We start from the raw sequence: 141,995 nt of genomic DNA, 5'->3' as shown, positions 1-141,995 counted from the left end.
GGTTATACTGTCTATGCACGCACCATGATGCTTCCCTCAATTCTGAACAAAAATGTCGCACAAAGGCAGTCAGCAGCGCTACTCAGTTAATCGAGTGCAAAATTTATGGTCAACACATTTTAGGCATCAGTTAACAAGACCCTCATTTCATGTTAATTTCCAGTTTCCAAGCACCCTCATTTTTTTAGAGAGCCATCTGGTTTTCAAGTCCCTCATTTCATCAGCAACTTCAATTCTTATGGCTATCGTTTCATACCCTTTCCAAATCTGAGTCCCCCCTAAGGAGACATACATTGTATTACTTGGGATAGAGGAAGATCTAGAATATCCAGTCCCAGTATTTTTTCCCTTTTTTCCCTCTGCTGCATTAACAGAATGATGCAAATCTTGAAAATTGCACAGGAATCCCAAAACCGGTGTTGTTAGCTGGACTGGTTCAGGCCTTGGGGATCTTCTCCTTAGCGTCTAAGATTTTGAGATGGCCTGGAATTTTCAGTGAGATCAGCAGGAATAAAAGGGACCCCCTCACCCCGAAAAGAAATAAATAAGACCTAAAGACCTTGATCGCATGAGTTGATATTTCATAAAATTTGTGTACATGTAAAACTGATCCAATTGAATTTAATTATGACCTTATGACCTAGCACGACCTCTCCATCTTTATAATTTACATAATTGAAATTAGAGAACAATTGACTTCTGGGCCGTTGCATAATAAAAGTTACCATTATGGTAACTTGCATGATCCTTGATTCTGATTGGCTGTTGATCGTTACCATGGCAGTTACCATTGGATGGCAAAGTTACTATAATAGTAACTTTTATGCAACAGGGCCCTGCTGCTCATGTCCAAAAAATGAAAACTGTGCAAAGTTTCTAGTTGCCAATTTCATTGATATGGCCATTTGCGCCAGAGATCATGATACTGAAGCTGGAAGAAATCGACAACAGGTGAACCAAGATTTAGAAATAGAGACAAATTTGAAATAAAATAAAAGTGAAGCAAAATATTGGCATATGGGCTGCATTAGTATGCCATAGGAAATAAAAGTACCAGTAGAGTCATATTAGTGTACAACCACCATTACTTCAGAGAAAAAGACGGCCGCCGTCTTTGATTCGGGATCCTGAAGTTATGGACAAGCAAATTTCTCAAGAATCCTTTAGAAAACAGGACAAAATCAAGATCCTAATAAAAAAAACTAAAAAAGCACCAGGATGGTTTTCTGGCAACCGAAATTACCCCCGAAAAAATTGTCCAGAGTTAAATGAAATCCATTTTCCAAATTCTTTTTTTCAAGTTGGACTTTATTACCTAATACACTTATAAATTCTAAACAAAAAACTACATTGAATGGCTTATCAACAGATATTTCTAATCTCTCTCTACTATTTAAGTTTAGCTGAATTTAGCACACAAGAACAGGTTCCAGAAACAGTAACAGATGTGCCAAAATACATCTTAATAAAGGTTGCTCCCAGGCTAGGAAAAAACACTGAACCTGCACCTGTCTTCACACAGCAATGTGTGGAAATGAGTGTCCTGCATTTAACAGCATTATTTTTTAAGTCTGGGTGTTCTGAAGTGTTATAACTGGGTATGTTTTTAGAGAACCCAAGTCAAAAGTACACACAAACTACAGGGAGTAGGAAGGGGGGGGGGGGGGGGGGGCAAAAGAATTGTCCTGTTTAATACATAAGAGAGAAAAAAAGACAGTTGCTGAAAAGTGATCAAACCTGATCACAAGTGATACCTGTACAAAAGAAATGTGAACATTAAAACAAAGCTTGTCTAACATGTAACAATTTTACAGTCATCTACAAATGACAAACGCTATTAGAATTTCTTGAATATTTCCTGCAAATTGTTCACAATAACTGGAAACTTGCCCAACATTGTAACCAAATGTATTCAGACTAAATTCCAGGTGTTGTAGTTCTTTCAATAGTGTGTTTTCGCCCAGCGTCGTACGACGCTATCAACGACGTAGAACGATCTCTTGGTTCGTGCGTCCGTCGCGCTCAACTCTCGCTTGTAAGCAGTTTCGCAAATCGCTGATCGCGGCCGGATCGACCGGAAGTATGTAGACTGCATGACGTCACCACTACTAGGGAAAATCCCGCGCCCGCGCTCTATGAACTGGCTGTCGGCGCGGCTCAGCTCAGCTTGCTCGCTCTACAAGCGATCTGATTGGCTGTTGACGGCTGTTGACAAATCCTACGTTCTAATGCGGACGCCCGCTAATTTGCGGAAGAACCGTCCGTGATTTGAGCTCAAGATCGCTTGGGCCTCTGTTTCCATGGAAGTTGGCAATTTTTGCACACGACCCTTACGTTCTACGTCGTACGACGCTGGGCGAAAACCAGCTATTGTCGTCTGACTGGATATAAAGATATAAAGCTTCCAAATCGATGGATTCATATAGGGTGGGATCAAGATATGCCACATAACACATGACATACACCCCTGATTTTTTTTTTATTCGACAGTACATTTTAAGTTCTGAGCTTTCAGGCAATGAGACTGAAAACTATTAATTATGCAATCCCCCCCCTAAAAAAATTCCGGGACCTGAATTAAGGCGTTCACCTGAAAACTGGCATACCTGTTAAAATTGTCATCCCCACCATCACATTATGATATGAGGTGGTCCCATTACCTTAGATTACTTCTTCAGTATGGATTCATTAAATCTTCAGATGCTGAAATGGAACAATTGTTTTCATCTGTGTTCAGAGCAATATAACTCAATTATATCAATTGATTGCAATGTCAATTTAAAAAAATGTATTGCATTGAATCTTATGTGCAATCACAAATCAATCCATGATCAATCACTATGCTTTGTGAGAATGTGACTGGATCATTAGATATCAAATAGCATTTAGAAGTGCAAAGATTGCTCATAAATGAATTTCCACTACAGATATACATAACATCTACACATTTCCCAGAAAACACAATAAAATTAAAAGGGGCAAACATTTTCAATAAATGGTTTCTATCTTCTCAGTTGATTTTGGTTGTAATGTTCAGTGAAAAATTGCCTGGTACGATCTAGACAACTCGCTGAACTTAAATAAAAGCAGTTCAAAATCTATAAGTTCCAGATAAAGATTAAAACCAACAATATACTCATTTAAGTATCATGAACAGACTGCTAAAACCACGGAATGAATTAATATTACACAATCATCACATGGAAATTTGATACTCACTTATTTGCTTCATGACTTTAATCATATTGACAGTTTCATGGTCTGTTACTTTATATGTGTAGGTAACTTTTGGAGTTCATTTTCCCCTTCTAAGAAACTTTATATTATACATACCATACACATTTATGAGAATGTAGTGTCGATGTAGCATATTAAAGGGTACTTGCAGTACTATGCAGAAGCAAGAGGCACTTGCATCAAGTGCTTTCGCATGTTATTGCCAATACCCGACATGCCTGCGTTGTCATAACATCACAAATTTGAAATGTGTATTATTTGTTTTATAAAACGGATCGGCAGTGTAAATTTATAGTGGAAAGGTGGTTCGAATCCTCCAAATTTTCTAGTGATCGCACATCCTAACCCATAAACATGTTTTCTCAAAGCAATTAGCTAGACAGTTTCCCAACCCACTTTTCCAACTGAAGTCATTTGGCTACTCAGAATTCATCACAACCATAAAAATATGGCAATTGCTTGTATCTCTCCTCCATCTTAGATTATTACACTGGAAGCTCCCAAATGGTAGGAACTGCATGCTATTATTCAAATTAAGTTACATGGCATTCTAGTCTATAGACACACAGATTTCTACTTCATTTGGAATTAGAAACAATTCTTGAGTTATATTATAGAAGTCATTACTGAGTCTAATCTGCTATCACCCACTATATTTTTTTAGGAAAGTTGTCTTATACAGTAATTTTGAAATAGATTCATCTTTAGGAAATTTGAAATAGATCAATTTTTATGTCATTTGAGATGGAAATTCAAGACATCACACAATGCAGAACCTTGCCTACACTTCCAAGGTCAGTGGTCAAAAGATAGCACGGGAATGGTTAACTAACATTCAGAGCTGAGAAAAAGTTAAACACAACACTCTGAATGTGCTGGCTTTGGTGATTGATGTAGGGACAGTGATATTCTGTTTTACAGGTAAATAAAACAGAAATTCCTATTGGTTCTTATACTTTTCATGTAAAAATTTCATGGAATTCACCTTTGCAAAACGGAATTCAGGTTTTTGCTGTGTACATTTTCAGTGACAAAACAGAATTTCCATTTTTAGATCAAGTTGAAAAATGGAAGACAATTTTTTAAAATGGAAAATCACTGTCTCTATATGATGCCAAGGGTATAAGTTATTGTTGACCTAGTTAGTCGTCTATTGGTCTATAGACTGTTCCAATAGAAGTCATGTGAAGTGCCTTCAGGTATCCATCTACATACATGAATACCACCCTAATTCTCAACCATTGTTGTTTTCTTGGTTTTTCATTGGACAGCTTCAGACGAATGGCAATACCTGTGAGACTTTATAAGGAGGAAAGAAAAACATGTCAAGAACAAAATATCATGCTCTGAAAAAGATTAGCGAATTCAGTATACGTCGTCGTTGTGACAGTAAAACAAACAGTATAAATAAGGAGAATTAAACTTTTTAAAGCAAGAATCGCATGAAGGTCATGAATTCTGCTGTGAAAAATATATAAGTTCATAGATGAGAGTCTTGGTTATGGTTACCATATGGACATCTCAGTTTTAAATACATGTAGCTCTTTTGAGAAATCGAGGAACGTGACAATCACACATGGGCTATTCCACGGTTACTCACGTTACATTTGGAGACACCTTGACTCATACTTGGAGCTGTAACTCCATTATTATAGATAGGAACTAAACATCTCTTTATCACAACAGAGTACGCAGTCTGACTATCCTTTGTATAAAAACAAAACTTGGGAAATTTCATTATGCTCCTGGCAAATCTTTGAAATGTGTCGGTTACTCATTTTACATGATTTGGACATGCATAAAATGAAAAGTGGACATAAGTGAAAAGTGTCCTCATGCAAGGCTTTTATGAAAGTTGATTATATTCATTTCAAAGAAGTATATTAGAGAGACAAATTTGTATATAATTAAAAAATAAAGAACACATGGTTTTTACTAGGGGTGCAGATAAAGTGGTTACTCACGTTACGGTTCAGATGGGCTATATGTACAAAGACACATTGAGCTCATGTCCACCAACCTATGGAATTGCCCACATGATTTTTGTGCATGTATCGATATGAAAAGATTTTTATTTTTTATGTTAAATTAGGGCTTAAATTATCAACCCAAAACCAACAAGGCCACAGCCTTTTATGACCTATTGATTGTTCTCATTGCCCCTCTCATGAGGTGGTTTCAGACCGCCTCGAAGTTCGCCAGTTCCAGGTATTCTCTGATCGGGAAATTTACCCCGATCAGAAAATACCAGGTATTTTGGCGGTCTGAAAGCAAACTACGCGTAATATCCCCGAAAGAAAATACCCGATAAATAGTAGGTACTTGGCGAAATTACGAGAACTTTCGCTGGGATTTTTCCAAGGTCGTGGGTATTTGGGCGGTCTGAAAGCAAATTACGGGAACTTTTAGCCCAGCGTGTCGTTGGGTGCGGCGCCGTGCATGGGTTGCTGCTGGGCTAGTGATTTTGAATTTCGCGCCTTGCTGCTTATCAGACCATACTGCGCATGCTCGTAACTTCAGGAACTTATCCCGAAGGGTATGTTTCAGGGCGGTGTGAATGCAGGAATAATTAATGGGTATTTTTCAGTCTAAAAAAGTTCTCGTAATTTAACGGGGATTCTTGTGATCGAGGCGGTTTGAAACCACCTATGGACATTGGATATTTCTTGTAGCCTTTTCAAATTTTCACATTTGTTTTGTAATATAAAAATGTGCCTTGGCCAAAACATATTGAAATTTAAAGCCTGTGAAATTATAACCAAACTTTTTTTAAAGAAATTTATAATTAAACCAAAAATGAAACAAAAATTTATTCTGTTCTCAACAACCAAAAAAAAGTATTTTGTGCTAACCAGTAAATACTCACTGTAGCACTACCTATCTCAATAAGATTCACATTCATTGCTGTCCTTACAGAGTGAGTCTGTTCTGTATATAAACGGCACCCCAGAGTTTTAGTATTTTTCTCAAGTAGATATACAGTGCATAGATATCACCCAATGAATACCCAGGTTGACCTACTGTATCTTCTATAATACCTTTGCATATTCCAGCTTCCAAGATGGATCATACATCATGTACATGAGACCTAGTAATTACAGCACTGCAATTATACCCCCCCCCCCCCTCCGATATTAACACAAACTAAATAAAGTCAACTGCTTTGGAGCAGTTAAGTTAATCATACTCTACTCTCAGCATTTTTTAATACAAAGATTACTAATGAAAAAAAAAAATCCAAGTAGAGCGACTGAAATTTGTGATCTATTATTTGCACAACATCTATAAGAAATGCCTATCACTGAATACTTGGTGCAAACTAGGCCTGGGAGTTTAGGGAATTTTTGTCTTCAGGTACCCGCGGTAATTTTCCGGCGGGTAACTGTAAATCATGTCGCCTGAAAAATGACTGGTGGAAAAACCCCATAGGTGACGTCATCCAGCCACTGCCGCAAGCTAATTTATGAATGAAAATATAGTAAGCATGCACAGTGCAAGCCTCCCAGTGCCCCATGTTGTATTCCATCAAAACAAGCCTGCAATACTCTGTCACCTCGTACCATAATCAACCTAGAATTCCACTTTCCTATATTTCATATTAATAATGAAAGGTATTCTCGGAGGATCTGTTTTCTCACCAAAACACAGGTAAGCAAATTGTGATAACTTCGTGCTCTTCCGTCAAAATCTTACGAAGTAGTGTTGATATTGCATCGTGTTCGTGAGTTTGTAGAATCTATCGCCACATGCACAAAGTCAATTGATTTCCGGGTTTCGGAGCGTCGAATGCGCCAGCCAATCACGATCATGTTACCATTTTCGGTTTATGATGAACTGAAAATGGTAACACGAACGTGATTGGCTGGTGCTTCGCATGCTCAAGCTGCAAAAGAAACATGGCGATGATTAAATAATCTCAGTCACATCATCACTTGAGAAACTTGTAATTTATGGATATTTTGAGGGTAATTGGTGAGATTCAAAATGAGACTTGTGTACTTTTGTGATGAGTTACAATCGTGTCTTACACTACACAATACAAATAAAATCAAATACATGTACGTTTACTGGTAAGCAATTTTTGGGGTATCGGGTATTTATTTTTCTACCCGGGTACCCGAGGCTTCTGGGCGGGACTGAATATGCAGCCTACTCATGCCTTGTGTACTGAAGGCCCTCTCGCTCAGGAAAAAGAAAGTTTTGTATGTGCTAGTAGTCTTTGTGGAGACCCACTTATTGATCAAGGTTTCAATCAGGGTCTGTGCGTGCAGACTTATCCCATCAGCAGCTATGGCATTGGCTTGAGTCTTGAAATGGGGAGAATCAGGTCCAGGAATGAACAATGTTAAATTATTAATTTATTTCTGAGATGCCCCCCCCCCCCTCCAACCCCCAAATAATATAATGGCTGACTTTGAAAAAAATCAAGATGAATAATTTTTCACAAAGGGGGGAAAAACATGCACTAAATTTGTTGACCTCAAATGAACTTTGACCTTGATTGAGAATAGTAATTTCATATCTTTCGTGATATTAAATGACAATCTCATATCAGTTTCATTCAATTTGATCTAGTACTATAAAAATAATGAACAAAATATTTACTTCTAAGAGGGTTAATTGAACTTAAATAAACTTCTTAAAGCTTGAACCAGCAATCTGTATTTATACTAAGCAAATTAACGCCGCAAACACCACAAAATTCTCACTTCTGCTATGCAGAAATAAATGAGAAATAAAGTAATGATAAAAAAAAAATAATGCTTATATAATAACAATAATGTTATAACTATTATTATTAATAATGATTCTCATCATCTACAAAAAGATCAGAATATCCACTAGGCATCATTCGAAGACCACTGTATATCCTTGTGTAAAGCATGCAGTGTAAATGTGCTGCCATCGCACGTACCATAGCAACTTTGCAAGTACCATTTACTAATATACTTAATCAACTTTTACATGAAATTCATTGAAATTCTGCCTTGTCTGACTGTCTTAGCATAATATTTGGCTTGAAACTTGCTGACAAAGCACAATCAAGCATCATCTGCCAGGGTAATCCTTTCAATTCCTGTATATAAATATAATATTGCTACTTTTTGAAAATTCCCAACATTTCTTGAAAATTCCCAAAATTCCCAATAAATTCCTGTTTATTCCCATGGAAAGTATCCACCGCGAAAATTCCCGGGAATTTTGCAACCCTAAGAATACCTCCACTTTGGCAGATGGAGATGTGGTTCCTTGACATTAATCCCGTAGGAGGGTGCATCTTGACAGGGAGTACAATTGGGATGATGGAGAAACAGCTACCATAATGCTAATCTCTATCTCGCTAAATTTACCATCTTAACCTCACCTCCCATTTTATTGTTTAAACTTTTGTTACATTAAATGTGATGGCAATTAGCTTGCCTTCAATCAAATAAATGCAAGCAGATTGTGTAATTAAAGGACCAGAGTTTGCTTTCAAGAGTTGTTTAGAAATAGCACTTGCTGGTCTTTTTTTTTAAGTCCCCCCTATCTTTTAATGTAAATCAATCCTCAAAACAAGCACTTAATAAGTAAACAATTCTAACAATAAGTCAACAATTCTAACCAATCAATTAATACCTAAAATATTGTTAACTGTAAATAGCAGTGAAAAAATTACACAGGGGCTCCTGGCAATTTCGCCCCTGAAATGCTCAAAAGAGCGCTGGAACATCCCCATTCACTGCAATGTTAAAGCTTATCCAATGTTGTCGATTTAGGCAGTAAGTTGTGAAAAGGAGACCCCCCTAAAATATTTTTTTTCCCTTTTTTAAAAATAGGTTTGAACTAATAAAACAAGAAGGAAATGTTTTATCAATGGTGAATGCTCAGGAGTTGAATGTACATTTATTAGTTTATTTGGCTATATTAGTGAATATAACACATTTTCAAATTGGCAAGAATCCTTCCTCGGATTATAGACCAACCCAGAGGTACATGTATAAAGCAACCGATCTTCATCAATCGCTTGTGGTCTAGTGGTTGAAGCATCGGGCCAGAGCTCTATGCTGAACTGATGTTATAGCTTGGGTTCAAATCCCGCTTTAGTTGGCTGAAATTTCTTTTCAGTTGCTGATCGCTAATCAAATTTATTCCATTGAAAATATGCCCAACAATAATGAACTTTGGCAATAAAATATAAGAACCTTGACTAAATATTCATTTGTTTTATCTTGATATAATAAGTATGGACATTTATTTATTTTTCTTTATTTTTTTGAGGGGGATGGATTTGGGACTTTCTTTCCCATCAAGGTATCCTACTTTTTTTTTTTTTTCAATCAATGAGACTTTTCAGCTTCAGTCTAAAAAAAACCCCCAAAACCTTCATTCACATTGCCTTGGAAGTTAACTGTATGTCCCAACAATATCACAAATGGTAGCAATTGTTTACTGATTATACTTTTTTATCTACTAATTTGATAAAATCGGGGGTTCATTTTACATCTCCTTGTACCGTAGATCTTCCTGTCTTGAAAAAAATACATAAGTTAACTGTTAAAAAGAAGTCACACAAAACAGAAAAGGGAAAGTAAGAAGACAAAGAAATACAAGAATTAGAAATGGAGATTTTTGGAGCAGAGAAACAAGTCAGATCGGGGGAAAATATAAAGACATTATCTTCTAAAAATTGAAGAGCAGACAAAATGAAGAGAAATGAAATAAAAGATCAGGGGGTTGCTTCACAATCTCAGAGAAACATTGATTTAACTTAAAAGTCTTGCTTTAACATAGTTCCAATGGACACAAGGCACTTAACCCTCAAGCTCCCGGGGTATTTTGATTCTTGTCATTCCCGGGGGGGGGGGGCCATTATGGCCCCCCCTTAAGATCTCGGCCGCCGATCGCGCGAGCGACGCAAAAATTTGCACGCTGGTAGTGTGTGATGTAATCTACAAGGCTGTATGGTAAAATTTTACAAAATATTGAGATTTTATTTTATATGAATTAATTATGCTAATTTATGCATAAATCATACTTTTTGCTCTAATTCACTAAATAAAGCTCCTAGAATGCTAATTTTTGGTAAAAATATTCTTTGAAGCATTCTTAACAATCGCAATTAAAAAAAACTTCGGTTTGGAAATCAATTTCTTGTGTATTTTATTGTTTTATGAATTTCTTATGTATTTCTTTGTTTTTTTACTTTTTGTTTTTTATTGTTTTTTCAATGGAAATCGTTCCAGACTTAATTCTGATCATAAACAAGGCAAAATTAATTAAGTTTAATCAGTAAAAGTAGAAATAATGATACATTTATGAATTTTGGCTAAATACACTATTTGCATTGGATTTGTACATGAAATCACGTTTATGAGCAATTTTGGGTCTGACATGCACTTATATAATGTTGCGTAATGTCGTAACCGCGTACCCGGGCGTCACAAATTTGGTCTCAAAATTTGCGCGAGACTTGAAAGTAAAAAGTCAGTGAGCGGCGAGGTAAAAAAAATTCGCGAAGCAGATATATCGCGAAAATTGTCGAGGGGGGGCCATTATGGCCCCCCCCCCCCCGGGAGAATTAGGGTTAACACACAATCAATTTAGACAATCATCCAGTAGGATTGATGTGTTTTTATGTACACATACCGCATACATCTTGGCATAAACGAGATGCCATCTTCAATAAACTTGCTCTTTTTCCAACTTTTTGTGAAACAGCCCCCTGTTGCAGCACAAACAGTTATACATAATCAAAATAATTTTATCTGAATGGGAAAAAAAGAGATGAAGAGCAAAGAAAGGGGAGGGAGAGATATAAAGGGCAGGGGAAGATAGTCAATTGGATTTCGAGTGAGAAAGAGAGTAAGAGCAAGAGAGGGAAAAGGGGGGATGTGGAAGAGGGGGGGGGGGGAGATATTAAAGGTCTAGATTGAAAAGGAAATTCAACAGTTCTGAATCTTCCGAGCTGTCCATAGCACGTATTGCACAATACTCTTGCTGCTGTGAACGTGTCCATGCTGGATTTGAAGTGCTGTAACATTCACGTCGCACCATAGTTTTCATCAAATTGGTCTGCAGTTGCCAGGCAAATAATCTCTAAGTCCAGACGATCTCCCTCCCTTTCACATCCCATTTTCATGAAATCTTTAGTGCTCTGCTTGTGTGATTTCTCTCTACTTGGTAAAATTAACTTGCTGTTGGGGTGGACTTAAGGCCTGATTTCCCAAAGGAAGTTGTACATCAGTAAAGTTTTTTTTCAGACATGATTCAAATAGGTTCTTAACATCATAGAATTTGACTTACGGTAAGACATGTCATAAATAAATTGTCATGACATTGTTGGCATAACTTGATAGTTATGTGAGACTAAGGGCACTAACTGGGATTTTTGTCTCATGCATGAGGTGTACAAAACATAAGCATAAAGTGCTTTTGTACAAATTATATAATAAAATTTGTAGATCCTATAAAGCAGATGGTTTGAGAACACTAAGGCCAAGTAAAAAAAGATAGTAGTTGATCGTCCGGGTTTTTTTAAAGCAGTGATGAGGGAGGTCCTTACTATTTACTATTTTTTTTTGCTATTTTTTATTCAAATGATTGTCAGGCCATGTCAAGCTCGAATTATGTGATCGATGCATGCCCAATATTAATAATTTATGAGTAGAAATATATATATATAGATATTTATATGCATAATATATACAATTGCTTGGAAATCTATATGGAAAATGTATATTGCAATAAAAATCTATTGATGTATTACTGATGTATACCGGTACTGTATTGTTGTAAAACAAAATGTTCATGTCAAGTGAATGATTTAAACATTATATGTAAGGGTAAAAAATGCATGGGGTGGAGTCATTTTCATTACCATGGAGCCATGTTCAGTTTTCCAGAGTCAATCTCTTTTTTAGCTCTGGGCATGGTTTCGCGTTGCATTTTCCAGCTGCCTGTATGTTCGTTTACATAATGTTTAATACTGTTCAATTTTTATTCATTTTTTTAATTGATATCAAAAGTTAAATGAATATTGAATTAATTGTTAATTATTCACATAATGTTTATTATTTCAATATTTGTAACTGCTAGTGTTTGATCTATAACTAATTTTTACAATTGTCCATCAAATCGAATAGCCCAAGGAAGAATGAAGTTTATCAAATTTGAAAAGAATTGGCACTCCCTTGTAAAAAAAGTACCATACAGTACATGGTATTACTATGGTATTACCATAGTATACTATGGTAATACCATAGTAATACCATGGTACTGTATGGTACTTTTTTACAAGGGCTTACTGGAATCCCATTAATGATTTTCAATCTTGAAATAATTTTTTGAATATTCAATGCATTGCCTGCTGACGTTAAAAAACTCGCCAGAAAATTCAATTCAATTTATATCACAAATTCACATGTCGCGCCAGCACAGTCAATCACATCATCCCATGCCCAGCACACATGCATTCACCCAACGCAAGCACAGTCAATCATCGTAACACACATCGAAGTACAGGCGCTATCACTCACCAAAATACCCGCTAAAATACAAATTACGTCATTAAAATTGATTTATCTGCGCCATATTTCCAAAGCACGCGATTGATTAGTTCAGATTCATGAAGCGGGGTCCCCGAAAATGCACTAAAAATGAAGAAATCTGTGATCTTTTCCGAGTTTGCAAACTTTATTTTCTTGCTAGTTTATGATGGTATCTTCAAAATTCCAATAAAAAACCAAATCAATTTTTTTTTTCTCTCTTGCAGTTACGGCGATATCGGACTTTGCAATTGTTTTTGAAGTTGCGAGAGAGACCCCAGAGCACATGGGAGCAAATCGCTTGCCAATCTTGTAATTTTTTTCGCTATTCAGAAGCCATAAAAATAGTAAATATCAAGAAAATTGATGCTGCTATCAAAAAGGGAATCGGGCGCGGACGAGAAACATCACAATTTTTTTTTTTTTTAGCCAATTTTTGAAAATAGTAAATAGTAAAAATTTTCATGCGGCGGCCAAAATAGATGCGCACGAGGACGATCAACTACTTTCTTTTTTTACTTGGCCTAAACATTAACAACCTTTGTGAATTCAGGCCTTTTACATGTGTCAATAATCATGTACACTTCAAACATCTCTGGACCCTCCCCTTCTATTTCCTCTTTCTCACCTCATTCTCTCTTTCTCCATGTTATCCATAGCTCTTTTCACTACCATACTCATCCTACCTTAAGTTCAGTACTAAATTTATATCAAAATTGTTTTACCATTTCAACACTCTCTAGCCTGTGATTATCACTCTCTATGGGATTCCCCTCACAATCTTGTGCTCAGCATGAAAATTGTCATCTTGGAACATGACCTAGTTTGACACCCTATCATTGCAAAAAGTCTAGGGATGCTCATAAAAACAACTTTATCACAGTGAATTAAGGTTAAATTGTCACTGACCCTAGGCTGAATGCTACTGCATTTTAGCTATAATCTGCTCAGTCGAAATAAGACATTAAAAAAGAAATACAATGAAAAAGAGCATTAGTATCCTGCAAAACCAGATGTTTAAATTGCTTGAACCAACAAAGCTCCCTCTCCTGATTCTTAGATGTCATAATGGTGGTCTGTTTCTGGTTCTAAACAAGCCACTGCAAGTTAATAATTCATAATTACTAAGTCAAACTGCAGTTCCACCTGCAGTGGCAGAGTGCACGGCAAATACATTTTGTAGAATGTAAAATCAAGTAAAATCACATAAGTGCTTCCTGCACTTAATGTGTTTTAGTAGTCCTCTCATTGGCATTGTGATTCATATTTGTGATTCTCACATCTTTCAAGCACGCTTATATCTTCACGAGAAGTGAAAAAGGGCTTGTTTCTGTAAAAAGAACCAAACTGAAATTGTCTACCTCTTTGATTTTTTTCCTTAGTGCAAAATCTTCATGAGCAAGAAAGGTAAACCTATATTTTTATTTTCATGCTAATCCAGTTTGCAAGATAACTAAGCAGGTTGTGAATCTGAAGATAAACAAAACTAGAAAAAAATGAAATTCACCTGTCACTATTACTACAATTACTTGATCACCTCTACCCTACCCCCATTATGAAAACTTAATTATCATCTGCAGCCCATTTTCAAGTTTTTAACTATTTATACTTGCCAATATACTTATATTTTTCATTATAATTAATACATTTTATCAAGAAAATACCCAACTCCCCTCCACTTGAATACAGGAGAAACAAAACCAAAAAGCACTGTGCCAAAAAAATTCTTTACCTCTACTAATCCTCCATTTTTTTAAACAGCAGACTGCAGAAGATAACTGATGGTTAAAAAAGAATGAAATGAGGGATAAAATAAATTATATCAATGCAAGTGGTGTTCATCTCACAAACAACGTTTCACATATTTATTATAAGCATAACCATAAGATACAATAACAAGGTCATCAGAAAAACAGCTAAAAACACATAACATCCTGATTTCTTTTCCATAATAAAAGCTTAAAATATCTGTCATTCATGAACAGTGAGTTTACCAATTAACACAACAAATTTTTATTTTTTTTCTATGTCAACGTTGCTCCGTGTAACTATGCTTTAGAACATGATTAATTCTGTATCCATCAAATTACAAAAATTCAACACAACCAAGAAAACAGACTTGAGCACTGGCGATTCAATGTACATGGTATTTCCTTCATCTATATATATTTTTTTGCATTTTTTTAATCATTTTTTTGCAGTTCCTTTTCCCCTTCTTTATTTTACACTACATGAGACTTAATTTTTCAATTCACTATCCTCCTAGGCCACCAGAAATAAAATAATCACATTTGGTAGCCAGTTCAACATACTTAGTTATATACTAGTATACTGTACAAAAGTTTTTTTCATCGCAGTGTGGTACCATAGAGATCTACAGAAAAGCACAAGAATTTTATGTACAAAAGTATATCTTTTTTTTATATGTTTATAAAAAATGAACATGTCGACTATGTGAGGTCTGCTCATTATGATTTTTTCCAATGATTATATACAAGTGCTGTTTGTACGGGATTAAAATGAGATATCTTAGTAATTGGATTTCACTTCATATTTGATCTACAAAATTATATTATTCAGAAACAGAACTGCAGACAATTTGAAAAGTACAAAAAAGAAAAACTTAAAATAAACGCAAGTATGTCAAGAAATATATACAAAATTATTTTTAAAACTAAAAGTTAACAAAAGATTTCTTGTGTAGAAATCCTTAATGATTAATGCTAAAAAATAATGTATGAACATTGGAATATAATCAATGCAGATCTCCTTTTGGCATCTTAGGAAGGTCTGAATTATTCTTTTTTATTTTCTGCAATGTTATTTAGAAGTTTTCACTGTAGGACCTTTCCCTTTGCATAATCATGTGCATGGAAGTTATGTTAATCCTTGTATCATCAGTAATCTTTTTTTCTTTCTGCACATGGATAACTTTGAAATTAGTAAATTCAACTGGTTTGCCAAATCTACTGTATATAGCTTACTAGGAAGAATGATATAAGTTTGCTATATGGCAATGGTTGTTTCCAAAAAATCTAGAAGCGACGCATGCGCTTGGCCATGTAGTCATCACGGCGTTCCATATTACGGCCACGGTCGCCACCACGGTCGTCTCTTCGCTCAACAGCCATTCTACCTCTTCCATCGTCCATCTGGGAACGGTTTGGTCCTCCCCTGCCACTGCCATAGGATCCTGGTCCTCCACCTTGTGCCATGTTGGCTCCAGGTCCACCTTGGGTTGGGCCTCGTCCTCCCTGGGCTTGGCCACGGCCGCCCTGCTGGGCACCACGTCCACCCTGTTGGTTGCCACCTGGAGTGCTGCCTGGGGCGCTGCCAAGAACTCCTGGGGCACCTGGTCCACCTCTGTTGGCCGTTGGGGTTCCATTATTGCCGCCTTGTCCACCTTGGTTGGGTCCACGGTTCTGGTTGTTATTGAAGCCACTGCTTGGCTGTTGATCAAACCTACTCTGACGCTGTTTTTCAAATGTTATTTATAGTTTGGAGCAGCACAGTGATTGGGCATTTACAGGATCATATTGCGCAAGTTTTAGAGTAGATTCATGTTCAAGTAGCCACGATTATAGGTAGCACAAAATGTTTAAACCCAAAGGATTTTAAAAAATAGGATGCAAGACATGTTCCATCATGGTTCAGGATTCATTGGGTAATTATATTGGAGGGACATCAGATCAATTCATGGTCGTTCCATAGCAGAGACATCGACAGAGGTCACAAAGAGTGATCGAGGCACATAATAGGATAAGAGAAATAAAGGTAATTTCATCATTAGCAAAATGTCAGATATCTACAATCTCTGGCAAAGTGGCACTTTACATATATTTTTTATGAGTTTACAGAGCATGATTCATGGTCGATTTGCTATGTAGTTGAAGATGCAACAGTCACCGAGTGTAGGATATCACTATAGAAATATTTTGTCCATAGACCGCGCATACAGGAAAACAATCACATAATAGACCAGTATGTATGGTGTCGTGTGTGTTTTAGACGTAACATTGCACATTTAAGCATCAAGATGATAGGTTAATGCCTGTTACTCTCCCACATGTATGTTAGTACTAATTACCACAATATTTTGAATGACAAAAAGGTTGCAGATCACTGGAAGTAAGATTCAAACGTCAAATCTTATAAAAAATATGATACAAAAAACCGATCTTGGGTACATGTAATCAACTCCCAAACCAAGAAGAAACAATACGATACAAGGATGCATAAAAATCAAGACATCTCTCACATGGGCTGCTTAGAAAGTCACCTATTGTTTTCAAAGATTTTAATGCTCCATGGCTTAGTGGCAGGAATAATATTTGACAGTGGCTCTCATTTCATATACGGAGGCTATTCCAACAGTTTCTGGGGGCCAATTGCCATTAGTTCCCCCCCCCTTATCATTTTTTTTTGGTTAACAGCGATGGTACTACATCCAGGTTTTCGTCAGGGTTGGTGTCAACCATGATTATAAACATGTGAGTTGTCAAAGTTTAAAATAGTTAAACAATTATGCCCTTATAGAGACAGTTTGAACTAAATCGCATGGAATACAGAACGGACACGTGCTTGCATAGCACATGGAGGCCTAATGGGCTACGGAAACTCGGTGACTTCAGTCACTACATGTACACAATTTACACATTTATTTTCTGATCTATACTGAAAATCTAGGCAGCTAATAATGAAGATATACTTCATTAACAAGAAAGTACCAGAAAGTGTAAAGAAAAATGTTTTCATGGCAGTTCTAATTGCAAACCAATAGAAAAACAGCTTGCTTTATTGATGTGCATCATGTATCAAACAAGTTGTGTTAAATGATGAATTTAAGTAGAAGTCTAACATGCAGCAGAATGGGTAAATATGTGACATTTTAATATTTGAAGCGGCCTCTATCTAAACACTATAGGAAATCAATGTGTCCTCGCGCAAAACAAAATTAAATACATGTCTCCATTCCAAAACAGATGCCGCAAAGGCAGAGCATCAGAACCTTCAGGCGTGGAAGTCATCATTATGTATATTATGCATAAAGGCGGCCAACATCAAGTGATCAATCTTGATCAAAGTTCATTTATCAATCAGATCTTACCATTCATCCCAACTATGGTTCCATTTTTATTACCAGAATCGACATGTACATATTAAACACAATTATCATTCTATTTAAAATAGAAAATTATTTGAACCATATCCACTACAACTCAGGCCTGCTTCAACTCCCTCATTTGTTTTACAGTATCATCTGCAATTCTCTCTCAAATCTACACCTCCCCCCCTTCACTGGCATGAAAATCAAGGCTAGATCTAACGGTCATTTATGGCTTCCACCGTAGACCAGTTATTTTACGCAAAATCCACAAGATTTGCAGATACGAAAAGCCATGGAACATTAGGTTATCAGAAAAGCTGCAAACGTGTCATCCCCATCTCTTCTACAAAATCACATTGTTCCTGCCACACATAGGGTACTCAGGACTAGTTGCACAACAACATATTCAACACGACCATGTTTAGCTGCATGCTTTCAATAGTAATTACATTATCAAGTGCCACTTTTCAGTAAATTTCTACACTGACGATATAAACAACTTAGTTTGAACAGCAAATCGGATTTTGCATGTAGTAAGGTTCTCTAGGAAGTTTGGAAATTGGAAGCAGTTGATGAAACGCGCAAGCTAGAAAAAGCGCCATATAGATGTATGATATAAAACTTTGCTGGTCAACATGAAGGAAATTGAAATTCACTTGAATCTAGGATGACAGTATTATAATAACATACAACTGTTCCAGGTTGTCTTAATATACAAGACAATAACAAATATTAACTTTTTTTTCATAGATGTGAAGGTCTAAGTCAGATCTCAATGAGAGTATTTTCACATCGACTCATCAAAACTTATCATTCAATACAGTGAATCATGAAAATTTGTTTAATTATTCACACTAAACTTTTTTCATAGATGTGAAGGTCTAAGTCAGATCTCAATGAGAGTTTTTTAAAACGACTAAGTTCAAAATCTATCATTCAATACAGTGAATCATGAAATTTTGTTTGATAATTCACACAAAACACACTCACACACCTTCCTTTCCCTCAACACAAAAAAATATGATGTGAAACATGAGATTGAAGGAAGTAGCTACAGGTAATCATACTGAAGAATTAAGTAATAAAAAAGATAATAAAAAGATGAAAATATGCACACACCTACAGTCTAGAGTGCTGTGCAATTACCACTATCAATGGAAAATGAAAGGGTACAGCACAGATGTATGGAAAGCAGCCAATCTTTGTAATCTATAGGTAACACTAGCTGCAGTAGATTTTCTACACCTTGTATGTTCAAGCCCACTTATTTCCATGACCCTCCGACTGCAGAATTGTCAATTTATCAATACCGGAAGAAAAAATTGTAGAGGGGGCAAAAAAAAAAAATTAAAGGTAAAGGATGAAAGGAGTAAGAACTACAATCATTTTCATGATCATGAAGTAAAACCAGTTTTAAAAGATACTCTAGTCTTGAACATCATGCAATTGGAGTCTTCTCGATAAAGCAAGATTTTTATCTCAGCATCAAGTGGAGTCAAGTTCATGCAGTGTGGTGGACAAAATTTTTCCATTTTCCCCAAAATCCATGATTGTAAAAGGTGTTACACAAGAGACTTGGTTCGATACAACTGATTTTTTTAATATCTGAGATGTTAAATTCAATTTTAAGAGACTGCCCCCAACAGCCATGATTTTCTTTCAAAATAAAATATGAATTATCACTATCAGTGCTTGCTTCCTGATTAAATTGGGGGGAAAAATGCACAAAACACGATGAAAGTAACTACCGGGTAGTAATTTTTTTTTAAATGGGTAATCAGAGGACTTTTCAGTCATTAGAAAAGCCCCTTTATCTCTTGTCTCAAAAGAACCCCTGCCCCCTCTCACATCATCTTTCTGGCAACACTCTCTCATCTGACACGATACAGGAACTACTTACCCCGGCACCTCCTTGAACTTGTTGAGGCAACATGTCTGTACCGCTCTGGGGACCACCAACACCTGAGCCACCAGCCATCAAGGGCTGGGGCCCACCAACTCCGGGCATGGGGCGTCTAGAGCCCTAAGAGGAATATGTACACATTGCATTGACCAAACACCTGTTCTACTAGTTTCCATGATGGAAAATATGTCACAAGCCACAAAATTTCAAAAAAACAAGGGATGAAGAAATTGTACGCAAAGTATTCTCTTTTTTTTTTGCATGTACAGGTTTTTCTCCATCTCATATCCTCTAAATGTACATGTAACGTGCAAATAGCTTTATCATCTCTATTCCCTGATGGAAAGTATTTTCAGATCTGCCAAGTCGCCAACTAGTATAGCTCTTACATGTAAACTAACAAGGTGTACGTGGGGGTATTATCAATAAAAACAAAAAGTTACTTGGTTCCTGGAAAAAAAAGCTTAGATCTGGCATACTAAAACATGACATAATATATGCTTGATTTCCGTCACAGATAAGACAATGGTACAAGACCAAAAGGCAAATAGGCCCGAGTTGATCTTTGAGGTACACTGGATTTCAATCCATTGTAACCACCTTCGGATCATCAATTCCAGTGTTCTGATAATCCTATGGCAATTTGAGGGTGAAACTTAAGATGAATTTCCCCTTTATCTTGACTTCTTTTAAACAATATTGAAATTAAAATCATTTAAAATGAAACTTTAAAATACTGAAATAGAGCTATCATTGTAGGATTTATGTGGCATATATTTCTTTTCCTAATTCAATATCTACATCATTTGCTGTCTACACCACTTCATTTCTGGAGACAAATGACGTTAGAAAAGAAATAAAAAACAAAACATGCTTATCCTTGTCTAATAGATTAATTCTATCAATTAAGGTTTGATATCTATCTAAAGTTGCTCAATACATAGAACAAGTGGAGCACCTCTGGCAGTCTCACCAGCATTACGCGATTCAATATACATGTATCAGCAGTGCTGACTTTGAAAACTTACCGTACTATAAAATTATTATTCACAGAGAACACCATTCATAAAATGATACAATAATACTACGTTCATTGACCCTAAATGACGTTTGATCTTAATCATGAGACCCAAGACTTGTCAGTGATACTTGATTACCCCCAAGTCCACATTTCATAAACTTTGAAAGTTATGATAGCAATTTAATAATTACCTGTAATATGGCCAAAGTCCATTGACCTTAAATGACCTTTGAATTTGGTCATGTGACCTGAAACTCGAACGATATGTTTAGTGATACTTGATTACTCTTATGTCCAAGTTATATGAATCAGATCAATTAACTTTCAAAGTTATGATGGTAATTCAACAGATACCCCCAACTTGGCCAAAGTTCATTGACCCTAAATGACCTTTGACCTTGGTCATGTGACCTGAAACGGAGGTAGGATATTCAGTAATACTTGATTAATCCAAATACTTTCTAAGTTATGCTGTCATTTTAAAAACTTAACCTTCGGTTAAGATTTGATGTTGACACTGCCGCCGCTGTCGGAAAAGCGGCGCCTATAGTCTCACTCTGCTATGCAGGTGAGACAAAAATAATTTCAGTTGTCGAGAACATGATTATCTCTGAGTGTATTCATTGGAACAACCCTTCTAGTTATCAATTGGATTTATAAACCCTATCAACTTTTACGTGGGTTGTTTTACATTCAATCGGCTTGTGAAATGCACAGCCATTCATGCAAAAGATCAGGCAAGAGGGGACGAGCTCATGTCTAAATTTTGTTGAAGACATCGGATACGGGTTATGAAAAGGAGTTTGGTTATATCAATGTATCAGCAGAAAAATTTGAAACCAGGATTCAAGTCTGGCACGATACACAGATTGTTGCAGAGTAAATGACACAGAATCATGGTCAACACATAAAGCTACTTCAGAAGCATAAAACCACTAGATCTATGCAAATCAAGTTTCCAGTCAACTTGGGGAAATTGATAATCAGCGGCAAACCAATCCTCCTATATTTTCTGAATACTGTTTTTTTTTCTTTTCAAAGCTTTCAAAGGACAGTTTCGTGCAACATATTGATATAAAAGTGAGCGAGTGTCCCCATGGGTAGCACTGGTGATGTCGATACAAAAAATGACGTAACTAGATACTTTTATCTCACAGAAACAGAATATAGAAAATCGCAGTAGTTTATTCATGAAAAGAAAGAGAAAAAAATATATAGTATGAATCAAATAATCAGATAATTCTTCGCAAAAATCCATAGTATTCACAGCATCTAGAAGTAAAAATCTTTGAATAGTTCGTAGCTGGTAAAAAAAAAATTCAGCCCATTGCTTGTCAGATAAGTCTCTCACATCACCTGTAAAGCAATCTATCATGAAAGAAAACTATGCACCTTTCACACATCTCACAACATTTCACATGAATAGTTCTATAACTGCAACTGCTTCCATACCACTCTCAATTTATATACATACAGAGAAAGAATAGAGAAATACAGAATACAATGACTAACAAAAAATCTGAACTGGAGAAAGAATATGAACTCTCCTTCTGGAATCGTATTTCCCCCAAAAAACATGTATGCTTTAAATTACATGTAAAAATCACATTGACAACTCCTGAATTATATTTCTCATATGCTGATATAATTCAAGAAGCTTTACTATCAATTTCAATTTGTTATTAAAACTGGTACCAGTAATTTGATGGAAATGAAATTCATATGCAAGGCCAAGGTATTTTATAAGTTGCCCTTCAGTTACATAATACAGATATTTCGGCGATTTTTATAGGTATCTGATGTATACCGCCAGCTCAATACAAGCAAAAGAATGCAAGACAAGTCAGACCCTAAACCTTGGACTTGTAAGCTTTCTCCAGTTCAGAGCAACCTTGGTCTCTTGAGAGACCATACCTACCTCCATCTGCATCATCTCCTCCTGCTGTCTCCTCATCATATCCTGCTGGAGCCTCATGTCATCCTGCTGGACCTGCTGACGACGTCTCAAGGCATCTTCATGCTGCCTGTACAAGTTCTCTTCCTGACGCCTTCGCTCGTCACGCTCATTGCGCCTGGAAAAAAAAAGAGGTTTATGTGAGAATACTCAACTTTAAACTTGCAGCTTATTCAGGAAAAGGATGAAATCCTTGGTATTGCTGGTTACAGCAGCAGCACAAAATACTAAATCGGGTGCTTTAAGACATCAGGAATTGACATTGAACCCAATCAAATGACCTGCGATAATTCAAGGTCAGACATTTTTGCTTAGTAAAGTTTTCCTAGAAGTATTCAAACTATGAAATTCATATTTCCACTTTTTTCCAGTGTCAAACCAACACTCTTTATAACCCTCACAAAATATGCCTTCTTTAAAACACAAGAAAAAAAAATCCAACAGAATTCAATAGAAGACCAGAATGGTAAGTTAAAGATAAATTCCAGTTGTGGGGACGATCTCAAAATGACTTTTTACAGAATTTATTATAATTACAAAAGTGTCTGTTTGTATGAATAAAAAGTATGTGCCAAAGGATTCTGGAAGAAATTGTGTAATTGCCGAGAAATGAGCAAAATAAGCGCAGATTCGGTCACTTCTGTCGGGTCTTTATTCCAGCAATAATAATACACTGTCCCACATGTGCCTATCTGTGTTGGCGATCTTCAGTGTGATCGTTTTTTAGCTAATTATGATTTCAAAAAGTTCAGTTTATGTTACTGTACCAGATCTAGATCCACGATGATATATCAATACTTTACCTTGGTTTTACAGACTTTCTCACAAAATCAGTGTTTTACTGCAACTACGTTCATCAAGCTTTAAGATTTCCTAAAATGGATTACTTTGTATTGTTATTCTGAACATGTGCAATTTTATCAGTTTTCACAAAGACATAGAACACTAGTGTTATTTCTTTCACAGCTTTAGTAGACACTCACCTCATTTCAAACTCCCTACGTTGGTCCTCCAGACGTTGAAGCTCTTCCTGTCGACGTGCAAGCTCTAAAAATGAATTAAAACAAGAACAAGAGTGTCACTGGGGCGAGCACATTATACGCCTGCCTGTAACGCGGAAAATTGAGTTTTTGGTCAAGCAAGAATTATATGAGCCTAGGCTAAGTTAAACTAAGGTTATCACGTTTATAAGGACTTCAGAAGGGTAAGATGAAAACATGTTAATGTGACCTTGACCTTTTGACCTCAAAATCGATAGGCTTCCTGGGATCCATGCTAGTATCATACACACCAATTATATGAGCCTATGTTAAGTTAAACTGAAGTTATCGTGTTTACAAGGAAAATTTAACTTAACGAGACAACCATCTTCAACAATATCTTGAAGGATTCAAATCAACATCTCAAATGTTCAAACTACAACATGCTGTTCACAACAAGGAAAGCTTGTTGAATTTTCTCTCAACATACCTTGACGCATAAGAATGGCTTGATGCTCTGTCTTTGCAATTTCCATCTCATCCATAACTTTCAGCCTAGACTCTTCGATGTTCTTTTCTAGATTATCTCTCTTAATCTTTTCTTCTTCCTCCAGGGCCTTCATCCGCTGCCCCCACTCGTACTCAAATGTTCCTGGCTGGGCAAATCGTGGTGGTTGCTCTCTCTCCCTTTGGTACTCTCTGTTCTTCATGATGTAACGCTCTTGGTTTCCATCCTCTTCATCTTTCTGTTCGAGAGGCTCTACTGTCACAGGAAATGGGGCCCTGCAAAAACAGCCATGTTAAAACTCTCTTTATTATTCATTTTAATGCATTGCCTTTTACTGTTGAATGCATAGTTTATAATCAAACTTACCGCTTTCAATTAAAATTTTCTTTCAACCTATAGTTCTATCACTATGACATTCAGCTGGAGAACTTATACATTTCAACCATACAAGCAAATGACCTTTCTTTTAAATTTCCAGGCAATTTGCTTACCAGATGGCTCACCAAAAAATGTCCACTGGCATACTGAAAATATATCAATATACTACCCCCCAAAAAAGTTATTAATGGCAACTTCTTTGGAAACAACAAATCAGTTTCCATGGCGACTGACCCAGATCCACTCAATTTAATTGTTAAAGATTATACTTACGCTGTCAAAAGGAAAACACCTTGACCAATTCTGTTCAAGGCATTCTGTGCACCAGGTTTTCGTGAAAATTCCACGATTCCATTCTTTGTCGGTCGCCCTCTGTCATCTACAATCACGATGGCCCGCTCTACCTCCCCAAACATTGAGAATGCCTGTTCTAGAAGTTCATTTGATGTGCTTGGTGGGATGTTCTTTACCCTAAGTGCTGCTCCATGTGTGGCAAAACGAACTCTGATAGTACGATTCTTCTGTTGGGTACCATCTAGGGCAGCTTTAGCAGCCTCTGCATTTAATCTTGTATCCTACATGAAAAATGAATAGAAAATTGATTACTCAATACTCATTTAATTATACTACAAATCAAAAAGTAAAACTCAACATTGTATTGTGGTACACATTCTTAAAGACCATACTCACAAAGAAGTTATGACATCTTTAGAAATACAATTCTTAAAAAGTTGTATAGAAAAAAAATACATCAGGGAATACAAAACTTAGAAAAAAAATAATAAAAGACAAAAATTGTGATGTTTTTTAAAGTACATTTAATAAATCAGATTCCAACAGTCTAAACCAAAAATTAGCAGTTTGGGGACTTCATCTTATTAAAGGTCAAGTCCACTTCAGAAAAATGTTGATTTAAATCAATAGAGAAAAATCAGACAAGCGTAATGCTGAAAATTTAATCAAAATCACATGTAAAATAAGAAAGTTATGACAATTTGAATTTTCGCTTATTTTTTCACAACAAAGTTATATGCACAATTTAGTCACATGCAAATGAGAGAATCAATGTCCCTCACTATTTATTTTTTTGTTTGAATTACACAATATTTAAATTTTTTACAGATTTGAAAATAAGGACCAACTTGACTGAACCATGAAATGTTAAACAATGATAGTTCCACATGTTCAGGGGGAAATAAAACTTTGTTTTAAAGGACAATGAGAAAATTAGAATATTTCATATTTCATAGATAAAATACAAAAGAAATAGTGAGTGATGTCATGAGTTCCCTCATTTGCATGCCGACCGGGATGTGCATATAACTGTTTTGTGAATTTTTTTATTTTACATGCGATTTTGATGAACTTTTCAGTATTATGTTTGTTTGATTTTCTCTATTCAAATCAACATTTTCCTGTGGTGGACTTGACCTTTAACAACGATGTTACGAAGTACTGATGGTAATACATGTATTTTTGATGCGAGATATGGTGATTTAGGTAAGAAAATTTCACTTCTTATTAGAGATTTTGCCCATGTTGCCGGATGATTTTGTAGTGTGGGAGTGAGTTAGTGAATGTTTACTGTACATGTTTAGAGTGTGTTGGTGATTTCAGTGGAATATTGCAGCCTGCTGAATGGCCGCACATCAACCCCCAGCTGCGCACAGATGCAGTTACTCTTAATGTTTTAAAGGACAAGTCCACCCCAACAAAAAGCTGATTTGAATAGAAAGAGATAATTCAAACAAGCATAACATTGAAAATTTCATCAAAATCGGATGTAAAGTTTCGCCTAATTTCACAAAACAATATGGTACCGGTATGCACATCCTGTTCGGTATGCAAATGAGGGAACCGATAACATCACCCACTCACTATTTCTTTTGTAATTGTATTTTATTATATTATTAAATATTTTGATTTTCTCATCATTGTCATGTGAAATGAAGTTTCATTCCTCCCTTAACACGTGCAATTCCATTATTTTAACATTTTGTGGTAACTTAAGCCAGGCAAGGAGGTCCTAATTCTCAAATTTGTAAAAAATGAAATATTGTACAATTCAAACAATAAAAAACAAAAGAAAGTGACATCATCGACTCATTTGCATATCACTGAGTTGAGCATAGCCATACCCCATAGTTAGATATTTTAGAACTGTTTTGTGAAAAATAAGTGAAACTTAAGTGAAACTTTAAAATGTAATATTATAACATAACTTTATTTTCTTTTTTTTATTTCAGCTTTCTTCATGCTTGATTTTTCTGTTTATTTAAATCAACTGTTTTCTGGGGTGGACTTTAGTTTTACTTTTAGTTTTTTTACAGGGGTGTGAGTGGTCACAAATAAAAAGATCTGAAAAAAGCTTGAGTGTTGAAAAAGTCTGAAATAGAAAGAGCTCCCATACTTTTCGTACAGAGGAAGGCCAAAAAAAGCTCAAAATCAAAACAAAAAAATCTGAAATCAGATAAAAATCTGAACTCTCAGTCTCACACCCCTGCTTTTTATTAACCACCATCCTCTCAATCATCATTCATACTTATAATCTACATCAGTGAACCTACCAAACGAATGAAACCAAAACCTTTTTGGCTATTCAGGAATGTTTCAGACACCTCTCCAAATTTCTCGAACATCTTTTTGAAATCTGATTCTGACACATCATTTGCGAGATTGCCAACGAAAAGACGGCAACGTCCTGTGAATTTCTTTTCCGTTCTTGGTCCTGCATCAAATTCTGGAAGAGGATTAAGTGTATCATTTCCTTTCTGATAGTCTTTTCGATTTCCCTGAAATGGGGGTCTGTGTCGTTTCTCACCACCAGATTGATGTTGATGATGCTGACCACCGCTTCTATCGTGCCTGTCTTGACTCTGTGGCTGATTGTGTTGCTGCTTGACGTTTGGCTTGTTCGGAGTCGAATTTGCGCTTCCCTCACCGCCTCCTTTACTGTCGTTTCCACGATTATTCATTGGTTGATTGGGCCTTTTTTGTCCTTGGGTTCCTCTCGAGTCTTCCCTGTTTGGCATTTTGGATATATTTCAACTAAATCGCAAGGTAAGAAGGATATATTTTTGTTAAAATGTAGATGACGCAGACGTAAAGACCCTAGCTAGCTAGATGCACAACAGAAAAGTCAAAGAAAATGGCGAGACGCGGTGTTCGGATTTTTCCGCACATCATCGGCTGTATCCGTATACTTCCGTAAAATAGAATACTTTCTGTAATTTTTGTAATGACCCTAAAAAAAATTATATGCATGAAAATTCAGGATAGAAAATAAAAAATTAGATAAATTTATAATTTTCTTAAAGATTTTAAGTTATTAAACAATAATGTTTTATTGCTACATTTTTCGTAAAACTTAGATTTGATTCGGATCTAAGTTCGGATTGGATATAAATGACGACATTTAATGCACGTGCGCAGCGCAGCCTCGCCTCGCTAGCTAGGCCTAGTATAGTATTATAGTGCCCATGCATAAGCCATGCATAAAGTGCCTCGCGATAGCGCGACCTTTTTTTTCCAGTAGACAAGCAGCCATGCAGTGAGTGAAAAACACAAACGCAAAAAGCGCTGGGGCACAATTCTTATGATTGACACGAATATAACAGAACGTGCACCGATAAGTCCCGAGCGAGCTAAGCGAGTGAAAAAAAAATTTCTCATGAGAATCGATTTCGACATGAAATTCAGAAGAAAACGTCAAAGTTCCTTTCCGAGCATTAATTTTTCTCTTTATTTGTCAGTGCTAGTTGGCATATGCCAAACCCTATAGCTTGATCTGTACGTCCACACGGAACATTTCGATATTTGATGGTCCGGGCTGAAAATATTTATGTCTACATAAATAGAGTAAAATTCACAGAGCAAAATGCTGAAAATTCCATCAAAACCGGATAACAAATAACGAAATTATTGAATTTCAAAGTTTATCAATAGTTGTGAAAACAGTTATATGCCGCATCGAATAGGCATATTCATTAGGTTGGCTGATCACCACTTTCCCTTTTCTTAAGTTATTACATGAAATCATAAATGTTTCATTTTTCCATACATGTGTAAATGATGTGTCTCCATTATGATGAAATAAGTTGCGGCAGTTAGTAAATAAATAATGCACTTAATCATTGTCAATCCAATTGATCAGTTCTTGGTAGAAATTTTTTGAAAAAACCTATTTTCATATGATAAAATACCAAAGAACAAGTGGGGATATGACATCATCAGCCCAGGCACCTAATGAATATTCATAAAGACATTCCTAGAACTGTTTCACCGGAATAATGCAAATCTTTATAATTCAATAACTAGTTGAACTGATATTCAGCATTTTGCTCTGTGAACTATTTATTGAGATATAACTATTTCCAGCCTGGTGGACAATTTTTTTAAGGATGTTTTATTGTATTCTCTCAATTCAAAATACACATTCACATTCCATAAGCAAGTTGTACAAACATGACAATAAATCCATAACAAGTATAATTATAAAAATTATACATCAAACTTCAAAGATACTGGAAATTAATCCTAATGCGTTTCAGCAATTACAAAATGAAATATTAACAATAGACGGGTCAATATATGGTTTGACCCGGAACGAATTGCAACAAATGATTTTTCAACTGTTTCTGGCAGTATATATTTGACCTCAGGAATAACATACTAAAAATATACCAAAATCCGCATACGGGAAAGTGGTTATTTTTAAGAAGGCGTCCAAGATGGCCGCCATTATTTCACTGTGAATTGATATCTCTCATTATCCACCCAAAAAAATCATTATTCGATTTATATTCCATGGTCGAGTGGGTAAACGAATTTATTGATACAAGTCAGAGTGAATATTAGCGCTCCGGGGTACCAGGAAAATCCAAGATGGGGCCCAAAATGGCTGCGTATAGGCTAAAAAAAAAATCCACAATTCATCTATAACTTACTTAGATGGCTTTAATTTGGTTTCTATTCAATGATTTGAATGGTGAAGTAGTACATCGGGACAAATTACAAGGACAGCCAGTTGTTTGATGTGTCAAAAAATTCAAGATGGCTTCCAAAAATTGAGTTTAAAATGGCTGTCAATACTTAAAATTGACATAGCTATTTCATAATTATCCACCTGCCTGGGAGATATGATTTTGGTGTCTAGACCATGGTTTCAATGGTCAAATAATACATTGGGACAAGTTACAAGGACAGTCAGTTGTCCGGTATTTTCAAAAATCCAAGATGGCTCCCAAAATAAAGTAAAAAAATGCTGTTGCTACTTAAAAAAAACACATAGTTTGTTCAATATCCGGAAATATGATTTGTGTGCCTATACCATGGTAAAATGGGTCAAAATAATAATACATTGGGATAAGTTACGAGGACGATGGGTGATCAAGTATGTCCAAAAGTCCACGGTGGCCCGGTGGCTTAAAAATCAGTGTCAATTAGCCCCTGGTATTTACAAATGGACATAGTTTATGTAAAATCCGTCAAGGGTATATGATTATGATGTCTATACCATGGTTTTAAAAGTTAGAAAATTAGTAACAAGGACAGTCAGTGGTCCAGTATGTCGAAAATCCAATATGGCTTCCAAAAACAGAGTCTGAAATGACTGCTGTTACTTTGAAAATGGACATATAGTTCATTTAAAATCCAACAAGGAGATGTGATTTGGTGTCAAGACTATGGTTTCATTGTTAAAATAATACGTTTGGACCGGTTACATTGATATGCAGTTGTCCAGTTTCCTAAAAATCAAAGAGGGTTTTCAAAAAAGGCATCTAAAACGACTCATATCACTCAATAATGGTCAGGGTTCTACAATATCTATCTGTAAGAAATAATGTTGGTGTCTAAATTGTGTATGAAGGGTCAATTAATACATTCGGACAAGTAAAAAAGATGATTAGTATTTATTTTGTCCAAAAAATTCCATGGTGGATTCTAAAATTTCATCAAAATGGGTGCTGTCACCAACTCATGACATAATATAAAAACTAAGTGTAGGCACCAAGATTATTTCACACAAGTGGATATTGTTTGAACTATGTCCATTTTTAAGTAACAGCACTCACTTTGGAACCCATTTGTTTAAAGCCAACTTGGATTTTAAGGCAAAATGGATAACTGCATATTATTGTATCCATGCAGTCCTAAAATATTTTTTACCCTTGAAACCCTAATGTAGACACCAAAATAATGTCCCCAAGTAACAACAGTCATTTAAAACCCCAATCTTTAAAGCCATCTTCGATTTTTGGACATACCTGACACCTGACTATCCTTTAAAATTAACCCAATATATAACTTGACCCTTTAAACTCTAGTGTATACACCAAAATCATACCTCCAAGGTGTATTTCTAATAAACTATGATACTTTTAAGTAACAAATGTCAATTTACACCCCATTTTTTTAAGTTATTTGGATTTTTCAACATACAGACAACTGATCTTGTAACTTCCCCTATTACCTGACCCTTTAAACCATGCATGGCTTAGACACCAAACTCATATTCCCCAGACAGATTCTGAACAAGCTATGTCCTTTTATAAGTAACATCAGACATTTTTTACTCCTTTTTTGGAAGCCATCTTGGAATTTCTGACATTCGACACCACTAACTGTCATTGTAACTTATCCTAATATATCATTTGACCCTTGAAACCGTATTTTAGACCCCGGGGGGGGGGGGCACTCGACCAAAAAAGTGGTAGGGGTGTGCCGCGGGCGAGGCAAAAAACGGGGGCCTTGGAGCGGGCTTATTTTAAAAAGGAGGGTCCTCGGAACGGGCTCGGAACTACAAATGTTTGTGAAAACGGGGGTCCTCGGAACGGATCTCCGTATCTCTGTGAGTGCGTATGCATCCCTATGGAACGGGCAATCGTGCATAACGCAGCTAGCGCGGCCTCCGCCGGGTGCGCTCGCGATTAGGCGATGGTCGAAAAGCGCTCTACGGCCGCTTTTCACCAAAATTGTAGCAGATCAATGCGACCGGAACGGCGTAACGAAAAATATGCGAAGCTTTGGAGCGGATTTCTTTCTTCTTTTTTTCTCGATAAGAAGGAAATGCTATGCCTTGGAGCGGCTTTCTTTGTTCTTTTTCTCAATAAGACAAAAATGCTATGCCTTGGAACGGAAATTTGAGTGTAAAAATGGGGGTCCCCTCCGCGGCACATACCCACTATGCATTATATACTGAGTGCCCCCCCCCCCCCGGGTTTTAGACACCGAAATCATATCTCACAGGCGGATATAAAATGAGCTATGCCACTTTTAAGTATCAGAAGTCATTTTAGAATCAATTTTAGGAAGCAATATTGGATTTTTGGTAATACCAGACTACTATATACTGTCCTCAAAACTTCTCCTAATTTATCATTTGACCCTTGAAACCAGTGGTTTAGACACCAAAATCGGATCTCCCAGGCCGATATGAAATAAATTATGTCCACTTGAAGTAACTGCAGTCAATTTAGAATCAAGTTTTGGAAGCCAACATAGATATTTTGAAATATCAGGCGACTGACTGTCCTTGTAACTTGTCCTAATGTATTAATTGACCCTTGAAACCAGTGGTTTAGACACCAAGATCACATCTCCCAGGCCAATATGAAATGAGCTATGTCCGCTTTATGTATTATATAGCAGCCATTTCAGAATCAATTTTTGGAATCCATCGCGGATTTTTGCACATACCAGACCACTGACTTTCTTTGTATCTTGTCCCAATGTATTATTTGACCCATTTAACCATGGTATAGGCACAAATTTCATATTTCTGGATATTGAGCAAACTATATCGGTTTTTGTTAAGTAGCAACAACAATTTTAGACTCCATATTTGGAAGCAGTCTTGGATTTCCGAACATAATGGACCACTGACTGTCCTTGTCATCATTCTGTCCCAATGTCTTATTTGACCATTGAAAACATGGTCTAGACACAAAAATCATTATGCCCCATGGCGGATATGAAAATGAACTATGTCCATTTTAATTATCAACAGACATTTCAAACTCCATTTTTGGAAGCCATCTTGGATTTTTGGAAACCATCTTCGATTTTTGGAAGACCACTGGCTGTCCTTGTAACTTGTTCCAGTGTATACTACTTCACCCTTAAAACCATTGAATAAAACCAATTTAAAGCAACTTAGATAAATTTGGTATCTGAAAATTTCAGCCTACGGCAGCCATTTTGGGCGCCATCTTGGATTTGCCAGGTATACTGGAGGGCTTATAATTCACTCTGGATTCTAGGGTGGATAATGACTCAGTAATATTGTATCCATTTTCAGTAAACGGCGGCCATCTTGGACGCCATCTTGAAAATAACCACTTTCCCGGATGGGAGTAGATTTTTAGTATGTTATTCCTGAGGTCAAATAGTACAAAAAGCCGTTGAAAAATCATTTGTTGCAATTAGTTCCGGGTAGGGGTATTTTTGGTCGTATGTCGTATATTGACCCGTCTACAAGATGTATGAAATGATAAGAGAGAACAAAAATTATATGTTCTACCTCCCAACCAGAAAGCATAATTATGCCAGTTCTGGCAACGTTGCTTTATGCCTATACTCTACATGGAAGGGACTCCAATTCTCCGTATTGTTTTTTGTTTTTTCTGTGTTTTTGTTTATTTTGTTTTGTTTTGTGGTTTTGTCTCTCGTTGTATATATACCTTTGCTTCACTCTCCCAATATATTCTTTTAATTAAGATTTTCCCATCCCTTTAAAGATCCGCTATTTTTAATCAAATCACGGTCGGGTATACAGTGTTTGCATTTTAAACGCAGTGGCGAAATGACCCAAATATTTTTAGGGGGGACAATTTCTAAAAAGTCACCATCGAGCAAATAACTATTTGGCCTTTTGAACTGAAATTCTAATGTGATAGATTTTGCATTATATTCAGCAAATAGTCCACACTTTTCCTTTCATTCCATTTCGTTGCCTCAGCCCTTCATTTTTTTAAAAACTCATTCCATTCTATTATTTCGGGCCCGCGGATTTTGGATGAAATTGTAATTTGTTCTTTCTCACAATCTTCTTTTCTTGAGTTTTCCCTTTCTTCACTTTATGACTTTCTTTACCTTGTCTTTTCCCTTTTATTCCCTTTCCCTCATTCCTCCTTTTTTCTTTCCCTTCTTAGATCTTTCTCCTCGTTCCCTCTTCCCTTGTCCCGCCTTCCCCGTGGCGAAACCTGCGGGGGGGGGGGGGTGACTGCGTGTGTATATGGCCTACTCCATAATAGGCGGTACCCCTGGAAATGAGGTATAGGTATATGCTAAATAGCAGAAAATAGCAGAAATTAAACCAAAATCACATTTCATATCGTGTAGTTCACCTATAGGCCTACACCACCGCCTTTTCATCAGATTTTGTTCAAATTTTTAGGGGTATAATTACGGGGCTCCAAGGAATAAAAAAGACGAAGAAAGATGAAGAGATGGAAGAAACGTGGGTGAAATAAAGTATGTGACTAAGCGGAATACTTCGCCGGGTTATTATGAAAATAAAACTTTCGCTGGTACTTCGCGTTTGCACTGCATGCTTGTTTGAGATGATTTACGCTAAAAATATTTTTCGTTTAGTCAATATATGCACAAAATTATTGTGTTCGCGACTCAATTAAGTTTCATGATTACGAAAAGTGCTGATACCAAAATTTTGATTAGCGAGATACGTATATCCTCTCCATGATCATTATGAGTCCTCGAGATGTCCTCTTTTCAGGTCGTACTATGTCCGATGGCCGTATACGCAGAGAAGGCCGGGGTTTGGGATTTTGGAAACTTACATTTGGTCCTGACAATTTCCACAAAATTCTCCAAAAGTACACTCTAAAAAACGAAGAGCTAATTTAGCTCTTAAAGAGCGTGTACAGTTAGTGACTCCATTTCAGTCACTATACACGCTCTAAAATTAAGAGCTAAATTAGCTTTTCGTTTTTTTAGAGTGTATCCACAAAATGCAAAAGCGCTCCCAGACAAGCTCGGTCGCTTTTATCAATTTTCTTCAAATATTTTAATGTGTTTTGCCCCCCGCTGAAAAAATGCAGCCATGCATGAGTATTAAGCTCGCGCTTAGCGTTCTGAGTTATTATTATTGTTTATAATTAAATAGGCATCATATTCATGAACGGGATGGGTATCGAGCACAAAGCGCAAGCTGAAAATTTTTTATGTTTCGACCTAAAAAATGGACAGATAAGCACCTTTTTAATAAAGGACAAGATGTATCTTTTAAAAATGCGAGTGAAAATGATTTACTTACCCTAAAGGGAACCGTTTGACTTGCAGAAAAACTTTGAAGAGGGTATCTCACTAATGATGATATATAGCGCGAAGAGCAAATTGACTTTTTGGGGGCGGAGGGGGGTGATTATATAGCGGAACTAATTTCTAAGCATACCTATATTGACGCGTATATTGCTTATTTGGGCCCGCAGATATTTGCAATTTACATCAATGATTTTTGTACTAATCCAAAATCCCATTATGTCCGTTATCTTGTATGCAGATGATTCGACCTTATTTTTTTTCTCATCAGAACCCACAACCTTTAGTTGATGTTATTCTGAACTTATTAATGTTACCGGGGTAATGTTACTGAATGGATAAGAGCCAATCGCTTATCTTTGACCTTAAACAAAACAAAATACATGTTATTTAGTAATTCCATATAGACAAGTTACCGATAAAACATCATGTTTGATATAATACTCCATTAGAAATATGATATACCGTACACCAACTTTCCTGGAATAACAGCAGTGGCGTAACTACGGGGGGGGGGGGGGGGGCATGTGCCCCTCCCCCCCATCGGCTAGCCAGTGGTGTACCTAGGATTTTCCACAGGGGGGGGGGCAAATTCGTCCGCCAAAAAAAATGACAAGCAAAAAAAAAAAAGGTCTTCAACCACAAATAAAGGATTTCGTACCAGAAAAAAAAATTGATAAGCAAAAAATTTGACAAGCAAAAAAAAAAAAAGGCCTTCAACCACAAATAAAGGATTTCGTACCAGAAAAATAATTGATAAGCAAAAAATTTGACAAGCAAAAAAAAAAAAAAAAAAAAAAAAGGCCTTATTTAAAGAGTTTGGTTGCAAAAGGGGTTAGGTCCACTTTGGACCATTCCAAAAAAAAACAGTTTTTTTATTATCACTTATTGCAATATCCTTATGAGAAACTAAATTGTCATGATGTACTACCCTATCATGTGAACATAAAATGTGTATAAAAGAAATTTTCCTGTCATCGATTTTTTTATCATTGTGGACCTAACCCCCTTTGCAAGCAAACTGAAATGAATCCAAGCTATAAATTTTCTTTGCCAGTTTTATTCACGTTTTCATATGAATTTCAAATTTTCTTTGTTTTCATCAGAGCGACAAAACATTTAGAGGTTTTGAGACAGAAAACGATAAAATTTATGAACATTGGACCTAACCCCTTTTGACAAATGAGCTCTTCAGAAGAGTTTGTTTGCAAAAAGGGTTAGGTCCACTCCAAGAAAATCATTTTTTTTAATTCTCCCATATTGCAATATTCTTAATATGCGAAACAAAATTTTCATGATAGGCCTTTTGCAACCAAACTGAAATGGACCTAACCCCTTTTGAAAAAAAGTAATTTTTCTTTGCCATTTTAGATCAATTTTAATGGACTTTCAACCTTTCTTTGGTATCATCTTATAGAGCTACTAAAAATCTATACATTGAGATAAAAAAAAATCAAATTTGATGAAAAATTGACCTAACCCCATTTGCAAGTGAGCTCTTCATTAATTTTTTTATTTTTTTATTTATTTATTTATTTTTTTTTATAACTTTTTTTTTAAACAAGTGCACACCTAGTTATCATATTATATTATATTGCCATTTCTTTGTTGTTTATCCAATGTTCTTTGAATTCGTAATGAGGAACCTTAATTTACAAGCATTGCTTCACTTAGGTCTCCTCGTCTTCCTTTAAAATTATTTCTTTTCTGTCTTAAGCTGTATAATGTATTTAAAAACAATGTTTTCTGCATACTCTGTTTTATATATACCTGTTTTACGGGCTGTTTTATCATGTACTCTGCTCATTGTTTCATACACACTTATATGTTTGTCATGTATTCAAACTCATAGTTGGAAGACAAATAAAATGAACTTATGAACTTATGAACTTATGTATATAGCATTTCCATTTATTTGAAAGCAGGATAAAAGAGCATGATTAAAATGCCTTGCTCACGGGCATATAAGTGCCGCGGCCGGGATCGAACACCGGACTTTCAATGTATAGCCCATGCAGGCGCCTTAGAACACTCGGCCACGGCATCCACGGCATAGACGGTGATGCTTGTGTTGCTGCCCTCTACGTTCGTTGATACACATAAGATATAAGAAACACATTTTTTTATGCTTCTTTAATTAAACCAACCGATTCAGTTAAGTCACTCAAATTGGACTTTTGGCAAATTTGAGGGCAGATTACATTTGCCAAAGCCAGTGAAAGAACGCATCGTATCAGTTTGAAAAAGAGGGTTACTGACCAGAGAGGTGAGTGACGGTCTGTTCTCGGAGCGGGAGTGGAGGGGCCGGGGTGCCAGCCGGTGGTGCGGTGCGCGCGGGGGTCGGGTCGGAGTGGGGCTAGGGTTGCGTGGCCGCTGCGCACAGAGAAATCAAGCCAGCATAGCCATAGTACCTAGCCATGCCCATAGTCGTAACGTTAGAACTATCTATACTAGTCTATAGCGTGTGCTGTGGACGCCAGAATAGGCCGTGGTGGGCCGAACGTTCAAAAGTGGCAAAAGGGAGGCAGTGTAGCTCAGTCGGTTAGAGCGCCTGTTCCGGATAAGATCGTAGATCTCAACGTGCGTGGGTTCGAGTCCCGCAGCATGCCGGAAGACGTCTAACAAAAAAACTGATGCTAGCGTTGTGTGTTAACGTGCCTCACCGCTGTGTTCAGTGCGGGTGTGAATGCAGTTGGAAAACACTCCGTCCATCGGAAAGGACGCAAATGTTGGTCCCGTGTACAGTAGAGGCGCACGGCCAATATTGGAGACTGTCTCCAATGTGGGAGATTATCTCCAATATCAGAGACTTTTGTATAGAATTTGGGTATCCAATTTCAGAGACAGTCTCCAGTTTTGGAGTCCAATTTCCTTTGTTTACATTTGCTGCAAAAGGTTTACCTTGGCTTGGCGGCAAATAAAAATGTGATAAGCAGATTCCTCATGAAAAATTACCCCTTTTCACCGTCTACTTTAAATATTCACCGTCTACTTTTGTTTTGATAAGGATTTTTGTTGTCAATCACACACAAAACAAATGGGCTTCTGACCTCAGTGAGACAACATTTTGGGTGGAAAAAATCATGCTTTTGTTGGTGTTGTTTCTTTTGTCCTTTTGCAAAGCAAGTCTCCAATGTGGGAGATTGTCTCCCCTATAGTATTGGAGAGAGTCTCCCATATTGGCCGTGCGCCTCTACTGGTGAATAGGAGAGTCACAACCTAAATAAGTGAAACTGAAATAGAGATGCAAAATGAATTGAACAGAAACTGAAGAAGTCTGGTAGTGCACTGATTTAATCTCTGGGCTACTTTGCCTCAGCTAAACTCAGAATCACATAATAATTTGTCATATATTCAAATCAAGTAGAGTCAACCAATCAAAGTCAAATGAATGGCAAGATCGAACTAAAATGTAAGAACCCAATTCATAAGATAAACCAATAAGAAATAAGGGGATGAAGATGACAACGATGTCTGGTGATTATGCAGACAGTAGAAGTGGGCCAAGTAGAAACCAATTAGTAGAAGTAGAAACCAATTAGTCAGGTGAGGGATGGAAAGAGTGGAACACCTAAATAGAAAATGAATGAAGATGACAGAATAGAATCAGAGGAAAGGAATTCAGAGTAGAATGAATGAATGACAACTGAATATCATTTAATTCATATAACCTAAGTTCAGACTGCAAGGACAGTGCTGAAAAGAAATACAAATGAACTCAAGTCTAGACAAAATAGAAATGTAAAACAGCTGAAGAAAACACAAGCCAAAGGAAATAAACAAAATAGGAAATTGACAAAAGAACAATCGTATATTATCATCCTTAAGTGATCTTTCAATGGTCTTTCAGAGTTCTTTTACTCAATAAATGATGTTCTAGCCATCTTTCCATGGACTTTCATTTGTCTTTTGATTCTCTTTCTAGGATACGAGCCTTTCAGTGATCTCCGAACAAAGTTCAAAAGACTGACGAAGATCATGGAAAGACAAAACAAAACCTTTGGAAGTTCATTGAGAGCCCACTGGAAGGCCACTGAAAGACTGTTGAAAGAATGTTTGAACCATTTCAAAAAGTTCTTGGGCCCCCATGAAGAACACAAAAACCATTCAAAATCCCCCCACTTATAAGTTCGTCTAGTTCTTCTCCCAGAGTAAATGCTGCTTCAAGATGATGAAGACAAATGCATTGGTTGTGTATGTATGTGTGGAACTTTTCACATACTGTTATTTCGTAATAAAAGCTCTTGTTCTTGTAGTGGAGGTGCGTATATATACATGTGTAAGAAAAAACATTCTTGTTTGTGGTGTTTACTTTGTGTACTAATCTTTTTGTCAATTATATGTTCCAGGTCTGTCCTTTGTAATAGTTCATTATGTTGTCTGCTCACACAGAGTTTCCATTCTTGGCCCAATTTTTTTACTAGACATACAGTGCGTCCCACAAAAATCGAAACCCAGATTTATCAATGATGTGTTATAACTTAATCATAAATACAATTACCTACCAATGTAAAGCTTAGAATCTCCGCTTTCATCTGAAATTACTTAGATTATTCCTTATTCACGCATGAGTGAGCAAAAACAATTTGAAGAATGGATACCAAAAACTCATTTGTCACTTTCTAATTCTAATTTGGGGATTTTTTACCTGATTGCTAAGAAAGCATGAATGCTTGTAAGCAAGCAACCAGAGGACCGACGGCTTAAGGTCCTCTCCGAAGGACCTGGTAATGAGGATTAATGCCTTACCAAAGGGCACTAGCGCACCAAGTGGGAATCGAACCCGGGTCACCGGAATACAAATCCACCGCTCTACCGACTGAGCTATCGGGGGGGGGGGGATATCTGAACATAAAAAAGAAAATCACATGCCTAAAAAGTTAAATATCTGCTCTTTTATTTGATACCTTAATCACAGAAAATGGTCAAGAAGTAAAAGTTCTGTTCTCTTGAAACAATGCTTGTATTTGTATAATTTCATTAAATGTGTTTTCACCGGTTTCCCACAGAAGCTATCGCACGGTAAACAAAAGACTTAATGCAAGGTTGGTCGTCAACAAAACGGAGTGTCGAGTGAGTCTGAATGCTAGCTTGTAAAACCTCATCACTTTATGAAATTATTGATATTCAAGCCTTATTTCAAATAACCAGAACTTTGTTTTTTCTTGACCATTTTCTGTAATTGAGGTATAAAATTAAAGAGCAGTTATTGAACTTTTTTAAAATGTGGTTTTCTTTTTTGAAACCCAGATACAGCCCGCCAAGTGACTTTTTGGTATCCCCTCTTAAAATTGTTTTTGCTCACTCATGCCTGAATGAGAAATAGACTAAGTAATTTTAGATGAAAGAAGAGATTCTAAGCTTTACAATGGTAGTCATTTTGTCTATTTTATTTGTGATTAAGTAATGATAAATCATCAATAAATCTCGGTTTCGTTTTTTGTGGGATGCACTGTACAGTGTACTGCCAACTTGGACTTGACGTATTTCATTCTTAATACACATAGTGCATTACACACATACACAATTTAGTGATGTGTTCATCTCAATGTACAGTGTACACATGTAATTTTTCTTTACAATAACACATGGATCCTACTATCAAAAGTTATTTCGAGTTGAATTAGAATAGTCCATTCAAAACCCCTTTTTAAGTTGCTCCCTAAAATTAATGTGGCACAGGAGGGCAAAGAGATAATTGATAACATTGTCTCTTCCCAATATATAATTAAGACTGGTATTTTTGCAGGAAAGGTACTGACAGTGAGTAAAAGGATTACTCCTACTCCTGGGAGACTGTACTTCAACATGGATACATGTACTGTCTGTGATGGAAATCTACAACTTATGAAGAAACCCCCTGTAACATTATGTGCAAATCTCTCAAAAACCAATGTTAAGGTTGGCCAAGTACTTCAGCAAATAGGATTGTCTGTTGGAAATGAAGCAATGTGGAATAAAAGACGTTGCTGTATACCATGTTACCAGCTTCTTGGAAGTAAGTGAACAAAAGAAATTAGTGAGTTTTTGCTCACCAACGTGTGCGGATGAACCGTTGTAAAAATTTGTTATTAGTAATTCATGATCTCAGCATTCAAGTTATGATTATTTAGTAATACTAAATCATCATAACTGGAATGCTGAGATCATCACTCATGTCCTATGGCAATGTGACAATGATGTGTGATGTCACACATGAACAACTTCCCCATTTTTTTGTGCTTATTTTTTTTAATTGAATTGCATCTTTTGTCAATCTGTTGGTGTAGATCAGATTTCCTATCTATGGGAGGATATGTCATACAGGTTTTCATTTAATACATCGTGGATGAAGAATTTTTATCACTGTAAAGGAGGAGCAAAAAGAGAGTTATAGTCCATCAAAGGGGATATTTGTACGCATTTGCCTTTAACACATTCCAATTGCAATAGAAAACCTCCATAGGATAGCGATTCTCCATAGATAATTCTCAACATTCAAATGCTCATATAGCTTTACTATTGTCTGTCCATTATTATAGTATGAAGAGATGACATGCTATTAAATTAATGGTGAAGAGGTTAAGGTATGCTGTTGTGTCCTCTCCCTTTCTCTCTCATTCATCCAGAGAAAGACAGACTCATACGGGGGGGGGGGGGGGGGCACTTCCATTGACGAGTGGATACCATGCGTGGCCATGGGGTTTCGAAAAGCACCTTAAAGACCCTGACCGGTGTAAAAACAATCATATATCAAAAGAAAGGTAATGATTCATAGAATACAAATATACTAAAAATATTACATATATCTCCTTCCATTTCTTAAAAATATTAAATAAAAATTAAAGAAACTGCTCCTCCAAAGTACGCTTCCATTGAGCACCCCCACGTCGCCTGGAAATGATGACGTCACGTTGTGTCTGGAGGGTTGTGATTCCATAGGTTTGTGTACAAAAGCATTGACTGTTCAAATTGATGTAAACCTACAAATATTCACTACCTTTTTTTGTGATTTCTTTGTTTGGCTCTTATTGGGCCTAAATTGCTATGTCAGGAAAAGTTGTTATACATAATTTAAATGCAGATAGATTTGAAATCTGCGCCAAATAAGCAGGAAATAAAATATGGCAAAAACTAGATAAAAACTGTAGATTTCATAAATTCAAGCTTGTGGGAAAAAATATATGTGATATCCCTCTGTAATAGACGTAAAGAGAATGAAATGCGTTATCTGGAAAGCAAAGAAATCACCCAGTTTTTCTGTGTACAAACCTATGGAATCACGACGCTTCTTACACAACGTGACGTCACAATCTCGAGGCAGGTGAAAAGCACAATAGAGCCCATTTTCTAAGCCGGGTTCGAAGCCCGATAATTGGAATATTCTTAAGCAAAATACTCAGCTGGGAAGCGGTGAAAACGCATAAAGCATACATTGCTGTATTTAGTAGCTTATAAGCTTTCGATTGGTATATAATTTATCAATTTCATTTTTGGGTCCGGTCTGGGTCTTTAAGTATTTTCCATGTTCTGAAAATGCACCCCTTAACAAGTGTTGGCGTGTGAAACCCTACCCTAAACAAGTATTGGAAATAAAACGGTACCCTTGACAAGTATTCTCTGAAGTGACCCCCTGAACAAGTACGATTTCACGGACTTGATCGGCACGGACGTCGGCTTTACCTTTACTTTCAATGGGTTTAGTACCACCCCACAACGCTCACTCAAATCAGACCCTAAACACGTAAAGTGTTGGGGCAAAAAGTACATCCATTATTTATAAAGTATATATTTTAGTCTTTTTATACCCTCAGAAATTTTTCATTATTTTAGAGTTTTTGAATCCTTAATACGTTACGTGCGTAACGTGCCCTATCTTGAATCCTAGATCCTTTTCACCTGTTTTTTGGTTGCTCATGGTATCCACTCGTCAATGGAAATGGCCCCCCTGGGGACTCTTTAACACACACAAACTCTTTCCCTCTGCCCCTCTCTTTCTCCCTTCCCCTCCCTCGGCCCTCACTGTATTTTATTTTATTTGCCTTCTCCCCCAATACACCCAGATTCCCATATTCATGATAACCAAATATGTACTGTATTTGTCAGCAGGCCATTTATGTCAGTCAATGATTTCACTGAGAAAGTTTGTTTGTTATGTATATAGAATACTTTTGTAATTATTGTTGTCCTTTCCCCATTGTTAGTATTATAATTAATGTAGTCCCTGTTTTATATTTCATTAATTAACCATTATGAAAACTTTTGTTGATATTTTAGAATGGAACACTATTCGAAGGAATCTGGAATCTGTCTGCTGTGAGTGGAGAGAAAGAACAGGGAAGTCGCTGCCTGGCCTGCAAGCCATAGAAAAAGAGACAAAAAAATCCAGAGTCATACAGAGCATCAAACACTCAAACTATGATCAAACATTCCGTCTTCTAAGGGCGTCCAATGCAGCATGCAAAGTGTGGAGGAAGGACATTATCAAAACCATAAAAAGCGAAATGTCATTTCTCTGTAAAACATCAAACCTCTTTCCAGATTCCAGTTCAAAGGAAGAAGAGTTTGACTGGACAAAGATTCTAGATAGAGTACAATCTGCTGCCCCTACGTTCTATGCTGTCTGCTTGGCGGCCATATCTAGAAAGAATGCCTCACGGTAAAAAATAACACAATACTCTACTAGATTAAACTTATCTGTTAAGTATGTTATTAATAATAATTATAGACTTACGATTTCATGCTAAAGAGGATGGATGGTGTCATTCAAGCAGGCCTTGCCCTCCCACACCATCCACCAGAGAGGGAGAGAGAGTGAACAAAAGAAAAGGAACAGAAGGGATGAAAGAAAAGAAAACAAAACAACTGAAGAATGATAAGGTTCTGACTTTTTAAAACATTTGTTTTGGTCATTTTCCCATATTATGTTCACAAAAGGGTGGAGGAACTTGAGCCATCGTAATAGATCCGTGCCTGATGGGTGCTAAGCAGAAAAAAAACTTCGGCAAAATTCATCATTATAAAAACTGTATCGTCAGCATAATGTAATAGCATCATCCCTTTATATTACAGTGCTTTCCAGAATGTCATGAAGAACAGATTGGGAATGATGATCCTGCTTCCATTGTATCAAAGAAGACCCATGATCATGCAAAGATTGCTACCTGTACCTGTGGCTTCTACATTGAAGAGATATGGCTTAAAGGGAAAGGTAGCCCATCTATGATAATGACAAGCGTGCCCGTATGCAGCGTGGAGGGGGCACTTGCACCCCATAAATTCTGAAAACACACATTTTTTTATTAAAGAAATTCATAAAACCACCAATCCTTCTATTTCAATTTAAAAAATGGAAAATTGCCCCAATGAGATTCTCGGTTGCTTTGCTCCCTCGTTTTCAAAAATTATGTCTTGCCCACCCCCCGAAACTTGTCTTCATGCGGCCATGATAACAAGAAATATACTTGTTTTATTGTAAGATGCATGTTTTTTATTACACCTAATTCGCACATTTTGTTAGACACCGGAATACAATGCCAATACTTCAACAAGTACTTCTTTCTTTGATATCTGTCATATCAAATTGAAAACATTGCTCAAGCATTAACATGGTGTGCACTGAACAGTTACAATGCTATTAGTATACCAGGTAATTCTACATGTACATCATTGTAGACCACATAGAGACTTCTGATAACTGTTATGCTCTTGTAACACTGTATTTTTATGGTTGTTGATATATAAATATATAAATGGTTGTAATTGTGTTAGCGTTCGATGGCGTATCGAGGCGAGTGTTACAAACAAAGAAAGATGCGATGAGAAGGCAATGATTATTAAGTTCCAAAATTATATATTTATTCACCTTTTCTTGATGGTAGAAAGGTTAGTGAACCCTTTCCATTACAGTGCAACTGATATTTCTTATTTTTAAAATATATATTGATTATTTCTTCTTTTAAACTCTGTACAAGGAAGTAAAATTATCATTTTGATAATGAAAATAATTTTGTCTTTTAATAAAGAGACAAGAAGTAAATCAGGATATTGTCAGATATGTTCCGATAGAGATCATTAGGAGTAACAAGAAAAAATTATTTCTAAACTAGAGATGTGTTGATAATGTAACTTTCATTGTCATTCTATGAACAGGATATGAGCTCTCTCAAGTGTTTTGGTTTGAAAACATCGGTGACTACCGCCATGAGAAAATCAAACCAGCCGAGCAGTGAAGCTGACAAGGTCATATCCTCGTGGAAAATGTCAATAGAGGTTGGTCACCTTGAACTGGAAAATGCCATGAAATATTTTAAAGGGATGTTCTGGGCTAAAAGTATTTAAAACTTAAGAAATAGAGTAGAATTCACTGAGCAAAATGCCGAAAATTTCATCAAAATCGGATAACAAATAACAAAGTTATTGGATTTTAAAGTTTAGCAATATTTTGTGAAAACAGTTGTCATGAATATTCATTAGGTGGGCTAATGATGTCACATCCCCACTTGTTCTTTTGTATTTTATTATATGAAATTATGTTTATTCAAATTTTTTCCTCCAAGAACTAGAAAAATTGGATTGACAACTGATTTAGTGCATTAAATATTTATTGCTGCAACTGATTTCATTATAAGGGAAACATATCATTCACACAAGTATGAAATAATGAAAATATGATTTTATGTAATGAAATAAGAAAACGGAAAGTGGGGATGTGACATCATCAGCCCACCTAATGATTATTCATGACAACCGTTTTCACAAAATATTGCTAAACTTTAAACCTCAATTATTTTATTATTTGTTATCCGATTTTGATGAAATTTTCGGCATTTTGCTCAGTGAAATCTACTCTATGTATTAAGATATAAATATTTTCAGGCCAGACCATCCCTTTAATAAAGTAACATATAATAACAAATGCATATTTATAACTTGAAGGAAGGATACATTCATGGCTTCAAAAAGAAAAAAGTTGGTTGGATAGGTTTGTTAATGAATACAGTGCCATCTAAGTTGAATGGGTGAAGAACTATTGTCTGATAAAATTGACCATGGCTTTGTTAAAGCATTCGTTTCCACTACAAAGTTGCATCCGTATATTCATTAAATTCCGCTTATACATGCTTCAAAGATGCTGTGTCTCTTTTCAAAACTACATGTAGTTGTATGGTGACGCTCTTGCAAAACAATCCTCAGTTTATGCATTATGGTGTTCAACAATCTCTCTTGATAATTGTTTTCCAGAGAGATATTTCTACACCCACATTTGAAGGTGCAGCTTCAACAGCAACATCAACCTTGGCGATAACTGAACCTCACGCAACTACACCTGTGGACACGAATCGTGAGTGCATACTTTATATGCCCTGGTTACATAGACAATTCTGAATTATTCTATTTATAATTTTCATAATATTTATAATTATCATTTGTTTGCATTAATTAAAAAGTATCTGCAAGTAGACCCAACGCAGGACGCTGAGGAATATGTAACCGGCATATAATCATAAGGAAACCTTTGGGAAAATAGACCCCCGGGCAGGCCAGTCAAATATATTGCTGTACACACGCGTGACCAAAAAATGTGTTTAAAGGGGTGATTTTCAGTTTTGGATGTGGGCCGTGCGTGCACCCCTTAATGGTATCAAAAACACTGTTTAAAAAAAAGGGAGTTTTGAAAGACTGGTCAATGGTCAATCGCAGGGTCAAACGTATTTAGGGTATGCTTTTTAAGCGGTGCCCCTATCCGTCCGTCCCCCCACTTGGTTTCCGTGCAATAACTCGAAAAATATTTAATGGATTTTAAACATTTTTTGGTGTGTAGGTAGATGACACCACAATACAAACTAAGTTCAAATTCGGAGTCCGCAGGTCAAATGGCACAGCTCATTAGATATGCGAGTTTGTTTACACATGATAACTTCTGAAATATTCAACAGATTAAAAAAAAATTGGGTGTGTAGGAAGATGACACCAAAATATAGACTAAGTTCGAATTTGGAGTCCGCAGGTCAAAGGTCACAGCTCATATATGCGAGTTGGTTCAAAGGTCTAAATTTGTTCATTATATATATATGCATATTGGTTTCTGCACGATATTAAGTTCAATCATATTGAATGAATTTCTGATCACATTAAGCGGGGGCATCTGTGTCCTTTAGACACGTCAAATTTCTAGTGTCCAAAGCTTTTTTTTAAAGACTAGCCAAACGTGTTTAGGGTATGTTTTTTCTCCAAGCTCTTTCCCCGGGGTCATATTCTGGCGACAACTTGTTTAGGGGGTTATTTTGCACACAGAAAAACTTGATTAGGGGGTGTTTGGAAATGGGCCACGCGTTTGTACAGCAATACATTTGACTGCCCCCCCCCCCCCCGGAATAGACCTCCCCTTAACCTTTATCTAACAGGGGGGGAGGGTCAATTTGACATAAGGAATACACAAAACCCAAGGCATTGAATTAAACAGCAAAAGATACAATACGTTATGAACAATACTAAAACTATGTGTGAATGTATGAATAGACAAAATACAATGATAAAGGGAAAATGTTTTAAGTTGAATTTAATTCAGATACCTTCAGTTCAGTTCAATTTATCTATTTTCTCAGCATAAAAAAAATGATATATATACAATATGAACAGGAATGACAAATAATATAAGAGAAAATCGGAAACTACAGAAAAGTTTATAAGAACTTGTGAGTAGTAGTTCCCAGTACATTGAATCACAATAATTTCTACCATGCAGTGGCGTAAATAATGAACATAATAAAAAATGAAGGGGCTATATGCACGTACGTATCAGGCACAAATCTCAGTGATTTTTTTATGCCCCCGCAGACGAAGTCCGGAGGAGGTATTAAGCGTTGCCCCTGTCTGTCCGTCCCCCCACTTGGCTTCCGCGCAATAACTTGAAAATCATTTAATGGATTTTAAAAATTGTTGGTGTCTGGGTAGACACCAAAATACAGTCAGGTCACATCAAATGACCTGACTGTCATATCTTCTGTCAGAGATTATTATGGAAAGGGTGAGTCTTTAGGTCAAAGGTCTAAAATTGTATGCATATTGGTTTCTGCACGATATAAAGTTCAATCATATTGAATGAATTTCTGATTGCGTTAAGCGGGGGCGTCTGTGTCCTTTGGACACGTCAAATTTCTATTTTTTTTTTAAATTTGTGATAAATTTTGACATAATATTCAGATAACAGTTACCCTCCACTCTTTCCTTTTCTATTTTTTTTTGGCCGTGACAATTTGGGGAGTCGGTCTATAGCCCCAAGCCTTCCCCATTTGTATGCCAAATTGACCCCCCTCAACAAATTTTGTCACTACGCCGTCGCATGAAATTTTTTACCGCTCTGCTCCCTGACTTTTACTTTCATGTCTTGCACATCTTTTGAGACCAAATTTGCGACCCCTGATTACACGGTTTTTTAAATTACGCAACATTTTGTGAGTGCATGTCAGACCCAAAATTGCTCAAAAACGTGATTCTTTGTACAAAGTCAATGCAAATTGTGTTTTTCAGCCAAAATCATAAATGTATGATTATTTTTACTTTTGTTGGTTTTAGTGGATTTATTTTATGCTGTTTATGATCGCGAAAGGGTCCCTGACAAAGTACATCGAAAAAAAAAGACAATACATAAGAAATTAATTATATTTTTGCAATTTTTTGTTGATATCTGTTAGAAATGTGAAAATTTATACTCTCATCAAAATATATCATTCTACTAGCTATATAGAGTGAGTTAAAGGCAAACACATACACGAAAGACCAAATTTAGGGGAAATTCCACACACTTATTTGCATAATTAATTAATTGAAAAATATAAACAATTTATTTTTATACGCCCGTCCTGATTATAGTATCACCCTCGGTGTCCATTCGTCTGTCCATCAAATAACTTTTCTTTGTAAAACACGATAACTTCAGTTTAACTTAATCTAGGCTCATATAATTTGGTGTGTATGATACTAGCATGGATCCCAGGAAGCCTGTCGATTTTGAGGTCAGAAAGTCAAAGGTGAAGTGGGCACCTTCCACTTTTCTTGCTTGACCAATAACTTCATTTTCCGCGTTATAGGCAGGCGTATTATGTGCTCGCCTTAGCGACACTCTTGAAAAAAATTTACTATATGGTCTAGCAGTTTACATCCGGCTCTACGCGCGTGCAAATTTTTGCGGCGATCGCGCAATCAGCGGCCGAGATCTGAGGGGGGGGTCAAAGAAGTGTCCATGGTTAGAATGCATTGACAGATGCGATGAAATAAAATAATAAGATTCATATTGTGTTAAAAGCACAGACCTAAAAAAACTAATACATTTGTAACATTAAAGTACACCCCAGTTCATTGATTTGAATCAATATAGAAAACTCAAACAACTATATGCTTAGAATTTTTATCAAAATCTGATTTAAAATAAGAAGTGACATTTTAAATTTTTACTTATTTTTCACACAACACTTACCATCACAGCTAGGCGCTTTATTAGTTCTGTACTTCTGAATATGCTATTGCAGGCACACACCTTTGAATAATTTTTTTTTTTTTTGGGGGGGGGTTATTTGTTTTTTCTCTCATGTTCATTTGAGAGACACCCCCTCATGAAAATAGGGTTCACTAAGATTTCTTTGGTATTGATACAAATGCACAAAGATAAAACTAAAAAAGTGCTTTGATAGAAAACTGAACGATTTACACCCTTTCTCAACTTAGTCAAATAGCTACATAGGAAAAAAGTGATGATATACCTCCAAACTTGTTGCTATCTACACAGATCCTGGATTTTCGATGGTATCCCACAAATCTTATTGGACGGAACAAAAGGCAGATGTGACGGAACAAAGGGCAGATGTGACGGAACAAAGGGTAGATGTGACAAGCGATTCACAGAGAGTTACAAGAGTCGGGGCCAATTCATACGCCGTCAAAAACCGGATATCATTTCGCGATGTTGAAAACCAAGACACTCTCACAGCCAGTGACCTCCCAATTATGACCTACCTACCCAGCCAGGATGATTATGAAGACCTGAGAAAAAGAATGTGCATTCTGGTTGAAAGGATCCTGAAAGACAACCTCAATATATTTGCCAACGAGTCTGTGATCTTACACATTCCTCATGAATATTCTAAAGAAAGCTCACAAAAGAGTGAATATGTGAGTTTATTTTTAATAATCCATACTTTAAAGAAATAGAATCCACAAAAAGATATGCTCTGGATGTTATTGTCTGAAAATGAGGATTGATTTATGATTATAGAACACTACTACTACTACTACTACTACTATTATAGAATGGATGGGAAAATCCCTGCAATCTGATTTGTTGAGAGCTATGCAAGAATTTTTACTGGGCTGCATGAACGATATCCCGATAATCAAAACAATATCCACTGTAAACAAGCTATCGTCCGAAAAGGTCATTGTGATGTCATCGCGCATGTACTGTTACGCTTGTTTACGTCAAATTTTTGAATTTTCGATCAAGGCAGAATGAATCAAATAAAGGATGCAAAATGATCTGTAAGTACAAATACGTTACCGTAATTGTCATAGGGATTAAAACTGCCTGCATACTCGTTAGTTGAGAAGTCCAGACATACGATCTAACGTTTATAGATCTACTGCCCTGGGCTGGCTGTGCAGAGCCAAATCTCCACTGCGGGCCCAGGCAGCCGTAGCCGTAGGCACTGGCCACACACAGCTATTGGAGGTCTGAGGCTGCCTCATAGATCTAGTCAATGCAAAGCTGTATCTGGCATTTTGGGTATAATGATGCCTTTGTGCCAACATATTATCAAGTTAGGCATACATATTTATGTTTTCCAGGGTTATCAAAGGGTCTGCATTACATTTTGGAATTTTCATGCATCCGGTAAAAAATCATGCGTCCGGTAAAAAAAATCATGCGTCCAGTAAATATTTTCATGCGTCCAGTAAATTGAATTTACTGGACGCATGAAATTATCATGCATCCGGTAAATCATTAATTTTTGTGGTTTATTCAATAAAATTTTTCCATTCTATAAAACAGATGATGCATGGGTTTCTTTCGTGGGTCAGTGGAACTGTGTGCACGCGGTAACTTTGGCATTATGGTCTAAACCCACTCGGCTGCGCCTCGTGGGTTAAACCATGCCAAAGTTACCTTGTGCACACAGTTCCTACTGACCCACTCTAACCCATGCATCATTTGTATACTACTACTACTACTACTACTACTACTACTACTACTACTACTACTACTACTACTACTACTACTACTACTACTACTGCCACTACCACCACCACCACCACCTCCACTACCACCACCACCACCACTACCACTACCGTTTCTACTACTACTTTACTACTACTAATTTCCAATAAGTGCACAATAGAGCTTGTTAAGATGATAGGATTTTTTTCTTTTACAGTAATGGTCCATTTGTATTCTCAACTCAGCTGGCCCAGTAATTATTCTGATAGCGTAACTTTTATTTTGGTAGTTTTATTTTTTGAATTTTTCACTGTAACAAGTAAGATATTACTTTACAGTATGTAATTTCCTTTCAGGTCAACCTAGGAATAATTGAAGAGGATCCCAAGACCACAAGCGGTATGCGCAATATCATGACCACCCTTGCCAAATACATCCCAGAGGGATTTCCTGTTCCCTTCCATGTGGACCAAAGAACTTTGCAGATAGCAAATAGTTGTAAAATGGCAGTATCAACGGTGCCAGCCCCCCTGAATAGGCTGCATGATCTCATACCGGTGCCCCAAGATTTTAACTTCCGATCCGTTGTGATTCGGGTAAGAAATCTTTACATATTTCTCATGTATGACTTCTATTGAATTGTTTATTCAAAGGTATTAGTAAACTTGTCAATTCACTTGCTGTTTTGACGACTGGACATTCACATCTTAAATATTGAATTATAGGTTTTAATTAAAAGTTATATTACAGGCCTACAACTATTCCCACACGTACATCAGGCACACACAAGCTTTTTGAAAGGGGGGGGGGGGGGGTTCTGATTTTCCCCATACAATATTCATTCAAGAAAAATTAATCACTTCCAAAATTAGTCAACATTACTCTCTGTGCAGATTTGACAAGCAAAACAAATAAGCTTCTCACTGAATGTGTGGTCACCACTTCCAAATTCTCTACATATCATATATACATGCAAACTCTTTCACAAGCACGCACACCTCTCTCATATCTCACCCCTCTCTCTGTTTCTCCCAAAACAAAAGGATATCGTAGCTGAACTGTTCACGCCAACAATCCATACCGAAGAGGGTAGTCTGAAGCATCTGAAAGAATACTTCGGGCACGACAACATGAACGAAAAGGCGACCAGCTTAAATCACGCCGACGATTTCTTACTTGTAAGTATGCCGTGTATACCATCGACCTTTAACATAAAGGAACCCATTAAGGCAAATGCATTGTAATGAAAAAGGGAAAGACATACCTGCCAACCATTCCAATTTTGGCAGAATTATACTGATTTTTGTCTCACCTGCATAGCAGAGTGAGACTATAGGCGCTGCTTTTCCGACGGCGGCGGCGTCAACATCAAATCTTAACTGAAGGTTAAGTTTTTTAAATGAGAGCATAACTTAGAAAGCGTATGGACCTAGTTTGATGAAATTTTGACATAAGGTTAATCAAGTATTACTGAACATCCTGCCTGAGTTTCAGGTCACATGACCAAGGTCAAATGTAATTTAGGGTCAATGAATGTAGTATTGTATCATTATATGAATGATGTTTTTTGTGAATAATTATTTTATAGTAGTTTTCAAAGTCAGCACTGCTGCTATATTGAATTGCGTATTGCAGGTGAGACTCCCAGAGGCACTCCACTTGTTTATACTTGGTTATTTTGCCTACAAGTCTTAATGAACCCAAAGTCCATCGATAATCTTGAATTCATTTAAAGAATGGAGTGGGGTGGTAAGTGGTGATATTTTTATTTTTAGATGTAAATACAATTTTGTTCTATAAAACGATTAAACTGAAGAACATTTGAGAACATGCAGAACCAATATATAGGATTAGTGACAGTAGTGATAATATGGATGAAAATTAGTATGCATTAAAAGAACTACGATGTGCCCCCCAAAAATTATTTTCTTTTTGACATGACCGTCAGAGAAAATTTTATATATATACAAATACAATAACCACTGCACTATTGAAAATTCTATGCGTTCTTTTTCATTCTTGTACAGTTTATCACGTGTGCTTTTGTGGTGGGATTTGCACTGCAAATCATAAAAGATACCCAGACCCCAACTCAAGACATCAATGGATCATCTACTCCGAGCCTATCTGTGGTAGCAGATGAAGTGGTACGGCAAATATGGCATCAGATTCCCATGAATAGGGTGGCTGATGTCGTAAATGCGACCGCAGAGGGTCATGATGACAAGTGGTGCTTCTGCAAGGAAGGTACTGATGATTGCTCCAGCTCATATTGGGTGATAACTAACACAAAGGGAGGGAGGGAATCAAATCTATAAAAAATGTCTACGGCTGTAGAAATTTCTCTCTTAAAACAATATCAAGAGAGATCTTTGCAAAACATACTGTATAAACATGATTGTTAATAATTAATAATAATGATAGCTAGTTTTTGTCTCACCTGCATAGCAGAGTGAGACTATAGGCGCCGCTTTTCCGACGGCGACGGTGGCGGCGGCGTCAACACCAAATCTTAACCTGAGGTTAAGTTTTTGAAATGACAGCATAACTTAGAAAGTATATGGACCTAGTTCATGAAACTTGGCCATAAGGTTAATCAAGTATTACTGAACATCCTGCCCGAGTTTCATGTCACATGACCAAGGTCAAAGGTCATTTAGGGTCAATGAACTTAGACCATGTTGGGGGAATCAACATCAAAATCTTAACCTAAGGTTAAGTTTTTGAAATGTCATCATAACTTAGAAAATATATGGACCTAGTTCATGAAACTTATACATAAGGTTAATCAAGTATCACTGAACATCCTGCATGAGTTTCACATCACATGACCAAGGTCAAAGGTCATTTAGGGTCAATGAACTTTGGCCGAATTGGGGGTATCTGTTGAATTACCATCATAACTTTGAAAGTTTATGGATCTGATTCATGAAACTTGGACATAATAGTAATCAAGTATTACTGAACATCCTGTGCAAGTTTCAGGTCACATGATCAAGGTCAAAGGTCATTTAGGGTCAATGAACTTTGGCCAAATTGGGGTATTTGTTGAATTACAGCCATAAATTTGAAAGTGTGTTGGTCTAGTTCATAAAACTTGGACATAATAGTAATCAAGTATCACTGAACATCCTGTGCGAGTTTCAGGTCACATGATAAAGGTCAAAGGTCATGTAAGGTCAAAGAACTTTGGCCACGTTGGGGGTATTTGTTGAATTGCCATCATATCTCTATAAGTGTATTGGTCTAGTTCATAAAACGTGGAAATAAGAGTAACCAAGTATCACTGAACATCTTGTGCGAGTTATAGTAGTTTTCAAAATCAGCACTGCTGCTATATTGAATCGCGTGATGCAGGTGAGACGGCCAGAGGCATTCCACTTGTTATATAATGCTTTACCCATAATGGCTCAAAGTGCTTTACAGCATATTATTACCCCAGTCATTGGATTCATTTCAATCCTGCACGAAGAGTGCACAATTGCCACTCTCTGGGGAGCATTCATTGCATTATTCATCGCAGCCTCATAATGGCACTGGCAATTTCAAACATAACAATAACTTTCACATCCTACCTGGTACCCATTCAACACCTGGGTCGAGAGTGGCAAAGTGTGGATTAACGCCTTGCCAAAGGACGCTAGACGGCGGTGGAATTCAAACACACGACCCTCTATTTACAAGGCGAGAGTCGGAACCACTTCACCATGGCTCTTCCTCTATAATGATGATAATAACGTCATATTTTACCCAGGGTAACCACTCCAGTTCTAAAATCTTCTCCCAGCAGGCTCTACTAAACATGAGATTGTTATTTTTGCCCCATCTCTCTTAAAGTTTTCCAAAACTTAGGAGCAGCTCCTTGACCAACTAATTCAAGAGCATTTTTTTTTTGCTGCTTTACGCTCACTATGTTCATATAACTACAGTGTGTAAAGAAATTATGCTATCACACCCATCCCCTCAAAAAATAATTTTTGCCTGGTACGGGATTGGAAGAAATTGACAACTGACTTTTTTCAAGGCTACCCCGAAGTCTTTTATTAACCTCTGTCCTTTTTTTTTTTTTTTTTTCATTTTGCTTTCACAGATATAGAAAATGCCAAAATGGTGGAATGTTCCAATGTTGATTGCGAAAATGGGAAATGGTTTCATGAAGACTGTGTGATGATTCCAAATACAGGTATACAACTAGAATTTTTTTAATGTTTTTGCTTTTGTTAAGACTTGAATGGTGTACATTAGGTTTATAGCGTGGTATCATTAATAACATACATTTTGCTCTATGATTTTGAAAACAAGATATTGATAAACACCTGCAACTCAAAACTTGCAACACTTTATTCTATCGCATGCATTATTTTGTCTTTTAAATTGTCTTTCTTACTTATCAAGCAAAAACATTTATGCATATTTATCCAAATAACAGCTTATGTGAAATGAAACAAAATATATGATGTATCTTTTGCAGTAATCCATATAAGTAAACAATATAATTGTAATATAAATTCATTATACATTTACCCAAACTGTGCAACTATGACTTTTAACTAACCTGATAGGAAAATTGGTATTGTAGCGGCCGCCGCTATCGTTTATTTCTTCCATTCCGACCTCTACGTCAGGATGGTGTTCAGTCTGTGATGGATCACCTGAGCTTTTGTCTATTTCCATTTTGTCTATCTCAATACCTTCCGAGCATGCAGTTTCCAAGAGAATTATTATCAGAGTGGAAGAAAATGCTAGAGCGGCTCGATATAGATTATTTGCATTTAAGGGTCGTCTCGTCAAAATATATGACTATGGGGGTACACAGCAAAGAAAGACACAGGGGTTTGTGACTCAGATTTTAGTTTCAATGGCAAAAAGAAAAATAACGGTGCACTTTATTATTCAAATTGCATAAATATATATACATGTACATTACTTGACTCGCCACTGTTACAGGTAAACAATGTCTAATATTTACAAATAAGCTCTAAGATGTTTTTGTTATCAGAGAAATGTAATGGATAATTATTAAACTTTTATTTTGGGCCTCCAAGTATAAGAATTTTCCAAATCTAACCGGCGTCTAGCTTGTTAAGAGAAAAATTCTATTTCCAGCTTCCCAGTCTCGACATTCGTTTCCACGTCTGTTAATTCCGGCCTTGATATATACGAAGAGATTGATTCCTGGACTATTTACTTCAGGTCGCTCGCCCAAAATAATTATTAAGAAAATTTATATCATAGCAAGATCTATATTCTAATTAATTTGGACCTCTATTGGGGAATTCTCATATTCATACATATGGGTCAGTATAGGGACTTAATTAAATTCATATCGAGGTTTCCAGCGTCTATAGGCCTTGGCTATAGGCTTGTTTCCTGCGTCGGTTTACCTTTCCAAGTTTTCCAACGTCTTCCCCGTGGCAAGTCCTCTGCAGTCAGATTTCCGTTGTTGTGCCAGCCCTGCGACTAAACGTCTCTTATTTATATGGACAAGTTGCGGACGTAGGTGAAAACGGTGCGCCGAGCGAGTTTGGATAGCACACACACGTCTACGAGCAGCGTATAATGTACAGAGAACTCGAACTGTGTTTTATTGAAGCCAGTTTATTCACAATTTCTCGTTCATTACTACAAAACATTCAATAAGTCGATACGTTTCCAAAAGGATATATCTTTTTGCAATGAAATATATACAGAACCATTCATATCAATACTTAAAGAGATATGAATTCGTCAAAAATCTATCAAAACCTGCCAGCGCTGCGATCGGACGTGTGCACTCCAAACGCTCATCCGCACTTATGCAAATACGCCGGCTGCGCTCTTATGCAAATTACCATGTACGTACATAAACACAGCCAGTGATGAATTACCGGTATTCAATCTATATCTACACCAATTCGATCATACAAAACTGCAAAACAACTTATCTCCTAACATTTCTTCATTAAAAATTGAGGTCTCGTATTAAAACCTAATACATTGATCATTTTGGAATATGAAATCTTAAGTAATTTCTAATAATAGCCGAAAGACATAATACTCACGGTTGAATTAATTCTCGCAACAGCAATGAATAATGAGTAAACAATAGTCATGCACAGGGCTGATTGTTTACGTCATGATCCTAGTTGCAGGATCGTTACAGTATCATTAGTGGAATAATATCTACTTATATAATGACTAAAATGAAGCTCATAAAGTATAATGTTTTCAACAAACTTATAAAGTTATAGTAGGAAATAATTACATATGAAAATTTATAAAGTTGCAAATGTTGTAAGTGTTTTCGTTTTATTGTATCACCTGCATAGGTGAGCGAGACTCTAAGCTCCGCTTTTCCGACGACGGCGGCGGCATCAACATCAAATCTTAACAGAAGGTTAAGTTTTTTAAATGACAGCATAACTTAGAAAGTATATGGATCTAGTTCATGAAACTTGAACAAAAGGTCAATCGAGTATTACTGAACATCCTGCCTGAGTTTCAGGTCACATGACCAAGGTCAAAGGTCATTTAGGGTCAATGAATTTAGACCATATTAGGGGAATCAACATCAAAATCTTAAGCTAAGGTTAAGTTTTTGAAATTTCGTCATAACTTCGAAAGTTTATGGATCTGATTCATAAAGCTTAGACATAAGAGTAATCAAGTATCACTGAACATCCCTTGCGAGATTTAAGGTCACGTGAAAAAAGTCAAAGGTCATTTAAGGTCAATGATCTTTGACCATTTTGGGGGTATTTGTTGAATTACCATCATAACTCTGATATTGTATTTTGGTCTAGTTCATGAAACTTGCACATAAGGGCATTTTACACGGCACAATTTTACACACTTTTCATTGTGTGTATGATTATCTCAAAAAACAACTAAGATGGGAGTTTGCTTTTAAGCAAATTCCCATCATTTGGTGTTTTAAAGATAATCATACACAATGAAAAGTGTGTAAAATTGTGCCATGTAACTTACTGTGAAAGTGCCCATAAGAGTAATCAAGTATCACTGTACATCATGTGCGAGTTTCAGGTCACATGACCAAAGTCAAATGTTATGTAAAGTCAAAGAACTTTGGCCATGTTGAAGGTAATTATTAAATTGCTGTCATAACTTTAAAAGTTTATGGATATAGTTTATAAAATATGGACATAGGGGTAATCAAGTATCACTGACAAGTTATAGGTCACATGATCAAGGTCAAATGTCATTTAGGGTCAATGAACATAGTATTGTATCATTATATGAATGGTGTTTTTTGTGAATGATTTTTTTATGCTATATGGAATCACGTAATGCAGATGAGACTGCCAGAGGCACTCCACGTGTGTATAATCATGAATTGTTGTATTTATCATTTTGTTTCAGACTGGAGTTCTGGAATGTGTAATAATAACCCATGCAATAGTCAACTGTAACATAAAATGTAAAGGAATGCTGTTTTTCTTTATTGATCTATTTTGTCAGATGACACTGTGTGGTACTGCACCCCTGCATGCGAGAATTCAGATAATGGACTGTACTGCATCTGCAGGAAGAAAGGGGAATCCCTCACTTGGCAATGTGGAAATAAACATTGCGAACGCGGTCAAAGATTTCATCATCGATGTGTGAGAACAACATCGCCTGTTTCACAAGGTATTTTTTTTCTTTAAAAAATATTTCTGAGCTCTTGACCAATATGAAACCATTCATTGAACCAAATTTTCAAATGTTGCTTTCACTACAATATGTAAAAATGACCACCCGATCTCGACGTTTCGACAAGTTTCGATAATTGTGTACTTTCAGGACCAACATTTGCCCAAGAAAGATACATGGTGTACCGTGAAACCTACTACACTATTCTTCTTTGCCATGGAAACCTTCAGAAGTTACATGTAAAAATGCATAATTCATGAAAAAATACAAATGCAGTAACTAAGTGTTTGGTAGGCCTACAGCGAATCAAAAATTAGCCTTACAAATGGACATACTGAAGCTTTTCTAAGCTTTTTCTCCAATGAGTGATTGTCGAAAAATTTCAGTATGTCCATTCTTAAGGCTATATATACACACCTTCCAAGTCTTCTATCTGCTGTCATACCTATAATCTATCAATTTTTATGAATAATTTTTTTTTTAACTTTAAATTTAAAGGTAAAAGAAAGTAGTTGCAGCAAACAATTATTTCGTGACAGTTTTTAAAATAAAAGTTAATGGTCACAATATTACCATTGATCTACATGTGGTACATTTATGTAAGCTTATCTTTGTGAAATCATATCTTAGCTGAAAACTGATAATTCTGATGATCATCAACACAGAAAAGCATTTGTGGGACAGAGTATTAATTTTCCTTGGAAAAATACCCAATATTTACATGAAATTCTTTGCTTATTTTGCTAATTTCTCAGCAATTACACATTTTCTTCCAGAGCCTATTGGAACATATTATTTTTTATTCATATATACAAACACTTTGGTTGTAATTTATTGGAGTTTATTTGATCTTTACCACAACTAGCATTTATCTTTAATACAGGAAAGTGGTACTGTTCTGAGGAATGTTCCAAAGTGGCAGGAAAAAATAAAATAGAAGGTGATGAACTCTTGGACTACATCAAAAGGTGCACTTGGCAGTGTCTATACAGCGAGAGCATTCGAGATGCAGAGAGGGAGGCCGACGGCGTGGCACTAATGCGCCACTGGAGAATATCCATGCCTGAATTCTACCGCCTCGGGCATGACAAGCATTTTTCTGTTGGCCACCGCTTGCTATCTGGTAAGAAACTCATGAATAATTGTTACATTGTTTATTATTGCAGTGTTGTCAATCCGAGAAAAAAAACCCAATAGATTTGAATAAATCAAGAAAAATCAAACTAGCATGATTTCATCAAAATCAAATTAAAAATATATAATAAAGTTATCTACATGTATTTATAAAGTTTCCAGAATATTCCCAAAATAGTCTGGGTGTGCAGGTGTGTATATTACACTTTTAACCTCATTTATTCCCCGAAAGGGCACCTTGTGTTAAGGTCCACTTAAAAAAAAAAATTATTTTAGAACCCCTCCCTAAAAAATCATTGGCCTGGTAATTGAATGTCATTTTTTCATTCTCTTATTCCATTATACAGGTGTAGCTGGATGTTTCCCCTCCTCGCATTGGGAAGGAGATTGTTCACAATCGAATACCCCCCCCCCCCTGCAAAATCCTTGCTTACGGGCCTGGTATTTGAATTTCATTTTTTCATTCTCTTATTCCGTTATACAGGTGTAGCCGGATGTTTCCCCTCCTCGCATTGGGAAGGAGATTGTTCACAATCGAATACCCCCCCTGCAAAAATCCTTGCTTACGGGCCTGGTATTTGAATTTCATTTTTTCATTCTCTTATTCCGTTATACAGGTGTAGCCGGATGTTTTCCCCCTCGCATTGGGAGGGAGATTGTTCACAATCGAACAATAAATCTCTATGGAGGTTTAGGGCGGAACCTTGCTCTTGACTTCTTCATGGAGCAACTTCACCACAAAGCAAAGGGTAAGTCTTAAGTGCAAGAATGAATAGGCTAAGACGCCGCTACATCTTCAATCATCCTATTAAGAACTAAAAATGCTTCTCCCGTAGCATTGAGCGAGTATACCCTAGTTGAACTTGGACCGCACTTTAATGGAATTCGTTTTGTGCCGCACGTCAGTGAAAATCCATAAACTTCATCATGCAAGCCTATATCTATGACTTCAGTATGCGTAGGGCGATGCCCTGTGCAGGTCTAATACGGCCACACATCGAAACTTCATCAATTCAAGTTTCGAAAACGATCCATATTTTTGGACCCATTTGAACCCAAAATTCATAAAATGTGGTGAAACATAAAAAGAGCTATCAGATTCTCTGAATCATCGATAGATTTGAGCTTTTTAGGACCGGATTACGTTGGATTTCGAAGCTAAATTTGGTATCAAAATCTAGCTAAAATCCAGCCGGTTACAATGCCGCCTTAAGCATTGTAGTTTGTATGGGGTACAATCACAGAGAGGGAAATGGAGTATTCTTCCGCCCTGCCATAGACTTTTACGTTAGTGATATGCTGCGATGTTGACATGAAGTATTCTTCCACCCTGCCATAGATTTTTACGTTAGTGATACACAGCAATGTTGGCATCAGCGCATTGACAAGCCAACCGCACATCTATACAAATTTTTTGCACATCCGTGAGAGTGTGCTATGGCCGTGCCTACCATTGAAATAGAAAAAAAATATCATAAAAGTGTGAATTAGTTTCAATAAGTTTTTTTTACATTGCATTTTGTATGAATATGGAATGAGGAAGTTGTTCATATGGTCATGAAATGAAATGCAAAAGAAATAGTTGGTGACTTCATTTGTTCCGTCATTTCCAAACTTACCAGGATGTGCATGTATCTGTTCTCTGAAACTTTTCGAAAGTATTAAAGGTCATAACCTAATTATTTTATGTCAAATTTTCATGAATCTTTCAGTGTGATGCCTCTCAGTATTCACTGTTTATTTCAAAAAACTTTTTGCTGGGATGGAGTTGGCTTTTAGGCATCTCCTGCAAATGTGCCAAGTGCATGGCTACAGGGTAGATGGATGGCCATTCCTATCAATGAATTACGGGTTTGAGTCGAAAGGTCATCTATATTTTTCAGCCTCCATGACATTTGCTGCAGCGACAATTGCTTCACTGTAAATTCCACACACTAATGGAATGACCAACTTGAACCCTGGAATTAAAGCTATACCCTATCCTAAACCAAACATAAAACCCTAATGCAACCCTATCCCTATATTTTTGACGAAACAAAGCATCGATCAATTGTCGCAGGAGCAAATGTTGTGTCACCTTTCAGCCCTGTGCCCCTGCCCATGCCCGTCAAGTTTCATACAAACAAATGAAAATCTTGTTTTTATTTCTAGGAATGATCAAACACAGACTTGGTGGATACACAACAGGGTCTAAAGCTGCAAATGGGAAATTCGAGAGAACACGCAGAATGAGTCTGAACAGACTCTTTTCCCAGCAAATAAGTCTGATGCGACATGTTGATAGCGGTGCTTCGTCAAAGTCTATGAGAAATCCACGGTTCAAGCGGTATAAAGTGGATGTGAAAAAGTTTGCGAGCAAGTTTGGGGACCTCTTCAAGGAAGTGAAGGGTCGAAGCATCACATGCCATAAGTATGAAGAGCTCAGTACCGATCAGGCAATGGAAATGAAGAAGACACTTTGTGACTTGAACAAAAAAATTGACAAAGGGGCACTTTCTCAAACATAACATTCCCTCAGTTTCGCAATAAAAGGATGATGACCTTGAAACCTCTTGAACAGTACAAAAATAGTAACAGATGAATTAAAAAGATCAATGAAAGTTTGAGAAGATTTGGACTTGTAATGAGAATTTTGTAAGAAAACTTATTCTGACTTAACAACAAAAAAATGAGAAAGAGGCAATATTCTCAAACCTAACATTCTCTCAATTGTGCAATTAACGGAAATGAAACTCTTGAAACCAGTTGAAGTGTACAATAGTAATCTATAAATGATGAAACTGATTGATGAAAGTTTGACAAAAGGTGAGAGAAATTAAGCTGAATTAGTCATCACATGTAGAAAAGAAAAAGAAAGTATAATAATTTTGTTCAAAAACGAAATCCATATCATTTTTGGATGTATCATCGATTGGCATGTTGTTATAATGATTTCAACAATTATTATTTTTTTCTATAATGATTGTATGTAAATGTACTTGACAACAAGATTTGGTAATTCAATTCAAACAAATTCACATTAAACCTTGAAATCAGGTTAACCAGTTGAAAAAGAGATAGATCAATGGAATATAATGGATAAATATTGAACAAAAAATGAGACAGTTCTGAAGATCAGTGATAGTTTTATATGAAGTGAACAAATAAGAAAGGTCTGAGCATTTGGATGTCAAAATCACTATTGCTATTGAGATCCTATTAGCAACACAAGCAAAATGTGTGAGGTTACGCATCGTCAGTGATTTTATGAACTGGCTCAAACCTCGGCTGGACTCCACAACATGATTTCGAGTTAAAGTTTGGATTTTTTCAGACGCTCATAACTTCGCGCTTTGAATGAAACCTGATTAAATATTTATACCACTTTAAAGCATACATTTACATTCTATTTTTTTATAATAAACAAACTTTGTCTGCAATTCGTATTCATTCTTTCAATGTTTGCAATGAAGCGCATGTATGCATTTTAGAAGCAGCTAATTTTGACAATAACGGGTATGAGCCAGTTCATAAAATCATGCGCACTGTTTATTAGCGGCACAAACCCTGTGCAAACCACAGTTTGAGCCAGTTTGTAAAGTCATTCATGCTATGCGCATGTTTTTTAGAGGCACAAACCACATGCCGGGGTATGCGCCGTATACGCACAGCATCTAGGTCAAGTCTTTGACCTGTGAGACTTTATAGTACACAAAGAATGGTTTGAGCCAGTTCGTAATATCAAAGTAGGGGGTTGAGCTGGTTAGTAAGAAATATGAATATGCTCTTATTCTTTAAATAATACAAATTCTAATCTGAAATTTTGCAAATCAATAGAGTGAATCACAGGCTTTCAGAATATGAAAGAAATTTTTTTTTCGAAAAATTTGACCAAAAATTCGGTTTTAGCCGGTTCATAAAATTACTAACGACATGAGAAACTTTCTGATTACCTCTTTGCATATTTCATTTAAATTGCCTTTTATCAAATCTATTGGTACATGTATATCAGTTGTCCTTTTTAATGAGAGCACATTTAAGGTTTCTACAAATTTATTCTTGATGAAGAGTTCAATCATAAGGATGATCAAAACAAGACACATGTCTTAGTGGTATTGCCAACATGAGGATTTATTTATTTAATTCATTCATCATTTATGGCTTTTCAAAATTTATTCCAGCTCAAGAGTTTATTCAATCATAAGGATGATCAAAACAAGAATTTATTTTGGTATGTGTTTATCCATCAAAGGCAATGGGTGATTTCAAGTCCGGTGTTGGCCTTGGTGTTGGTGTTAGTGTTGAAGTTTGGATTGCTTCCCCTTGCCCCAAAACTTATTCAGAGTTTGTAAAACTAACCCAGATCACATTATTGACATCTCAACAACAAGTGAGTGACTTTTCGGGACCAACTTCATTTTATGTTTGGTGTTATAATCGTGTTAAAATTGACCTAACACCAACACCAAAAGGTCAACACTGAACTTGAAATCACCCAATGTGTGTGTGTGACATCACATGTCTTGGTGGTATTGCCAACATGAGGATCTCCAGTTTATTTTTTATTTTTTTTAAATTTATTTATTTATTCATTCATTCATTCATTCATATGCATTCATTCATTCATTCATTCATTCATTCATTCATTCATTCATTCATTCATTCATTCATTCATTCATTCATTCATTCATTCATTCATTCATTCATATATTTATTTATTTCATTTTGTTTACCCAGGGTAATCCCGTGAAGCACTGCTAAGCAGTAAGCACTGTCTAGAGCTTTAACATTCTCAACATTCAAATGTTCATGATTTTTAATATGGTTTGTTTAATTCAAGCTCATAATTTGATTGATTTTATACTTAATTATTTTTCTTTTTTCTCAGAAGCTTATCGTTTTCAAGGGATCCATTCCCTTTTTAATTTGTTGATTGGAATTTTGCCTTTTAATTTTGGATACTGTATCAGTTAACCACTGATAGAAATTGAAGTTTTTATGAGATTAAATAGGGTTGTTTTGAAAATATCAATAATTATGTAAGACAGGTTTATATTATTTGCTGATGATATACATGAAGATGAGCCAAGCAATTGGACAGAACAAAACGAGACCCAAATTTTTATATTTTTTAAAAAGAGGTCTTGGCAATTCTTCAAACTGTTTTATTAATGCATTAAGGTATCTTTTTTAAAACTTAAATGAGAGAGTATCTTGTTATGGAGAATATGTACTATATGTATATAGACAGATAGGTTGAATGATCAGTTACATGTATGCTGGAGTACAACATTCTACCTCACACAAGTGAACTCTGACTTGCATTTAAAATTAGAGTGTTGTGTTCTTTTGTAATTCATTCAATCAAAGCTTTCATTTTTATACAGAGATATCCAGTGGTGCTCAAAAGGTAGTGAACCCCACCAGAAAATGATCATATTCAAAGTATTCAAGTTCTGCCATGTCTTAGATATTTAATTGTAAAGTCAGGTGATAAAATATTACTTTCAATAAAGTTTGTTTCATTGGGCTCGCCAAACATTGTAGTGTTGTTGTCTACATTCAACACGCAGCATGAAAGAGTGGATTTTGTGATGGGGTTCACTAACTTTGAGCACAACTGTAATTGTAATTGTATTCTGTACTTCATCAAGGATGATATGGAAAACCAAATGAAAAAAAAGAAGATGTTTTATGTTTTGGTACATAATCTATAAAAATGAAAATTTGACATTTTTTTCATACTTCCAGATATGTTTTTTAGGACAGGTCCCGTTTTTAGGACAGGTCCCGTAAGGTGAAAACAAAATATGAAATATTAATGATGAATTGATGGTGATGATACTTCCCAAGATGGGGAGAGAATATTGTTTTTCCTGTTAAAAATAAAATAAATGAAAGTTTGTTTTTAAGAAACTCTGAATTGCCAGGTGCTCCTTAACCCTAATTCTCCCGAGGGGGGGGGGGGGGTGGGCCATAACTCGACAATTTTCGCGATATATCTGCTGCGAATTTTTTTTGGACCTCTACGCTCACTGAATTTTTACTTTCAAGTCAAAATTCATAAATGTATCCTTATTTCTACTTTTACTGATTACACTTAATTAATTTTGCCTTGTTTATGATCAGAATTAAGTCTGGAACGATTTCCATCGAAAAAACAATAAAAAACAAAGAAATACATAAGAAATTAAAAAAACAATAAAATACATAAGAAATCGGTCTTGGTACCAGAATTTTTTTCATTCACAATTATTATGAATGCTATAAAGAATATTTTCACCAAAAAATAGCATTCTAGGAGATTTATTTAGTGAATCAGAGCAAAAAGTATGATTTCATGAATAAATTAGCATAATTAATTCATATAAAATAAAAATATATGAATTCAGTGAAATTTACCAATGCAACTGCGTAGATTACGTCATTCTCTACCATCATGCAAATTTTTGTTGTGATCGCGCAATCCGCGGCTGAGATCTTAAGGGGGGCCATTATGGCCCCCCCCCCCCCCCAGAATGACAAGAATCAAAATACCCCAGGAGATTTAGGGTTAAAGGATCAAGAAGAAATTGAGTTCATGAAAAGAAATTAATTTTGATGTGAAAAGAACTGTGTATTTTGTTTGTGAATAGATTTTCACTTGATATTTTGCATCGGATTAGGAACAAAAACCATAATTTGCTCTTTTTTTAAATGTCACTCAAAGTCATAAGTACAAAACAGAAGAGGAAACATACCATCACTTATTTTTAGATGCAAAATATGATCCTATTGTATGGAATAATCATATTCAAACTACATCCAATAACATATTAAACTACATTCCTACTGAAAATGTAAATTTTGAGAAAATATTTTGGGAAATGGAAGTGCTTGACCATTTTCAAAGCCTTGAATGAAGGAAGAAAAATTTTTCATTTTATTGAGAAAAGATTAAAACTGAACAAAACAGATCATGTCTGAATGTGTGTAATGTCACTATTTTGAGTAGTGTGATTTGTGTGTGTATATATATAGAGAGAGAGAGAGATCTGATTTTTTTCTACTCTATTTTTCATATATACATATATATGTAATTCTAAGATTATATTTAAAAATAAAGTGTGACCAAAGTTGCATGAAATGCCAATTCCAGATAATTTTATTCTCAGAATTTTCTCCTTCTTCATCAGAAAAAAATGTAACCGTAACAGTCAAAATCACTTTACGGATTCCCTGATAAATGGGGAGGACCCCCAGAAATTTGGAGAATGAATTATTTGAAATTTGCATTCAATGCATTCAAGTTGTCTTCTATTGTTTCTTATCATCAATTGAAATATGTGGAACATAAACAGCTATCAGTGGGTGTGTTGGTTGTGTTTATGTCTTCACAAGTTGTTATAAATAGAAAGTAATTTTGTATTCTGAATTTCTACATTTAGTAGTAAGTTAAAGTTAATGATGACTTACAGGGTATAATAAGCAGGAAGAAGATAAAAGACACCTGTATATAGGTCCCTGCATCTTATCCATATTTTATTCTTTCATATGACACCTTATGCATAAAATAAGAATTACACATAGTCATGTAAAATGAAGACTTCCTTAATTTCTATTCGCTGGATCATTTAAAGAGAAGCATTTCATTTTCCAAACAATATATATATATATATACATATATAGTGTGTCAATAAAACAAAACATTTTAAATGGCTGCCAAATCAATAATTATGTCACCATGGGGGAAGGCCAATAAACTCAACTTTCAAATGATGCCAAAAAGATGGAAAACTATTTATGCTTGAGTGAGCTGTGAGGTATGAAAATTAGGCTGGGCAGGAATTAGCCTTCCAATTTCTTCAGTTTCTAAGATGGAGTCCTTTGGAACTTGCATATATAGTCAAGTTGTAAAATAAAGTGCCATTTTCAAAAAAAAAATATGGTGTTTATTGTACTTGCAGTAAACAGAAAAATTATTTGACCCCTGCTCCTGAAAGAAAAGGCGAAAAATACCACTAAGTGCAATATTTAGTAATTTCCACTGTTCTAATTTTTGTAGAATTTTATTTCTGTAAAGTGCATAATTACTATTATTATTGTTATTATTATTATTAATATTATCACAACCATTATAAACTTGATATTTATGCATTTTATACCCTTACATTTTATGTTACATAAATATTGGGCAGCTGCTCATATATGACGTCACAAATCAACAACTTCAAATTCTAATAACTTTCTAATCTTTCATGGATTTTCCTGAAACCTTCACCAATATTTTTCATTATTTTTTTTCTGGAACAGTATGTTTACAACATACCAAACTTATTCGGTGTGAAAAATAAAAATGCAAAATGTTACGCCCTCTACGTCCCTTGATTCCAATTAACAAAAGGTTGTGCACGCAAAAATCCCGACGGGCGGCCCGATGTGTACATTTTCATGTTATGTCAACATTTTTTACTTTTGAGACCTGATTACTTTAGATTTACCGATGATAGTGAAAGAATGCATTCTATCAATTTGAAAAAGTGGATTTCTGACCAGTAATGTGAGTATCTTAGACCTACTAATGACGTTTTAAAGTTGTTAGACCACGTTTCGTAAAAAAAGTGCCAGCACCGCAGCCAGACTGAGACTCAAACTCAAACTTAACCCAGGGTCAAGGAACTCCCGCCGCGCAGCGGGCGTGAGCCCAGGTGCTTACCGTGTATTTGACCATACTCACGGGACTAGCGTGATTTATGGTCTAAATATTTCTCCAAATGAATTGTGAAAACAGAAATTATGCACTTACCACGATTATATGGATGAAGGTCTAACGAGTGGCAGTTTCCTGACAACGAGGCACAGACTGGAACTTCAAAAAAACGAAAAGTTCTCTCCTACAAAAAGAGTCCTAGTTTAAATTTTACCCCAGTCTCGATCGGCCATTTTTGTTATGAATCGTAACAAAATGGCCGATCAAGACTGGGGTAGAAGGAGAGAACTTTTCGTTTTTTTGAAGTTCCAGTCTGTGCCTCGTTGTCAGGAAACTGCCACTCGTTAGACCTTCATCCATATAATCGTGGTAAGTGCATAATTTCTGTTTTCACAATTCATTTGGAGAAATATTTAGACCATAAATCACGCTAGTCCCGTGAGTATGGTCAAATTCACGGTAAGCCCCTTGGCTCCGGCCCGCACAGCGGGCCGGAGCTCCCTGGGTTAACTCAAACTAAGACCTAAGTCAAAGGCAGAGCACGGGCAGCTTTTTGCCATTGGGAATTGGCCATTGGCATACATGTAACGTTAGGACTTAGGTATATACATGTACCAGGGTGATCCAGATTTCACAAAATGAAATACGGGACAATCGACAAGGTACGCTGCACGACGGGTCGACCGAGCCAAGTCTAACATTGTCGTTAGTAGTAATAGTAGAAGGCTTCACCACATTGTTAGACTTGTATAAAAAAGAAATAAATAAAGAAAAGGAATGGAGGGTGAATGAAAGAATGATGGAGAGAAAGAAAAGAAATGAATTGAGAGGAAAGAAAGAAAAAATGAAGGGGAAAATGAATTAAAGAAAATGAAGGAAAAAAATAAAAGAAAGAATAAGGTATGAAAGAAAGAAAAAAGGTTTCCGTCATTCTTTGAAATGAACATAAACTTAAAGAAAGAGAAAAAGAAAAGAAGGGAAGATGGATGAATGTGTGAAAGAAAAAATAAAGGAGAGAAAGTTAAGAAAAAAAGGAGAAAGTATGAAGGAAAGAAAATGTTTCATGCCTAGAAAGAAAGAAAAACAGGAAGGGAGGAAGGGAAAGAAAGAATAAGGGAAAATAATTAGGAAAAAAATAAATAAAGAATGAAAGAAAGGTTGAAAGAGAGGGAGGAAAGAATGAAGGAGGAGAGAATGAAAAAAAAAGAAGAAAATAATGGAAGGAGAGAAAGAACGAGAAGAAAAAATAAAGGAAGGGAGAAGGAAGCAAAGAAAAGTTTAAGGAAAGAAAGAATGAAGGAAATAAATAAAAAAGAAATTAAAAGGAAAATAAGAGAAAGAACAATGAACAGAGTGAGAGAGAGGATCACGAAAGAAAGAGAGGAAATGAAGATAGTTGGAACAAATAAAAAGGTCAGCAGGAAAGATAAAAGGATAGAAAAGGATGAAAAATGAAAGAAAGAAAGAGGAAAAAATTTCAAACTTCAAGCAAACAAAAAAATCCAATCATCTAGCAAAAATCTTAATGATATTTGGGTTTTTTTTTATATATTTGTGAAATTAAAAGAACATTAAAATGTTTAAGAAATGAATAAAATTTCAAAGTGAAACATTGTCAAACTTAAAAATTAGGTGAAACATCGCGGCATCACACACAGGCATCTCTCATCCTATTACAAGTTCGCACGGATCACAACCAAACTCAAAACGAAAGCTGAAACAGCTAGATCTAGTTATGAAAACTCAATAACTTGCTCCTCTGATCATACTTCACCAAATCAGTAATTTGAGAATCCATAATATAATTATAAAAATTTCCCGCCGATTTTGTGATTATTTTGGTGGAAAACTGTTTATCATGTGAGAATGTGTGCACCATGGAGAATCTGCTCCAATCCTACATGTCTAGCTAGTAGCCTGCCACACACAGGCAGCAGGCCAGTTTGTTTGCAATGTATAGGGTGAAATAGGGTGAATGTATTGAGTAGCAAGAAAATCACTGCAGAACTTGCAAAATCTACAGTTATTGATTTTATTGTTGTTTCTGCTTCGTCACCTGTTAGTTATTCGATGAAAATACTTCACTTTTCTATGTATGAATTATATTTTGTTCAATATTCTGAAATATGGGACATATACCGTAGGCATCTCGGGAAGAGTTTGTCGAGACAAAGGAGCAAAATACGGGACAATCCCGGGAAATACGGTACGTCCGGTCACCCTGACATGTACCTACCTCCAGTGATGTTTGTGTAGGCTCCACTCCACTTCACTACCGCTACACCTACCCGAACATCAAGGTCCAAAACTCGCTCTGATGTTCCGAGTGACAAAGGTGGGATTTTATGGGGGAAAATATAAAATTAATGCCACGCAATTCGCATTCGCCATATTGGATTCGGCGGTGAATTAATACGTGTGGGGTACTGCGAACCAGCTTCAAATAACCGATTTTGAGATGTTTACAAGAAAAGGCAAAGAGTGGGTCTGTGTCCGATAGTAAGTTTAGTCACTGCAGAGTAAGCTGAATGTATGTTTTGGTCATGTTATGTTGCCTTTGTTACCATAAAGTGCCACAGTTTGTCACTGGTTTTTGTGAGTATTTGTCCCCCGAGGGTTCAGAGAGGTGGAGAGGAGGGTAGTGGTAGTGAAGTGTAGTGGAGCCTATATGAACCATCGCCCGAGGTAGCTTACAACAATAGATTGCGTGTAGCTATTAGGGAGGCAGCTGCGTGTATTTAATATTTGGTCTCCCAGATCCGGATAAATCCCTTGTCTGGATTGGACTCTAAGTCTACTTCATGAATGTGTATATTTATGCAAATAGTTCACCCTGTTTATATGAGAACCATGGGCAGATTCTCAAATTAATCCCATTTTGTCTTTGAAGCCATGTGAAAATTAAAAGCAGAAAAGGTGAGGGAACTCCATTCAGATGCGCCCAGTTCTATGTTACTATGATGGTTCAAGTTCAGAATGCTCAGAGAAAATGATATTGCCAAGGTTTTGACATTTGACCTGTCCAATTATGTGATTTGATAGAAAGTATCAATGTGACTCAGTGTCCTGCCATTGCACGTTGAAACAGAAATCATTGATTTGCTCAAGTACATGTGGCTGTTTTTCACTTGAAAAAGGAATGAGCAGTTTCATGGAGCAGAAAAAGAAAGAAAAATCATAATATTAGAAATAGAGATGAATCAATGAATTAGATTTCCATTTTAGAATGGTCAAGATTTTAGTAATTATATGTCGAGTCTTATTTGTCTTTTGTTTATATAATTATAATTGCTTCTTTCTTCACAGGTCTAGTGCTGTCTGAGAGAGGTATCAAGCTCTGGTATAATTATGGAGAAAGACATCACCAGTCAGCAAGAGTTGGATGTGGAGGATGCAAACAATGGCAGCTCCGGTCTTGATCAGAAAGATGAAGGCAGTCTACCTCAGTCGTCAGAGGATGCTGCACATCCTCAAAAGCCACATGATGATGAATCAAAGCAAGAAGGTGAAGAGCAGACAGGTTCCAAGGACACGGCAAGTGATGGTGTGAGCCATGTGGAAGACACAGCCTCAAAGGATGTAGGTGCCATTATCGATACTGCTGAATCAGGTTCTCCTGTAAAAGCATCAGAGGACACCGAGTCAAAGTCAGAACTGAAGGCAGCGGAGCATGAAGCTCTTTCAGATTTGGAGGATGAAGCAAAAGTTGATTCTGATCAAGCATTAGACACATTAGGAGAAGGTTCTCCTGTACCTGATTCTCTCAACCAAATGGAAAAGGAGGAGCCGCATACCTCAGCTGAAACTCCTGAAGAGCCAGTCAAAGATGTGAGAGATGATTTGCAGTTCAGTGCTGACAAGGATGCTACTGAAAGATGTTCCCCTCAGTCACCCTTGCCTGCTGTTGCAATAGATGATGAAGCGCAGATGATGTCTGTGCAGGAAGAGACAGAAACTGAACATGAGACAGAGAGAGGAGATGATGGTTGGTCAGAGGACATTGGCCAAGATGCGCCACCTGACCCTCAACAGCCTTGCAAAGACGAAGACTCTCTTCAGGAAGTTGATAAATCTTTAGATATAGAGATAGACACATCTGAAGCAAAAGAAATCCATTCTGATGGGGACCAAACAGACAGAAACAAAGAAATTGAGAATGTTGAAGGAAATGTAGAAACTCAAGAGGCAGGGGATGATGTGCCAAGGGTGGAAACTGTCACAGGATCTCAGGAAGCAGATGATGGGGGTCAGTTACAGACTGATTTGAGAATGGAAGATGACAGGATCCTTGGTCAGCATATTACCGATGATATTGAGGGTGGTTGCAAGGTAGATGAGGAGGGCATTGGTCATAGTGAGAGACAAATGACTACCGAAGAGGAGGATCAACTCCTTTCAGAAGACACTCAAAACAACCCTCATGAGTCCTCTGGCAACTCTGGAGAAACAACTGCAAATCGAGATGCAAATTTATCTCTGAATGACAACTTGGAAAGTGTTATGGAAACAGGCGATCAGGATATCAGTGAAGAAGGAAGAATTACTGATCAGGAAATGACTGGTGTTGCTGAGGGTGAAGTAAGGGAAGATGAAATTGATCGTAGCGAGAGGCCACTGACTTCACAAGAAGAGGATCATCTCCTTTCAGAGGACTCACAAAGAGACGCTAATCAGCCTCTTAATCAGGTGGGACAAAGCCTTGCAAATCAAGATTCAAATCTATCTTATGATGAACCTATGGACACAAGTGAAGGTGAAGTGGGAACAGGGTCAACTTGTAAAGGATCAGATAATAGCGAGGGAGCAAGTGCTATGGAAACGAGTGATCAAATTGTAATCAGTAATGTTCTTTCAGAATCCGAGGGCAGTGGTCTGCCAGCACCTTCTAGTGAGGTTCCTGCCAACGCGGAAGACACCGTGTCTGGTGCAGAAGCCCTTGTTAGAGGCAGTGAGCCTAACAGTGAATCCAGTGTGAAGATTAAGAAGGAAATCTTGACTGAAGTCATGACTGAAACTCATGCTACTCCTGATGGAGGCATAAGCCCCAGTTACCCTGTCCCAGAGAAAGACCAAGACATGAAGCCTTCCAAAGCAGAACTTGACAAAATTTTGAACCCGCCCTCAACCAACCAGACTTCTCTTGGGGATGCAGAGAGCACTCCTGTTTCTCAGGCAAAGAAAGGCAAGGGCAGCAGTATTACCAGCATCGTTGGAAGGCTCTTTAATAAGAAGGAAGAGGAGGCCAGGAAAAGAAAAGAGGTAAAGTAGAGAAAATATGATGACAGAAGTAGACTTGTTCCATTAGCAGTTGATAAGATGAAAATTTGGTACAGGAGCTGATAATTAATATAATCTTAGTAAATGTTCATATGTTTTATTTTTATGCTGGCAGAGATGCAAAACCAACAAGGATTCCTTTTTTTCAGATAGAGTGTACTTAAACCTATTTGCTCTGCACGGTAAGGTCAGGTCCATAGGTTATTTTTGTTAGTCTGAACATAATAGTGGGATCAATAACAAGATACACTGATATTCCCTGAAAATTTAGAGGTAACTTTGAATTTTTATCTCACCCATGTATATTTGTATTTTGGCAGTAAAATTGAGATTATATTTTAATTAGTTTCATCCCCTATTTTCTTTTAAGCTTTTAAAAGTATTGCTTGTTGTAGTCTAAGAATAAAACTTGAAAATAAGACTACTTACTAACCTAGAATTAACAAACAATTTATATCTAGGGTCATCATAAAATGCACCAGATTGGGTCATGTGATCTGAGTAACGCTGCTTTCCATCCAGCCTTGTCTGGCTGTGTTATTATAACACACTACTTTTAAGGAATTTAGGAATTAGTATTCTGTCATCCCATGACAAAAGGTAGCAACTTTGCAGCAAGATTTTCTTAGTAAATGAGAAAGATATGTCCTTGTTTAATGTGGAAATATATTGTGTCACTTGCTTTGAAACATCTTTATTTTAGAAAATGGGATGTATGGATCTAGCATCATGTAGAGCATTCAGAAAATATCCTAAATCAAGGGGGGGGGGGGGGGGAAATCGCAGTTGCTTCTTTTTGGGACAGCATTATTCAGTACTTACATGTATATAGAGGGTCCTCTTGAGACAAATTTTCTACTGTACAGGTAACTTTGCGGAAGACAAATCTTTTGGGACCACTGCTTGATTTAGCAGAGGTATAAAACACATGTTTTTCTGGTCTACAAAATTGTATCAACTTTGGCAAATATTTGACTTATGGAAAGTCAGCTTTTGCAAGTTTGTCTTTCATCATTTCATACACCAGACCTCCCCAGAGGAACCTCCGGATGAGATAGCCAATGTACCCTTCAAGATCTCAGGTGTTAAGTCTCTTGCTGCTCCAGAACAGGCAGCCAAACACCAACAAAGACAGGAAATGAGGCAGACTGCTGGCTCGCCTATCATCATAGCAAGTGTCACCTCGTTGGCGAAAGAGGTAACTTAATTTTTGGAGAAATGTTTGGGTGAAAGCTGATAAAAGGTTGTTGATAATCATGCATCCCCTCCTCCAAACGTCAAAGTTTTAATTAATGTATTTTGTTTTCTTAAAATCACTTCAAGAAATTGAAATATATATGCTATGTATATTAAACTATCGAATCATTACTATGATGATATCTAAACATTAGCAATAGATATGGGAAATTCCTGAATCTGTTGCCCATTATTATCAAAGATGTGTATATTTTCTCAGGTCGAGAAGTGCAGCAAGTGTAGCAAGCAGATCGAATCCGAGAGCTCAGCCTTCAAATGGCAGAAAGAACTCTTTTGCTCATTCTCCTGTCTGGACACAACAAGGATTACCTCAACAAAGACAGTGACCTGTGACTCCTGTACCGTCGTCCTGCACCCCAGGATCAGGAATGTCCACTTTGCCAAGGTCGGCAAGGAGATGCGGGAGTTCTGTTCCACACGCTGTTCCAAGAACTCGGAGGAGTCACCAAAGCTTTGTCCTGGATGCGGGAAGGATGTTTCCACTTCAAGCAATCCTATACTTGCCCAGGTGAGCATCATTCAAACGATGTCTGGAAGGACAAAAATTGTTCCCAAAAATATGAAGTTATTATTATTACTGATCTTTCTATCAAGTTTTGCCAAAAATATTTCATTGTTGTACATTTCTTATGAAGTCATCCAGATAAGAAAATAAAGAACGATAAACATGCAGTGAAATATTTTTTAAGAAGCATTTGTGTTTCACTTGAAACTGTGCTGCTAATTTTATACATTTACTTGCATCAGTTTCCTTGCATTGGTCAGTTCATGCCCAGTGGCCAAGTGAATCACTGGGCTAGCCACTTCAAGACCTTGGATGGTGTTTTTGCTCAAGTAATCCACACCATTATTATTATTTATATTATTTGTAAGTTGTAAATTGATTGTATGTTTCACTGATGAAAAACAAATTTCCCTAAACCGTCAATGAGTCATAACTTTCATTTCCTTCCTCTGCCTACAGACTGGTTCCGAGGGCATCTTCTTTGAGTTCTGTACCCAGAATTGTGTCAACCAGTACGAGGAAAGGATCTTGAATGATACCAACAAGGAAAAAGAAATCGCTATTTCTAGGCAAATCAAAGCAGCGTGTACAGAATGTGAAACCGTAACTGACGTAAGAAGCTTTAACCCATCTCAGGAAATGAGTGTAATGTTTCTAAGGAGGATTCACTAAAGCAGCTATAATCGATTCCTTAAAGCTATAGACTTTTGCAAGATTTATTGTACGTCACTGGAAAATAAATTGTAGCTGTCAGTGAATCACTTAATTCAAAATAATCTTAACTCAAAATTACAAATCATATGTATGTAAATTCACATTCTTGTGTGGACCATGGAAGGTTACTATGCTATCGTTAACATTTCATTGATTGTGGATTGCATGTAAATACAAAGATTTTGGCCCATATTTTTATCAATTTAGAACTTTTCCAAAATATACAAACATGTTTTGATTCTTCATGACATTTCTGGAGGAGTTTTCATTCATCTTTGAAATATATTAATTTGAATGTTGCAGTATGGGTAATGAATCTGGCCAGGCATGAGAAGTTAGGACTTGAGGTGGGTTGCTGGTTTGTATGCCCCTTTAAATTTGATTTTAAACATTCCTCAGATATTATATAGTGAAAAGGCTTCTTTGCTTGAAAGCTAGTATTACTTGCCAAGTACAACCTCAAGTTTGATCCATGTCCCAGTAATGCTTTTCAAATCTTCACTCAACACTCACCTTTTCTCAACAATAGCATATTTATTTATTTAAAAAAAATCTAATTGATGAATTTATTACTTTAGTCAGCCCACCTGTGCGATTTGAAACACCCGTATAAAGCGCCCTATAAATGTTATTATTGTTATTATTATCATTTTGTATCATTATCGATTCTGTTCCCTAGATTCGTTATGAGTTTGTTTTCCATCAAGTGAAGAAGCTCTTCTGCTCCGAGGCCTGCTTTGATTCTTTCCGCATGAAGTACAACGCCAAGATAGATCGATGTTCTGGTTGCAATTGCATGTGTTATAACGATCCCAGCGCTGGCTTGAGTACAACACTGGATGGAAAAATGTACCAGTTTTGTAATGAAAAGTAAGTGATCTCTCTCTCTCTTCTTATATCTAACTGTAATATTAGAGAACACAATGGTGTATATTTTTGTAGTAGTGAGTCATTATCGACAGGCGTAGAGCCTCAAGTAGTGAGAAAAAAAGAGGACAAATCTTGACTTGGTAACCAAGTATACCCTTATGATATAATTAAAATATGACATCACCTCTTGGTTACCTTGCCCTACCTGTCAAAATATCCTGACGCCCCTCCCTGTCCACCCTGTTTACAGTCGAACACCGTGGTTGCCAAACTTTTCTGTCAGGACACGGTGTGATTATGTCACAACCAAAGGAAAACAAGTTGTAAAATGAAACATGTTAGATCTAATAAATTTCACTATTTTACAATTTTCATATATATTTAATTTCAAACTTTAAATACACAATATCAAAGTACCGGTATTGAAAGAAGATTTGCTTGCAGGACTTTTCAGTATTTGTTTTTTTTGCTTGCATTGCATTAGGATTTGTTGTACAGAACCACCATAGTTTGAACAGAGCCTTAACTTGAGTTGGGATAGGTCATATAATGAATTTGTGTTCGTGCGTCATTAGTAATGTTATATCCATTTTGAAAACAGATATTCTTATATTTTTTTTTTTTTTTTTTTACAATGACAGCTGTAAAAATGCTTTCACCAAGAAATGTACATTCTGTTCCTTGGTTTGCATCAAGAGATCAATGGTTGCCTATGGAGATGGTGAGGCCAAGAAGTTTTTCTGTGCTCCACCTTGTAGAGATAGCTATCAAAAGAAACATGGCAGTAAGTAGACAGCGCCACCTGGTGTTCACTTCAAATATTCTGATATTTTTAAGATACTGTATGTTAAAGCCTACATACCAGTCACTTTGAACAACTCAAGACCAGCTCAAGACCTTAACTATGCAATGCTTGTAGCTTATAAAGATGATTAGCAAATGAAATATGGCAGTAAGTAGATATGGGGTTGAGTTTGAGATTAATATCTGCAGTGATACCTAGTGTCTGTTTCAATTATTCGAATGCCTTGATGCTGTAAATTGAGCATGAACCTCACCTACTTTGAACAGCACTATAGATACAGATTTTTCCGTGAAAATTTTCTTCCCATTTCATAATTTTGAAGTGGTTGGTACCCCAAAAGCAAAGTATTTCATTACTTTAAGATGTTTTTATTGTAAATTTACAGATTTAATCAGTTCAAGTTCATCCGTGTGGTGGATGATATTTCTTTTTGTTTGACAACTTGTTCATTCATACAATGAAAAAGAATTTTTTTTAGATTTCCAACATTTCACATCAGCTTCCGGTTTGTATCTGTAGGTTCCCCTTTTAACAATTGACAATGTTGTGCAAGGTATGAATATAGACTTATTTTCATTTTTATTTTTGTTGTGGATGTACTGTACAGGTCTACCTCCATCAAGTATCTACCAGTGTTTGACCGGCTCCAACAATCCAGCCATTCCTCAACGCGGTCCTCCTCCCTTGACACCACTGACCAACGTCCATGTTCCCACAACCACCAGCGGGGTACCTCAGTCCATCACCTCCAACCAGGCATCCAACAGCGTTCCGCAGCAGGGTCAACAGCATCCGCAACAGACAGGACCACAACCTACCAAGTGTGACCACTGCCAAAAGGTACAGCGCCCTCTTTATCACCTGACCATGAGCGATCGCACCCTGAGGGACTTCTGCAGCTACAACTGCGTCATCTCCTTTCAGTCCCAGTTCAACGTCCCGCCGGTCACCCTGCCGGAGGAAACCCTCCTCTTGAGGTGCCACAAGTGCCAGAGGGGGTTCAACACTCGCCCCTTTGTGCTGGATTATGAAGACAAGACTTCCCTCTTTTGCAGTGAGCACTGTCTAGAGGACTATAAGAGGGTAAGTGCAGTGTCTTTGTTGAAGTAAGGGAGAGGGGGTTGTACCAGTGGTTATTTTGTCTGGATTTAACAAGAATGCAAGTCAATCCCTCATTTTTGCTTTGAAATCAACATCAACAACAACTGCAAATCACTTTTATTCTAACTGTTTGTATAAGATTTATAATTAAGACGGTTGCTGCATTATTAATATTGTTGTAGATCCTCCATCCATCCGTTGTCTCGGGCATAGGGCTCAGTATGTTAAAATTGGAAAATAAGGAGATTGAGTTAAATAGGCATTTTTATTGAAATAAATATATTAAACAAATATATCAGGCTTTAAGAAAGTATAGTGGAATTATTTATCCGAGGTTGGTCTGGCAATTACTATTTTTCCCGAGGGGCGAAGCCCCGAGGGATATATAGTAGTTTGCCAGTCCAACCGAGGATTAATAATTCCCACTATGCTTTCGAATGAAACGCCTGATATATTTGTTTTATATCCTACTTTTGGTAATTTACAACCAAAATCTATGTGTTGAGCTTGCAAAGTCCGGTTACTTGAGTTGAATTACCTACTTTTCTCCGAGCCACCGCGCTCAGCGGAACGCAGATTAGTGCCTGCGCCGACGCATCGCTGGACTTGCCCGGGAGAGAGAGCGCGCTGGCCGGTGCACCCGAGAGTTTAGCTAGATATCCAGTTTTGTGAAATAATGACGTCAGACCTCGATATATCCAAAAATATATCGAGGTCTGACGTCACGCAACATCATATTTGAAATGTATTCGGTCACATGATGCTACTTGAACCAATCACTATACAGGATTTACTCTATGTAGGATATAAATATATATATCCAACACCCTTTTGTGACCTTCCTTAAATGCTTTCTCTCTACTTTGTAATTCTTATGAAAGGTTATTATGCTTTTAAATTGTCATGCATTGATAAGTTCATGAAGTGGACTCAGAATAGAGAAAAAAAATTGTATTCGGACAAAACAAACAGGTTGATTTCTCTTTGAATTTACCAAATGCAGAATGATTTCATGAATATAGAATTTCTGCATTATATTGCTATTCTCTAATTGAATAAATATTTTTTGTGTGATACAGACTAACTGTGTGTTTGTGAGATGCGATCAGTGTCATCAAGAGAAGATTCTCTATGAAAAGACACACTTCTCTGGTGAGCCAAGGACATTCTGTAGCCAAGGTAACTCATTTAATGTTTAGATAGATACATTCATGCTATGAATTCTACTCATTGACTTTGTTTATTAAGATAGATAGATTAATACATATTCGTTGATTGACTCATTCCTACTTACTGGTATATATGTATATATATATCCATATTTGAATTGGGTTTTCATTACTTTTCCATCCATCCATTTGTCCATCCATCCATTTAATAAAAATTAAATTATTGGTTTATTAACCATTTTATTCATACCTTTTATTTCATTTATTCAAAATATTCACATTTTTTAATATATATATATGAAAATTTGTTATTCAGTAATTCATTTTGTAAATTTATGATAATTTGTTTAAAATGTGCATTTTAAAGAATGAAAGAGCATAGTCGATATTAAATGATCGTAAACTCATGCTTTCATTTATTAAATCATTTGTTCGTTCATAACATTGATTAGCGCATTTTTCCATACATCAATGTAAAACAAATAATCATTACTATCATCATAATGTGATTGTCCACCTGCACTCTCCCAATCAGTTATATCAGGAGGACAGGCCTGCGGGTCATATTGATTCAGTTTGCTTTTCGCTTCCCAGGCACACAAAGCCAAACAAATGATAATAATAATAATAATAACTTGTCTATTCAATGCTTCCTACTCTTAATTGTTCCTGAATCTAATCTATTACAATCATATTTGTACTTTTCTCTTTCTTTCTTTCTCTGCACCTTGGGCACATTGCCGAGTTGATTTGGCGCATTACAAATCACATATATTATTATTATAATTGTTTTCCGTCAGGTTGTATGCTGTTGTTCAAACAAGAGATCGTCCAAACCCTTGGGCTACAGTGCATTGTTTGTGATTACTGCGCTCAGATGTGCAAACAGGATGTATCTCAGATGATGGGAGGGATCAAGCGTCACTTCTGCCAGCCCGAGTGCATGTCTAAATACGAGCAATGGTTCTATAAAGTAGCCAGGTAGGACAAGGTTTATATGATTGAAATCTGCAAGCATGTGCTTGAAGCAATATGTGTCATTATTCATACATTTTATTGGGAATTTGATATTCTGAATCCTGGGCCCCGTTTATAAAGATCAATCAAAATTTTATGGAATCAAGCATTGTCATAATATTTCCTACAAGAAATTTAAAAAAATGTCCCTTGTAAACAAAAAAAGCACACTGAATTTTCAAGAAAACCTTGGATGTATGAATACACTATAGTTGAAAAATATTTTAAACAAACATGTATTTTCAGATGTTGACATTCCTGGCTTTCCATAGTTGTGATAGATCAATTGCAACTCTTTGTAAGACGGGGCCCAGGTGATGTTTGAAAGTTTGCATGGTGGTGTGGACATTTGCGGAAGTGGTTTTTACAGTACACCATGTGGTAAGTCCTAGAAAGGACTAACAAAAATGTATAGAGGTAGAAGTGAAATGGAAAGGTGAGAAAGTGGAAGGTTGAAAGGTAGACAATCCTTTTGGGATCGGGGGGTATAACATATATTCCATAATAATATTAATTCTTTTCTGAAATAAGTGAAGACCTCAAAAGGACTGTAAATAAGAAAAGTTGAGAGGCTGGGGTAGTTTGAGGGATGGGAGAAGGCTTGCTTTAGTCGGCAAGTGGAGTTGCAGAGCAGGAGAGCAGAATCAATGTTTCGGGCAGGTTGACTGTCTGTTTTCAGGAGTGGACTCTCGGAAACAGACTGGTTGCCATGATTCGGTATGCTGCCGCCATATGTTACTGAAGGACCACCTGACAATAAGTTTGATTTCCATTAAATCATATTTCATATTGAAACACATATTACAGGAACCTTTTCATAAAGACTGTCTAGGGCCCATAACACAAAGCTTAGCAATTATTGTTGGACATTTTTTTATGATTGACTGCTTTGACTACAATGTACAATTAACCATGAAAATCAAATGTATGATGAATCGCTAACCTTTAGGCTGCGGGACCCTGCTCTTAAAGACTGCTTTTCTTGTATCCATATAATGGTCTTTACAAACAGATTTCGCCGTACTAGTAATGACATTTGTTTTTACCCCCACAGGTGTGATGGATGTAAGAGCACAGGTCGGGAACTGACAGAGAAGTTCACGTGGAGAGGGCAGATGAAACAAGTTTGTAACCAACAATGCCTCTTACTCTTCTACACCCAACAGAACATTCCTAACGTCACTACTCAACTACCAGAACCTATCCCTACATCTACAGCGCGTAAGTCAATAGGAATATACATGTAGATGGATAAACAGATAGATGGGTAGATAAATTAATAGATTGAAAGCTGGATGTAAATATGGATCGGTAGATTGTTGATGGATGGATGGGTGGATGAATGGATTGATTGATGATCGATTGATTATGGATAGACAGACAGACAGGTAGAAATGGATGGATGGATGGATGGAGAGAGAGAGAGAGAGACAGACAGATAAATAAATAGACTGGTGATTTTCCTCTGAATCTTCTTTTTTGTTTATCTTCAAGATTGACTGCCTCAAGCTTCGTTCAGCAAGAAGTGATGTGATGATGGAAATAATGAGCTCAGCATCATTTTCTCATAATCTAATAATGATTATACTTTATCCAAGTCATTGACTGAAAAAAAGCTACTGTGACAAATTCATGACATAACTCAGTGTTTTATCATGGTGTCATCAGCTTCTTTTGCTTAGTGTATCTTTGATGCAAGTTTTGACGAAATAACTTGTGCCAGCTTTTCAAGACTTTAATTGATGCACAGCTTTTTTGTTGTAAGGTGACGGAAAAAAAGGTAATTTGGGGCCGTGTCTACACAACTATTAGGAAAGTGTATTGACCAGTGAAGTATTACAATAATTGATTTCTTATATTATTCTTTCCTTCTCATTGATTTAATTTTTTTTCTATAGAACATGCAACTCCTACCATAGCAAAGGTTATGTCCCTGGCACCCATGGAACGGCTCAGTGCACGTAAGTCATATTATTTTTTGATAATTTTGACTAATTTATTACAGTACAATCTGCACAAGATTGTTGTCACTTGACTCATTAATAAAGAGTTGATTGATAAGTTGTTTACTTTCGATAGTGATCTATTATTTCCAGCATTCTTTAAAATCGTATCTTCAGCCTGTATATCTGTTATTTTTTGTTTCCTTCATCACTTATGAAGGCTGCATATCTCTTCAGAACAATAGAATTTGTATTTTGCTATTTTGTTTTCTCTAGCACGAACCATTGTGAAGGAGAACAAGAAATCCTTTACAAACAAACAGACTCAGATTACAACCAACACAGTCTACATCAAGCCCCCTCCCCCACCCCCATCGGGTCTACCCCCACCACCCAAGATGGTCCGCAACAAGATCACATCTTGCCGCCCTATTCAGATCACCAAGGCAACCATGTGTCGACCAATCATGAAGGACATGTGCGTTGAAACAGGTAAGTCTTTTGAGGGAGTAAACCCACTGTTTGGAACTTTCCCTCAAACTAATCCTCTTCTTCAAAGTGGTGCCAGCTCTTTCAATTCAAAATCCGCTCAGTTTTAAAATCTAGTCGATATATCCATGCCCCCCCCCAAAAAAAAAAATAGAAAGAAAGAAAAACTGTGAAACTGAAAACATCATTGATTGACAAGTGACAATTAATCGTAAATGCTTCAACTTAAATAATAAGGACTCCCTTCTGTCTGTCATCTTTGAGTGGACCCACCAGAGTGACACTGCTATCAACGCTCTCATTCTAGAAGACCGTTGACTGAACATTCTGGGCATTCCTGCACTCTCCCATCTGATGTGTTTATGTTTAGTAAGGGCTGGCACTGTCCACATCCAGACCTCCTCCAGTTGGGTTGTTTATTCAGTTTTCAAATCAGATGTGGGGGTCTGTGTATGTTTTTACTTGCTATAATTAGGTGACAATGCCTTGTATGTAAAAATAATTGGAAATTGACTTCATTTTGCACACACACCAATTTTGTTGAATAAGCGGTGTGTCATTTTGAATATTTAGATTGAGTTATAAATTTGATTGGGATGTGTTATATTTGTGATACATGGAAGAAAAGAAGTACTGTGTTTGTGCTGCTAGAATGGGGTATACGCCATATTATTGTTTGATTACTAACATGTATATTTAGTCTTTGCAACAGATATAATTCATATGAACACATAAAAACAATCTTTATGTATTTCATATGGAAAAGAAATTGAGCTTCATGTTTTTATTTCCTCTCTACTCTAGACTTCCCAAGGGTACCTGCCTTGGTACCGATACCCTTCCCCGTCTTCATCCCGGTGCCTATGCAGATGTACACCAGCCATATCCCGCATCCCATCGCCATTCCAATCCCCGTCCCAACCCCCATGTTCGTCCCCGTGGCGGCACGCGACTGCAACAAACTCCTCAAGACCATGCAGGAGATCAAAGACCGCGTACCTTCAGACCCCCTCGAGGCTGAACTCTTCATGATGGCAGCCGCGGTCGCCAGTGACGAGGACGATGTGAGCGACCTTGGGTCGGAGCAGATCGGGTCGAGGAAGAAGGATAGTGCCAGTGAGAAGGAAGGGAGCATTACCAGTATTGGACAAAGGACCAGGGCATCACTTGTTGACCAGGCCATGGTGGAATGTGGTATAATGGATGAGCCTATAGATGGTAAGTATGGCAGATTTGATTGTATTCAGAAAATATATCAGAGACGTCATTAGTTAGGGCATTAGCATATGTTATTCACCCAGTCTGTGTTATAATGGATGAACTCATACATATAGATGGTGAGGGTGCAAGAGTTAATAGCATTCAGAGAATACATCAGGGAGGGCATTAGTAAGGGCATTGGCAAATATTATTCTCCAGCTCGGTGGTATAATCGATGAGTCTATAGACAATAAGGGTAGCTGAGTTTATTGTATTCAGAGGACAATATATCAGGGAGGGCATTAGAAAATGTTATTCACCAGTTGACTACTTAGAATAGTAAAGTGAATGATTGCCTATGCTGAAAAGGATTTGAAAAACTACAATTTCTCAGGAAATCTTGATATGAGGAAAAACTTTCACTTGTTTCTGCCCTTCTTAGCTCAAATGAGGCATATTATCCAAGTGACTTCTCTTCATTCTGGCCAAATGTCAAATGAGGTCAAAATTTATTAATTTACCTTGCATTAATTAGAAATTCCATAAAATCTTTGATTTATTCTAAGTATATTGTATTGATGTCATCTTTTTTGGCCATGGAAGACACATGTACTTCGGCATGGATGAGTTTCCTTTTTGACTGGAATGAAAAATCAGGAATATTGTTCGATTCATTTTCCATCTCTTAAAGTGATGAAATATTTCATGCCTCCTCCCTGATATAAATTTGTTTCAATAATACCCTTAGCTTTTCTTCTGGAATAGATTTTTATTTTTTATGAAGGTGAAATAAGCAAGAATTTTTTTCTTCATGTTAGATTAGATTGTCTCCTCCTTGTCAGCCTTTTTCTATGAATGAAAAATTTTCAACATATATTTTATCCAATTCATTCTTATTAATTTACTTAGTTTAATCTCATCTTTCCAAATAATGAAGTAAGCTTTTCTGATAGATAGTGGTACAGATAACTTCTTTAGCCTAATTCTGTGCTTAAAATTTCTGTAGTGACTTAATCTCAATCTTCTAAAGTGATAAGGTAGAATGTGTTTATTCGTGACAGATATGGGTGTTGATGAGCTGCTTGCCAGTCTTTCCTCACCGGATGTTTCTGATGATATCCTCTTGATGACCGCTGATCTTGAAGATGATGATGAAAGAGAAAAGAAGGATCTTTTACTTGAGCTTTCTCAAGGGCTCGATGCCCTAGGTTAGTATAATCATTAACCACATCTAATGCCGGAGATACACATACGTCGGGTCTGAAGCCGCCTCCAATTCTGGCTTCAAGCCTGCAATTTGGTAGTGTTACACATACCGTATTTTTCGGTACATAAACCGTGACCGTGTATTAACCGCACCCCCAAAATCGGGAGCCTAAAAAAAAAAAAATTAATTGGCATATTGAGATGTTGGCATTTGGGGTATTATTACTACCTACCAAGTAAAAGACCAAAACATATATTACTAATTTTTGTATTAAAAAAAATGGTTACTTTATTCTTTAACTTTATTTTTTAAATATAAACTATTTCTTTGTAGAATAAAGAAAAAAAAGACCATGAAATGGCAGTATTGTATATCAAACGTATAGTCTAAAGACGGAAAAAGAAAAAAAAATGTTGAGAGAAACTGAGGTAAAAAAAACGAAGAATAGAGGACATTATTTATTGCCTGTTTTCTAACCGATTACGATTATGATTAGATGCCTATTGTAAAGCATTTTCCATGCATTTTTTAGGTGTAAAAAAATAAGTTTTCATTACAAAACAGCCAGGGTTTTTTTAAGGAAAAGGAGACCATAAAATGGCATTTTTGAATATCAAAATTATGGTATAAAAAGGGATTTTTTTTTTAATATTGAGAGAAAACAGAGAGAAATAAAGAATTAAGGACATTATTTATTGCCTTTTTTAATAACCAATTACGATTACGATCGATTACGATTACATGCCTATTGAAGCGCATTTTCCATGCAATTTTAGCTGAAAAAAAAAGTTTTCATCACAAAACGATCAGGTTACACTTTTCAGATGAAAATAAAATATTCGGATTTATTGGAAAAAACAATTGTGCACTTAATTGTATTTTTATTATAGTAAGAAAAACTGTATATGATTGTAAAATAAACAATACAATTCCTCTTTTCAGTATCATTAAATCCTCAATAATCAATTATTATCAAAATGAGAAATACATTGCCCAACTTAATTTCAAACAACGCAGATTTGACAAAAGATGGTATCGGTTGAAAAATCTTTTTACTGTTTGACTTCAACATGTAAAATTATTTTGTTATACTTGTCAGTTCATTGTTTATATCAGTGATTGTATTATTCATTGTGCTCTGTACCTATTGATTTTTGATTGCCAATAAAATCCCTGTGGAGGGGAAAAAGATAAAAAAAAAAAAAAAAAGGTTATTTTTAGGAAAACATTATTAAATTGATAGTAATTAAACAAATAATATAAAATAACCTTTACAAAGAAGATTTTAAAAGAAAACTTTGCAAAATATACTCTCTATTTTCAGTAACCAACAAATAATTATACATTAAATATTCTAAATAATTCTCGGTCATTTGATAATCTAAAATACTCAAGAAACACAGTCAGTTTTCTGATGAAATCTTGTTGTTTCTTTGTATAAACCGCACCCAATTTTTTAAGATTACAAAGCGGGAAAAAAGGTGCGGTTAATACACCGGAAAATACGGTACGCCAGAAGTAGACTGAAAATGTTTTGAGATTCTTTATCCACGACGCCTATTCAAGTGACACGTGTGCCTGTCTTTCTACGTCAACATTCTCTATTGTTCATTAGGAATAACTATTATTAGCTATTTCTATTTCAGTGGTTAAGCTGCCTTTTTGGGTAATTGCCAGACTGACATTGCGCTTTAGGTGGACTCATTTGAGTCCGGGACTCATTTGAGTCCGGCAATCAAAAATAATGAGCTGATACACATTATGTCGAGCTGCCTCCGGGCCGGCCTCAGTCCACTTTCGACGTTATGTTCCAGGGAAATGCCTTTCATGGAAAGTTTTGTCAGTGATTTTCAACTACTTATTTATTCTGAGCCAATCAGATGCAATGATTTCAGTGGCTTATTACAATAGTCAGTGAAAATCACTGGCTATTTGTTTCATGAAACACTACCCGTTTCTCTTGTTTGCTTTCAACCATTGGTTAGACCATGGGGATAGCTATCATATTGATTTACTGCATTTGCTTGTTTTATTAACAAATTTCCCCCTCCTTTTCCTCATGGACAATGGTTTGTTTATTAATAAAAAGTATTGAAAAATTCTTCATTCAGAAAGTCAGAAACCAATATACATTCAAACTTGTGTATTAAATCTACCAAAGGGAAATAATGGGAAAGATGGCCACTGGATACAGGATGGCCTGTATAGACAGGTTCTGTAACACATATTCCTTTCAAATTGGAGGCAATTTGATGGCCACTAAAGACAGATACAGACAGGTGGCTGCAAAGACAGGTTCAACTGTATTTGAAATAATTCTTATTCTTCTGCGATATATCTGTTCCAATTATTCAAGAAATGAAAATCATAAAATGTTAACCTTCATCTGTGATTTTTTTAATGATTGGTCGAAAATTGGGTGGCATTTTAATAACTGAGTTGAGTTAGTCTCTATCTCTTTCTGTCGTAAATTAGGCCACATCCCAGAGTCAGAAGCAGACCCTCCTCCTCCGCTGCCACTCACAAAGAAGGTCACAAGAATCACCCTCAAGAAGAAACCAAAGAAACGGAAGAGGCGGGTGAGGCGTAAGCGTGCATCCGCTCCTCCCGCTCCGTCCTCGGCCCCTGCTCCACCACAGGAGAATGTAACTGGTCTGGGACTCCGACGCAGTAGCCGTGCCAAGCGCACAAAAGTCTATGTGTAAGTAACTGAATGAGCTATCAGTGTGTAGGCTATATTAGCTGGGGTAAATGCTATATAATCTGTTTCAGGGCAACTGGGAAATTTACGCGAATGTAGAATTATGTTACAGGTCTTATTGATCCTATAAGAAATCGATCTTACTATGAGATAGTGTCACTGCAAATAGATTTAAAAATTCATGGGACTATACAAATATAGCATGAATAGGCCTAGACATTTCAGATACCTTGCCAGAATATTCCCAATGCGAGTTCATTTTGTAAATCAATTTTTAAAAAATGGATCTCTCTTCTGTGATGTTCCTGAATGATTTGAAAAAGGAATGTAAATATCTCGAATATGATTCTTTTCCTTACAGAAGTTTAGGTCGTGCCAGAGGGGCAATTCCATAAAATGGTCTCAAGCCTTACTTCACTTTATAAACTGACCAAGTCATGGTCCTTTGAGAACATTACAGACTGTCAAAAACAAACAAGAAATCAGAGACAGAAAATGTCATGAAGGTCCCACATATAGGGGGTTGGATGTGTTTACATTTTATGGAACTGCCCAGAGGCATTTTGTTTTTGGGTTGTCTGTCCATCCTGTTTTTGTTCTTATGATAACGCAAGAACTGTCCGATGGATTGACCCCATTTTTGGATCATCATGTATATGTATGGGCGTGACAATGACCTAATTAGTTATGGGGTGTGGAGGTCAAAGAGTTAAGGTCATTATATACCTTGAAAGCCTTGTTCTCACAATTTATCAATAAACTGTTTGACAAATCAACTTCAAACTTGGGTCATGTATGCATATTGGAGTTATGGTGATCTGATAAGTATTGAAGATCACAGATATCATTATATATGATAGCTCATTAACTATTTGAGGTATTGACTACAAAATTGGAAGCCATATGCTTACTTTGATGGTTTTCACAAATCAGAATAAAGTATGCAATATAGATTAGATCTGGCAATGGTGGAGGCATAAATTTTGACTATGAGCAGTCGAGAATCCATCTAGTTTGATATTTCATTCTGGTGTTACTTAAAAACAATAAGCCATCAAGATTGCAATAACTATGAATAATTAACAAGTTGAGTATGCAATATTTCACTTGCCAGGGATGAAGACAGCCAAGAAGATGTGGATGATGATGAAGAGGAGTATGAACCATCGGTCTCATCGTCATCGGAAGAGGAGATCGTTGAGACCGTTGAAGAGCCCATTGACCCTCAACCGATCGCTCGTGTGCCAACGTTACCCCCAACAGACAATGCCTGGGTGACGGCGGGTCTTCTTGCATATAAGCTGTTTGTCATGGGTCTTGATGAAAGTCTCAAGCCTCTATCACAGAGGATCAAACCCAATCTCCTGGAGTGTAGTCCTGATATCATCCATCGCGCTTTGATCCAGTTTGTCCGCGACGCCCGGCGACCCGACGGCGAATCGTATTCTCCAGAAACCATCCTCCTGATGTGCCTTTCCATCCAGAGACACCTCACCGACAACGGCCGCCTGGACAACTTCCTGGCCGGCCCCAGCTATGAGCACTTCCGGATTTGCCTCCACAATGCGCTTAGCCCTTGGGTGCCCAACTTGCACCCCACCACCGGTCTGCTCCTCAACTCCCGCATCAACGAGGAGATGATGTGGGCGTCCCAGCAGTTGGGGGCGCACTCACCCCACGTTCTGCTCAGCACCATCTTTTTCTTCAACTGTCGGAACCTGAGGATGAGGAACGTGGAGGAGCATTCCAAGCTAGCTTTCTTTCGCATGCAGAAGTTGGTGAAGAAGGCCAACACTCCCAGTGGGAAGGTCTCCCTTCTCCGCTACTTTCCTCCCAAGAAGAAGAACGGTGAGTCTTGTGCTTTGTGGGGTGTTGCATATCATAAAACAGGGCAATCGAAAATAAAGTAAATGACTTATTTTGCTAAAATTCTCTCTGAATTATATTCAAATGGTTTGAAAACCCACAATTCTTTCTAAATTACATTAGAATTGTGTGGAAACTCACAATTCTTTCCATCTTTTCCACTTTGTCACTTTGTTGTTCCCTTCCTTATAATAAGATGCTGCTGAAGTAATTTAAAAGTCAATCTTTTAAATCCATCCTTTTCAATATTATTCTTTCCATTTATTGAAATGGTATGAAACTTTGTGGGGCATTGTGATCTAGTGGTTACGACTCTTGTCTTTCAATCAGAAGGATGTAGGTTCGAGCCTTATCCATGGCGTGTTTTCCTTCAGCAAGAAATTTACCCACATTGTGAATGGATACCCAGTAGGATTAATTCATTGAATGCACTGAGTGCTTGAAAGCAGCTCAAGATAATACTTGGGTAATAATGATAGAAATGTGCCTCAGACTAAATTGTTTCTAGATAGATGGAGCTATACAAATAACTATTATTATTACCCTTTAATTGTATTCCCCAACAGGTGCTATTTGAGAATACTTTAGGTTCTGCAGAGTCACGCTGCTGCATCATATTATTGTCATCAAATTTGGTACCCAGAGGCAAAATGTGGGGTCATTGTTGCCATGATAATTGTATTTATTTGTCAAATTTCCATGTGAGCTCTATATATCGCAATGATGGATGATGCGGTGGGTTCGGAGGATACATGTGCTCAGCCGCGCGACCCGCAGAGCATTTCTAGTTATTTATTATGATTATTGAAGCTGATGTTTCCCACAATTGGAGTTTCGCTTTGAATATTATTTTCAGGAAGACATGAAATGTGTGAATGTTGTTGACTTATTACACAACGACATGGATGTTTTTCCCTTTCCTTACAGATGCTGCTGAAGCAGGAAAGACTGGGCTGCTGAACATTGGAAGAGGGAAGAAACGAGAGTATGATCCAGAGACCCTCGATCAGAGTGAAAACATAGAGAACCAGCTGCGTTGCCCCGTCAAGCTCTATGAATTCTACCTCTCGAAATGGTAAGAATATTCATCTTTTTGGCTCACTTGGCTTCCATAATGTGATCAACATTTTTTTAGAACTTCACCATTTTATTGCACATTCAAATCATTCAAAAGAAAAGAATTAATACAAACAGAAGAAGAAGATTGCCCAGGGTCCCGTAACACAAAGGTTAGCGATTAATCGTACTCTTGAATTTCACGATTAATTGTACATCGTAGTCAGCACAATCAATCAGGGTGCGTCATGGTCTAGTGGTTCTGACTCTCGCCTTTGAAACAGAGGGTCGTGGGTTCGAATCGTAGCCATGGCGTATTTTCCTTTAGCAAGAAATTTATTCACACTGTGCTGCACTCGACCCAGGTGAGGTGAATGGGTACCCGGCAGGAGTAATTCCTTGCATGCGCTGAGCGCCTGTGATGGTAGCTCGAGCTAAAGCCGGGTAATAATAGCAGCGCTTTGTATCCTCTGGTAAAAAGCGCTTTATTAATCCAGCTATTATTAATTAGAAAAAAAACCTAATGATGATTACTAAGCTTTGTGTTTCTCCTTTATAACAACTTCACGGACTGCTCAAGCCAAGATATATAATATGAGAGATTTAAGAAGTTCTATAAAACAGAGACAAATCATTTCTGGGAGGTTTCATGTATAGGGGTTCGGATGTACATACTTAATTGAATGGAGGCATTTTATTTCAGCCCAATTACACAACATATATTAATTTTGGTAGCTTTGCCATGGAGTGGTACCTTCCTGGGAATCCTTGGTTTTGATTGGGTGTTGAACAGCGTTTCCACAGTATTTATGATTGGATGACACAGCTACCTGAATTGTAGCTTTTATGCAATGGGGTCCAACATTTTATCAACACTTAGTCTTTTTGTCCGACAAGTTGTCAGATCTGACAGCTTTCCTTGATTCTAATTGGCTCATAAGCACTGTTACTATGGTAACTGTCTGGTAAAATGGCCGACAAATTCCTCTGGGGAGCGTTTCATGAAAGGAATTGTTTTTTTCTGACTATAGTGTTTTTAGAGTGATGATTTCTTAGATTGTGAACGATATGTTCTCCTTTATAAGGAAGATGTGTTCTTTATTCAATCATTATTGATATTTTCATTTGTCTTTCTCCTGTAGCCCTGAGAGCATCAAGATGCGGAATGAGATCTTCTACCTACTTCCGGAGCATGCCTGCATCCCAGACAGTCCCGTCTGGTACTCCGCCACCAAGCTCCCTGATGAGCAGATCGAGAAGATGCTCCTTCGCTACGGCATGATCCAGGAGGTCCAGGCAGGCTGGCAGCAGAAGATGAAGGAGGAAGAGGAGGAGGCAGAGCGGACTGCTGAGCTTGAACGACAGAAGGAGGTCGATGGTGAAGGAGACGAAGCGGTCGAAGGACAGGGGTCGTCGATGGAACAAGAAACGCATTAACAGACCAAATGAATATGATATAGCTCAGTTCAAACCAGCTCCTGACTCCCCCTGTACCTTCCTCAATATTGGTAACAATTTTCCTTTTAACATACCAAATTGATGTAAGAGGTTATTTTTTATCATCTTATTGCTCTACTGCACAGTCATCTTACATCAGACTTGTGGTGGAATGCAAAAGTTAAGTTCTATAAGGTCATCAATTTTAATGTTCTGTCACTGGTGAAACCAGGAATAAATTGATGGTCGAATGAGTTGTCAGTAGCATACCCAGGAGGGGGGAGGATGAGGGCATATCTAAACCCCCCCCCCCCTCTTTAGAGCCAATGAAATATTTGTAGCGGAAAAGCATACACAAAGACTTTTTTTTGCTTATCAATATGTTTTGTAACATAAGATAAGTCCCCTTTACCTTCATTTGGGAGTGAGGGTCTCTTTTTTTTTACTAGTCAGATTTTTTTAACACAAGTGCCCCCCCTCCCTTTCTTTGATAACTGTTACAAGCTACTGAAATCCTTGAATATGATTGATAAATTGGTATTTATCAGCGAAAAATGTGCCAATATCCAATATACTTTCAGTAGTACATGGGATTAAACAAACAACTTTGGCATGCTGTGGCAGTAATGATTAAAATTCATTATGATTGATAATTTTTTCTTTTATTTATTTCCTGCAAAATTCGATAAAGATAGTCCAATGAATAGGTTGAAAAATTAAAAATGAAGAATAAATCTTACTAGAAATTAATTTTGATGTTGAAAAATTTTCAAGCGAATTCGATGAGGATACTGGAATGAGTATTAAGACCAATAGCAAGCTCCGGGAAGCTGTATTTACTATTTAGTCATCTAAAAAAAAATTATTCATGCATGTCTAATTGCAGTAATTGGCAGAATGAAGGAATGTTAATGTAGATGGACAATTTGATGATACATTGTTGGGGATTACATTACAGACAGTTGGTTCTGACCATGCCTGGTGCTGATAAATCTTTGTAATCATGTAGTAGATTTCTGAGATTTTTTTTTTTTTTGGGGGGGAGGGGGTGGGGACTTACGGCAGTTTAATGGTTTGTGTTTTGTTATTTTTCATCTCTTGTAGAATTTTAGTAATTGCTTCAAGGCCTATTATGTTGTACATGTACATGTTATTATGTTATGTATTCATAGCGGCTTTGGATGTCCGTGTAAATATTCTGTAAAGTTACTTGTGTCTTTTGTTATTTTACTTAATTTTGATGAAAACTGAAGGACTTTTTAAGCCATGTTCAGACGTGAAATGATTAAGGTTTGCATTTAGACATGGGAAGACACACATCCCATGCAGCGGTTTGTTGACAAGTGTCATACGCTTCAAATCCCAAAAGCTCATAGGTGAAGTTACATGGATAAATTATTTTTCTGAATTTGTCTAACCTGCCAATTAGTTTTCTTATTATTTTGAAGAAAGGAAAATTTCCATTTTAACTCCTGTGTTTCTATCTCTGAACAAATTTATGTAACCTTGAATGGGAAGTTGAAGATACCTCTTATTTCTGGAAATTATTAGTAATTTGTCCTATTTCTTGGTTTCCTGGGTTGGCAGATATGAAAACCTATTTTTACACCAACTATTCAGATGATTTCATAATCATATGGCAAGAAGGTCAAAGTCTGTGATATTTTTATTGCCTAGTATACCATTTCATTTGTAAAATAATATTTGTGATCTTAATCACTCCATGCTTCAACATAGAACCGTTTTATAGTACCATCCTTTACAAACCTGAAGTCCGTAGACAAATGGAAATTTAAAATGTTCAAGTTGAAAATTTAGAAAATAAATTGAGCTGCTTGTCCATTTGAGGATATCATGTACATTTCTGTATTCATTGTGTCTGCCAGGGAATGGTTTATTTTCAGTTCAGTTTTACTCTCTCTCTCTTTTTCGTCACATTGTGCCCATACTCACTCCTGTGGAACTTGCAAGAGCTTTCCACCTATCTCCGTCTACAAGCAATTTCTTAGCCAAAATATGAATTAACCAAAGCACTCAATGGAGTTAGCCAAACTTGATATGAGACAAACCAACCTGGGGCCCAACGCATAAAAGTTACTATTTTGGTAACTTTGCCATCCAATGGTAACTACCATGGTAACATGGCTCAACAGCCAATCAGAATCAAGGATTCCATGATAGTTGCAATTGGATGGTAAAGTTACCATAATGGCAAACTTTTATGCAACAGGATCATGTACTGTTTGTAGGCACTTGGTCTACTAGCAGAAGATCTACTTTATCAGTTAGTCTAACACCACTAGGCTAAATGCATTTGGTCTATTATCAATTTGATCACATGGGTCTTCACTACAGGTAGTCCAGTACCCACTTAGTCTAATTGACATTTAGTCTAGTGCCCAGTTGGTATAATTTCCACTCTACTTATTGTGTTTTAGCTTGTCAAAAGAAAAAGGTAAAAAATGGTCCATAAACAGTTTATATAATCATAAAGCCTATAGTGTTGTACAACGCCTACTTAGCTTGTTGTACGCGAGCAAATGGGAGGCTGAATGTCAAACATTCGTACCGTTGCACAAAAGACGTACCATCCAAAATGTACCGTCCAAAATGTACCGTTGCACGGCTTTAGGAGATGACGTCACAATACGATTTAATTCATTTCGCTCAGTAAAAATGAAGGTGCAATGCGCGTATAAGCCTGCTGGCTGAATGCGCAGTGCTGCCCAAGATCATGTGCGCTTGTGGGATTTTGCTTTCAATATTTTTGCTCCCTATTCATAGATTACTGCATGGAAAAAACTCTTCTTTTTTTCATATTTTCGCTAAACTCCGAGGCATTGTACAACACAAATAGCGAATATGCTTATTCGTGCAATGGTGCAAGATTTCGCATTCGGTGAAAGAAAGAAACACTCTATTCAACTCGGCTAACGCCTCGTTGAATAGAGCATCTTTCTTTCACCTCATGCGAAATCTCGCACCATCGCACTCATGCCTATTCGCTATTTGTATAATGTTAGACTAAGTGTATGAGACAAAATGGGAATAGCCTACATCGAAATTAAACAAAATGGTAAATACACTAAGTGACAATTAGACCAAAAGTTTTTTTTATCATATGGTTGTAGAGAAAATAGTATTAGACCATCTAGAATGAGATCAAGGTTGTAAATCAGTCAGTTATTTTATAATAATTGTATATATAAAGTAGACTCTAAGCAAGTAATCACTTTTTGACATCAGAAAACCTGAGAAAAAAACTTGTCAAATTTCCTCTGCCATAAACAATGCCTCAAATGCTCTTTTTCCCATGATAGGGTGAAATATATACACTTTACACATATTAAGCTGTAGTAAGGTACATTAGTTTCCCCCGATACTGGCTATTTTGTTACCCTCTTCACTGTACGTGCATACATTTCCTTGCCATCTCTTTTTCAGGAATCGGGACCTCTGCTTTCACACAATGGCAATCAAATATTAGCACCAATTGTGGGAGGGGTTATGATCCTTATTGGCAATCCATGTTCCGCCGTACATATCACAACACACATTCATAATATTCTCTTTCTCTTCTCTGTTTTCATGACTAATAAATGAGCCATAGAAAATTGAAGAATTTGCGATTGAATCACTTTACTTGCTTATTTTTCACTCTTGATTAACTTGCATTCAATTTTAAGTTGGCTGTGCAGGCTATGAACATGCAGGAACAAAATAATTCATGTATTATAATAGATACATTTGGGGGGGGGTGGTTGGTTGGACTTGAAGGCTGTTAAGTCAATTATGAAGTTAATGATTTCAAAAGCCTTTTAATGATTAAAGTACTGAGATTTTCATTTAAAATCTGTCTCTGTAGAGGGTTTACAGTCCACAACTTCAGAATAGGGTCCCTTGTGTCTGCCATTTGATTAGAACCAGATATGAGGAGGCACAGCCCTAGGGCACATCACCATGCTTTACTTTAAAAAGGTGTTAAGGAATCAAGGAAATTCATGTTATTCAATTTACAGGATATAACAATCATTTAGTAATTAACTTTCATTTTCATCCTGTTATAGCGTTTTATCGCTTCATTCTGTTGATTTGTAGGAGTGCCATTGCAAGATGATCTTTCTAGTTCCACTTGCATCCACCTCCACTGCTGGCTTTGTCTCTCTCGGTGAGTGCTATCATCGAGTCTTCCCCAGGATGGAGGGTGATCTCAGCCCACCCGTGATCGTTCACTGTTATTGTTTGGCCAGTACAACCAGTATCTGTTGGGTCACCGCTGATCAGATCACAATAGGTCCCAGGTGATAGCCCTGTGGGCACCCAGCGTATCACTTTGTCTTTGTCGTTGCTAAGTGCAAAGAAAGCGTTGCTGCCCCTTGAGAAAGAGATGAAATCAAACTGTTCATCCGCTCTCCAGTTCGAGACTGGTTCGAGTCCAGCAGCATTCCGGAAGCAGGCCATGTTGCGGATCTGTCTCCAACGATGTTCGCAGACCCAATCCCCATCGCACGAACCGTCATTCTTGATTTGTGGGGGCAGCGTGTCACCATTTTCATTGCATGGAGGTCCATGTTCGCCATTGGTGAATTGATACGAGCTCATGATCCTAGCGATTCCGTAGTTCCAGGCGAGGGTAAATGCTGTTGCTTTCTTGTATGCCGCGCTGTCTTTGAAGGTCAGAATGTGACCTCCGCCACCATGACCTCTTTGGTTGTCATGGTTATCCACGAAAACCAAAGCTTGCGACGAATCAAGCAATCCCCATTCCTTTCCCAATGTCCTAAAGTCTCTCAGCGCTTTTGTTCCCTTACCAAGTTTTTCAATTTCGTAACAGAATTTAAACTCTGTCACATCGCCGCTGGAAACATACTCTGTTGATTTTATGGGTTCGAGATCATTCACGGCTATGACTTCCTGGTAAATGTATGGATCAGTACCAAAAATCGTCTTTTCCAATCTGAATGTAATGAAGAACAAGAGGAAGTGAAATAGAAAATACAGATCATGTTTTCACTAGCAAAAGATTCTAACTTAAATATTAAAAAAATAGCAAAAGATTTTTTAAAATAAAAATGCTCCAATACACTCTCAATGTAAGTACAACTCCATTTATAAAGTGAATTCTAATAACAAAAAATGTTGCATCTTTTGTTTGCATTTTGACAATTTTGAATGAGTGTATTTTACGAGCAGAAAACCAATCAACCTAGAGTTACCAAATATGTTTATCAAGCAATAACTCAAGATAGGGGTAGATTTCATTTTTTATTTTTGGTTAGTGCGCTTTCTGTATAAAGCTTTGTATTATTTCGGTGAAACAGTTCTATCCATGTCTTCATGAATATGCAATGAGTAAGCTGGTGATGTCATATCCACACTAATTTTTTTTAATGATATGAAATTATATTTATTCAAATTTTGTCCACCAAGAATGAAAGAAAATTGGATTAACAATGCTTGTTTTTCATATTTTAATGAATTTAGGTGAAAGAAATGAAGGCCACGTGACACTGGTTTTAGCTTCTTGATCTATTTGTCACGTCACTTTAATAAACCAGCTTTGTCTTCAAGATCTTCACCATGGTAGTCTGCAGGGAAGATCACAAGTTAAAGACAATACTCTGTTAATAAAATTTCATATAAAGTGTACTTAATTATATATACACAGCAATATTGATATTTGGAATTGATATGTTACATTTATGAATAGATCAAGACACTACTAGTGTCTCATATAGTCTTCACATCTTTCACCTACATATATATTTCTATACTTTCTTACTTATTGACGACGTTTTGAATTTCCGAGGGTAACATGTGCTTCGCGGCATCAATTCTGAATCCTGCAACACCGTAGCTCAAAAGCTTGTTGAGGTAACCAACCACCTTCTCCACAGTTTGTGGTACGGAATAATCAAGGTCATCCAAACCATTCAATTCGCAGAACCGGACCTGGTGGGCGTTGCTGTAATCTTTGATTTCGTTCGTATCCGTGCCGCATTTACCATTTTTGGCGTGGAAGTTCCACCAGTGGTACGGCACTTTAGGGAATTCGTAACTGTTATCTGAAGAATAATAATGTAGCGGTAAAATATTGAACAATTATGGAAACTTTAAACTACAGTAGTAAGGTGTTGCGAATATCACCATCTGGGCACTGTGGCATAAAAGTTACCATTATGGTAACTTAGCCATCCAATAGTAACTGCCATGGTAACGATGATCAACAGCCAATCAGAATCGAGGATTTCAGGGAAGTTACCATTTGATGGCAAAGTTGCCACAGTGGTAACTTTTATGCAACAGGGCCCTAGTGTTTCAAGATGACCACACCCTTTTAAAGCAGAAACGATCAGAAGCCTTAATAGCGCCATCTCAAGTCCTCAACTACTCACATCTGGCCAGCGTAATACAACACTCTGAGCTGTGTAGTCTTGTAATATAGGCCCACTCGAATATGATAATATACTGATTCACCACTCATTACATTCATACTACACTAATTATGTTACCAAGAAGCAAAAGAAGTACTTCCCTCTAAAAAAAAAATTAGTTTCTCTGTTTGAATAAAATTATATGCTAATTCATTCTCTGTATTATTGATGGTTATCTCAAAATGTATATTTTCAAGACTAGTTATTTATAACACACAGTCAATGAAAGACCACATTAAGTGTTTGTCAGTTCGCTCCCCCTTTAAGTGTTTAAATTACAATCTGAACTTCTTACTTAAAATAACCAAAACATGATACATTACAGGAACTTTACCTGGTCTCCATGATTATGAATTTATAATAGGAAAACAGCTTTGATACCAATATATAACTATTCAAATTCCCCTTTTATTGTTTTTCACGTTGCCCTGTGAAAAAACTGTTTACTTTCTCTTTTAGGTGCATGAGGAAAGAGGTATAAGGTCTGATTATCCATGCCAGTCTTCTGGTTGGTTGGGGGAGAGGGACCATTATTTGGCTGAATACATGAATTAAATCTATCTTTTCTAGCCATCAACAAAAAGCTTATTGGACTAATACAAAATTGTATTTGTATCATTTTTATTATATAAGTTTGTATCTATTGTCATAATATTATGCACAGGCTATTCAGAGTGCAGATTTGATGATAAATTTTAATAAGAAATCGGGAACATAATATTTGCTCGGGGTTACTGTCACTTGAGCAGAAGTGGTGATTTGTTTTTATTCCAATAAAAAAAATCACTTCATGACGAGCAGCAGAACGATTTTGATGGGGACTTACCATGGAAAAATCACAATCAGATGAATTACCCCCCCCCCCCCCTTTTTTTTTTATTTACATATATTTATTGAAAAAGAATGGAGGCTGAAACCTTCCAAGCTCCCCGGATCTGCGACCCCTACAATATTGTTTGTTTCATTATTCAAATGCTGGATAATAACTACCTGCTTTCAGCCGCAAGGCTGATTTGCAGCAAGTCGGTACATAAAATTAATATTAATACAACAAAATGAAAAGCAGGGAGGACAGGAAGACACAACACTTAGGCAGAATAGATGGTCCAGTAGATTTGCATTGTTCTCCGAAAGACAACCGATAGAAATATGAATAATGAATTCCAAAATGTCATAAAATCAAGAAGGGGCAGTGCGGTAGCATTTCCATCTGAGCATTAAGGATTGGTCGAGTAGATTGGCATGTTCTCTGACCTTCTGTGATCTATGCTCCCGTTGAAATCGTATTTGTAACTAAACTTTTTACACAAATTACCACATCCTTACCATTTGCCATATGGTTGATGACGGCGTCGACGTAGATTCGAACCCCGACCTTGTTACATCGTTGTACCATGTCCTTAAATTCGCTTTCTCCACCACTCCGGCTGTTAATCTCGTAACTCACGGGTTGATAGCGCGACCACCAAGTAAAGTCTGTTTTGCCGTCATGATAAATTTTGTGGTATATGTGTTCGCTGGGAGGAGAAACCTGTACACCAGCGAACCCACGAGGTCCTAGAAATCTGATGGATGTGTGGGGAGTTAGGAAGTGGAGAGATATTGAGATAGGGATAGTGAGGGGAAGAGAGGGAGAGGGAGGGGGGAGAAAGAGAATTATTGTGTTGGGCAACCTGGAATAGACCAAGTCAATTATAATAACCGAAACCGCTGAAAATTACGAAACAGTTATCACAGAAAAAAAATATCTTCATCATCTTCATCACCATCATCATCAGCTTTATCATCATCATCATCATAATTATCATCATCATCATCATCATCACTCTTCTTCTCCTTCTTCTTCTTCTTCTTCTCCTCCTTCTTCTTCTTCTTCTTTATCATCATCGTCATCATTGTCATCCTGACCTCAACTTAACATTGATGATAACGCTATCAAATCCCATGACGAAAGGAAGAGACTCTGTGGGATTAGAGTAAATGAATAAAATGTGTCACTATTTTATGTAGAAATACATAGAGTTACTTGCTTTTAAAACGTCTATAATGCAAAAATTTGGCGCTCTATGTGACCCCAATTCCTTTAGCACCATGAGCACAGAGCACACGCAAAAAATAATTAACCCAAATAAAGAGAAAATGAATTTTGAAAAGAAATTATTTTTGCTCAAAACAGTTTCGGTGAAAAGTTATGGTCCGGTTATGGTATGGGGGGGGGGGGGGCGTTTCTCTTTACATTTAGCTACTTTCGTCTTTTTTTTTTACTAATACAATATTTTCATCTTTATATGCATCAGGACCATGATAAAAAAATCTATATGATTATCATGTTTTAATCTGCATGAATAAATAAATGAAAATAAATTTGAATTACATTTTTTCCTGAATCAAAAGTACCCACTTCTTTGCCAAAATGGCAACAAGTACAGATTCTAACACGTGTGGGAATGCCATTTGATATTCTTATCATGAACATAATAAAAAATTATAAAGGGGATAAGACAAATTATTCAAAAACGATATATATATATACAAAAATATAATGTGCATATACTTTTCACATTCTTGGGCAATGGCTGGCCACTTCCATTCGAAGAGGTGGACGATGGTCGAACGACGACCCACGAAGTTTGGATCGGAGAATCCTGCGTGGGCGTTGACCACGACCACCAGAAGAACAACACCACGAAGCAACATCGCAGGTCTGGGAAATAAATTATCAGATCCCAATTCAAAATTATTCTTGAATGAAACAAAATGTCATGATGAATTTATATCAGCAGAGACAGCAATTGGAAATATGTTGCTGATGCTGCTTTATATGTTGATCGTATGTTTCGTATATAGGCCTACTTCTAGCCAACAAACGTAAGTAATTTTTGCTAGCTCGCTCTGTAAAAAGATACAGATTATTTTGGAAAGCAATCAAATATATCAATGTATTTAAAAATATATATCCGCGGTAGTTTAACCTTGTAAATATTTTGTATATAAAGTAAGAATGAAACGAATTCCATAGTTTTCCGAGATTCATTTTAGATAATCAGTTTAAAGTAATCAAATAAGGCATGATCAAGAACGAGTTATATTAAAACCTGTGTCCTGGAATGCAATATAAAGTGACCGAAAAACATATTTCCTATACCCTATTGGTATACGACATGCACACTTAATTGTATCAATCAATGCTCGAGTCGGTCGTTTATTGGAACCAGTAATGTGAATTGTAATAAAAACATGTCATTTTGTGTGTTGAAAAAAAAATAACGCAAACAACTTTTTTGAAAGAACCGAAAATTTGCAAAATTACGTATACTTTATTTTTTGGCAATATGTCTTGGATGTGAATTTCTTATGGCAAGTTTACTGTAAATTCGTCGGTAATATGAATTATCTCTTTTAATATGGTTCATACACGAAAAATAAAACCTCATTATTAATTGAGAAATAAAAATTCGCCTGTTCGCAAAAAAATTAAAAAACAGATAAAATTCTTCTTTTGTCTTTTTCTCACCCGGGAAGCATGATATCTTCCATTTTTGGGACACAAGAAAGGAAGGAAGATCGAAACCTAAAATTACGATTTCTTGTTAATGTTCTGAAGAATATTTTTACACTATGGTACATTAACATGTTAACGTTGATTAAGATAAGAGTTCCACACTTACCAGATATATAGGTACCTTAAACAAGTCGATGAACTGATGAAGATGAGCAGTTCTTGCGTGCTTTCCCTTTGATGCTGCCTGGGATCACACACGATCCTCAAGCAATACCAGCTGTATTTATCTGGGATTACTTGTACTGGAGGGAGGGGGTGCTTACCTCGAATATATAACACAATATCAATGTGGCAGATCTGGAACATTTTGGTTGCTGTATATTGTCGATACACATTATAACACGTGATCGAAGAGATCGATTTTAACCGACAGCGCATGAGTTCGAATTAACAATACCAATGTTCCAGATCTTGTCGAAAGATTGTGTAAGTGCATGGTGTTTACAAGAAAAACAAATGAAAACTTTGTATTTGATAAAGAGCGTCGAATTTCGAACATTTGAAGGAGGAGCGGGTACATTATTTTGCAGATGTTTATATATATTTGAAATAATAAAAAGAAAGCAGTAAGAATTATACACAGCATGAAGTAAATAATGTAAAAACTTTGTTTTATTTTTATTTTTTATAGGGGTACGTGCTGGTTTGGAAGAAAAATTTGACAACCCCTCCCCCCCCCAAAAAAAAAAGTTTCACAATAAAATGTGGGTGATTCTGGTTAGGTTTCGATCTTTTTACCTACCAGATTCCAAGGAGTGCTCTGTCTATGGAGCAAAACACACACACACCACCCTCCAAACAAATCTTGGGGGTTAATACCCCAGCACCCCCGCTTCCACAGCAAGGGCCATAATTTCAAGCCTCTCAAGAAAAACACGAGAAAGGTGATTCTATAACCTTCAAAAATACACCGGATGGTTAGTACTGATGATGATGATCAGTGGTAATGAGGGGCCAGACATGACATAAGGGGCGAAATTTAAAGAAACGAATGCGAGCGAGCGAAACAAGCACTGCATAAAAAAGATGATGGTGGTGAATATAATAATGATGGTGGTGGTGGTGGTGACGATGATGATTATGATGATGATGATGAAGATCACAAACTTCAGGCTTGATGTACAAAATTTAAATTGCCAGCCCCGTGTCCCCCGCCCCTATCCCCGGGATTTTTGCCCATGCCGATCACATCCCATAAGTTATTAGTGAAACTGCAATCCACGAGCAAGCTAGCCAGGGCCCCGTCTTACAAATAGCATGTTTAAACAAAATATTTCCTAAATGTGATGTGAAATCATACATTCATTGTTTTCTTGAAAATTCAGTGAGCTTTTCTTTGTTTACAAAGACATCATGCAAATTTCCTGAGAAAAAAAAGACATATTGTTGGATTTCCATGTATTGAGATGATCAATCAATCGTAAATCTTTGTAAGACAGGGCCCTGGTCGATAGAAGATAAACAAAACGAACTGTGTAGAATGAGTTTTACTTCAAATGCATATTATGCAGTCTGGTTATTATCTTTCATATTTTTTTTGGGCTTGGTTAATCCAAATGGATGTTGATTGGCATATAGTCAACGGCTCATGAAGTTTTTTGAAAGAACTTCATTAAAAACATAAAAAAAACTTTCTGAATACATAGTCAGTATATTCTGGGAGGTGTCTTTCTGCGTTGGTGATATCACCACCACCAACAACAACAACAAATGCAGTATCGCCAACATTACCAACACCATCACCATGCACCACGTTGTCACGACCTCATCAACACCACCATCGCCGCCACCACCACAACCATACACCGCCACAAACATACCACCAAAATCCCCACCAACAATAAAACAAAATAACAACTGTATCGCTATATACCACTACAACCACCATCATCATCAACCCCAATGATATCAGTGTAAGCGAAAAGCAACTCTGATGATATTTTGCATGAGGTGCGATTATAATGATGGCGATTAATTGTGTACAATAAAATAGTCATGTACAGCAACAACAATGTTATACTACTATACTACTACTACTACTACTACTATTCTACTATTACTACTCCTATACTACTACTACTATTACTACGTACTACTACTACCACTACTACTACTACTACTACTACTACTACTATACTACTACTACTACTACTACTACTACTACTATACTACTACTACTAATAATAATAATATACTATACTACTACTACTACTACTACTACTACTACTACTACTACTACTATACTTCTACAGCAGCAGCAAACAGTTTGTACGATAGTGATTGTTAATTACATCGATATAACTGAAATGATTGACAGCATTTTAGATCTAATACTTTTCTGAAAACATGATGTTGGGTTCATTTTTGCAACGTTCATATATGATGCATATATTTGCACATTTAATGTCTACACCGGGATCGCTCAATTTGCACTTTACATTTACACGACAAATAATGCGAATGATCAGAATTTACTCAGCTTCTCCAATTCCACGTGTTTGACTTTTAATGACAACAGAAGATCTTGATTAATATTTACAAAATATAACAAACTACTTCGTACATTTTAATTAAAAAGAAATAACATGCACTTCGGACTTTTTGGGGGGGTTGATACTGGTTTTGGCGTCGCAGCCATATTCTCGAGAATAATTATTGACATTATGCCGACTAACGTCACTTCACAAAAAGTCTTATTGCAATAAAAAAAAGATGAAGCAGGAGAAGATTGAAGAAGAAAATAAACTAATATATATGTGACAGTACCCGCCCCCTCCCAGAATACCGATTGTGTTCGAAGCATATGGGTATCACTGTCACAAATATTTGTTTCCGTCTATCCGCTTAGTCTCCGAGAACTATAATCAAGAAAATTACGATGAAAAAATGGTGGTCAATGATGATACCAGATACCATCCATCATGATGTTCTTAATATAGTCTACCCCCTCATTATCACACGATCATCCTTGTCATATGATTATATAATAATCATTATAATGTTCTTCCATATGGGACTGGGTGCATGGGGGGGGGGGGGGGCGGGGTGTATCACCATGCCACCCACCTCTGGGATCTACAACACTCAGCACGGGACAAGATCTTGTTGCCTTAAATTCTATGTGACTGAGAGGGCATAAAGGATCTGGGTCCCGTTGTTAAAGGGATGGTCCAGGCTGAAAATCTTTATGCAAAATGCTGAAAATTTCATCAAAACCGGAAAACAAAATCTAATAACGAAGTTATTGAATTTTAAAGTTTATCAATATTTTGTGAAAACAGTTATATGCACATCGTCATGAATATTCATTAGGTGGGCTGATGATGTCACATCCATATCACACTTTCCTTTTTTTTCTTATGTTATTACATGAAATGTATTTTTTTTTTCTTCATATTTTCATGATGTGTCTCCATTATGATGAAATGTGTTGAGGAAAAACAAATAACTAATGCACTTAATCAGTTGTCTATCCAATTGTTTTAGTTCTTGGTAGAGAAATTTTGAATAAACCTAATTTCATATAATAAAATACAAAAGAACAAGTGGGGATATGACATCATCAGCCCACCGAAATATAAATATTCATAAAGACATGCCTAGAACAGCATATAATAATGCAAATCTTTAAAATTCAATAGCTTTGTTATTTGTTATCCGATTTTGATCAAATTGTCAGCATTTTGCTTTGTGAATTTTACTCTATTCATTGAGGTATAAATATTTCCAGCCTGGACCATCCCTTTAAAGTTACTGATATGGTAACTTTTCCATCCACTGCAATGGTAGCAAGTCTCAAGCTCAATAGCCAATCAAAATCAAGGATTCCATGACAGATACCATATGATTGGGTGGCACATTACTCATATAGATGATTTTACCGGGGGAAAATAAAAGGCCAACTAGTTTTTTGTTTTTTTTAATTCCCGCCTTAATGTCAATCCACCGCCCGCCCCCCCCCCCCCATCCACCTTTGTCGGTATCAGTCCGATTCAGCCGGTTCAAACAGATTTTGTACTTCGATCGTTACTTTTTCAGTATCTTTATTTTTACTTGTAAAGTAATATTAAGGTTAATATGAAAGAATGATCTAAACTTTGAAAAATAATTGTTTCCCCTGGTCCTGGATTATTCTTATTTCGCATCAGTTCGATAATCCGTCGATTTCTGTCTCTGGCCCTCTATTGACACTTCCGTGTCCATTCCGCGCGACATTTTTGCATGTTTGGCGGGGAGGAAATCTATTGTTCTTGGCAGAAAACGTACATTGATTTTCATCTTTCCTGGTTTCTGTGACACTAAGAACACCCACAAGCATGGCTGAAAAGGACAATGGTGAGAATATTATGCTATTTTTATTTGTTTTCATTCATCAGATTTCTAAGATGAAGGATCGTAAATACAGGGCCATTCATTCTCACTCCAATTCAAAAACTACCTTTACCGTAACCCAGAGAGCTCCCGCCCGCAGCGGGCGGGAGCCCAGAAGCTTACCGTGTAATTTACCATTGTCACCGGACTAGGGTGATTTATGGTCTAAATATTTCTCCAAATGAATTGTGAAAACAGAAAGTATACAATTACCACGATTATATGGATGAAGGTCTAACGAGTGGCAGATTCCTGACATCTGGGCACAGTCTGGAACCTCAAAAAAACGAAAAGTTCTCTCCTTCTACCCCGTCTCGATCGGCCATTTTTGTTAAAAATCGTAACAAAATGGCCGATCGAGACTGGGTAGAAGGAGAGAACTTTTCGTTTTTTTGAGGTTCCAGACTGTGCCCAGATGTCAGGAATCTGCCACTCGTTAGACCTTCATCCATATAATCGTGGTAATTGTATACTTTCCGTTTTCACAAATCATTTGGAGAAATATTTAGACCATAAATCATCCTAGTCCGGTGACAATGGTAAAATACACGGTAAGCTTCTGGGCTCCCGCCCGCTGCGCGGGCGGGAGCTCTCTGGGTTACCTTTACCGGTACCAGCGCTGCGCTGCATGCATGCATGCAGGCGAAGGTTCACGATCACGTTTGGTTTACACATGTGACGACTGTCGCAGCTGTCGAAAGAAAGTGGCGAGACTACTCATCGAGGCCGAGGAGGCGTTCGGCGGCGGCGCGCGGTGAAGCTCAGCAGTAACACTAACAAGTTAGGCGCATGGCCAATAATATCGGAGACTGTCTCCCGTAGCCTTAGACAGCTGGCAGCCGTCTGTTTCGAGGAGTTTTTTAACATTTTTTTATTTTTTAAATTTCTCCTCATACACAGACAGCTCGCTATCTAACCCAGGGAACTCCCGCCCACGCAGCGGGCGGGAGCCCAGGGGCCCGTTTCTCAACACCGTCATAAGTCTAACTTCTTGACTAAATCGAAGATAGTGAGCTACTTGTCCGCTAACCGTTTCACGAAGCCCTCTTTGCCAAGATCGGGGACAACAACCTGACCAAATATTTATGACACCTCCGAACCTTTTATAGCTACTTTCTTAATGACGTAGTGGCATCACGTGTAGTCTTGAGGACGCAATGATGATGATTTTTAAAATAATGAAATATACTTCTTCATCATTGACGTCTTGACACTCTTCCCCCAGTCGCATAAGAGAAGGACCATAATAAAGATGGATTTCCCTCGGAAATCCATCTTTAGAAACAAAAATCACTTTAATTGTATTGATTTCATTAATTTTCACACCTTCCTACGCCTAATGCGTAGGAAGGTTTTAAAAATTATAACATGAAAGTGTGAAAAATTTAAGGTTTCTTACCTAACTGATGCTGAGTAAACCCCTCGATCCACATGTAAACAACGTAAGTACAATAGCGTCGACCCTTGAACCGCTTATGTATGACGTACTTCCGGCTAGCGATGCCGTTCTGATGAATAATTTATAGAAAAAAAATATTATTTCGCAAATGTTAAAATGTATCACGTAAATTAAAAATAATTGTCAGTTTCATACCAATTATTTTTAATTACGTGATAAATTTTAACATTTGCGAAATAATTTTTTTTCTATAAATTATTCATCAGAACGGCATCGCTAGCCAGAAGTACGTCATACATAAGCGGTTCAAGGGTCGACGCTATTGTACTTACGTTGTTTACATGTGGTTCGAGGGGTTTACTCAGCATCAGTTAGGTAAGAAACCTTAAATTTTTCACATTTTCATGTTATAATTTTTAAAACCTTCCTACGCATTAGGCGTAGGAAGGTGTGAAAATTAATGAAATCAATACAATTAAAGTGATTTTTGTTTCTAAAGATGGATTTCCGAGGGAAATCCATCTTTATTATGGTCCTTCTCTTATGCGACTGGGGGAAGAGTGTCAAGACGTCAATGATGAAGAAGTATATTTCATTATTTTAAAAATCATCATCATTGCGTCCTCAAGACTACATCACGTGGGTAGACTATGACATGCAAAATTGCCTCAAAATTTGAAAATTGTAATCTTACGTAATCATTCATAGAAGTTGAAATTACATTGCAAAACAGGTGTGATAGATCATTCAATAATAGTTGTAATGCACAGAAACTATAAAAACTGTTGGTAAAACGCAACAAAACCACTCATTTTGAAATAGTAAAATAATTGAATCGATAAAGATTCTACCACGGCAGGTCATCCATAACTGGACTCGTATTCGTCGTTTTCAAACTTATCAACATTTTTGATAAATACTATCTCTAATTTATGCAAAGAATTTGTCAAAATCGTGTGTTTCGGTGTGTAAAAATTTAAACATTTATGTTAAACTATATTTTGATGATGTTTGGAACCATAAATAAACGTATAATTATCATTATTTTACAAAGAAAACAATTGTGGTTTACTTTCGTAAACTATCAAAATTTACTATCCCGGGGATACCCATCTCAATGTCCCCATGTGATTTTTTAGTCATGAAATGAATTATTCATAATTTGATTTTCTCAGCAATTGAGTGCTCCAGTCTTCATGGTTTAAGTATGCATGGTTCATATTTTGCCTCTGCTATTATTTTTATTATATGTATTTCCAAATTAATCACAATAGTTGCAGTTTTATCATATTTTTGCTTTTCAAAAATTATGCTATTTTGTGACTAAGGCTACGTCTCGTCTGCTCTTTCAACCGATAGTATCGATATCAAGGGATTCTAGTTAGGAAGCCCTTCGTGAAACGGGTTTAGTAAGATTGGAACTAACTCCGTGGTTGGTGGATAAAGATATGACTAACTTGTCCAGGTGTTGAGAAACGGGCCCCAGGAGCTTACCGTGTATTTTACCATACTCACGGGACTAGGGTGATTTATGGTCTAAATATTTCTCCAAATGAATTGTGAAAACAGAAATTATGCACTTACCACGATTATAATGGATGAAGGTCTAACGAGTGGCAGTTTCCTGACATCTAGGCCCAAACTGGACCCTCAAAAAAACGAAAAGTTCTCTCCTTTTACCCCAGTCTCGATCGGCCATTTTGTTACAATTCATAACAAAAATGGCCGATCGAGACGGGGGTAGAAGGAGAGAACTTTTCGTTTTTTGAGGTTCCAGTCTGTGCCCAGATGTCAGGAAACTGCCACTCGTTAGACCTTCATCCATATAATCGTGGTAAGTGCATAATTTCTGTTTTCACAATTCATTTGGAGAAATATTTAGACCATAATTCACCCTAGTCCCGTGAGTATGGTAAAATACACGGTAAGCTCCTGGGCTCCGGCCCGCGCAGCGGGCCGGAGCTCCCTGGGTTACTCGCTATCGTGCAGCCACCATTAATGGGGGACTTACAATGCAAAATCCACCCGTCGGGCTCTTCAATTTTTGTCTTTAATGAATCAAACTTTTGAAAATTAACGCGACCGAAATGCAAATAAATATTCCCTCTTGGCATTAATTGCCCAAAAACGGGGAAAATCAAGTTAAAAGGAACAAAAACAGTGACTTCGGCTGTCGCGCAACTTCACCGCCCTGTTTTATCCGAACTTAATACACATAAACATATGGCCATTGAGTCCCCTGTACAGATCCCGCTAGAACTTCGGTCTCTGTATTTGGTGAGTGAAGCCAACGGAGTTCAGCTGAACAACCAACATAACACTACAGAGACCAAAGCTTTTGGTCTACCGTAGCCTAACCAGGCCAGGAGGCTCCTAGAGAGTAAAAATCATTTACTAATGTATGATTACTCTCCACGGAGCCAGGGATTGTGTCCCATTCATGTGCGTGTACCGCGAAAAAACTGAAACTTTCGCCCCCAAGATTTCTACAGTAAAAGTAAAGATCTACAATATTGATTTCATTTTTAAACAAGAATTTATTTAAAAAAAACCAAAAAAAATATGAAAAGATGGGGAAAACTTGCTGCGATGTTTACGTCGCCATCTTGTTTCTTTTTGTTCTTTGCCAACTTACCAAGACGCTTAACTCGATGTGCATCTTCAAATTTCTGCCTAGCTTTAGTAAACTTTGATCAAGAAAATGTGTTTTTGTTTTTCTTTATTATTTTAGAAACGTTTGATGATGCTGTTGAAGAGAGGGTGATCAACGAAGAGTATAAGATATGGAAGAAGAACACACCATTCCTCTATGACCTTGTAATGACCCATGCCCTTGAATGGCCAAGTTTGACCTCCCAGTGGCTTCCAGACGTCCAAAAGTGAGCCATTCTCCATTTTAATTTTAATTTGATAAAAATAAATTCCTGGTGAGTGTTTCATAAAGCTGCTCGTAAAGTTACGCACAACTTTATGAACGACTGGAACATGTTCTTATGTCCTAAATGAATGACATAGGGATGTATCACATAGCACAAGAAGGGGTCACCAGTCATGTGTAAAGTCATGGCGTATCTTAGAAACAGCTTTATGAAACACCCACCAGTTGTGGCAATGATCAGATAATGTGCAATTGAATTAAATCCGGCAAACTGACCACCCAAGTATTTGTATGCATGAATGAAGAAGATGTGAGCCAAACAATGCTTGAAGAGTAAGCTTGGCATTCTATTCGATTGATTTCAATCAGGTTGATGATGAAAGAAGTGCAGTATGTAATAGTGTTTAATAATGAAATAAAATGAAAAATGTATCTTGTTCCACATGATTATAAACGTGTAATCTGCGTCAACTGGTGATTTTCAGCCTACTTGAGTTTCAGTCTAGATTACATCTTTTCACACCATTTGGTTTAATAAACTAATCCAGAACATACTAGTTGTGTATCTATTGATAGTTTTGTAATATCAATCACGATTTTGATGACTTTTTCTTGATATCATCACATACTGTGATTACTTGTATTTAGCTTTAACCCATTCGTTAATGTTTAACTTTCTTTGTAAATTTCCTCATTTTTTTCAGGCCTGAGGGTAAAGATTATTCCATCCATCGTCTAGTTCTTGGTACACACACGTGAGTTAATTTTCTATGATTCTTTTTACGAATAATGTTATAAGCTGAGATAAAGGGTACATTTGGGTGTTCTACAGTCTACATAATACTTTATGAGCTAGGTTACCACACCCCTATTGGAATGTTTTTTTCTTCCAAGTGTTTATTTCCAAAATCAGAGGAATTGGTGTTTAACTAATATTTTGGTTATATCATTCAGGAAATTCACAAGGTTATTTTCATGATTTAGATGTTCTGATATTCAGCATTAGCAAAAGTACTGGAGTGAAAAACAAGCAAAATTAGCGGAATAGAAAACCACCATGAAAATTTTAGCTTATGCAATAATAAATACTGCCAAACTACCTGGAAATTTACAAGGTAACAAAGTATCACTACCTCTAAATCTCTGCCATAACTTCTACACTAGCGCAAAATCTCTGAAATTATATAATACATAGAGAGTAAATAAAAACTTGTTTTCTTGACCCTTACTGTTTGCAGATCTGATGAACAGAATCACCTAGTCATAGCCAGCGTCCAGCTTCCAAATGATGATGCTAGCTTTGATGCAGCACACTATGACAGTGAGAAAGGAGGTGAGTGACTGCTCTCTGTGGCAGAGCTGCCATTTGGAAGGATTTTATCCCATTTAGTAGGATTTTTAAGGGGAAAAATACACTAAATATGATTTATTTTCCCCTAGAAAATAGGTTTTTAAAACTTGTAAGAAATGATTTTTTGTACATTTTTTAAAACTTTGAAGAAAAATTGGATTTTAGGCTTGAAAATAAGATAAAATGAAATCAAGAATATGATTTTTACCGCACCTCTGTTGTGGTAAATTGCCGCTTGGTCTACAACCACTTGGTCTAATTTCCACTTGGTCTCATCTCATTTGGTCTAATCCTAGTTCGTCTACAACCAGTTTGTCTACTAACCGATTGGTCTAACTCCCATTTAGCCCATTAACCATGTCTAATTTCCAGTTACTCATTACCCATTTTGCCTAATACCCACTAGGTCTAACATCACTTAATTTACATGAACTATTGGTGAACAAAATTTTCATACGAAAAAGTGGAAAGTAGGCCAACTGGCCATGCGATTTAATCAAAATTAGACTAAGTGGGTATAAGAGAAGGGTAGTCCAACTGCTTGTAAATTAAGTGAATATAATCTCATCAACTATTAAATTTCAGATAGATTTATATGCATCAATTTTGCTGCTGACACTTGTTCCATTTGAACATTGGAATTTTAAAAAAAGTTACCAAAACCAAACTCCTTTTTAGGCTCTTGAATTGTAAGGCATGTATCAATCATTTGTTCAGGGTCCCATTTCATTAAGATTTGTAATAGTAAGAAATGCACAATTTATATAACTATCAGCCAATCAAATCAAATAATTTCAATAGTTTAAAACGTTTATTTCCAAATTTGTTATAACAAGTTCAATAAAATGGGCCTCTCGAATGAATGATCCGTGACATTGAATTAAGAATGATCATTCTGATTTGTGCTGTTTGTCTTGTAGAATTTGGAGGGTTTGGCTCCGTGAGCGGTAAGATCGAGATAGACATCAAGATCAACCACGAGGGAGAAGTAAACAGAGCGCGTTACATGCCACAGAACGCCACCATCATAGCAACCAAGACTCCTAGCAGTGATGTACTGGTCTTTGATTACACAAAACATCCATCCAAACCAGGTAAGTCTCGTTGAGGGAATAGATGATTATTGGGGACACAAATTATCCCTGCTTGTGATATCTGTAAGAAGATTAGGGATTCAGTATGTTTCAGACAATAACCTAGCTCAAACTAGGTAGACCAACTCAAAGTTGGAGAATACCAGGTGCAGTGGTGCTAAGAAGTTAGTGAACCCCACAAGAAAATGAACATATTTCAAGTGTATAAGTTCTGCCATGTTTTATATATTTTATTGTGAAGTCAGGTGATAAAATATTACATTCAATAAAGTTTGTTTCTCTGGGCTCGCTGAACATTGTAGTGTTGTCTCCATTCAGCACTCAGCACAAAGGAGTGCATTTTCTGGTGGGGTTCACTAACTTTTGGGCACCACTGTATTCTCTGATCAGGAAATCTATGATCCACGCTGATCAGGAAATACCAGGTATTTTTGTCAATGTGAAAGCAAAATGCTCATAGTATTTTCAAAAGAAAATACCTATGTGGGGTTTTTCCCAAGGCTGCAGTTATTCTTGCGATGTGGAAGAAGATTACGGGAACTTTTTGCTATGAATGTCTGAATCATAAAATTTTCCTTCTTTGATTGTCCTCGATCTTCCAGACCTGAATGGTCAGTGCAGACCAGACCTGAGACTCCGCGGTCATTCTAAGGAGGGATATGGTCTCTCATGGAACCCTAGCCTTCATGGCCACCTACTCAGTGCCTCAGATGACCATGTAAGTATGGCTGCTGGGCCTGTATTTTGAACCTATGCAAAAAACCTATTATGCTGAAAATCTCCAGCACAGATTATAACATGTGGGAATGCGTATTAGTATTTCTTCTGCTGACTGAATTAATGCTGATTTTGCTAATAAACACATCTTAATCTGAATTGTTTTGCACTCGTAAACACTTGGTTGGTCATTTTGTCTGATTCTGTGTGGAATTATTTTGTGATCATTACCATGAAGTAAAGTTTTAAGAAAAATCTGTTCAATGGTGGGGAAGAGGTTCATCGTGGCAATGGATAGAGTAGAAGAAATTATAATCGGTTGTCTCACAATGGATCAAACGTTGTTAGAAAAGCAACATTTCATCTGCAAGCTGCTAGACTTCGTCAGGCAATCTGTGCCTCAGTGGTTTAAATGATGCCATTTTCTTGATCACTTTTCACATGTCTCAACCAGTGGACCATTCATTGTTCACCACTGTCCAGTAATGTATGAAATTAAACCTGAAATACAATGCCAAACAATTTATTTGATTTACTTACTGATGTTAAACATTCTGTTTTCTTACTCAGACCATCTGCCTATGGGACATCAATGATAAGCCTAAAGAGAATCGTGTGGTAGATGCGAAGACTATCTTCACAGGTCATTCAGCGGTTGTCGAAGATGTCTCGTGGCATCTTCTCCACGAGAGTCTGTTTGGATCGGTTGCCGATGATCAGAAGCTCATGATGTAAGTAGTCTAATTGAACTTGACCGTTTTTCAAAATTTTTTAACTTTAGAGACCTATAATCATTTGAGGAAGTAACATGTTAATAATGATAGTGGCTGCTTATATATAGCACACAGGTCTGAATTTTGGTGCTCATGGCGCTTCAAGAAAGTCAGTGAACACATGAACAATGAGTGAAATAGAATAAATAGAAAACTGAAATTCTCCTTTGGGTGTATCATGATAAAGTTTCACAAAGTGTTCTTAGGAATGACATTGTGGTATTCATAATCAAACCAGATAAAGGTTTATTGTCTAAAATGGAAGAGTAAGAGATTAGGTACATGACTTTCAAATTCTCTTGCAATTTCAATTAAAATTGATTGACCTTGCAATTTTTTTTTGTAAATAAAAAATGCTTTCATATGTAGGATTCCCAATCGGTTCCATGACATTTGCTCTGGTGACTATAGCTCTGATGGAAAATCTGTGAATCCAAACATAAAACTTAAGCCCTTATCCTAAATCTGTACATTATTCTGAACCAAAAACTGGATTGCACTCCTAACTCTAACCCTATGCCCTCTAGATCTTAAGACTGATGGGAGCAAATGTTTCAGGATTATGTTGTGTCACCTCCCGATCACCCTCAACTTGGTTTATTTTAGATCCTTGATTTTGAAGTAAATATTAAAACATGAAGGTCTAATATATTCATGTTTTGTATTTTATTGACAGCTGGGATACGAGAGTAAGCAATCTTGCCAAAGCAAGTCATTCTGTGGATGCTCATACTGCAGAGGTAAGTCACATGACTAATCACATGATTAGTTTTATTATTAGTCCAGTCACATGATTACAAGCTTTTTCTCTACTGTGATATTTTGGGGGGTTCAAATTTGTGTAATTATTTTATTTCAGGCTCCTCTATGAGTCTTTATGGCTACTTTTCAGCGCTTTGCATGTGGCATTTGATGTAATTTTTTAAATATGTCTTATTCATAAAAACAAAATTGTGCATGTTGACTATTTGACAATAATCATGTCCTGGAAATACGAAAATCGTTACAGTTCGAATTTGACTTGCCTTCCACAGTTTTTATGTCAGCTAAAAGTGACATATTTAAACACAATTACACCCATCACAGGCAAAGCTGAAGGTGTAGCTATCTTATATTAACATATCTGAGGCCCGTTGCGGAAAGAGTTGCAATCAATCGCAACTCTAAAAATCATGCGTAACTTGATTTTCTACCAATCAACAGCGCGCATTTGGGACTTGCGATTTATTTTTTGACTTGCGTTTAAACGCAACTCTTACAACTATGGACCCCTGATCATGCAATCAGTGGTATACATTTTGGAGAGTATGTTTGTGATGGAACTGGTGTTGCATGCTTCTGTTCCCATGATATGGGCTCGGGTATAACAAGTCAAGTTGATGTACAATATCTAGAATCATTTCTATTTGAAATTTTTGTTTAATTCATAAATGTATCATTTTAATTAGGGCAATTCCATCAATATTTACCTTTTTGTATGTCTGACCCCCGTCCTCATAAATATTTACCTTTTTGTATGTCCGACCCCCGTCCTTCTCCTTTTCAACTTCACTTTACAAACTGCCCAAACCATGATAATTTGAGAGCTATACCCTTTTCATATGACCAAGAAAACAGAGACAAATTTTTCTTTGTAGATCTCTCATAGAGGTGGCCGGAGGTACTTTTTTAATGATAAAAAATTGATATTGTACTTTACCAGAGCTGCCAACTCGTACTGAATTTCAGTAAATTACTAAAGAATGAGAAGAATTATGATGGTTTCATGAAAAATAATGATGTCTAAAGTTTCAGTTTTATGTGTTCTATTTATTTCTTTGAAAATACTGATTTCCTCACCAAAATGTTGATTTTTTTAGCATTTTGAAAATACTGAAATGTACTTGATCAGGTTGTCACCTCTGCTTTTCTCTATGGAATTGCCCATTAGCTTTCTTTTTGTCCATATTTCCTTCATCGACTTCTCTCATTTTTATCTTGCAGGTGAACTGCTTGTCTTTCAATCCATACAGTGAATTTATTTTGGCTACTGGCTCGGCTGACAAAGTAAGTTATATCGCCATTTTAATTGTCTATTGTTTTTCTTTTAATGATCACACTTGTATGAAAATAAAAAGAATTAGAATAAGATTCCTGAATCGGTACTGTATAGGGACGATGTCATGTCTAAATATAAATACAATGATTCTTTGGCAAGAGTTTTGGGTTGAGTGTACAAATCTCTCATATTAATTTGACCCTTCAAAGTATATAATTTTTAGAAGAAGTCAACATAGATAAACTGATTTCAAATCCATTGACAATAGTATGGAACTCTGATTAGTTTTAAATGCAGTCAAACTAAATGTGTTTTTAGCATGTAAGTATCCCAAGCATGTCATGCAACTCAAGTGTCTTCTATATTAGAAATACTTGCTGTCTTTAATTTTTGAAAATAATAATATACAAATTTCCTTTCCATTTCATCTCCTGTAGACTGTTGCATTGTGGGATCTTCGTAATCTGAAACTCAAGCTTCACTCATTCGAGTCGCACAAGGATGAGATCTTCCAAGTTCAGTGGTCTCCGCATAATGAGACAATCCTTGCTTCCAGTGGTACCGACAGAAGACTCAATGTATGGGACTTAAGGTATGATGCTGGTATTTTCTCATTCAGTCATTACCTGGCTGAATACTAGGCCACCAAGATCATGGTATTGGATGCCATATTTACCACTTTTAGAAACGTACGTCGACATAGACGACTGGAACAAGCTTTTTTGGCCTGCCATATGCCTCAGGTCCTCACACATGTCCACTATCAGAATTGAGAACCTTGCCACATCCATTTTGCAGTTCTCTTAAATCATAGTCGACGTGCACGTGAGTGACGTTATTTTAACCGCTCAAGCTCAGCATGAAGATCAACCTTTCCCTTTTAAAACACAGTTTTCAGTGACTTTTCACAAAATTAATGTAAGTTGTACGTTGCTTTGTTTATCATATTTGAAATTGCTTTTTGATCTCCAAAATATATATCCTAACTCGCGTAAAAGGAATCAAAGCAAGTGAAAGGGCAAGTGTGCACAAATGCACCTTCGCAGCACCCGACCGGGTCGGCAGGTGATGATATGCCAGATCTTCCGGGTCAGGCAGCGCTGTTTCACGTGGACGTACGTACAAGTCAAGTGAAATCTAAACTATTCGCATCTGTAGTGAACAAGGGCAGATGACAACGTTGACTCAAACGATCAGACGACTGCTACGCCGTTCTCGTTCACTGCTCCTAACATTCTCTATTGATTTATTTCCCATTTATTAGTTTGTCTAGTCTGCAAGCACAAACCCTGATTGAAACTGATCAACAAGTGGCCCTTCACACAACACTAGCACATATAAAACTTACTGTTTCGATTTCAAGAGTCTTCAGTACACAAGTCATTGTAGTCTGTATATTCAGACCACTAACTCAAGTGAAGGGTTTTTTTGCATAGCAGACTAGGGTTTGCCCTGAGAAATTGTAATTTAAGGCACATATTTGGACTTTTTGGTGTCGTGGTCGATTGATTTTATTGATCATACAATCATTTTATTTTCATTGCAGTAAAATTGGTGAGGAGCAGTCTCCTGAAGATGCGGAAGATGGACCTCCCGAGCTTCTCTTCATCCACGGAGGTCACACGGCTAAGATCTCAGATTTCTCATGGAATCCTAACGAACCCTGGGTCATCTGCTCCGTCTCTGAAGATAATATCATGCAAGTTTGGCAGATGGTATGTGTAGGCTTCCTCTTTTATTTCTTAGTTAATTAATTATCTGGTTGATTAATTAATAGATTAATTCATTCATTCATTTGTCCATCCCTTCATTTGCTTGTTCTTTAATTGTCATGATCATTGGCTGATTGATTTATTGAATCACTATTGATTTGTACTCTGATCAAATCAAATTTTAATGAGTTTCTTACTTATAAATTTATGTTAATTTTCATCCTCAATTTTGATAATGTACTCCAATCCCATTCATTCATCTCTTTATATTTGTACTTGTTTTATTAACCTAATGCTATCCACGCACTCCTGTTACCCATGCATTTAGTTCAGAGTAAACACATTTTGTCAAAAAATCTGACAGTGTTTGATTTTATAGACCTATCCTGTCCTACTTAAGACATGAGTCTATCTCTGAATCATTGACCTATTCTTTTTCTTTCTTTCTTTGATCCTACAGGCGGAGAACATTTACAATGACGAAGATCCAGACACGTCAGCGGCTGATTTAGAACAGCAAACTGCATCATAAAAGCTCCACTCTTTGAAACAAATTTGGATCAACAAAAGAAAAACAAAGACTCAAACTATACTTGACTATCATTAGCCTACCCATTTCTAGTGCCATCACTTCCTTATTCCTTCCTCTTTTCACGATGTGTTTGCCTGATTACCTCTTTGGTACCCCCAAAATGTCCTTGTTTTTTTTTGCTACTTGTATGTCTGAGATCTAAACCAGAAGATAAAAAAAAGTAAACTCATAAAAAAAAAAAAAATTCCTGATAAATTCCTGTCAATTTGAATCCTTCAGTAGTTGTCTGGTCTAGGATCATTTGAATATCTTTTATATAATGTTGATAGTTTTCGTATGTTTATTGAAGGTGATCAGTACGGTTGTTAATATAGCCCAGGGGTGGTGTCTTGGGGATAATTGTCTTTGTAAGGGACGTACAGTCGCGTAAAAGGTCTTAGATTTCAGCATAAAGGGTCATGGAGATCAGAGAGCTGAAAAGGAAGGATTGATTCTTGAGGAATGGAATGAAAATAAGTTTCTGAAGGCTTGTTGGGACATACTGAGACAACTCTTCATGGCAATAATCCCTGTGACATCAGTCATTTACGGCACAACAAGCCTCGCCGTTAATGTTACTGAAATGCAAAGTCTACCTAGACTTTTCTCATGAGGATTTTTCTGTTTATTTGCATGTAGAGAAAATACTTTTATAGACAGCATAAATTTAAACACCCAACACTTAGGTTGTTGCTGCTACAATGTGTGTTTAATCATAAATGTTAGTCTGTGTAGGTACTCGAGCTTAACTACGGTGTTAAACATACAAGTATACCTCACCAATATTTGCATCTATTCCCCAAAAAAATTTGTAGGGTGGAGAAACGGTTTGTAAATTTTTGTGAATATTCCATCTTAGAACGGAGGATGGTAGGATAAGGGACTTATTTTTTAGAATAAGTGCACAAGCGTTTTATGCTGAATATTATATATTTTCCAATGTAATGGTCCTTTTCCGTTGTACCTGAATGAAATTGATGAATAATTAGTGATACCTCATGATGGTTTGCTTAAAACAGAGCATTATTTCTGTCTAATTGGTACGGAGTTTCCTAGTGTTTACCTGGTTGTATGTTTGATATCAAAGCAGGAAATACAAACTCTTATAAAAATAAGTAAGTTGGTGGTGTAAGAATGTTGCATCTTCTCTAACTGTATTTATTCTGTTGCAGTACGTTTCACTTCATTTTGCTTTTTGAAAGCAAATATTCATTCTTTGATCGTTGTTGTCTTTGCTTCGGTTATTCTATGTTAATTATATAATTTTCCAGTCGACGGATGCTGTATTAATTTATCTGAAGTACTGAAGATTATAAGTTATTTTGTCTGCTGTCTGCATTCATTTGAAAAGTGAGTGAAGAGACCAAGTACTGCTGCTCCCTCACTATAAAGAAAGAGAGAGGGGAAAAAGGGAAATGTATTCGACCTAATTGCAACATCAGTAGGTAATAGCAAGAGCGATCAAATCAAATGATTACTATCAGTGTTTTTCGATGATTTCCATGTATTTTCCTTGTAAGGAATTGATTATACAATGTACAGTATGTATCATTTTTTTTCTACAATATGAATTGTGTTCAGCCAATGTCCGATTTTCTGTAATTCAGTGTAAAAACAGTTGATTAAAGGACATGTAGTATTTGTATATGTTTGTATACTTTGTGAATCATACTGTTATACCTCCATTTGGATATTGATGATGGTAGTCATGGTGATGATGGTGGTGATGCTGTTGGTATTGGTGGTGATTATGATGATGACAATGGTGATGATGATGATGACAATGGTGATGATGATGATGGTGGTGATCATGTTTATGGTGATAATGGTGATGGTACTGATTATAATTAGTATAGTGATGATGTTGATGATGATGATGGTGATCATGTTTATGGTGATAATGACTGGTATTTATGATAAGGATGTCGAGTGTCGACAGTGATAATGATTGATAGTAGTTGTAGCAATGATGAAGATAACCATGATGGTGGTGGTGGTGATGATAATGATTATGATGATGTGATAATGATTATATGACATAATTGCTCATTGTATCCCTCTTGCGAAATTTGCGAGAAAAAAATAAATGGAAATGTCCCATCAGCCTTTTTAATGTAGGCCTATCAAATTTTTTAAATGAAAATTACTTCTTTTCATGAAATAAACGTTTTAATTTTACATTTCAAAGAATTTGGTAAACTTTCCATCCCATAAATGCTTACTAATTAGAAACTGTTGCTTGAAAAAATTTAGGGACTTGTTTGTCCCTCTCTCGCGGATTACTGGATTTGCCCTTGACGAGGGCGGTAATAAATTTGATGAATTAATTATAATGAGGCATCCAAACTGGCAGGTAACATTATGATAAATATAAAGAGAGAGAGATATCAAGATAAACTTGTGCATTTACATGTATATAGGCCACTGATCTTTTATCGGCAAAGAAATGCACAACGGACGAATAATAATTTCTGTTTGAGATTTTGTGCACATCAGATATAGCACTGATAACTATAATGTATATGTACATATTGCATTATCGGAGAGTAAGATAACGAATTTTGTAATTCACGTCATACTACGTTGCCCCATGGACTTATCCATGGTTGCCCTGATCAATCTTTGGTTGTTTTTTTTTGTTTATTACCATAGATGATTCCGTTCATAATAAACCAAATTGCCGGTATTCTGAAATGAAATTGGGTTTAAGTAAAGAAAAATAGGCAATAGTCAATCTACATTGTTTTCCTTTCAGAATACTGACGTAGTTTCGAATGAAATTATCAAATGTCATTGGAATATTAACTGTCATTTGGATATTACAACCGAAACTGATGTTGCTCGAATAAATTCATATCCATTATCTTTTTTTACGTTCAGACAGTGAAGGGAAAGTGATCGTTACCATGACAACGGAATAGTTGTCGTTATCACAAGGGATTTGGGCACTGTCTTAATGGATCGCGCTCGATCCGATGGATCCTTTGCTCATTCATACACGACTAAAGTAAACTATCAAGCGAAGCAGTAGGTCCATGAGTGGAGTAAACTGATGGAGGTATGGGGGCGGGGCCCCGGAACTCATATCATTACCATAATAACGAAAGTAATATAATGATGATTACCAGTAATATTTGGCAGGATACCATATTCATGAAAAAGTGATAAGAGTTTGGGAATTTATGCCCAAATATGCATGGGGCGTATCACCCTTAAAGCTTTTGAAAGCAAGGTAGTTAAAATTTGGGAGGGGTCTTCACCGCTATTCTAGGCCGACATTCAACAAAAATATTAAAATGTATTTTCCGATGTTTTTTTTGTAACACCACATGAAAAAACAAATCCAGCGTGAGTAAGCTCCATTGCAGTCATCCACATGGGGGAGGGGGGGGGGGGGGGAGGTGCTTATGTGAAAGACTGTCTCTATGATTTTCAAGATACGGAATACATTTAAAAAGAGGAGAAGACAAAAAAGAAGAGAGATAAAATTAAAGGAAGGAAGAAGGAGAGTATAAAAGGGAGAAGACACATTTTAGGGCTTTATTATGATGCCTCTTAATTGATACAAATATTGAGAAAAAAGCGTGACGTCACCATTAGGTCACTTTGCCCCCCCCCCCTTATCAAAATATTCTGGCACCGCCCCTTGTCACCTTTACCTATTTTGAAGTGCTTTTTGTTTAATATCCATTCAAAATCGGATATATCAAGCATTCAAGCGACGTACCGTATCGATGAGATATAGTGTTATGAACGATAAAATTACAGTTCATCATCTCATACTTAAGGATATCCGCATCCAAACCATTTTCCCAAGCCCAAGTCAAATACAGCAACGAACGTGACAAGTTGATTTGAATAAAAAAAAAAGATCGAATGTGTATATTTTAAGTTAAAAATCAGAAAGGGATTCACAAACATTTTTTAAAAGATAAATTTATATGGATAACAATTTTTTTTGTGGGCCACCATAACAACTTTGGAAAGTAAATTACGGTACTAAGGAATGAGTAAAAAATTATGATACATATTTTTTGCAACAAATCCTAACCATAACCATTGTGGTTATCAAGCTAACAAGCTTCCTGTCTGAAGCGCAAATCATACCCCAAAATAACGAGGGAGACAAAAAGGATATTTGTATTTTAGCAAATCAATCCAAAATACCCTTTTTATTAAAAATATATATATATATATATTCTTATATTGCAAGAAAATTGCAAAATTACAAAAAAAACATGGGGAGCATCCCCCACAATTTTTTTGACATTTAAGCTAAAAAAAAAGAAGAAAAAAATGAGTTGAAAAATAGAAGGACTGAAAAGATATTGACGTTGAAGCAAAAGAATTTGATCGATGTGATTTTGAAAGTTTTTCTTGATAGCCATCAAGCTTTCTTTACAACAGAACAGTCACACCGTCATAATGAGGAAAAGGAAGAAAATTACATTTTTATATTAAATCACAATATAACACCTTGTCCCGACTTTTTTTTAAGCGCATGATTATCGTCTTTTAAAGAAAATGTCACGCCTCAATTCTATTCCTAACGGAAATAAAGCTGCTTGGGTTTTGGAGGATACAAGAAAATGTATTTTGATCTTTACCGAAAAAAAAAAAACATGGAAACGCTTTCCATCTTCACGAAACAGTTTGTTTTCGCCATGTGTTTGAGTCTGTGTCATTATGTTCATGTAAAAGAAACCGAAGGAAAAAAATCCTGACTCCTACAGCTTTATCGCAACTTTATTGCAAGATCTTCTCTTTAACATCATGCCTGATCGTTTCTGAGTCGATTTTCCACATACATTATGCATTCAATTCCCAACAAGCTTATTCCCCTCGTCTTTCCTCGAGCTGACAACACTATCGCTATATACATTATGGCGTGTAAATATTTCATCTCTAATCCTATATAATGGATTTCTCCCACACAAATCCCGACGCGCTGGCAAAGACAGTTGAAGCAAATTGCTTACCTCTCAACATGCTCAATCTCTTCAACCGACTCTCTACCCCCTTCTCTCTCTCTACCCCTCCCTCTACCCCATCTCACCCCTCTCTCTAATTACTCTTTTCAGCCCTCGTAAGGTCTAACAATGTTTATCATAAAACACACACACGCACACATACAAACAAAATAATTTCCAAAATAAATTCGCTGATTAGCGAATGGATGACGTCATTGGTTTCCTCATTTGTCATTAAGCTTATTTGATTTTTTGGTGTTTTCTTCAAATTAACTTTTGTCGAGGTGGACTCCACTTTAATGACCCAAATGGATGACCAAATTGATCCAGAATCACACATTGACACACGCACCAAAAAAAATAACAGAGGCAGGTAGACCAAAATTATTAGATATAAAAAGCTTTTATAAATACAAGTATATATTAAATTGCGGAAATTAACAGATACACGAACCATAAGAAAGCAAGGAAACTTACAAAGTAGCGAAAATATTAGTTATCAGCATGATCAGGGAAAGCGTAAGCCCTATAAACAACCACAGGACGATATATTATAACATGATAAAAAATGAAAAAGTTTTATTTGATTACTGACCTCATATTACCCATATCTAAAAATATTAAAGTACGTTCAAGATTAAAATTGTGACCAAAAATTATGGGCCAACAGCGTGGAAAAATGAAGCAGTTCTCCTTATTCGATACACTATCAAAGAAATCTATAAAACAACAGTTTCTAAAAAAAGATCATGAAACTGGTGACGTTATCGATTCCCTCTATTGAATAATAGATGTGTTATGCATATTACTATTTTATGAAATCAAAGAATATTTCAAAATGTCATATTTTTTCTACATCCTATTTTTAATGAAACTTTCAGAGATATGCTTGGTTAGTCAAGATACTGTGATGGTGGATTTGACCTTTAATGAAAACACTTCTTAGACAAAAGTAATCATCAACATTTTGTGCACAAGAGTAGGCCAACTGGATTGAATCAGACGATACACCTCGTTTATTAAAAACCCTTTTCTTTTTCATCGCCATCATCATCATCATCATCATCATCATCATCATCACCATCACCATCACCATCACCATCATCATCATCATCATCATCATCATCACCATCATCATCACCATCATCATCATCATCATCACCATCATCATCATCACCATCATCATCATCATCATCACCATCATCATCATCACCATCATCATCATCATCATCATCATCATCATCATCATCATCATCATCATACTGATATTACCACCATCATCATGAATATACATTAGTTAGTACCCCAATTCCCTTCAATCCATTAACAGAAATATAAATCAAAGATACTGAATGGTCAATTATTAACTCTTACAATGAGACGAAGAGCTTAATTATTGGTTACTTTCATTTTACACTATCATCGGAAATAACTGAACCATGGATATACTTGCAAATCATAATCCCTGAATCAAACATGTATACTTCGTACTTATGAGCGATAACGAACTAATACTGATATATCTGTGCAAACAATCTGTACAAATATTTTGATATACAGCATGGGAAATAGCTAAAATAAATATATCAAATACATTTGGTCTATCAAAAACTGGCTATCTTTGGAAAAAAATCACCGGAATACACAAAAAAATGTCAACTAGAAAATTCCATAAATTAATATTTCCATACAGTATAAAGTCCAACCATATTGCTTCTTAATTTTCTCTTTCATCGTTTTTTCAGAATATTTCTAATGAAAGAGACTGATAATTCACAACGAATTTTAACGGACGTCCAAGAAAAAATGCCAACAGTGGATTAAAATTCCTTTTGCCTTCAAAATGATGCAGAGTAAAAACACAAACGAAAAATATCGCCAGAAACTGATTTATGAAACACAATATATTACATCAACAATAACATCCATTCATAGTATTATATTTTCTAGAGTTTTTGATGATATTCGATGTTAGAAAAATGACAAAATAAAGCACCAGATCGCTGGGAAAATGGACGATGCATATTTTTTTTCTTAGATACAAACAACATACGAAGTCTTGCGTTTAAAGTGATATGTACATGCGTAGTGAAGCAACAATAGTACACCTGAGAGTTTTAAAATAATCTTTCACCAAGTTTGTAATTATTAAAACCATTATTTACACATCTCTGGACAAGACATTAACTATAGAATAGCAGACAGAGGGTAGAGGATCGGAAGCAGAAGAGGGGGGGGGGGGGTGGGTGATGTATGGTGATCATATTCCTATAAACTCATGAGCAGATATACCAGTTTACATATTTTTCATGGGAAACAATCAGGGCCCTGGGAACGATAAAAAAAAAAGGGGGGGGTTCACTCCATAAAGGAAGGTCATTTTGGTCCAGAGAAATACGACTAGCAAAAAAAAAAAGATTTCACTACAAAATGAAGGTCATTTGGGTCCTGGGAATTTGACAAGCCCCCCCCCCACCCAAAAAAGGGGGGGGGGTTCTGTAAAAAATGTAGGTCATTTTAGTTACATTTTGTCACACCTTTCAAAATTCTAGGGAGTGCTGCCTGTGGAGAATAATACAACGCAGCACCCCGCTTCCGAGGGCCATGGAAACAAACTAAAGCAAAATAGCTAAGTCCGCTTTATGAAGTACTTGGGAAGGAATGATGTGAATATTGTCATGTCGTTAATGAAGAAAAAAAAATCACTGAGGTTTCAATTTTTGGTCCTTTCAATTCCTTTCACTCAATTCTTTTTCTTATCACACATCTTTAGACAGGTACAGAGTATATATATAATCGATGGTTGGAATCTATTTCCATGTCTAGGCAATAATCGCTTTGGGAAGTTGACTTTCGCCAAAATATAGTCCAATTCCATGAGTACATTTCTTTAAAATAGCATTTATGACCCCCTCGTTTATATTTTCCTTGAAAAGTGGAATCATCATACAGAAATCATGTCACACGAATCGACCATACCACTGGAATGCATTAACGTGAAATTGTTTTATGCAGTAGATCTTCCATTGAATCTAAACGGAAGCGGGAAAGTGTGGGTGGGGTGGAAGGAAGGAAAGAGGGTAGCCATTTTATATATCCACGCAAAATGGCATAAATAACTTTCTTGAAATCCCCGTTTGCAAAGAATGGCCAATTTATACTGGGAAGAAACAGAACTTACATCTACTTTCCTATATCAGAGATCTGCTTCATAAGACTGACTACTATGGTAACTTAGCCATTATTGCACTGCGATGTAAAACTTGATTTTGATTGGCTGGCTGCTGAGCCATGTTACCACATTAGTTAGACCATTGTCAAAGTTACCATAGTGTTGTAAGTCTTCATGAGCTGTTGAAAAGGGAAATCATGCATATATATTCTTCATAAGTTTGGCCATTTTGTTAATCAATTTCCGGTGTGATCCCGTTTCATCTTCAGTCACGCTTTTCAAGCGATCCCTGAACTTTTGCAGTTCGTCGTCGAATCTTGGTCCATATGCAGCTATCTTTTGCCACAACGTCCTATTATAATGTTCATAAAGGTGTGTGTCGGCACCATTCCATTGGCGGATTTTGGTAAGCGTTTCAGGGCGGATTTGGTGAGATGACGTGGTATTGCGAACCATTCTTTTCGTGTAGAGAATGTCTTCAGTTGTCCAACAGAGCAAATCACGCAGCAGAATAAGCGATTCATCGTAATATTCCGTAATCATTACGAGGTCAAGTTCTTTATCGAGTTTCCTTATGGTTCTATCGATTTTGACCCAGTCCGTGGAGTACTTGGTGTCCAAGCCGAGGTCAAAGAACTGTTGATTGTGCACAACATGAGCCATTGGTTTCATTTCGATGAGTTCCATGTTTGCAGCCGGGTCTCTCATGAACTCCTCCAGGACATTCGTGTACGTCCTGCCCTGTCTATTAAACTTACGCTCAAGACGTGTGTCGAACTTGTAGTACACCAACGCAGAAGGTAGCTGCTTGCTGGGATCACGTAAGATGGTGATGTATTTCGCGTTGGGGACCACGGCGTCCATTTCTTTGCGATTGTAACGCGCGTGGCTGGAGAAGACATTGAAGCCGACAGTGTCTCTCCATTTCACGGCCCTCTTGCGTAATTTGGCAATCATATCCCGTTGGAAGAGCTTAGTACGGTCCATGTAGGCCTGACCGTCTGGTGGAACGGCCACCGTCAGGTTGTTCTTGTAAGCAAAGAGGTCGATGATACCGGCTGTGGTGCTGCTGGCTGTCTTGTGCGTCTTCAAAAACACTATCTGTTTCTCAGGTTGACACTCCCCTTCTTTTCTTGGTAAGATACGTTCACTCGGATCCAGATTATTTTCGCTGTACATACTGTTAATAAAAAATAATAAAAATAAATAATACTGCAAATGAATTCAATAGGAAGTTATTGTTAAATTGGTCATAACACTTACATCAAAATCGATCAAAATACAAATTAATACGATACATTTAGTGTAACACACAAAATAACTGCTGGATCAATTTTTTTTTTTTTTTTTTTTTTTTTTTTTTTTTTTTTTTGGGGGGGGGGGGGGGGGCATCTGGCAAAAGCAGATACCTAAATCCAGTGGTGTAATGACTTCTGATGGACACAACATGGCGTATATGTGGGGAAATTTCTTACAAAGATGCCAGCCAGCGGAACATTTTGATTTTCTTTGAATAAAATAAAACTGCTACTATTTTTTTTACATAATCTTCAACGAACATATTTCACCTTTTCCTCTTCCTTTTTTTCTTCTCCATTTATGGCCATGGATTTATTCTTTTTTTTTTTTTTGGGGGGGGGGGGGGGCAGAACCCCATTCATATGTAGCCCAGTATCTACGGATTTATGCTTAAAAGACGAAATAATCAAGAAAAGTTCCATCAAACGATGCCAGTTGAATAGAATAAGATGTCACCGGGAAGGAGAAGAGCTAGTGAAGGGGAGAGGATCAGGAGAGGGGTGTTATGTGTTTTTATATATTACCGATGTGACGCTGTATCGCCGACCACCACTGCGGCATCCTCGCTGCGGTTATAGCTACCGTCGAATAGGAGACTGAGTATAATGACCGTCATCAAAGTGAGGACGACGGTCGATGCAACCACAGCTCGCCTCGCCATTCTACTGCATCAAGGTGTCGCGATTAGTTCCTGTACAAAGAAAGTTACAGAATTACAGTCTAATTGCATATCTATTATATGTTCTTTATTGTTTATATAATCATTATTGACCATCATCCTAACCACCAGCACCACGATCATCATAATCATTATCATCATCATCATCATCATCACCATCACCACCATCATCCCCACCGCCAACATCACCTTCATCATCATCATCCTCCTCCATATCACCACCACCACCACCACCATCATCACCACCATCACCTTCATTATCATCATCATCATGATCCTCCTCCTTATCACCACCACCACCACCACCATCATCATCATCATCACCATCATCATCACCACCACCATCCTGATCATCACAATCACCATCGTTATCGTCCTTTAAGATAATCACGCCATCCTCACCAGTGTTCACACTTTCAACATGACGATCCAATTTAGTACCATCTTGATCTTGTCCTCCTCTCAACACGGACATCATCGTTGCCATAGCGACAAGATTAACCATCACCACCATGCCATACTCATCTGTCAACGCGCTAACTCGTCAAAATTAATCGTGTCACGAAATGAAGTTTAGACCCATGACGAGTGCATCAAAGAGCCAGGTTAGAAAATTAGGGTTACTCGAGAAAAAAAAGAGAGGTAGTAATGAGAAATGAAATGTATGTGACTATATTTAGTTGAAGCATGCCTATCATTTTCGGCTGATTACTGAAGTAAGTCACTTTCTTCACATGACTCATTCATTTTTATTCCATCCTCTAGCATCTATAATAAGTCATCATCAACGAAAATATTACAATCATCGTCATAATCCACCATTGTACTCGTAACAATTATCCTCAATCCCAACATTATCCAGTTAATAATAACATCATTATTATCATCGTAGCAATCATCATTTATAAGCACGATTGAAGATATTTAAAACTCAAGTATCAAGTAAGTTTGTATATAACAAGTTAAGGATATGGCATTATTAGAACAATCTTACCATGAAGAAACTTTATTTATGTCATTCATCTTACATTATTAATCATTTCTGTGATCATCAGTTTCAACATGATAATCATGATAATCATCATCATCATCATAATTATCATCACATTCATCCTAATCACCACCACCACCAGCATCATATCATCGTCATCATCTTAATCACCACTACCATCACCACCACCATCATCATCATTACCATTATTATCATCATCACCATCATCACCCTCATCATCATCATCACCAACTGATTATCAACACCACCACCACTATCGTCATCATAATCATCATCACCACCACCACCACCATCATCATCACCACCACCACCATCATTACCATTATTATCAACATCATCATCATCATCACCCTCATCATCATCATCACCATCTGATTATCAACACCACCACCACCATCATCATAATCATCATCATCATCACCACCACCACCATCACCACCACCACCATCATCATGTTACCATCATCACCACCACCGTCATCACTATCATCATCACCACCATCACCACCATCATCATCGCCACCACCACCACCACTACCATCATCACAATCATCATCACCATCATCATCTGACCACCCTCATCACCACCATCATCTTACCATCAACATCATCACCACCACCGTCATCACTATCATCACCATCATCATTACCACCACCATCATCATCATCATCGTCATCACCGTCATCATCAACACCACCAACATCATCATCACCACCATCACCACCACCATCACCACCACCACCACCATCATCATCCTCATCGCCATCATCTCCATCATCCACATCGTCACAAATCATGATCATTATACTCTCATATCATAATTGCTTGCAATCAACATGATCAAAACAGATATCAGATTGCTGACAGATGGAGCAACCACGGGGTGAGGGTCATTACCCATGCAATATCAGTTTTTATCTGAATAGTCATAGAAAATAAACACAGGGATAACAAGAATTTGCGATTTAATAGCATGTGATTGATTGAGCTTTATTGCGTACTTGCATATTAATAGTTACATTTCTGCTTTCTTTGAAAATTTGATAATCATCAACGACACATTTTTAACAAAATAAACATTTTTCATTGATAGCTATGTCAAGATTAAAAATTGAGTTGTCACGTGAAAAAAAATCAGATAAGAATAATTTGATTACGCTAAAATAGGATTGATACACGGTAAACAAAAAGGGGGAATGAGTTGTTGAACAAGCCATACACTCTTAAATTGGTAATATTTCTGAGAAGGAGTAAATATTCTGAGGTGCTGTATGGCACGGGAAAAGGAAAGTTGTTATTTTTAGAGAATATAAAGTTTTATTAGACTTTTATTAAATGCTTTGGTTTTGCATCTTGTATGATAAGTTTTAATACCGCGGTAATTTCATCCTAACATAAAAAGAAGACTTCGCGAAAAGCAGCAACAAATTCAATATTTACGCGCATCTTATACAAGAAAATTTCATTAGCCCAATAAACAAGGAAACATTAAGACATAAACATCCAAAATAAATAAGAACTGCATACTGTAATCGAAAACAATTGGTGGTTCACATGACATTAAAGGTTGCAGTTATTGCAACAGCGTGCTGTTGACCAATCAAGGTGATTGTTGCAAACTTATGCTTTATAATGCTGAACATTGTCCAATCAAATTCGTTCTTTCAAAGGAGTCTTCATGCAAACCTTAAGGTAACGTGACGGTCCCATATAGAAGAGATAAAAAAATGCTGCAAGAATGTTGAGTAAACTGCGATTTTCTACATCCGAGACCTTTAACACACACGTTACTATTGCAAAAATTGTATAACAGACTCTATTTTGCATACAAACGTAGCTCTAATTTGAAACGTATTTTAATATAATTGACAAACACACTGGTTATCTCTGGTAATTTTCCCGTCTCAGGAATGTCAACAAACATCGATTAAAACAAGTCTGTCATTCAGGACAGAGGAAGCATAACATAATATTGATACGATAAAATACGCAACGAATAAGTGAAAATATCTAATTAAAGAGGAAGCAATCATGAGTAAAAAAAAGTTACGAAATTACTTTCTTTAACACGTATGGCACAATGACATGTGATTTGGCAACGTTGCTGTGTGTTTAGATGAATTTTCAAAGAATCCGGGATCATAATAATTATAACATCACGGGAACCAAGGCATATAAAAATACATTCATATAATTTTGTACGACTGTTTTGTCGGGGTGAATCAACGTGTCATAAAAATCAAAACGGACGGAAACGCTGTCAGAACCAACGGCACAAGAAACATCCGTCATTGAAAACGGAAGCGCTTTACCCTCGCAGCACTGAACGACTCTACGCGGAAAACGTCTTAGCAAAGCAATGGACGTGCATGGTTCTGAAAATAACCCAAATCAAATTGAGCGCGAACGGAACAGAAGTGGATTTGACTGAATGATAATGTGAAAAGGGCACTTAGGAGTGCGGTAGCGTACTGCAGGAATGCGGTGCGGTAGGGCACTTAGGAGTGCGGTAGCGTACTGAAGGAATGCGGTAACGTATAACAGGCAAGATATTTTTTTTAGTTGCATAACCGTCATTGTCTTAAATTTGAGAGTAACATTTCCATTATTTTGTTTGTAAAGTTCTTTTTTTATGAATCACCCTGTAAACACCCGGGATATAATGTCCAAATACACTGGAATACCATGATAACAAGCAGAAATTGATTTGAAAACAAATAAAAAAGAATGAGATGTTCCTATTACGAGTTGATAAGAATGAACAAATATGCACGTATATGTAAAATGGAAGAAACCAACCAAGAGTGTATAAGTAGATAATAAATAACATACATTTTCAAATAAATAAATCAGAAATTTAAAAAGGAGTCCGAATATGAGTGGGTTCGATCTCACATTAACATAGTCTTTGATGAATATGGATGTCTTGTCATTTCAGAAGTATTGTGCGTTTTCTTTTTAACAAAAATATAGATACATTTTCGTGCCACGCGACTACAATATATTTCTACAGCCAACAAACTATAATTAGTCACATATAAATATGTGAAAACACAAGAACACATTAACAATAGACAATTTATGATTTCAGTAACTTTTATGGTACTCCATGTCATCCCATGAGACGAAAGCAGTAACCTGGTAATATCACTTAGTATAATTTGACAAATATAGCGATTACGTTCATTAAAACTTTGATTTTACAATAATCTGCACAAGAGACAGTAATTTGGCAATAGGCAACATTGTGTTAACATCTACACATATAATAAACGTACAAAACACAGACAGTGAATCCCCAACATTAAACTGTGCAATGGTAGGATGTGCAAAATATCTTTCAGTAGGTCCACAATATTACTTACTAGCTTTATTAGAAAAAATACCCAGTCACGTCATGCATGGTCGAGAATTACAATGAAAGCATAATCGTAACTTTTTAGCGTTCATAATAGTATGCACATTTGATTTTCGTTTATTTCAGTATATATTCATTTTAAGCATAATAAAATCACTTTTAGGCAGAAATTGATCTTCGACGAATATCTAGAGATGGATTGATATCATCATGGACATGTAGTAGGTCCATGATATCATTTAACACTTCTAATTTAGGAGGGCTGATGTCCCTTTAAAGGACCATCATACCACGATGTTGCAGCCACAGTTCGCAACATCGATCATATATTTCTTTCAGTTCAATAATAATTCAATTCTTGATATCGAATTTTGTTTAGTTTGTTATTAAACATGTGGCAATTCCTGTTAACTAGAAATATCAAGAAAAAACATATATAAAACGTCCAGGTACGACAGCAGCTAACAGGATATGTGCAACTAGGCTTGGTAATGGATAAAACAACATCGCTTGTTGAACGTTTTTGTTACCGGTACTCTCTCTCGAGCACGACCAAATGTAACTGATTTAAAAATTAACTAATACATTTAATGTATAAATTAATATTTAAATCAGTTTCTAAGATAGTCAATAAGAGAAGGAACACAAACCGATACATTTTTGTCGAAAACCTTTCGACATAAACTATCATCAGTTTAATCGAAGCCAGTGGAACTTACCTTTTTTCAAAATTTTATTTAGGAAGTGTTTATCTGTCAAAGCGAATGTGATTAGTTTCTAAATCTCTCTGATTTAATTTTCAAGTTTTAACCTATTTCAAAGATACATAGCATTTAATCCTATAATCTAAATCTAATGAATATTCTGAGTTGAATTAAGAGTAGTATTTTTGCTGTTATTACAATGTATAAGAGCCAATCAAAATCAAAGATTCCATAGAAGTTATCATTGGATGGCTAAGTTACCATAATACAACGGCGCTCTGGTCATGACTAAGACAATGGACCTACTAGCAAAGTAGGTCCATGCTAAGACAAAACCTCAAAGACTGTTCAAAGGGGAATCCATCCTTGGTCATTGAAATGTTGTGTTGCAAAAGAGAAAAATAAGAAAAAACAACTGTGAAAGTTTGAAAGAAATCGGACAAGCAATAAGAAAGCTATGGCTGCTTTAAGATTGAGATCCCCGAGATTATGTATAAGTAACTGGGTGAGAAAATTATTACAAGAGGCAATGATAACTTTTCCATAGGCTATGTACTTATAGGTCAAGTTCACCCCAAAAATGTTGATTTGACAGAGAAAAATCAAGCAAGCATAACGCTGAAAATTTCATCAAAATCGGATGTAAAATAAAGTTATGACATCTTAAATATTCGCTTATGTTTCACAACACAGCTATATGCACAACTCAGTGATAATCAAATAAGAGAGTCGATGATGCCCCTCACTCACTATTTCTTTTATTTTTTATTGTTTGAATTATACAATATTTCATTTTTCACAGGTTTGACCATCTCTCCCAACTCCCTGGTTCGACTTTAAGGACCAACTTCACATAACCATATGGTAATTCCACAAGTTCAAGAAGGAATGAAATAATGTTTCTCGGGACAATGAGGTGAAAACTTGAATATTTCACAAATGAAATAGTGATGTCATCAGTCCCCTCATTTGCATACAGACCAGGATGTGCATATAAGTCCTTTGTGAAATTAAGCGAATCTGCAAAATATCATAACTTTCATATTTTACATCGGATTTTGATGAAGTTTACAGTGTTATGCTTGTTTGATTTTTCTCGTTTTATTTAAATAATTTTTTGTTGGGGTGGACTTGTCCTATAATTATCAGGATTTGTGATTTCCTCCCAAGTACCTTTTCCCTGCATGTGGGGCAGTAGTCGAAATATAACTCAGGTAGCATATTGCTCTATGTCCTCATGAAAGAAAAAAATAATGTCATGCTATATGGGAGTAATTGGAAGGGTAGTCCTTGCCTTACATCACAATGGCATCGCAAGTGCGGCCAATTTGAGGTCTCCATGGATGTAGTGATTACCGACTTTTACAACCTTTAAAATTTTCCGATATTGTTCAAACTTTCACGTATCAACTTGTCGATTTTTCTTTTTCCTCTTAAAAACTTTTCATTTGGGTTTGATTCCCCTTTAAGAGTGTTTAACAGACTTAGCGTATAGTCTTGAAGCAAGAAATTATGCCAAATTACCTGCCATGGTCGCTCTATGGGTAATGGCGTATAAGTTTGGAATAAAATGACTCGGAATAATCAACTTGTACTATCTAATAAGTATACCCCTGTCTTTCATTCGTTTAATTATTTTCTTGGTGTCCCGTGAATGTTTTCCAGTCTTTTTCGATGACGTCACAGCTAGTTTACGACGGAACGTATTGAGATCGTCCTGGAACTTTGTTCCATAGGCCGCTATGCGCTGCCACAATGTTTTATTGAAATAATCATATAACCGCGTGTCGGCTGCGTTCCATTGGTTAATGGCGACCTTAGTGTAGCTATCAATTTCTAACTCATTTGAAGAGTTCCTCACGAGTCTTTGTGTGTAGAGGATGTCGTCCATCTCCCAGCATAAGATGTCCTTCAGGATTAAAAGTGATTCGTCGTAGTACTCGGTAATCATCACAAAATCTAGCTCTGAATCTAGCCTTGATATCGTCTCCTCAATGACGTCAGGGTTGGAGAAGTAAGCGGTGTCGAGACCCAGATCAAACATCTGCTGGTTCCAGAGAACCTGTGAGTACTGACGATGGCTCATTAACTGGTAATTCTCCCTGGGAGCCTTCATGAATCCTTCAACGACAGTCGGGTACTTCTCGCCGCGAGATTTAAAGATTCGCTCAAAGCGATCAACAAAGTTAAAGAACACAAACGAAGACACGAACTGAGCTCGAGGATCTCGGAGAATCGTGATGTATTTGGCGTTGTGCACCACAGCGTCCATTTCCGGTCGGTGGTACCGTGCATGAGCTGTTAGCATGTTAAAGCCGTCCTCTTTCTTCCAGCCGACGCCAACGTCCCTAGTTTCTGCCACCATGTCCCTTCGAAAGAGTTCCTTGCGGTCCATGTAAGGGGCGCCATCAGGAGGTACAGCCACCGTCAGGTTGTTCAAGTACGCGTAATGGTCAAAGATGCCAGAAGTGGTGCTGCTGGCTGTCTTGTGGGTCTTGATAAAGACGATGTTGTTTTGAGGACTACAGCCCAGTTTCCGAATCGGGAAAACACCCTCGCCTTTCTTCCATATCTGCGATGATACGTACTTCCGGCTAAAGTAATTGCAGATGATACAAAAATGATAGAGAGAAAAACGGTCGTCATCATTCCGCAAGACTAACAACAGTATATTCTCAGAGTCGGAAATCAATTAGGTGAGTAAGTCCATATCACTATAGAAATATCCATGCATTTTAGAGGCATTAATTTTTTAGAAAGATTGTGAGTACAAGATGGAGGGGTGTGGAGGTTTAGGTGACAAAAGAAAAAAGGCAGGCGAAACAAACCAAAGTCTGCAACAAGTAAAGAAGATTCAAGAAATTAGAAACAAGAAAGTTAAAGAATAAAAGTGCAAACGTGAAAAACTACAGAGAGCAGCAAGCACGATCGAGGCAGCAAAGTAAAACAACCTTACAGGCAGCCCCCTGTATAGAAGTACCAGGTCACATCTCAAAAAGATAGATGCTTATCTTTAATTCAACATCTCACGTCAAAATTAGCCGCACTCTGCTTCAGAGCATGCATGACAAATTGGCCCCAACTGGAAAGACAAGATTCGGCGAGGGACACGGTCTTCGATGCTACTTGGAGCGAGAAACTTATTGTGAATAAACATTAACGCGAGCCCAAGTGGTTTCAACTGCCGCACCTCAAGCTGTAGTTTGTTTTACAGCTCTAACCTACTAACATTTCACCAGAGGAAACAAGGATGAGACAGTTTCATGCCCGCGTGTGAAAACATAAATCCGTCACGTTTTTTGGTACGTATGAATTCCTACTTCATCCAGCTGAATATAACCAATTTCAGAAGCATGAAGATTTTTTTAAAGAATAAAACACACTATGCACAGGACATCGAGTCTGGTTGAACCGGAAGATGTTATTGAGTATATCATGTGATACCCCATGCCTCCCCCATGCTGATCACCATCTCCCATCCCCTGCACGATCAGAAAGCTTCATGCATTATAGATTGCTTCAATAATTTCGTAGTGACAACACCTTTCTAAAGTGGGGGACATCGATCATTCTGTGACAACAACACAAGAACATCTCGCGATGTTGCTTGGCTTGTATCAGCAGCTGCTCTTGTGTTTTACGAGGTCGCGGGAGATAATAACCACTGTGAATTGTTAATATTCTTTTTATATTAAATGCAAATAACACTAAGCCGGGGTAGGAAAATTTCTTATATATTTGTCATTGGTTCTTTTCCTCACAAAAACAGGACAGTGATGGGTGGTTTGTCTATTACCTCCATGATACGAGATAACAAAAACATCGGGTACCGCAAAGGCCCCCATCCCCACCCCCTCTGAATGTTGTGGAAAATACCGTTGCTCAATATCACGTTATCATATTCCATATACCGGAAGGGATGCAACGGATAGGTAATTATGTTTTCGCATCATCACTACTGTTATCTCTTAAAATTAAGCGTGGTTGGAACGAAAAATAACATTCCCTAGTGGGAAAGCGATCTAGCATAGATCTACATGAGCAAGGGATGATGCGGGAAGCACGAAAAACAGCGAAGAGAGGGCGAAGTGCAAAAAAGTGGGAATCGAAAGGAGTCTAATTTCAGCAATATAACGGGGTTTTTTAGGGGGATGCACCCATTTTAACTGATGAATTTAAATGGCGAAGCTTCTTATTTCATGCAAAATGAATCAATCATAAATGATGACTGCGTTACTGCTCTTTTATTCTTAATTCACGAATTATTTATAGAAATCAAGGAATCATTTATCAATCATAATTATCTTAAATGTTATCATTCGTGAATTTGGTCTTTAGAGATAAACATTTTTTAGGATATATATAAGGCTGTATCATGCGTTTTTCGGCGAATCTCCCTATCAACCAGGGGGTCCCGGTAGCAATAATAACCGAACCTGTTCCCTTTTGACAGCAATGGCATAGGGCAGCGCCCAATGTATGGATAAAAGCATGTAAAGCGAAGCAAAAGAGCAATGATTAAAATGAAAGAAAAATGCAGAAAATGTGGAATTTGATAAAAAAAAACAACAACAGCAAAACGAGAAGGGAATGGACATGGAGGACTAAATGATAAAAAAAGCTTTCTACATGGGAGCAAGTTAAATGTTTAACAAAAATCTACGCTATGTCGACTCAATTAGTCGCAAGATGGGAATATATGAATTGGGTTCTTGTCTAAAAATAAAAAAGAATCGAAATGCCAGATCGTCCGGAAATAAATGCGGGACATTTAATTTCTATCAAACAAAAAACCTTCCCTGCACCATTCAAATTCAATTTCCAACGATCCAGAAAACGAAATAAATAGGGCATAAAATACAAGGAATTGATCATGCACCATCTTTAAAGGGCAATAATGCTTGACTAATCGATTTTGTTTCTAGACTGCCATATGGACAATGGGACAGTGCCACTCCTCATCTTCACATAAATCCTTCTTTATATCTCTTCAGTCTTTTAAGACATAAAGTTCCAAATAATATATGCATCGCATGATATGCAAATGCATTCTGCTACTGTACTTGTCTTAAAATAAGTTTTTGAAGAGCCTCGATTATTGGCTAACAGGCTTATCAAAACCTCCAAACAAAGTCCAATATGAAAACTATATGAGAGAGAAGCAGAAAAAAAACAAGAATTTGGGGTTTATTCAAGAGGAACTTTAAAATGTAGCTGATTCTTCAAATTCATGAATACTGATATTTCCATTCTCTTCAGCATTAAGAAATTGTAATTGAAAAATGAAGTACAACCCTGCTATACTTTCAGCTCTTATTTTTTTTGAAAAAGAGGACGTTTTAAAGGAGTCAATTTAATAGGTTATTTATTTGCAATGATTGATTTTTTTTTCCAATAAATTCTCAAACCACGGAAGATTGGGCATGCAGGTAACGTAAAAGCCAGGAAGTAGAAAATAGAAAACATTTGTGGTAATCTAATGTCCAGGCATCTTTATCAAAACATTTGTCTTGTACACAGTTTGGTGAAAATGAGCTAAAGAAAATAAGATTGACAATTAACTTGTTCATTTTTTTTTCAATCGCCATTTATACTTTGAATTCAATCATAATCTAGCCCTAAAGAGATATTTGAATTATATAAAACACACACACAAAAAAAGGTCAAAATGATTTTGACCTACAAAATCGAATCGTCACACAGCGACTTCTTAATTTTATACACCAAAAATTTCCATCAAAAATAATTTAAGAATTAACAGAACATTGCAAGATAATGTGTGTACAAAGAGAAAATGTTATAAACGCCTGGATATCACGACTACCACATTTTATATGTCTTCTTTTTTAATTTTTCATTTGTGTGTTTTGGTTTACCTTGCCGTCTGCCCGAGAGTGGATATGTGTCTGGTAATGGACTCCTTTTTGTCGCTGATGATGATGGAGGAGACCCAAAAGAGGACGGATAGGACCAGGAAGGAGAGAACTGCCCACATCAGACGTCTACGCGCCATTTTGGATGGGGACTATAGAAATCACGTGACACAATGCACCTAAGGGAGAGATGGGAGAGAGAACAAGAGGGCGTATGGGGGGGGGGGGGGAAGAATGTGGGCGAGAGAGAAGAGGTGTCAAAATCATTATCATCCAAACAATGCATCTTATTCAATACATTTTCAAGATTTCCAGACCCTTGTTATTTCCAGAATAACAAAATTTCACCATGCAGGTAAACACGTGTCACGTGATCTCGTGGGTTTAATTTGAAATGCCAAACTGACATGTTGTAGTCTGGCCAATTCTCGTACATCACATTACGGGATTTATGTTGATAAAATTCGTCAGTCGTCACCACTCAATAAGCACTGTAAATGCGTTCCTTGCTTATCATAATTATACTAGTAAGGAAAACTCAGTTCTGCCAAGTGCAGGTGAGATTATGTCAGCTTATTTCCTGTTTCATCAATAATTTATTCAGCTAGAATATCAAATCCAGGCATTGTTGATTTGCTAAATCAATATAACACAATACCTATTCCAATACTCAATATCATGAAGTTAAACAAAATTAGCTTACAAATAATCATTCTTATTGACCTTTAATATATTGTGTAAGGGATTATATCACACCTGGGTTAAATGAATGACCTTGAGAGAGAAGGGCGGGCCGGGGCAATGTTACAAATGCTGGTAGCCTGGTACAGACTCCACTTTGTTTCACAAAGGGTTTATAATGATTTTACCTCAAACAGTAACTACAGTAATA

General features: G+C 36.7%; 8 protein-coding genes across 12 annotated transcripts; 3 read left to right on the top strand and 5 right to left on the bottom strand.

The window, feature by feature from the left end:
* Positions 1-14,601: 14,601 nt before the first annotated feature.
* LOC129259102 (non-POU domain-containing octamer-binding protein-like) lies at positions 14,602-28,216 on the bottom strand. Of its 2 annotated transcripts, XM_054897371.2 has the most exons (7): positions 27,183-28,216; positions 24,889-25,190; positions 24,220-24,512; positions 23,733-23,796; positions 22,714-22,867; positions 19,772-19,894; positions 14,602-16,237 (listed from the first exon to the last, which is right to left on the bottom strand). In XM_054897371.2, exons 1-7 carry the CDS (start codon positions 27,645-27,647, stop codon positions 15,800-15,802), a joined length of 1,839 nt encoding a protein of 612 aa, XP_054753346.2. In that variant the 5' UTR covers positions 27,648-28,216; the 3' UTR covers positions 14,602-15,799. The 2 variants fall into 2 exon arrangements, with proteins under 2 accessions (XP_054753346.2, XP_054753347.2); XM_054897372.2 differs by lacking the exon at positions 19,772-19,894 and having other exon boundaries at positions 27,183-27,808.
* An 8,625-nt stretch (positions 28,217-36,841) lies between these two features.
* LOC129259624 (uncharacterized) lies at positions 36,842-65,988 on the top strand. Of its 3 annotated transcripts, XM_064098277.1 has the most exons (16): positions 36,973-37,162; positions 38,822-39,157; positions 40,646-40,894; positions 43,153-43,534; positions 43,948-44,086; positions 45,028-45,147; positions 46,120-46,219; positions 49,664-50,046; positions 51,445-51,684; positions 52,132-52,266; positions 53,116-53,335; positions 55,179-55,271; positions 58,547-58,717; positions 59,604-59,843; positions 60,472-60,603; positions 62,006-65,988. In XM_064098277.1, the coding sequence occupies exons 2-16, from the start codon at positions 39,052-39,054 to the stop codon at positions 62,359-62,361; spliced, it is 3,066 nt and encodes a 1,021-aa protein (XP_063954347.1). In that variant the 5' UTR covers positions 36,973-37,162; positions 38,822-39,051; the 3' UTR covers positions 62,362-65,988. The 3 variants fall into 3 exon arrangements, with proteins under 3 accessions (XP_063954348.1, XP_063954347.1, XP_063954349.1); XM_064098278.1 differs by lacking the exon at positions 38,822-39,157 and having other exon boundaries at positions 36,842-37,162; XM_064098279.1 differs by lacking the exons at positions 60,472-60,603; positions 62,006-65,988 and adding an exon at positions 60,339-60,444.
* Positions 65,989-68,208: 2,220 nt separating this feature from the next.
* LOC129259625 (zinc finger MYM-type protein 3-like) lies at positions 68,209-94,997 on the top strand. Of its 2 annotated transcripts, XR_010293331.1 has the most exons (20): positions 68,209-68,372; positions 71,829-73,781; positions 74,827-74,997; positions 75,256-75,564; positions 76,021-76,173; positions 76,955-77,145; positions 77,787-77,929; positions 78,558-79,033; positions 80,131-80,230; positions 81,021-81,201; positions 82,292-82,458; positions 83,136-83,198; positions 83,457-83,672; positions 84,474-84,887; positions 85,931-86,077; positions 88,552-88,777; positions 89,892-90,625; positions 91,571-91,718; positions 92,842-93,632; positions 93,718-94,997. XR_010293331.1 is itself a non-coding variant. In XM_064098276.1 (19 exons), the coding sequence occupies exons 2-19, from the start codon at positions 71,871-71,873 to the stop codon at positions 93,134-93,136; spliced, it is 6,045 nt and encodes a 2,014-aa protein (XP_063954346.1). In that variant the 5' UTR covers positions 68,209-68,372; positions 71,829-71,870; the 3' UTR covers positions 93,137-94,997. The 2 variants fall into 2 exon arrangements, 1 of the variants encoding a protein (XP_063954346.1); XM_064098276.1 differs by having other exon boundaries at positions 92,842-94,997.
* Positions 94,998-96,761: 1,764 nt separating this feature from the next.
* Positions 96,762-103,470, bottom strand: LOC129259626 (alpha-amylase-like). The gene is made up of 5 exons (XM_064098275.1): positions 103,239-103,470; positions 102,125-102,274; positions 100,897-101,135; positions 98,919-99,201; positions 96,762-98,093 (listed from the first exon to the last, which is right to left on the bottom strand). The coding sequence occupies exons 2-5, from the start codon at positions 102,265-102,267 to the stop codon at positions 97,259-97,261; spliced, it is 1,500 nt and encodes a 499-aa protein (XP_063954345.1). The 5' UTR covers positions 102,268-102,274; positions 103,239-103,470; the 3' UTR covers positions 96,762-97,258.
* Positions 103,471-107,315: 3,845 nt separating this feature from the next.
* On the top strand, positions 107,316-121,681 carry LOC129259103 (histone-binding protein RBBP4). Its single transcript, XM_064098274.1, has 12 exons — positions 107,316-107,467; positions 111,634-111,781; positions 112,485-112,535; positions 113,019-113,113; positions 114,052-114,225; positions 114,828-114,943; positions 115,513-115,673; positions 116,392-116,455; positions 117,699-117,761; positions 118,191-118,345; positions 119,300-119,468; positions 119,926-121,681. Exons 1-12 carry the CDS (start codon positions 107,449-107,451, stop codon positions 119,995-119,997), a joined length of 1,287 nt encoding a protein of 428 aa, XP_063954344.1. The 5' UTR covers positions 107,316-107,448; the 3' UTR covers positions 119,998-121,681.
* A 3,709-nt stretch (positions 121,682-125,390) lies between these two features.
* On the bottom strand, positions 125,391-130,192 carry LOC129258500 (galactosylceramide sulfotransferase-like). Its single transcript, XM_054896760.2, has 2 exons — positions 130,002-130,192; positions 125,391-129,358 (listed from the first exon to the last, which is right to left on the bottom strand). The coding sequence occupies exons 1-2, from the start codon at positions 130,136-130,138 to the stop codon at positions 128,374-128,376; spliced, it is 1,122 nt and encodes a 373-aa protein (XP_054752735.2). The 5' UTR covers positions 130,139-130,192; the 3' UTR covers positions 125,391-128,373.
* A 64-nt stretch (positions 130,193-130,256) lies between these two features.
* LOC135153963 (prostatic spermine-binding protein-like) lies at positions 130,257-130,643 on the bottom strand. Its single transcript, XM_064098938.1, has one exon. It carries the CDS (start codon positions 130,641-130,643, stop codon positions 130,257-130,259), a length of 387 nt encoding a protein of 128 aa, XP_063955008.1.
* A 1,482-nt stretch (positions 130,644-132,125) lies between these two features.
* LOC129259104 (galactosylceramide sulfotransferase-like) lies at positions 132,126-141,277 on the bottom strand. Its single transcript, XM_054897374.2, has 2 exons — positions 141,107-141,277; positions 132,126-137,824 (listed from the first exon to the last, which is right to left on the bottom strand). The coding sequence occupies exons 1-2, from the start codon at positions 141,241-141,243 to the stop codon at positions 136,825-136,827; spliced, it is 1,137 nt and encodes a 378-aa protein (XP_054753349.2). The 5' UTR covers positions 141,244-141,277; the 3' UTR covers positions 132,126-136,824.
* Positions 141,278-141,995: the final 718 nt, after the last annotated feature.

The sequence above is a fragment of the Lytechinus pictus genome, chromosome 4, assembly GCF_037042905.1.
Source record: "Lytechinus pictus isolate F3 Inbred chromosome 4, Lp3.0, whole genome shotgun sequence".
Classification (NCBI taxonomy): domain Eukaryota; kingdom Metazoa; phylum Echinodermata; class Echinoidea; order Temnopleuroida; family Toxopneustidae; genus Lytechinus; species Lytechinus pictus.
This window is presented reverse-complemented; position numbering and strand designations above follow the sequence as displayed.

What these genes read in the sequence shown, in the direction of transcription:
- LOC129259102 (XM_054897371.2), bottom strand. Translation starts at nt 27,647, where the DNA reads ATGCCAAACAGGGAAGACTCGAGAGGAACCCAAGGACAAAAAAGGCCC. An exon ending in GGTGTTTTCCTTTTGACAGC is followed by an intron (nt 24,513 to 24,888) that starts GTAAGTATAATC and finishes CTGTTTTTGCAG; the next exon opens with GGCCCCATTTCCTGTGACAG. An exon ending in AAGTTCAAGGAGGTGCCGGG is followed by an intron (nt 16,238 to 19,771) that starts GTAAGTAGTTCC and finishes TTTGAAAAACAG; the next exon opens with CGTCAGAGTAGGTTTGATCA.
- LOC129259624 (XM_064098277.1), top strand. Translation starts at nt 39,052, where the DNA reads ATGCTGCTTCAAGATGATGAAGACAAATGCATTGGTTGTGTATGTATG. An exon ending in CTCTTGTTCTTGTAGTGGAG is followed by an intron (nt 39,158 to 40,645) that starts GTGCGTATATAT and finishes GTATTTTTGCAG; the next exon opens with GAAAGGTACTGACAGTGAGT. An exon ending in GTGGTGCTTCTGCAAGGAAG is followed by an intron (nt 53,336 to 55,178) that starts GTACTGATGATT and finishes TTGCTTTCACAG; the next exon opens with ATATAGAAAATGCCAAAATG.
- LOC129259625 (XM_064098276.1), top strand. Translation starts at nt 71,871, where the DNA reads ATGGAGAAAGACATCACCAGTCAGCAAGAGTTGGATGTGGAGGATGCA. An exon ending in TATCCCTACATCTACAGCGC is followed by an intron (nt 82,459 to 83,135) that starts GTAAGTCAATAG and finishes TTTTTTCTATAG; the next exon opens with AACATGCAACTCCTACCATA. An exon ending in GAATTCTACCTCTCGAAATG is followed by an intron (nt 91,719 to 92,841) that starts GTAAGAATATTC and finishes TTTCTCCTGTAG; the next exon opens with CCCTGAGAGCATCAAGATGC.
- LOC129259626 (XM_064098275.1), bottom strand. Translation starts at nt 102,267, where the DNA reads ATGTTGCTTCGTGGTGTTGTTCTTCTGGTGGTCGTGGTCAACGCCCAC. An exon ending in CATCAACCATATGGCAAATG is followed by an intron (nt 99,202 to 100,896) that starts GTAAGGATGTGG and finishes ATTATTCTTCAG; the next exon opens with ATAACAGTTACGAATTCCCT. An exon ending in ATTCAAAACGTCGTCAATAA is followed by an intron (nt 98,094 to 98,918) that starts GTAAGAAAGTAT and finishes CATTACATTCAG; the next exon opens with ATTGGAAAAGACGATTTTTG.
- LOC129259103 (XM_064098274.1), top strand. An exon ending in TGGCTTCCAGACGTCCAAAA is followed by an intron (nt 111,782 to 112,484) that starts GTGAGCCATTCT and finishes CATTTTTTTCAG; the next exon opens with GCCTGAGGGTAAAGATTATT. An exon ending in TCAGTGCCTCAGATGACCAT is followed by an intron (nt 114,944 to 115,512) that starts GTAAGTATGGCT and finishes TTTCTTACTCAG; the next exon opens with ACCATCTGCCTATGGGACAT.
- LOC129258500 (XM_054896760.2), bottom strand. Translation starts at nt 130,138, where the DNA reads ATGGCGAGGCGAGCTGTGGTTGCATCGACCGTCGTCCTCACTTTGATG. An exon ending in GGCGATACAGCGTCACATCG is followed by an intron (nt 129,359 to 130,001) that starts GTAATATATAAA and finishes TTTTATTAACAG; the next exon opens with TATGTACAGCGAAAATAATC.
- LOC135153963 (XM_064098938.1), bottom strand. Translation starts at nt 130,643, where the DNA reads ATGGCAACGATGATGTCCGTGTTGAGAGGAGGACAAGATCAAGATGGT.
- LOC129259104 (XM_054897374.2), bottom strand. Translation starts at nt 141,243, where the DNA reads ATGGCGCGTAGACGTCTGATGTGGGCAGTTCTCTCCTTCCTGGTCCTA. An exon ending in ACTCTCGGGCAGACGGCAAG is followed by an intron (nt 137,825 to 141,106) that starts GTAAACCAAAAC and finishes CAATTACTTTAG; the next exon opens with CCGGAAGTACGTATCATCGC.